The sequence below is a fragment of the Mytilus trossulus genome, chromosome 9 (genome assembly GCF_036588685.1).
Source record: "Mytilus trossulus isolate FHL-02 chromosome 9, PNRI_Mtr1.1.1.hap1, whole genome shotgun sequence".
Classification (NCBI taxonomy): domain Eukaryota; kingdom Metazoa; phylum Mollusca; class Bivalvia; order Mytilida; family Mytilidae; genus Mytilus; species Mytilus trossulus.
Genome location: NC_086381.1, coordinates 71948263 through 72070440, shown reverse-complemented (window position 1 = coordinate 72070440; position 122178 = coordinate 71948263). Strand labels below are relative to the sequence as shown.

Here is a 122178-nt window from a genome sequence, read left to right as displayed (position 1 = left end):
AACTAACAGACAATTTCTCTGGAATTAGTGATTCAACATATAAATTATTTTCTGTGCACTATGATATATAGATGCATATTTTGTTTTGTTTGGTACCAGAGTCAATGAACATATAGTCGTTGGACCATTTTCCTTTTATTTTTATAATTTAGCACCATTTTAAATCCACATTCTTTTCAATTTTAATTAATTTCAGGGCCGATTTTTCTGTTTTCTTAAAACCTCACGCAGGCCCTCATATACTAGAAATTATTCTGACACAAAATTAAATAATTTACCTAATTCAATGGTAAAGTGATTTGATCGGGTGATTCGTGAGTAACAGTTGGGTCCTCATTTATTCTACTCACTGTTTTCGCTTGCAATGGGGACACAATAAATCTGTTGACGATTCCCTTTTACCCTTACAACCTTGAATAACAGAAAACTACCGTAATAACTAAAGGGTTTTTCCAAGTAGAAGGGGGAAATCAATTCAAATGTTCCCATAACTTTAGTCTTGAATAATTCGTAAAGTGTATGAATCAATAACCGCGCCAACAAGACATAACAAGTTGCTATATTATTGTTTAGTAGCCAGTTTGCTGCAATAATCATTTAAAAGAAAATACAGTGAAGGAATATATTTGTTTTTTTGTTTTTTGTTGCCTCAACGTAAGCTACGCCCTTGTTTAGGAGTGCTGACTTCGTCACCTTCTTAAACAGGCAATACCCGAGTTCTGCCCTCATATTTAGATGGCAGTGGCTATTTGACCGGCACCGGCTAAATAGCAAATTTGCTATTTGACCGGCACCGGCAAAATAGCAAATTTGCTATTTAGCCGGCACTGAATAAAACTGTTTATTGATGTGATTAGCAGAGAATAAAACAGCTTAATAATAATAATAATAATTTTAAAATCATTTTATCACAATATGAAGCATTACAGTAGAAATATATACATTTTGTAGTACAATAAAAACAAATTTATTGAAGATGTTCATAAATAAATAATTTATAACTTTATAATATCAATTAAAAGCATGAAAACACATAGATTGTATTTACTAAATATATGTTTTTTAACAGATTTATAAATCTGTGGCCACATTACCAGATTTTGCTGAACACTTTCTGATTGCCTTAAATTCTTTGCGAACAGAACGAGACCTCAAGACAAGTGGTATATTTCAAAAGAGGACTCTGTTTCAGCATTCTCGAATTATTCACCTGAATTTAAATATCAAGAGTTGGTGACACCATATGCTTGGGCATATATCCTGAAACAGTTTTCGCTCAGGTCTGAAGTAAAACTGGAGCAGAAAGAGAGCAGTGATAGGGAAATTATATGGATAACTACAACAAACAGTCATATCAGTCTTCCAAAAAAGAGCACCCGAAAAGCAATTGTGGACCAATTCATGAGAAAAGTCCCAAAGAAATCGGATTTCTTTTATTAGATGGTTTGTCGGAAACGATTAGAAAATAACAACAATTTAATAACCTAGGAACAAGTTGAAGCAAGACCTGAACTTTTAACTGCCTCTTGTTTGGACTCAATTGTAAACATTGATTTAATTAAAAAGTATTGTCAAAACGATGCATGGGAAGCTACTAAGAGCGTATATAAAGAGAAATAAAAGAACCCTATGCAGATCCAAAGGAAGTCAGTGTAATGTGTAGTTCCTGTTTGGAGTGGCAACATTTATCTTGTGCTAAATTAAAACAACTTTCAAAGGCAAAGAACTGATTTTGTAACAATTGCAAATGTTAAATCATGTGTCCTTTTGAAATTAATAGGAAACTAATTTTTAATATTGTCTTTTTTAAGATGTACGTAGTTTTACATAACACTATTTTTGATAGCATGTCAGGATATTTAAACCATAGATTTTACACAGATTTGGACATCAACTTTCTATCAATATTTTTTAAAAGAATATATTTAAAAATGTATACACAAATGTGTTTTCATGCCTTTAATTAATATTATAAAGTTATAAATTATTTATTTATGAACATCCTCAATAATTTTTTTTATAGTATAATAATTTTATTTGCAAAAATACACCCATATGGGTCAAGCAAACACAAATACAACATTTAATACAGACAGTGAAGAATTACAAATATAAACATAAAAAAAAAACCAAACATAGTTATAAATGGTAATTAATGTAGCCTTTGATGGACATGGACCTCATTTTCGCAATTCTAATGATTGCTTTATAAAGTCACCAATTTCTGTCAAAAGCTCAGATTTAGGATTTAAAAGTTGTTTTAGCTTTAAAAGTGGTTGATAATTTGTAAAATCAGGATTTAAATTATTAATCTTTAAAAATTAGCAATCTCTTAAAGTTGAGTTTAGTTTGCAGTATAGTAAAAAATGGTATTCATCATCAATTTTATTACAAAGTTTACATAACCTTTGATCTCTGGGTACATTTTTATATCTTCCCATTTCAACTTCTAGGTTGTGGTCACTAACCCTTAATTTAGAAATTAATTGTCTGGTTTTAAAATTTGATTCTTTTAATAAATAATTTTCAATTTTTATCTCAGTTTTTAATTGACTATATAGAAATAATTTCGAACTGTCTGTTATAGAAGAAAGTTTATTCAAAACTTTTTTTGTATAAAATTCATGTGATACCTGTTTAAACTTCATCTTTAAGGAATATTTAATTCTATTGTATGGTTTATCACAAGTTTCAAAATCTTTAGCATTTAATCCAGTCTCTTTAAAAATATTTAGAGCAAATGTATACCAACTATGAAAACCATCATTATGCAGGGACTTATTTAATTCATAGGCTTCTTTTAACAGAGGATTAATATCATTGGTATGAAATCTACAGAAATATAGCATAACTTGTGGTTTAATAAATGAAGCCATAGAAAATCTGCCCAGTTCTGTTTTGGCTGAAATATTACATGCAGTTTTTCTAAGTCCTAGGACAGATTTACAGTATTTATTATGAATCATTTCATAGCAAAATTTATCTTCTAACGACAAAGTATCACAAACAGAACCATGTTGTTCTGAACGTTTCAAAGATTTAAACATGGATAAATAATCTTCCATAAACCATACCTCACTATTATATAATAAAACAGGTCTTATTAAGACATCAAAAAGTTTGCATGATAAATTAACAGGGATGGATTGAAAGTTAGAAAATCTACTTTTTAAAGCAAATAGGACCTTCAATCCCTTTTTTGATAACTCTTGGATAGCATTTTTAAAATTACCCTTATAGTTAATAATGTTTCCTAAAAAAATGTATTCTTTAGTCTCATTTAATTGGATGTTTTTATAGCATACCACAGGGGTGGGAGAAAATTTATTCTGAAACGTCATAACTTTAGTTTTTTTAGTATTAACTGTTAATTGCCAGTCATAGCAGTACTTCTCTAGTTTATTTATTGCATTCTGCAGTCCTATATGTGAACTTGACATTATAACCAAATCGTCTGCAAAACTCAAGCTGGACAATTCAGATTTTTGAAGGACTAAAGGTTTACAAGTATTGTCAAAAATCTGATGTATATCATTAATAAAACAATTAAAAATAGTAGGGCTTAAACTATCCCCTTGCTTAACACCTCTTTCCAATATGAAGGATTTAGAAATTTTATTATCAATTTTAATAGAAGATTCTGTTAAGTTATACATATCACTAATTACCTCATAAAATTTTTTCCCTAGCCCATTTTTTATGAGTTTGTATCGTAACCCATTATGCCACAAAGTGTCAAATGCTCTGCGTAAATCAACAAAGCAGGCAAATATCTTTTCTTTCTTTTTATTAACATATTTTGAAATTAAAGATTTTAATATAAACAAACTATCTGTGGTTCTATGATTGACTCTAAATCCAAACTGTTGATTTGCAAAAATGTTTTCATAATGTAATGTTAGTCTATTATTTAATGCAGAGCTAAAGAGTTTTGCAATACAATTTTGGAGAGATATACCCCTATAATTATTAAGATCAGTACAGTCTCCAGATTTAAAAATTAATATTGTGTATGACTTTCTCCATTGAATCGGACATTTACCTGTTTCTAAAATTAGATTAAAAAGTTTAGTTATGGATTTACATGTAACATAACTGCTATATTTAATGACTTCATTTGCAATTCTATCTGGTCCTGCACTTTTCCCCATTTTTAATTTGTTTATACACTTTTTAACTTCTGTTATAGTGAAAGGTGCATCTGCCAATACATTTTCCTTTAAAATATTTTTATAATCTTTAACATATGCATCTATTTTATCCATAAAAGGTACATTTATAGTACTCGGTGTATTTTTAATTAATGCTTGATATTATGATAAAATGATTTTAAATTATTTTTAAGCTTTTTTATTCCCTGCTAATCATATCAATGAACAGTTTTATTCAGTGTTGGCTAAATAGCAAATTTGCTATTTTGCCGGTGCCGGTCAAATAGCAAATTTGCTATTAAGCCGGTGCCGGTCAAATAGCCACTGCCTATTTAGATACTCTACGGTATTTAGCCTCATTTTTTTATATTACGGAATTTCAATTTTGATCCTAACACGGCCAATCAATGAATAGTGCCGTCTCTGTATTATTCTTATTTAGTTTACATTCTGTTTATCTTATTTAATGAACATACATCTAAATTTCAACCGAAAGGGAGAGATAGAGAGCTTGATCGAGTAGGTCAAACAACTGGTTTATTTGTAATTACGAGCAAAGGAAGTAGAAAACGGTAACCAGTCCGTTTCCTATTGGAAAATGATGCATGGCGGTCTAGATTGGTGAGAAGGATTTTGGGTAAGTTTTCCCAGTGTTCAGCAGTAGTAGAGGCTGTTGGGATATTTTTACTTAAGTACACAGTGTAATGCTGATACCAGATACAGAGTTTAATTTTAATAAAACAAATAACAATTTTACACTGTTGTCGTTATATAAGTAATAAAAACAAAACAAAATGGTGGACACAGAATACGTTTAATTCTTGGCACATCGTTCTATCTGCAATGTGTCCAGCAATTCTTAACAAGTACTACTAGGCCCTTAGTCCAAATAATTATGACGTCTGGCAAGGCTATTTTAATTTTTTTCTGGGACGCCTTCCTAGGAAGGCATCCCAGAAAAAAAATAAAAATAGCCTTGCCAAACGTCATAATTATTTGGACTACTAGGCCCTTAGTTAATATTTTTCATTTAGTAGTCGAAAGACTCGACATATAATGATCACACCAACATTGTCATATTGGATGGAAATTATTTTCCAATTTTCTTATTGCATGTATGACTGAGTTTTGTATCCTGTATAAAAGCTGTCAGTGATTCTCTATATAATCAGAGACATATATACATATGTGTATATATGTCTCTGATATAATCTATTAAGCAATAAATCCGCCACTAAAAATCTCTACAAGACAAAAATTTGCAACTAAGATTTGTCTTTCAAAACTGGTGTAAGATAATACAATTTTGTAATTGACAAGTTGAATAATTCAATGTAAAAAAAGTAAAACCAATAAGCAAATATAGATATGGCACAAAATTGGGGAAACCAGAGACATATAATACATATTTCTGGGGAAACCTTAATACAGAAATTTATAATTACCAAAAGCCTTGAAAGGTCTCACAAAGCAGGAATGAAAGAAACGAGCGTTTCCATTTTTTTCACTATTTGCTATATCATGTACAAATACAAATATTTTATTGGCACAAACTCAATTACAATAATTGGCAACGGCCCAAGTATACAAATAGTAATAATGCAGCAATTAAACAATACTACATAGCATATCATTGGACACATTTCGAACAATGAAATGTGCAGTTATATATATATCAATATATATATAGGTTAATTTGTAAGAATAGACTACTGACATAAGTATGCTTCAAATTGTTCATATTACTCATTTATAAGTGTTTTTCTACACCTGCTATTAAGAAGTAGTTTGATATATTCATCCTATATAGGTGATGTCCTGTGAATAAATATAAATTCAACTGTTGGAAGCATAGGTATATTCCATCGTACTTGAAATACAGGAATCAGGATACAACATTTATACACTTAAATCTGCCTCATTATCATGATTTGCACTTGTTGACAATTTTGTTAATAGTTGTACATTTAATTTCTTGCTATACCTGTACCCACCAAATCCACAATGATTGATATCCAAAAATAATCTTTCTAATTTTAATGCCAAATTAGATTTTTATCAAATTTTACTTTCCAAGAAACATGGAAAATGATAGTGCGAGTGGGGCATCCGTGTACTTTGGACACATTCTTGTTTAAGAATGCATTTTAGTAAAAGGATATCCCTGGTGGTTGTTTTAACTACAAATAAGTGTTGGAAATCTGTCTGAAATTTAATTTTTCATAATTCATTACCATTTATTAGATTTTTTCAACATGTCAAGGTAAAGAATCTCAAATTTAATAAAACTTATTAAGCATCTATTCTTCGTTTTGTGGTTTAAAGTATCTTGAATAATGTCGATGCTGAACAAATATATTTTACAGATATAAACAATACCAAATATTAACATTAGTCAAATACGAACTGATAACCCCATCATGATCAAATTATCCTTCATTATACATGTTATATGAGTTTTAAGAAAATCAAACAAAAACTGACAAAAGGTCTATTTTTGGCAGAGTTATCTCCCTTTCCAATGTAAAAATGCTGATTTTGAGGTTTCCTCAAGTTAGATTTTATGGGACTTTTTTTCTCTGTATATTTGGGGCTATAAAGTGCTATAGATTAGAACTAACATATTTTCTGTTGCAATTGGTTTATGGGTCACACTTAGTTTGACTGGACTAACATGGTTCATAGCTAGCTTAATAAAATTAACGGTACCAATTTTCTTGCACCAGATGCTCATTTTGACAATACATGTCTCTTCAGTGATGCTCGTGGCCAAAATATTTGATATCCAAAGCTGTCACTTGCATGACAATCTCGTAGAATATTCAATTATCATGATTATATTGACAACAATATGTGAGCATTGGAATGATCCTGTAGAAAATTTTACAAATAATAGCCGTTGTAAGTTGGTTGACCTTTCACATGTTTAAAGTATATGGAATATCTCCTTCACACTGATGACTGATATATATTTTAATTGTCTTAACCACTAGCCTGTTCTCTTTTCCCTGAACGTGATCACTGCCAAACACATAAGGTTGCAGGTCCGATTTGTCCATGTTGAAGTGGCCTTGTAATAATGGTTTGATTGCTGTTTCAGGCCACTTTCAGCATTTTGTGATATTTGTAGCAGTCAATTTTTATTGGTGGAAGAAGCTGGAGTGCCTGGAGAAAAGCAAGAAACTGACAATCCTGGTCAATTAAGATTGGAGTTGAACATATTGAATGCACTGGCCTAATGATGAATACAAACTAGTGATACAGTAGTTGACTTCTTATACTATATATTCACAAAGGTCCTCAATTATGGTTTGACACTGATAAGCCTACTCATTTAATGATGATAATTTGGTGCTAGTACACCATGTCCACAATTTTTATAGTGTAAGTGTTCCTTAGTAGATATCACTCAGCGTATGTATTTTTGAAATTTTTATATTCAGCGTATGTATTTTTGAAATTTTTATTGTGTTAATTTTTCTTTTCTTTTAAGTGTTTATATGGCCTTGGCCTCCTATTAAAACTAAAACTCAAAAAGTTGAAAAATCTGCAATTTCAACAACACATGTGGACACAAAAATGGTGGTAGTCTCACATATCAAAAATCAGCTCAAAATCTGAAGGTGTATACAAAAAAGTTGCGGGACCATAAAAAAGCAATTGTACTGCTTTCCTGATGTTTACTTAAGTTATTGAATTATTTAGAGAGAGAAGCTCATCTATATAGAGAAAGTAAAGTTAAAGGATACTGCTTACTTCTTTTCTTTCCGTCTCAGAAGTTCCTTTGTGAAGTCAGCCTCATGAGAATAAAGGAACAAGTAGGCAAGAAGATGAGCACACTTTGTTCTTATTGGAATGCCAATAGATTGTTAAAAAACATTAAGAGAATATTTTATTTGAATCCAGAGTTAATTTTTACAAAGTAGGATGTATCCCTCCTTAAGACAAGATACTTATGTCCATGTTCAATGATGTTGGCCTTTCTTTTTTATTGAACAAAGCAATACCAATTCTTTCAATTTGTCTTTTAGTTTGGAATAGGGAATACTTGTTTAAAGTGTATAAAAATCAAATGTTTTTAAACTATTGCAAGATGAAAGAGTCTTAGGTTGTATGGACATGGTGTCATTTGGAATTTTACAGACGCCATCACGAGTTGGTTGACCTTTATGGAATAACCGTTTCACAATTGATATCAGATATGTTCCTTGGGTTGTAACTACAATCCCCTTCCCTTTCAATTCAAGACAAGACAATTTATTACAACTTAGGCACACATATGGTGCTACAAGAGGATAACATGAATATGACCTACCGAATTAGACTATTTACCGGATTTGTTATAACATAAGCAACACGATGGGTGCCACATGTGGAGCAGGATCTGCTTACCCTTCCGAAGCACCTGAGATCACCCCTAGTTTTTGGTGGGGTTCGTGTTGCTTATTCTCTAGTTTTCTATGTTGTGTGATGTGTTCTATTGTTTGTCTTCTTTAATTTTTAGCCAGGCATTGTCAGTCTATTTTTGATTTATGAGTTTGACTGTCCCTCTGTTATCTTTCGTCCCTCTTTTGGAACTTAATTTGTCCTCCTGGTTTTTCCTTTACAATACTTATAGTCTGTATGTGCTGCTTGTTAATACTTATAGTCTATCTGTATGTGCTGCTTGTTAATACTTATAGTATATCTGTATGTGCTGCTTGTTAATACTTATAGTCTATCTGTATGTGCTGCTTGTTAATACTTATAGTCTATCTGTATGTGCTGCTTGTTAATACTTATAGTCTATCTGTATGTGCTGCTTGTTAATACTTATAGTCTATCTGTATGTGCTGCTTGTTAATACTTATAGTCTATCTGTATGTGCTGCTTGTTAATACTTATAGTCTATCTGTATGTGCTGCTTGTTAAACTACCAGAAGATTTATTGTCTGTCATGACACAAGTTAATTACTTCATCATAAAATTACTTTTCTACACAGTTTTCCATCTTTAAACTTTAGTTTTGACAACTAAACTGAAATGTTTTGGTCATATATTTTTATCATACAAAGTACTCCCATGTTGAAAGTTTATACATTTAGGCTAAGTACCTAATACACTATTTGTTTAAAGGGAAACGATTTGATATGAACATCAAATAGGCCATGGTAGAAAAATGATTTGTACAACTTATCTTTTTTTCAGTAAAAATTGCACTAGTAAATACTTGTACAATTGTATTTGTACAAGTAATTTTAAACCTGTATGATGGCTTTATACAAGTAATTACTTGTATAAATTGCTTGTACAAGTAATAACCTGTACAAAATAATAACATGTACACGATCTATATACAATATCTGTCCAAATAGTCATTTTCTGTCCTTGAAGAACTTCACACATTTGAAACTAATATCAATGAATATATCATGACAGTTTACAATAAAAACTCTTCTTAACTGGGCAACTAAAGGCTTGGCATATGGTATCAAACCATTTATTTTACCCTTGCAACAACTCTTTGAGAAGTCCATAGCTAGGCAACATTTCTTTCCTGTGCCTTATTTTATAGTGGCAGTCAAAATGGTAAACCATTGTCATTCTTTCTGTCATCCACCCATCATAAAAACACTTGACAAACCTTTAATTATTGGATGACACTTGCATGGAATATTTGAAATAGTAGAATTAAGAAATCTTCCTTTTAATTTTGAAATTTGTCATTTCAGAGATTAGGAACTGATTAATCATCAGAGTTTAAGCAATTTTAACATTCAACAACAGTGTTGAACACTAGATGAGTATGCTTGGATTGGTTTACTTTAAACTGTTCTTTAAAAATTAAAAGTTTTATGATTTAGTTTCAACATATATATTTATAGTGGATTGGGAAACAAGTTTTGCAACTTATAATAATCCCTTTCCACTTTGCGGGTGCAAGTGCTGCCTTGTAGAGGTATTAGCCTACTCTTTTTTCAAAATCTACAAGGGTTTCTGATTTGTCCCTTGGGAGTTATTTAATTTATTATCATGATTATTTTGTATACATGTCAAATATAAACTGAATAGATATAAGAAAATGTGGTATGAGTGCCAATGAGACAACTCTCCATCCAATTTTAACTCACACTTTGAGAAAAACCATTATAGGTCAAAGTACAGTCTGAAGTATGCCTAGATTTATTTGCTTAAGACCTTACACTTTTTTGGGGAGCTTTTGGAAAAGTAAAGCTGCTCTTCAGTGTAAAAAAAAAATCTCCAATGGTAACAAACACTGTTATATTTGTTCCAGTAAAAATAATATAAGATCAGAGTATTTTCCATTTTGAAACACATCATTATTATGAAGTAACTTCTAATTTTCATGACAAAAAGATTTTGACAGTACACCATTTTATTCTTGCAACAATTTCAATATGTACAGGATCGATGTGCTTGACATAGTGTTTTGTAGAAGACTTTGATCATGATGGTGACTTTAACCATGTAAACATGATTAAATGTCTTTTGATTGTTTATGACATTTGGTTCCTGTGCACATATCTCACATACTTATCTATTTATTCTATAAAGATATAAAAATATACTACAACTGACTTTTAATGAAACATTTACCATGCATGAAATGTTTTACATTTGCATAATTGATTTCAATTCAGGGAAGATAATTTAACTCGATAAATCTGTGTCTGGACCAAAGCAAAACACCCATTTTAACAGAGTTTATTTTGAAAACTGTACATAACAACATATAAATCAGTTTTCTTTTTACACGACCGCAAAAATTGAAATTTATTTGGTCGTATATTGGTATCACCTTGGCGTCGTCATCGTTGTGGTCCAAAGGGTCCAAAATTAAACTAAGCTTGATTTGAACAAAAATTGTATTCTTGTGGTTCTTTGATATGATGATTCTCAACATGTACTTATTTTTTTTTTATTATGGGCCCAGTTTTTAAGTTGGTCCAAATCGGGGTCAAAAATTAAACTTTTTTTTTGTTTGATTTCAACAAAAATTGAATGTATAGGGTTCTTTGATATGAAGAATCTAACCATGTATTTAGATTTATGATAGTTGGACCCAGATATCAATTTGGTCCACAGTGAGGTGTAAAGGGTCCAAAATTGAACTTTATTTGATTTCATCAAGAATTGATATGCTGAATCTTACCATGTATTTAGATTTTTGGATATTGGAATACCACAAAGGGATGGTAAGAATTGTCTTTGGGAGTTATGGTTCAAACTGTTTAGAAATAAGGTGCAAAAACGGGGGGAAAAGGGTTTCCAGGTAAATGGCCAATTACTTAAGTACAAAAGATGATTTAAAAGCAGTGTAAGGTTAAATGTGTATGGTGTCCATAAAATTTACGGAGTGTCAATTTTAATCTGTCCTCCTCATAACTTTGTTGGAGCAGTTTTTGCGTAAGGAGCACACTCCTGTATATGAAGTACATTTGTAATAATTGAAACTCATAATATTTGAATATCACACCTAAACTGCTTTTAAATTATGTAGATTGGAAATTTGCCAAAAACTTAATTATTAATAAATTCCATTGGAAATTTGCCAATAACTGAAGTTTTATGAACTTCATTGGAAATTTGCCAATATAAAATGTTAAATTGGAGTTATCTTTCTTTGTCCAGAATGGTTGTTCAATTTTTCTCATTTCAGATTTCAGAAATTAAAAAGAAAATTTCTTCAAATATTTTTTGTTTTTTTGAGAGTATAAGTATTCAACAGCATATTGAATTGCTCAAAAGCAAGTTCATGAGACCAAATTCATTTTGTGTCAGAAACCTATGCTGTGTCAACCTTTTAATCACAATCCAAATTCAGAGCTATATCCAGCTTGAATGTTGTGTCCATACTAGTCCCAACCATTCAGGGTTTGACCTCAGCGGTCGTATAAAGTTTCGCCCTGAAGAGCATCTGGTTATTTCATTAAAGAGTTTGACATGACTAATGTAATATCCAGTATAGGTTTTTATCTTATTCACCAACACCTTAAAAAGTTTAAGCAGTAGTAGGTTTACAAATGTAAATGTAGTGATCACAGTGTATTTGATTAAAACATACCACCCATCAACTAAAAGAAATCATGCTTATTCAAGACAAAATCACAGCACTAAAAGAATTATTGGAAACAAGCTTGCACACTCTTGCACATCCAGATTATCTTTCTATCAGCTTGTAACTTTTTAAAATGCTAAAATCTGATATATTTTTTCTTTCTCAGAAAATACCAAGAAAAAAGATTAAATGGAGAGCAACACAATAACTATACCTTCATCAATTCCTGACCAGTTAACTGTGGATGATGAAGTGACTCCAATAACTGACTGTTCAGAGGAGGATTCTAATCCACCATTACAGACATCTGACCAACTTACTACAGATGGCTTGGCAGATAACTCAGTTGTTAATAGCTTTGTTGGAAGTACTGTTTTGCAGGCAGGCAGCCTAGATGGAAGTGTGGTCATTGATGCAGGCAATCTCGATGGAGGTACTGTCATTGATGCAAGCAGCTTGGTAGTAAGTTCTGTCATAGATGCTGGTAGTCTTGAGGAAAATACTGTCATTGATGCAGGCAGCTTGGTAGTAAGTTCTGTCATAGATGGTAGTTTGACAGGGAGTACAGTGATTGCTGCCAGCAGTTTAGCTGGAACAACAGTTGTAAATGAAGGAACATTGCCAGTGAGTTTTGAGGTTATTTACTCTCTTGCATCCTAATATATCCATTATTTTATTACAAGGCTCAGAGGGGGATTTAGGGGGGGCAGGGGGCCCGGGCCCCCCTTTTTGGGAAAAATTTTGGTTGCTTATATAGGGAATCACTGAAGCGTGACTGGAGCGGGCCCCCTCTTAGGTCAGTCAGTGGGCCCCCACTTATGAAAATTCCTGGATCCGCCACTGAGGCTGCATAGTAGATATATACATGTACAAATAGTAAAATAGAAATGCTCACGTCCCATTACACATTTAAAGGTTGTCTTGGTGGAAATTATACCACATTTTTATACAACTGGTTTTGCATCAAATAATGCTATCATGTTGTCTGTGTCATCATTGTTGTCTGCATCATCCTCTGAAGACACATTTAGTTTCTGGACAATAACTATCAATTCCCAACAGCAAAGTGTATTGCACAAAAGCAACAATTTTAAAATTCAAATCATATAACAAATTCTTAGTTCTTGGACTACAGTTATTCTGTATCAGAAACTTTTAGATATGTATCAAATATTTAATAACAATCCAAATTCAGACACAGTCTGCACGGCTAGCCACTAGTCCGATGCCCCAGACTATTAAAATTTCAATCGGACTAATAAGTTTATTCAAAACTTTGTATGAACCTATAAGAATAATGTTAGAATATTGGTCTTCAGACTAGTAGTTGAAAAAGTTTTTGGTGCAGACCTGTATCAAGCATGATCATTATGTCCATTTTTTAACCAACTGTTCAGTGTTGGACCTCTGGGGTCGTATCCAGCTGTGCTCAGCAGAGCAATTTATTATTTCTGTGCTACTATGATACTGATTTTTGTACACGTCATCATCATGATCATATGAAAGATGTGATTCTCATGAGGGAGTTATATGTTGCAAACTTACTTTTAGTATAATTAGTATTTGTTAATGACAATGTATTGTGTCAACACTTGGAGAGTTAGAAGAAAAGACCATATAGTAGCCAAAAAAGCGACTAGTGGACAGGTTTGCTTTAATGGCCTTCATCTTGTATGTTTGAGATCAAACGTTGAAAATCAAAATATAAATGTAGCTGTAAAGCTAGGTCATACAATAATGAGTTCCCTGTATACTTTATTTCAGTCAGATCATTCTAATCACCTTGATATTACCAATGCCAAGGTCACTAGTATGGAACATATCCAAAATGTAATGAGTTTCCCTACTTCTTTGGACACTCCATCTACTGTTGTTGATATAAGTCATATTGTACAGCAACTAAACACTTCTGTTACCCCCCCAGCCATTATAACTGGAGATGGATCTCAGACGGTACAGGCTGTTACTCTGTCAGATGGAACTACAGCCTTTATACAGCATCCAAAAGGTCAGTCAAATCTCAGTACTTTCAAACCTTAGATGAGAGTTATTATGTAAACTAGGTGCATACATTTGTACTGTATTGAGTACTTTTACTTGATCAAAAGGACTTAGTAGATACATTTGAAAAATGTTAAATACCAATATAAACTGTTCACAACAAATGATATGCAGAACCCTATATAAAGTATGTTGAAAAACTCACAAATGAAAAGCTTTCTTATAAGTAACTGGAAGACTTGTGAAGCTACTTTTTTGCAACTATTACATGTAGTATAAATTGACATTTGTGCAACTGTATTACATGTAGTATAAATTGACATTTGTGCAACTGTATTACATGTAGTATAAATTGACATTTGTGCAACTGTATTACATGTAGTATAAATAGACTTTTGTGCAACTGTATTACATGTAGTATAAATAGACATTTGTGCAACTGTATTACATGTAGTATAAATAGACATTTGTGCAACTGTATTACATGTAGTATAAATAGACTTTTGTGCAACTGTATTACATGTAGTATAAATAGACTTTTGTGCAACTGTATTACATGTAGTATAAATTGACATTTGTGCAACTGTATTACATGTAGTATAAATAGACTTTTGTGCAACTGTATTACATGTAGTATAAATAGACTTTTGTGCAACTGTATTACTTGTAGTATAAATAGACTTTTGTGCAACTGTATTACATGTAGTATAAATAGACTTTTTTATTTACCAGGTGGCAAGTTTTTGGAAGGACAGACTATTACATTAGAGGATGGTACGACAGCAGTTGTTCAAGGTATTACCTGTTGCTATGGAAAGCTTAATATACCATATAGCGGGTTTAAAATTTCACAATTTTAATTGAATAAGGTTTACAAATTATTTTGGCGGTTATTATTTTAGTGGATTCAAAACTTTTCTCAATACCTTTACCTCTGCCTTTTTAAATTGGCGTCATTTTTTTGGCTGATTGTGTTCTATCTGCGAAAATAAGCGAAAAATTTACACCCCAGGTGTTAAAATAGCCTGCTATACAGTATTTAACACAGGGCTAATTTTTGTTGAGCCTGCAACTTTTGATGCAGAAAGCTCGACATAGGGAAAGTGATCTGGCGGCAGCTACGACGGCTACAGCGGCGGTGTTAACTTACTTCTTAAAAGCTTTATGTTTTAGAGGGTGGAAGAAGTGGATTTTCTTCATACTTTGTATATAGATGCCTCATGATGCGAAGTTTCCGCCAGTCACATGTTCAATGTCCTTGACCTCATTTTCATGGTTCAGTGACCACTTGAAAAAAAAGTTCAGATTTTTTGTAATGTTGAATTCTCTCTTACTATAAGTAATAGGATAACTATATTTGATATGTGCGTACCTTGCAAGGTCCTCATGTCTATCAGACAGTTTTCAATTGACCTCGACCTCATTTCATGGATCAGTGAACAAGGTTAAGTTTTGGTGGTCAAGTCCATATCTCAGATACTATAAGCAATAGGGCTAGTATATTGGGTGTATGGAAGAACTGTAAGGTGTACATGTCCAACTGGCAGGTGTCATCTGACCTTGACCTCATTTTCATGGTTCAGTGGTTATAGTTCAGTTTTTGTGTTTTGGTCTGTTTTTCTCATACTATATGCAATAGGTCTACTATATTTGTTGTATGGAATGATTGTAAGGTGTACATGTCTAGCGGGGAGATGTCATGTGACCTTGACCTCATTTTCATGGTTCAGTGGTCAAAGTTAAGTTTTTGAGTTTTGGTCTTTTTATCTAATACTATAGGCCATAGGTCAACTATATTTGGTGTATGGAAATATTTTATGATCTTTATGTCAGTCCCACAGGTTTTATTTGACAGTGACCTTATTTTCACGGTTCATTGCACAGTGTTCAGTTTTTGTGTTTTGGTCTATTTTTCTTCAACTATAAGTAATAGGTCAACTATATATGTTGTATAGAAGCATTGTTAGCTGTACATGTCTGCCTGGCATGGTTCATCTGACCTTGACCTCATTTCCAAGGTTCATAGGTCTTTGTTTAGTTATCTTAATTAATGTTAAGTTTATGTGACAGTTGTAATAAAGCTTTATACTTAGGACTATCAACATAATATCAATGATTAGTACAGAAGGAGAGACATTTCAGCGTGTGCACTCTTGTTAATATAACTTTACTTTCAATTGCCAACGATGTAATATCCAAATAAGATCCTAACCCCTTTTTCATAACTTGTACTATAGTAAATATTGAGTTTTTACCTTCATCTGTGCTAAATATAAAAAATGATTGATATTGAAATTTAAGCTTTATTCTGTAATACATTAATACACAAGAAGCAGTTATAAGTAAAAATGCAATGACTATGAAATAATTGTAATAGTCAAATCCACACATATGCATAAATTTTAACAACAGTATTAAAAAAAAAATTGGTGAAACCTAGTTTAAATGGTTTCAAACCTTCTTTCTCCCCCTTTTATTGTATATTTCAATAACACCATGGACTTTCAAATAGCAATTCCCAGTAAATTATAGCACCATAGTTACGATATTTTAAATGCTAAATTCAGAAAACACAGTGGTTGGCAACCTATATTGTCTATGGTGCATTGGGGGAGAACACTCATCATTTGTGGTTCTGTGGGTTTTGTTTACAAGACTTGGTACAATATTTTTCTTCACCAGCAACAGTTTTTAGATAATTTAGTCTGACTATATGTTACAGTTACTAACTTAACAGTTCACCCATCATCTATGGCAACTGATGCAGATACAATTTTACATGAGAATACATCCACATTGGAGAACTCTGTGCAGGGAGACCACTCTATCCAGCTTGAGGATGGAACAACAGCATACATTCAAAATACAGTCAAAGGTAAACTAAGATAAACTATGATAGATGTATTCATAGTTATTTGAAAGATGTCGGCATTAACGAGGTAATGTATCCTATTAATGCAATGAAAAACTGATTAAAAACACACAACTTTTAAAATAAAAATAAACAGGCCAATAGTCACCCATAAAACAGTACCCTACATGAAACTTCATACAAATAAAAACCTGAGACTGACCAAAGGTGCTCTGTTTAGTTAAATAGTTTTTTTAATCAACAATTTTTTGATCTTTTGTAGGACTTTCATTTTAAATGAAAATCAGGAATATAAGAAATATTTTAGACTTTTGCATAAATGTTCCCTAGACTTTTTTAAAGTGGAAAAAACTGAAAATATTATTTACTTAATTAGATTGATTGATTGGTGTTAAACACCACTTAAAATTTCAGCACTATTGTGCTATTTTGTAACAGTCAATTTTTTATTAGTGGAGGAAGCTGGAGTGCCCCGAGAAAACCATCAACCTAAGGAAAAATAATAATCCTAGTCCATGAAGATTGGCGTCTAGGGCACCTGCCACATCTTAACTCACAACTTCAGTAATACATTACAGTAGTTAGGCTGCTTAGAGCACTGGGGCACTAACCTTTATTTAGTTAGGCTGCTTAGAGCACTGGGGCACCAACCTTTATTTAGTTAGGCTGCTTAGAGCACTGGGACACCAACCTTTATGAAGAAGTTGTTGCAATGTGTACTTTTGAAACTCTTCTAATTTCTAAATCAGTCTAAAAACAGTTTTTTAAAGGTTTGAAGGTATTGTTCATTATAAATTCATTTGCCATGTTTAGTGCTAGGCCATGTAAGTTTGAATTATACGACTCTATTTATATTGTTTTATAGCAACCCTTCCATCTTTTATCTAGAATTGTCCTCCTTAAAACCATGCAAAGTTTCATACCTTGAAAGTTAATCAATCTACTAAAAGAAACTGTACCATCCTAAGAATTTAACCTGGTTGCTTTGTTTTTAGATGGCACTAACATACAAGCATTACAACTAGAAGATGGCACAACAGCTTATATTACACATCCATCAGCTATTTCATTGTTTGGAGAACATGCCCTTGATGCATCAGGAATCAACCTGGAACAATTCACCTCACAGGTAATATCAGAACTGTTACATTCTCTACAATCTGAATACAGGAGTGTATAAAATGAGCTTTATTACAGGAATATAACCCATGGAAACAAAAGGTTTGACTGCAAAACAACAAACTCATGAATAAAACAAATCTCTAAAGATTACCTTTCTTTAACTCTTTGAAAGCACACAATTTATAGATTGTTTATATAATTTACCAGTAATTCTGATGCTGGTTGACTGTTAGTCCCATATGGTATTATCTTCTCATTAGTTAGAAGTTTTGAACTGACATGATTTAAATAATATACACTTATTTTGAAATGCATCCCTTGCTTTCTTAAATTTATGTTTAGGTATTCCCAATGCAGGGAAATCAAGAAAAGCTTTCAAGATGCCTTAAAGTTCTATTTTATTTACATGTTTAACATGTTTATTTTTAATCTGTTTTTTTTTGTAAATTTGATTGAAAATGCCTAACAGACGCAATGACAGATAAATAGATAGAAATCCTTTACTTATCATAAATCAGGAAATGTTTCAAATATTTAAGAAATAATTCATGGGGGCTTGAATATATATCATGATTTTACCACGGGTTTGCCCTTTATGACAAAGATTTTACCCTGAGCGATAGCAAGAGGTAAAATATCGGCATAAAGGGACAACACGATATATTCATGCCCCCATGAAATATTTCGATTTCAATAGGACAAATTACAGCAATTGTTGTGGATAGAAGCACTCTAGGTGAAGCATTATTTGGTGATCCCATAACTAAATGCGCTATCAAATTGACATAAAAGAACGGAGCAAACAGAATAGTGACATGCTTAAATTATTTATAATATAATATTTAGATAGGTTTGGATGAATCTGAATGACAATCTACTTATATGTCTTATAAATATACAAATATGGCTTACAGAACACATTTGAGCATCGTAATTTTTACGTTTCCTTGTTAGTGATGATTTTCTGTTACACAAATGTGTATTTTTCCGTAAAATGCCTATACTCTGACATCATAGTTTTATGACGTTAAATAGCTCATACATAAAACACCATATGACGTGGGAGTACGATCGAAACAGTCCAAACAATATACATGTATTCATATTTTACCATGGGTGTGTATTCAAAGTGTTTGAAGGACTTCGTGTTAGAATTGTTCTTAATTTACATTTAAAATGCCTAAGTAAAGAGGTGAGCTAAACAGGAGAGCCACGTGGTAAAGCCAACAATTACTCAATATTAAGTAATTCTGCAACAAATTTACATCCCTTGAAGACTGAGATGAGAGAATTACAATTTATTTTATTTGGCCAGTTTTAATGTAATTAGTGCTATCATCTATTATTTTACTTCAGTATACAAAACTAATTATGACTGCAGTGTTTGTGAAAGTACCTTAAAATTCCTGATAGTAATAACTTAACCTTTTTTATAGGCAGATGGCGTGAAACAAGAGGGAAGTCTACAATCCTTACAGTTCAGTAAAGGACAGATATTACCAGGACACATTGTAAGTGCAGAGTTATTTCCCCTTTCTAAAGAATGGGAGAACATGAAGCTCGTTTTTATGTTTCATTGTAGAGAATTATTGTTCAGGTTTGTCTCCATAGTTGTCAACCTCTGGCAATGAGAAATCATCTATGATATGTTATGACATTCCAAAATGTTGGTATAAAATGTTATAACAGGTACCTGGGGTGTTGAAATTGGGGGTCAGGTACTTTGTTTTTGGTTGAGGAAATATATAACTGTTGAATTGGTTAAAGCTCAAATAGAGAATTGCTTTTCACCAGTTCTTCTGAAATATTAAATAAAAAAAGGGGGACGTGGGCCAAATTTTCTTTAAAAAAAATCTAAGTAACACAAGTTGTCATATCAAACTCAATGTTATTATCTGTCCTTGATTTTTTAGCTCACCTGGCCCAAAGGGCCAAGTGAGCTTTTCCCATCACTTGGCGTCCATCATCGTCGTCGTCCTGCATCCGTCGTCGTCGTCCTGCGTCCGTCGTCGTCGTCCTGCCTCCGTCGTTGTTAACTTTTACAAAAATCTTCTCCTCTGAAACTATCAAGGCCAAATTTTACCAAACTTGGCCACAATCATCATTGGGGTATCTAGTTTAAAAAATGTGTCCGGTGATCCAGGCCACCATGGCTTAAAATAAAACATAGGGGTAAAATGCGGTTTTTGGCTAATAACTCAAAAATCAAATCATTTAGAGCTAATCTGACAGAGTCAAATTGTTCATCAGGTCAAGATCTATCAGCCCTATTATTTTCAGATGAATCGGACAACCCCTTGTTGGGTTGCTGTCCCTATATTGGTAGTTTAATGGAAATTTTACTGTTTTGGGTTATTATCTTGAATAATATTATAGATAGAGATAAACTGTAAAGAGCAATAATGTTCAGCAAAGTACGATTTACAAATAAGTCAACATGACGGAAATGGTCAGTTGACCCCTTTTTATTGAGTTATTGCCCTTTATAGTCAATTTTTAACCATTTTTCGTAAATCTTAGTAATCTTTTACAAAAATCTTCTCCTCTGAAACTACTGGGCCAAATAAATTCAAACTTGGCCACAATCATTGTTGGGGTATTAAGTTTACAAAATGTGTCCAGTGACCTGGCCATCCAAGCAAGATGGCTGCCACGGCTAAAAAATAAAACATAGGGGTCAAATGCATTTTTTGGCTCATAACTTAAAAACCAAAGCATTTAGAGCAAATCTGACGGGGATAAATTGTTTATCAGGTAAAGATCTACCTATCCTTTAATTTTCAAATGAATCAGACATGCCGTTGTTGGGTTGCTGCCCCTAAATTGGTGATTTTAAGGAAATTTTGCTGTTTTGGTTATTATCTTGAATACGTATTATAGATAGATTTTACCTGTAAACAGCAATAATGTTCAGAAAAGTAAGATTTTAAATAAGTCAACATGACTGAAATGGTCAATTGACCCCCTTAGGAGTAATTGTCCATTATAGTTAATTTTAAACAATTTTCATAAAATTTATAAATTTTCACTAACATTTTCCACTGAAACTACTGGGCGAAGTTCATTATATAAATAGAGATAATTGTAAGCAGCAAGACTATTCAGTAAAGTAAGATGTACAAACACATCACCATCACCAAAACACAATTTTGTCATGAATCTATCTGCTTCTTTTGTTTAATATTCACATATACCAAGGTGAGCAACACTTAAAAGAATTATATAAAAATACATTTTGTTTTATGATTCTGTTGTACATGTATATTGAATAATGTAAGGATTGTGTTGAATTAATTTCCTTTTGTTAATAATACAGGATCATTGACATGATATAACTTGGGGATTGTGTAACATGTTCTTAAGAGTACATCTATTTATTTCTAAATTAAAAATGTCTTTGAATTTTGTGTTTTAGACAGTAATCACAGCTGGTATTGGACCAGAGAAAACATTGTCAGAGAAGTTCATGAGTAATATCGGAGAGAGAGCTTTCAGATGTAACTTTGATGGATGTGGTAGATTATTTACAACTCAACACCATCTAAAGGTTTGTTTGTTGTGGTTAGATTGTACCAAAAAATGTTCCCTTCTTTTTTATTCTAAAACTACATGTTAATAAGATTAAATGGTAACTGATTTTACAAACTGTTAATTAGATTGGTAATTGATTTTACTAATTGTTACCATAATAAGATTTCATGGTAACTAATTTTACTAACTGAAAAATTAATGTTAACTGAGTTTATATTTAAAAATGTACTTTTTTACAAGTTATTTTTAGTATATCAGTACTTCCCTATATATTTTTTCCCATGAAATTTAAATAGTACCCTTGGTATTACTTTACTTTAATTTTTTATGACCAATAGACTGTTTTCAAATACGACTTTAGACTCAGGATTATATAATTATTTAGCTGGTTGCCTAATCTGTGGTAGGACATCCTGGTACTTGTTTAGGTAAGAGCAACGGAAAGAAACAAAATCTAAAATTTTCTGAAAACCAACTTATTTTCATAACTGATTTATTTTCATGACTTTCGCAAGTAGACAAATAGTGTGAATATAAAACGTAGTGTTTGGTGAAACTTAGATTTTTCCTTATGAAACTACATCAAGTAAATTAGAAAGTCACGAAATTTAAAAGCAGTGAGGTTCACTAGAAAGGGTTAAATGCAAAATATAGCATCATGGAAAATAAGTTGGTTTACAGTAATCAGTGCAATTTTGACGGAAATTTAAGTGTTTTCTGATTATTTTGATGTGTGTAGAAAACATAAAACAGTTAATTTCTCCCCAAAATTGTATGGGTTGAAAGTTTGATTTTACTTCTTTACTTAGCTCTTGACCAAGTACATGTGTGTCCTGTCAAAAAATTTATGAAAACATGCAGGCTCCAAGAAGGTAATACGAAAATAGTATATTTGGAATATTATTATCAACTTATTCCAGCTTTCACTGAGGCTGATTAAATGTAAAGGAAGATCCTTTGATGAGGATGTATGGAGGTGTTGAAAAGAACTTTTTATTTTATCCTGTCATGCATAAAATTAGACTATTTTCCGTTTAAGGTCAGACTCAATTCTTAGAGAATTACCAGCCTTCATATTTCAATCAAAGTGACAGTTGGATTTCTATTGAATTATGTTAATTTTTTTCATGTCAGGGCCTTTTATAGCTTACTGTATATATTGAATGTGTTTTCCTACATTGTCGTTTAATTGTTTAAATACTCTTCCTTTGGTCTCTGCTCAATGTTTTAATTGTTTAAATACTCTTCCTTTGGTCTCTGCTCAATAGCAATAAATACCTTATCTTCTTTCTTTTCTATAGGTACATGAGAGGTCCCATACTGGAGATCGGCCATTTAAATGTGAAATATCAGGATGTGGTAAAGCTTTTGCTACTGGATATGGTCTCAAAAGTCACACACGAGTGCATACTGGAGAAAAACCTTATAAATGTCCAGAGAAAGAATGTGATAAAGCTTTTAAGACATCAGGAGATTTACAGAAACATGTGAGAACACATACAGGTACAAATCATAGTTATTTTACTTTTTATTTGCGGATAAACAAAAATTCTGAAAATAAAATTAGGGAAAATTTCTAATAGCTTAAGCATTGTGAACAAACTATTTTTACCCTGGTTTCCAGTTGACATAAATGTCAAAGGTCATTGGACATACATTTTTATACCCTCATTTATTTCTGTATGTGAGTGAGTGTGAGTGAGTGTAAGGTATTTTACCTATGAGTTGTAAGTCACTTTTGATAATGTTTTAACCTATTTAGTACATCAAAGTTTGGTCATTTGGTAACTAGTCATCTTTTTACAAAAAATGTGTTCATCTGTGACATATATCAAAGTTACCCATATTATATTGATCAGAATATTTTCAATAAATAAGAAGTCTTTCAGGTAATTAAATCATTTAACCATAGCAATAGACATTTGTTTGATTGGATTGGTGATCTTGAGGACTTGTGCTAGCAAACATATCACAAGACAAGTAAAGGAGTAGGTAAGGACTGATTTTGGCCTAAAATTTTTGGTACATCTGACGAAAGATTTTGACCACTTTTTAAACACTTAAGTGTCTATTTCATTTGATTCAATTAGTTTATTAGAAAGATTTTAACTAATTAGGCATTAAAAATGATCCGATTCAAGCTCAAATATGAAAAAATCTAACAAATATGCTGAAAAATGTCACTTTTTGGTTGTTTTTTTGAGAAAATTGAAAGTGGCGGCATCCGTGTTCATCCTCAACCTTTAAATAGGTTATATATTATCATCAAATACAACTTACATTTTAATATTAAGGATGAACATGAATGCTGCCACTATCATTTAACACGGAAACCGTGTAAAATTTGACTAAAATGCTTGAATTGTGATGATTTCAGTATCATGTATCATGTTTCAAATATTTAATTACAATCAAAATTTAGACCTGTGTCAAGTGAGAATATTGTGTCAATTTTTGCCTAAACTATTCAGGGTTGGGCCTTTGGGGTCGTATCCAGCTGCACTTGGCAAAGAAATTTATTATGTTATGAATAAAAGGAGATGTAGGGCACACATCAATTAAACAGCATCAAAACAACACAAGGAGAGACTATTTCTACTTATATTTGAAGGGTTAAAATAATAGACCACTTTCAAGTTCATCCGTCACAGGAGAAAACTCGCCTTTGTGACGTCATTTACCAGATAGATACCAGATAAACTAGAAATAAAGTTTGTACCTACCAGATAAACTAGAAATAAAGTTTGTACCTACCAGATAAACTAGAAATAAAGTTTGTACCTACCAGATAAACTAGAAATAAAGTTTGTACCTACCAGATAAACTAGAAATAAAGTTTGTACCTACCAAATACTAGAAATAAAGTTTGTACCTACCAGATAAACTAGAAATAAAGTTTGTACCTACCAGATAAACTAGAAATAAAGTTTGTACCTACCAGATAAACTAGAAATAAAGTTTGTACCTACCAGATAAACTAGAAATAAAGTTTGTACCTACCAGATAAACTAGAAATAAAGTTTGTACCTACCAGATAAACTAGAAATAAAGTTTGTACCTACCAAATACTAGAAATAAAGTTTGTACCTACCAGATAAACTAGAAATAAAGTTTGTACCTACCAGATAAACTAGAAATAAAGTTTGTACCTACCAGATAAACTAGAAATAGAGTTTATTCAGTAGGTACTTTTTCACAATTCCCAAATGACAGTGGTGCAGACTGTCAATTATGATAATTTAATTTGCGGAATAATTTAGGCTATATAGCTTTATAGTTTTTGAACCACCCGCTCAACATTGAAACGGAAGTCACGACGCACCTAAACGCATGAGTGACTTTCACTGAAACCAAAACTTTGACGGAATTTATGCATCAAACTCGAAAGTTGTCTATTGTTTAATGTGAGTTCAGAGACCTTTACATAGTCCTTTCCATGTAAGTGTTATATGTTTTAGGAGTTAGACCATTTAATTGTCTTTTTTTATGCTCCATTTATGGGCATTATGTTTTCTGGTCTGTGTGTGCATCCATTTGTTAGTCTGTCTGTTGGTCAGTCCATACATTCATCAGTTGGTCCATCCATCTGTCCAGCTTCAGTTTAAAGTTTTTGGTCCATTGAACTTAGAAATTGATAGTGTGAGTGGGGCATCTGTGTATTATAGACACATTCTTATTTTGATTAAAATGTAAATTTATGTGTTTTAGGAGAGAGACCATTTGAATGTCTTTTAATTTTAATTAAAATGTAAAGTTATGTGTTTCAGGAGAGAGGCCATTTGATTGTCTCTTTATTTTGATTAAAATGTAAAGTTATGTGTTTCAGGAGAGAGGCCATTTGATTGTCTTTTAATTTTAATTAAAATGTCAAGTTATGTGTTTCAGGAGAGAGGCCATTTGATTGTCTCTTTATTTTGATTAAAATGTAAAGTTATGTGTTTCAGGAGAGAGGCCATTTGATTGTCTTTTTATTTTGATTAAAATGTAAAAGTTATGTGTTTTAGGAGAGAGGTCATTTAAATGTAAAGTTATGTGTTTCAGGAGAGAGGCCATTTGATTGTCTTTTAATTTTAATTAAAATGTAAAGTTATGTGTTTCAGGAGAGAGGCCATTTGATTGTCTTTTAATTTTAATTAAAATGTAAAGTTATGTGTTTCAGGAGAGAGGCCATTTGATTGTCTTTTTATTTTGATTAAAATGTAAAAGTTATGTGTTTTAGGAGAGAGGTCATTTAAATGTAAAGTTATGTGTTTTAGGAGAGAGGCTATTTAGATGTTGAAGTAATGTGTTTTTGGAGAGAGACCATTTAAAAGAAAAAGTTATGTGTTTTAGGAGAGAGGCCATTTAAATGTAATGTTATGTGTTTTAGGAGAGAGACCATTTAAATGTATTGTTATGTGTTTTAGGAGAGAGGCCATTTAAATGTCCTTTTGAAGGCTGTGATAGATCGTTTACAACATCAAACATCAGAAAAGTCCACATAAGAACACATACTGGAGAACGACCATATGTGTGTACTGAGGAAGGGTGTGGTCGAGCGTTTGCCAGCGCTACAAATTACAAAAATCATATCAGAATACATACAGGTAATTTTGAAGGGAGATTTTATCATTTATCAATTACTTGTACATTTTGCCCTTAATTATACTGCCTATTAAAAGTTTAATTAAGACAAGGATAAGATGTGATGATTGAAACTATTTGACAGTGTTTTCATTAATGATACAGAAATCTGATACACTCCAATTATACAGAACTTAGTCGACTGTTCTTAGGTTATTGGCTCAAAAATGATATAAACAAAGATTATCGACAAGTCCTACTAAATTAGATTTCCAGTTTCAGCTGATGTACCTGATCACTCCATCAATCCTCCAGCCCTTTCACATATTTAGCAATTATTGGGGTTAATATTAAACATCTCAGGATTAGATCTACTCATTATTGCAGAATATTCACTGAATATTCATTCATCGTCTAATTGAACAAATTGGATAATTGGATATTTTTAGCTGACATTTTGGGTATCGGATTTGCCGGAGTCTACTGTATTTACTGAAACTTCAAAAGTGTAATAATATTTTACCTGGAAAGTGTGATCCGTATTTTAACTTGACACATTCCAAGATCTCCCTATTGTGTTTTGATTATAATTTAGAATTTTTGATACAGCATTATACCTTCCATGTTTTTTCACAGGGGAGAAGCCTTATGTTTGTACAGTAGCAGGTTGTGGGAAGAAGTTTACAGAATATTCCAGTCTATATAAACACCATGTAGTGCATACTCACTCTAAACCTTACATATGTAATAGATGTGGTAAAACATATAGACAGACTTCAACTTTAGCAATGCATAAACGTACAGCACATGGTGAGGAGGTCACTGCAGAAAGTGAGGCAGAACTATATGCTCAGCAACAACAACATATTACAGGTAGCCACCATTATCATATTCTACACTGTTGATAAGTTAAATTCTTTGTCAGATCAGAATTATCAGTTTATGTATGAGTATATGAAATTGAATCTTTTATAAATGATTTCTGACGTTTAAGCTGATGTCGCACCTGAAATGTTCATGCTTGTAGATTAACTTTAATGAGTTATTACTTTGCTTCTGCTCAATTTAATCTTTCAATTGCTCCTCCTGCTTGGAATATTCTGGTTAGGATCAAGTTGGATATAATTGCTCCTCCTGTATGGATTGTTCTTGGTAAGAATTAAGTTGGATATGATTGCTCCTCCTGCATGGACTGTTCTTGGTTAGGATCAAGTTGGATATAATTGCTCCTCCTGTATGGATTATTCTTGGTAAGAATTAAGTTGGATATGATTGCTCCTCCTGCATGGATTGTTCTTGGTAAGAATTAAGTTGGATATGATTGCTCCTCCTGCATGGACTGTTCTTGGTAAGAATTAAGTTGGATATAATTGCTCCTCCTGTATGGATTGTTCTTGGTAAGAATTAAGTTGGATATGATTGCTCCTCCTGCATGGACTGTTCTTGGTTAGGATCAAGTTGGATATAATTGCTCCTCCTGTATGGATTGTTCTTGGTAAGAATTAAGTTGGATATGATTGCTCCTCCTGCATGGACTGTTCTTGGTTAGGATCAAGTTGGATATAATTGCTCCTCCTGTATGGATTATTCTTGGTAAGAATTAAGTTGGATATGATTGCTCCTCCTGCATGGATTGTTCTTGGTAAGAATTAAGTTGGATATGATTGCTCCTCCTGCATGGACTGTTCTTGGTAAGAATTAAGTTGGATATGATTGCTCCTCCTGCATGGACTGTTCTTGGTAAGAATTAAGTTGGATATGATTGCTCCTCCTGTATGGATTGTTCTTGGTAAGAATTAAGTTGGATATGATTGCTCCTCCTGCATGGACTGTTCTTGGTAAGAATTAAGTTGGATATGATTGCACCTCCTGAATTGGACTGTTCTAGGTAAGAATTAAGTTTGATATGATTGCTCCTCCTGCATGGACTGTTCTTGGTAAGAATTAAGTTGGATATAATTGCTCCTCCTGTATGGATTGTTCTTGGTAAGAATTAAGTTGGATATGATTGCTCCTCCTGCATGGACTGTTCTTGGTTAGGATCAAGTTGGATATAATTGCTCCTCCTGTATGGATTATTCTTGGTAAGAATTAAGTTGGATATGATTGCTCCTCCTGCATGGATTGTTCTTGGTAAGAATTAAGTTGGATATGATTGCTCCTCCTGCATGGACTGTTCTTGGTAAGAATTAAGTTGGATATGATTGCTCCTCCTGCATGGACTGTTCTTGGTAAGAATTAAGTTGGATATGATTGCTCCTCCTGTATGGATTGTTCTTGGTAAGAATTAAGTTGGATATGATTGCTCCTCCTGCATGGACTGTTCTTGGTAAGAATTAAGTTGGATATGATTGCTCCTCCTGCATGGACTGTTCTTGGTAAGAATTAAGTTGGATATGATTGCTCCTCCTGTATGGATTGTTCTTGGTAAGAATTAAGTTGGATATGATTGCTCCTCCTGCATGGACTGTTCTTGGTAAGAATTAAGTTGGATATGATTGCTCCTCCTGTATGGATTGTTCTTGGTAAGAATTAAGTTGGATATGCTTGCTCCTCCTGCATGGACTGTTCTTGGTAAGAATTAAGTTGGATATGATTGCTCCTCCTGTATGGACTGTTCTTGGTAAGAATTAAGTTGGATATGCTTGCTCCTCCTGTATGGATTGTTCTTGGTAAGAATTAACTTGGATATGATTGCTCCTCCTGTATGGATTGTTCTTGGTAAGAATTAAGTTGGATATGATTGCTCCTCCTGTATGGATTGTTCTTGGTAAGAATTAAGTTGGATATGATTGCTCCTCCTGTATGGACTGTTCTTGGTAAGAATTAAGTTGGATATGATTGCTCCTCCTGCATGGACTGTTCTTGGTAAGAATTAAGTTGGATATGATTGCTCCTCCTGCATGGACTGTTCTTGGTAAGAATTAAGTTGGATATGATTGCTCCTCCTGCATGGACTGTTCTTGGTAAGAATTAAGTTGGATATGCTTGCTCCTATTGTATGGATTGTTCTTGGTAAGAATTAACTTGGATATGATTGCTCCTCCTGTATGGATTGTTCTTGGTAAGAATTAAGTTGGATATGATTGCTCCTCCTGTATGGATTGTTCTTGGTAAGAATTAAGTTGGATATGATTGCTCCTCCTGTATGGATTGTTCTTGGTAAGAATTAAGTTGGATATGATTGCTCCTCCTGTATGGATTGTTCTTGGTAAGAATTAAGTTGGATATGATTGCTCCTCCTGTATGGACTGTTCTTGGTAAGAATTAAGTTGGATATGATTGCTCCTCCTGCATGGACTGTTCTTGGTAAGAATTAAGTTGGATATGATTGCTCCTCCTGCATGGACTGTTCTTGGTAAGAATTAAGTTGGATATGATTGCTCCTCCTGTATGGATTGTTCTTGGTAAGAATTAAGTTGGATATGATTGCTCCTCCTGTATGGATTGTTCTTGGTAAGAATTAAGTTGGATATGATTGCTCCTCCTGTATGGATTGTTCTTGGTAAGAATTAAGTTGGATATGATTGCTCCTCCTGCATGGACTGTTCTTGGTAAGAATTAAGTTGGATATGATTGCTCCTCCTGTATGTATTGTTCTTGGTAAGAAGTAAGTTGGATATGATTGCTCCTCCTGCATGGACTGTTCTTGGTAAGAATTAAGTTGGATATGATTGCTCCTCCTGTATGGATTGTTCTTGGTAAGAATTAAGTTGGATATGATTGCTCCTCCTGCATGGACTGTTCTTGGTAAGAATTAAGTTGGATATAATTGCTCCTCCTGTATGGATTGTTCTTGGTAAGAATTAAGTTGGATATAATTGCTCCTCCTGTATGGATTGTTCTTGGTAAGAATTAAGTTGGATATGATTGCTCCTCCTGCATGGACTGTTCTTGGTAAGAATTAAGTTGGATATGCTTGCTCCTCCTGTATGGATTGTTCTTGGTAAGAATTAACTTGGATATGATTGCTCCTCCTGTATGGATTGTTCTTGGTAAGAATTAAGTTGGATATGATTGCTCCTCCTGTATGGATTGTTCTTGGTAAGAATTAAGTTGGATATGATTGCTCCTCCTGTATGGATTGTTCTTGGTAAGAATTAACTTGGATATGCTTGCTCCTCCTGTATGGATTGTTCTTGGTAAGAATTAAGTTGGATATGATTGCTCCTCCTGTATGGATTGTTCTTGGTAAGAATTAACTTGGATATGCTTGCTCCTCCTGTATGGATTGTTCTTGGTAAGAATTAAGTTGGATATGATTGCTCCTCCTGCATGGATTGTTCTTGGTAAGAATTAAGTTGGATATGATTGCTCCTCCTGCATGGACTGTTCTTGGTAAGAATTAAGTTGGATATGATTGCACCTCCTGTATGGATTGTTCTTGGTAAGAATTAACTTGGATATGATTGCTCCTCCTGCATGGACTGTTCTTGGTAAGAATTAAGTTGGATATGATTGCTCCTCCTGTATGGATTGTTCTTGGTAAGAATTAACTTGGATATGATTGCTCCTCCTGTATGGATTGTTCTTGGTAAGAATTAAGTTGGATATGATTGCTCCTCCTGTATGGATTGTTCTTGGTAAGAATTAAGTTGGATATAATTGCTCCTCCTGTATGGATTGTTCTTGGTAAGAATTAAGTTGGATATGATTGCTCCTCCTGCATGGACTGTTCTTGGTAAGAATTAAGTTGGATATAATTGCTCCTCCTGTATGGATTGTTCTTGGTAAGAATTAAGTTGGATATAATTGCTCCTCCTGTATGGATTGTTCTTGGTAAGAATTAAGTTGGATATGATTGCTCCTCCTGCATGGACTGTTCTTGGTAAGAATTAACTTGGATATGATTGCTCCTCCTGCATGGACTGTTCTTGGTAAGAATTAAGTTGGATATGATTGCTCCTCCTGTATGGACTGTTCTTGGTAAGAATTAAGTTGGATATGCTTGCTCCTCCTGTATGGATTGTTCTTGGTAAGAATTAAGTTGGATATGATTTCTCCTCCTGTATGGATTGTTCTTGGTAAGAATTAACTTGGATATGATTGCTCCTCCTGCATGGACTGTTCTTGGTAAGAATTAAGTTGGATATGATTGCTCCTCCTGTATGGATTGTTCTTGGTAAGAATTAAGTTGGATATGATTGCTCCTCCTGCATGGACTGTTCTTGGTAAGAATTAAGTTGGATATGATTGCTCCTCCTGTATGGATTGTTCTTGGTAAGAATTAACTTGGATATGATTTCTCCTCCTGTATGGATTGTTCTTGGTAAGAATTAAGTTGGATATGATTGCTCCTCCTGTATGGATTGTTCTTGGTAAGAATTAAGTTGGATATGATTGCTCCTCCTGCATGGACTGTTCTTGGTAAGAATTAAGTTGGATATGATTGCTCCTCCTGTATGGATTGTTCTTGGTAAGAATTAAGTTGGATATAATTGCTCCTCCTGTATGGATTGTTCTTGGTAAGCATTAAGTTGGATATGATTGCTCCTCCTGCATGGACTGTTCTTGGTAAGAATTAAGTTGGATATGATTGCTCCTCCTGTATATATATTGTTCTTGGTAAGAATTAAGTTGGATATGATTGCTCCTCCTGTATGGATTGTTCTTGGTGAGAATTAACTTGGATATGATTGCTCCTCCTGCATGGACTGTTCTTGGTAAGAATTAACTTGGATATTATTGCACCTCCTGAATTGGACTGTTCTTGGTAAGAATTAAGTTGGATATGATTGCTCCTCCTGCATGGACTGTTCTTGGTAAGAATTAAGTTGGATATGATTGCTCCTCCTGTATGGATTGTTCTTGGTAAGAATTAAGTTGGATATGATTGCTCCTCCTGCATGGACTGTTCTTGGTAAGAATTAAGTTGGATATAATTGCTCCTCCTGTATGGATTGTTCTTGGTAAGAATTAAGTTGGATATGATTGCTCCTCCTGCATGGACTGTTCTTGGTAAGAATTAAGTTGGATATGATTGCTCCTCCTGCATGGACTGTTCTTGGTAAGAATTAAGTTGGATATGATTGCTCCTCCTGCATGGACTGTTCTTGGTAAGAATTAAGTTGGATATGATTGCTCCTCCTGCATGGACTGTTCTTGGTAAGAATTAACTTGGATATTATTGCACCTCCTGAATTGGACTGTTCTTGGTAAGAATTAAGTTGGATATGATTGCTCCTCCTGCATGGACTGTTCTTGGTAAGAATTAAGTTGGATATGATTGCTCCTCCTGCATGGACTGTTCTTGGTAAGAATTAAGTTGGATATGATTGCTCCTCCTGCATGGACTGTTCTTGGTAAGAATTAACTTGGATATGATTGCTCCTCCTGTATGGATTGTTCTTGGTAAGAATTAAGTTGGATATGATTGCTCCTCCTGTATGGATTGTTCTTGGTAAGAATTAAGTTGGATATGATTGCTCCTCCTGTATGGATTGTTCTTGGTAAGAATTAAGTTGGATATGATTGCTCCTCCTGTATGGATTGTTCTTGGTAAGAATTAAGTTGGATATGATTGCTCCTCCTGCATGGACTGTTCTTGGTAAGAATTAAGTTGGATATAATTGCTCCTCCTGTATGGATTGTTCTTGGTAAGAATTAAGTTGGATATAATTGCTCCTCCTGTATGGATTGTTCTTGGTAAGAATTAAGTTGGATATGATTGCTCCTCCTGCATGGACTGTTCTTGGTAAGAATTAAGTTGGATATGCTTGCTCCTCCTGTATGGATTGTTCTTGGTAAGAATTAACTTGGATATGATTGCTCCTCCTGTATGGATTGTTCTTGGTAAGAATTAAGTTGGATATGATTGCTCCTCCTGTATGGATTGTTCTTGGTAAGAATTAAGTTGGATATGATTGCTCCTCCTGTATGGATTGTTCTTGGTAAGAATTAACTTGGATATGCTTGCTCCTCCTGTATGGATTGTTCTTGGTAAGAATTAAGTTGGATATGATTGCTCCTCCTGTATGGATTGTTCTTGGTAAGAATTAACTTGGATATGCTTGCTCCTCCTGTATGGATTGTTCTTGGTAAGAATTAAGTTGGATATGATTGCTCCTCCTGCATGGATTGTTCTTGGTAAGAATTAAGTTGGATATGATTGCTCCTCCTGCATGGACTGTTCTTGGTAAGAATTAAGTTGGATATGATTGCACCTCCTGTATGGATTGTTCTTGGTAAGAATTAACTTGGATATGATTGCTCCTCCTGCATGGACTGTTCTTGGTAAGAATTAAGTTGGATATGATTGCTCCTCCTGTATGGATTGTTCTTGGTAAGAATTAACTTGGATATGATTGCTCCTCCTGTATGGATTGTTCTTGGTAAGAATTAAGTTGGATATGATTGCTCCTCCTGTATGGATTGTTCTTGGTAAGAATTAAGTTGGATATAATTGCTCCTCCTGTATGGATTGTTCTTGGTAAGAATTAAGTTGGATATGATTGCTCCTCCTGCATGGACTGTTCTTGGTAAGAATTAAGTTGGATATAATTGCTCCTCCTGTATGGATTGTTCTTGGTAAGAATTAAGTTGGATATAATTGCTCCTCCTGTATGGATTGTTCTTGGTAAGAATTAAGTTGGATATGATTGCTCCTCCTGCATGGACTGTTCTTGGTAAGAATTAACTTGGATATGATTGCTCCTCCTGCATGGACTGTTCTTGGTAAGAATTAAGTTGGATATGATTGCTCCTCCTGTATGGACTGTTCTTGGTAAGAATTAAGTTGGATATGCTTGCTCCTCCTGTATGGATTGTTCTTGGTAAGAATTAAGTTGGATATGATTTCTCCTCCTGTATGGATTGTTCTTGGTAAGAATTAACTTGGATATGATTGCTCCTCCTGCATGGACTGTTCTTGGTAAGAATTAAGTTGGATATGATTGCTCCTCCTGTATGGATTGTTCTTGGTAAGAATTAAGTTGGATATGATTGCTCCTCCTGCATGGACTGTTCTTGGTAAGAATTAAGTTGGATATGATTGCTCCTCCTGTATGGATTGTTCTTGGTAAGAATTAACTTGGATATGATTTCTCCTCCTGTATGGATTGTTCTTGGTAAGAATTAAGTTGGATATGATTGCTCCTCCTGTATGGATTGTTCTTGGTAAGAATTAAGTTGGATATGATTGCTCCTCCTGCATGGACTGTTCTTGGTAAGAATTAAGTTGGATATGATTGCTCCTCCTGTATGGATTGTTCTTGGTAAGAATTAAGTTGGATATAATTGCTCCTCCTGTATGGATTGTTCTTGGTAAGCATTTAGTTGGATATGATTGCTCCTCCTGCATGGACTGTTCTTGGTAAGAATTAAGTTGGATATGATTGCTCCTCCTGTATATATATTGTTCTTGGTAAGAATTAAGTTGGATATGATTGCTCCTCCTGTATGGATTGTTCTTGGTGAGAATTAACTTGGATATGATTGCTCCTCCTGCATGGACTGTTCTTGGTAAGAATTAACTTGGATATTATTGCACCTCCTGAATTGGACTGTTCTTGGTAAGAATTAAGTTGGATATGATTGCTCCTCCTGCATGGACTGTTCTTGGTAAGAATTAAGTTGGATATGATTGCTCCTCCTGTATGGATTGTTCTTGGTAAGAATTAAGTTGGATATGATTGCTCCTCCTGCATGGACTGTTCTTGGTAAGAATTAAGTTGGATATAATTGCTCCTCCTGTATGGATTGTTCTTGGTAAGAATTAAGTTGGATATGATTGCTCCTCCTGCATGGACTGTTCTTGGTAAGAATTAAGTTGGATATGATTGCTCCTCCTGCATGGACTGTTCTTGGTAAGAATTAAGTTGGATATGATTGCTCCTCCTGCATGGACTGTTCTTGGTAAGAATTAAGTTGGATATGATTGCTCCTCCTGCATGGACTGTTCTTGGTAAGAATTAACTTGGATATTATTGCACCTCCTGAATTGGACTGTTCTTGGTAAGAATTAAGTTGGATATGATTGCTCCTCCTGCATGGACTGTTCTTGGTAAGAATTAAGTTGGATATGATTGCTCCTCCTGCATGGACTGTTCTTGGTAAGAATTAAGTTGGATATGATTGCTCCTCCTGCATGGACTGTTCTTGGTAAGAATTAACTTGGATATGATTGCTCCTCCTGTATGGATTGTTCTTGGTAAGAATTAAGTTGGATATGATTGCTCCTCCTGTATGGATTGTTCTTGGTAAGAATTAAGTTGGATATGATTGCTCCTCCTGCATGGACTGTTCTTGGTAAGAATTAAGTTGGATATAATTGCTCCTCCTGTATGGATTGTTCTTGGTAAGAATTAAGTTGGATATGATTGCTCCTCCTGCATGGACTGTTCTTGGTAAGAATTAAGTTGGATATGATTGCTCCTCCTGAATTGGACTGTTCTTGGTAAGAATTAAGTTGGATATGATTGCACCTCCTGCATGGACTGTTCTTGGTAAGAATTAAGTTGGATATGATTGCACCTCCTGCATGGACTGTTCTTTATTAGGATTTGATGGATTAAGATGCACTTAATGACTTCATGCTTAGAATGTTCCTGGATAGGATTAAGTTGGACTGGAATGCTCCTCCTGCTCGGAATTTGCCAGGTTAGGATAAAGTTTGATAGGTATGTGACTTGGGATGTTCTTGCGCAAACAACATTTCAAAGCAAGTTATGATTAATTTGTTTATTTTTAGATAGGTAGACATACAGACTATTTTTGAAATCTTTTTATACAACACTATCAATTCTGTTAGTGTTTAATGCAACTCATTTCATAAAAAAAGAATATTTTTATCTATATTTCAGGGACAATGTTTTTGTTAGGGTTGGCAGGAAAAAAAAGAGCATGAAATGTCAATTTTATATTTATTCTGCAAATTGAAAAGATAGGGTTGGTGGATCCAGGAACCAAAAAAAATAAAAACCCTGCCATACACTGTCCTGAAGGTTTGATATTGTTTTAATCATTGTAACTAAAGCATTTTAATTGTAGAGAATGGAAGTGAGAGTGAAACTGGAGAGCCCCATGCCAAGAAAGTTAAATTTGAGTATGCTTTAACTACCACAGAAGGAAATGACACATTAGTGATAAATAATGGAAACAGTGGAATGGAATCTTTACAGGTAAATATACAATATTATATAAGGTCAATGACAGAACAATGCCAACTTTTTAAAATATTGCATAGAAACGTTTTTACCACACCCTTCAACAGCTTTACCTCAAATAGGAAAAATACATATTTGTATAAAATTTCATATGTAAAGCTTGATAATTCAAATCTTGTAAAGAGATGCTTCCTCTCTGGCCTTTGTATCTGTGGTCTTTGAAAAGATGGTAATTTAAATTCAGATATAATAAATGATGGGTGGTAGAAGACATTGATAATCTAAATCTTCAAAAGATTTGCTTTCTGTCTGGTCTGGCATATATCAGTTGTCTTTGGATATATATTTATCAATTCAGCATATTTATTTATAGTGGATTGTGAAACAAGTTATTAGTACTTATATTTACTTTCTTGAAAGCCTTGTGATCTGTTTTGCACATGTCTAATGTTTTTGATCTCATTGTCATGATTCAGTGATTGCATAAAAAGAATGTTAAGGTCATACAACAAGTAAGGAGATGTGGAATGTTGACCAATGAGACATCTTTGTGGTCTTTTCATTTATTTTGAATAACTTGTATACTTGGTATTTTTAATTACTGAAATTTGTATATGTTGGTCAGACAGTAAGTAGCCTCCTGTCCAGACCTATATATCTGAAGGATATTCAAAGATAAGTTCAGTTTTCAATTAGAAAGTCAATTATTTTGTCAATTCTACACTAAAATATATGAAAACGAGGGAATTTTTCTTCCCCTGTTGTAAATTTTCCTTTTTGTCTCTTGAGCAAATTGTGTTGCATAAAAATATACATAAAAGTTGATTCATAGGCACTCATTCTAATTTATTATTTAGCAGCAGTCTCAGGAAGATAATAACACAACAGTTATACAGAATACCCTCCCTGGAACAATGACATTAGATCAACTACAGGGAGGAGTCACGGCCATATCTGTTTTAGAAAATGGACAACATGTATATGTAATCACTGATCCTTCACGACTAGAAGCCTTACAGGTAAGTTTTGGACCATCACTGTTTTGAAGAATAGGGACCTTACAGGTGTACCATCGTCATATTATCTGTCATTAACAGTTCTTATGTATGTCCCTTTATAATGTTATATGCAATAGTGGCATCATCTGTGTTCCATGGACACATTCCCTATTTATGTGTCTTGTCATGGCTATATAACAGATGACTGGACAATATTTTTAATTTAAACAGCATGTTTAATTAAAGAAAATAGATTTAACATTGAATTCTGAAGTTTTCATTTTAGGACAAATTGGCCCAAAATGTACCTTGTCCTTTGCTGTTTATATATATTTGAAAACTTTATTCATTTGGTTACAAGTGATGTTCAAAGATAGAACATAATATTAAAGCTGTCAGAAAAAAACCCATTTAAAGCTGTATATTTTATAAAAGCTTGAAGATTTATTTAAGAGCAAAATGATTTTATATGATATTGACCTAATACCTCTTTGAAATTTTATAAAGTTACCACCATTAATGCATAGAATTTTGCTATTTCAACATTTGTCAAAGCAATATCATTAACAGTTTACACTGAGTTGATTGTCATGGCATTGAAAAATGGTTCATTCCATTCATATTTTGAGAGTAGTTGTCTTTTTGATAAAACATTTGAGATATACGTGTTATGCCAAAGATTTGTGATTTTTTGTTTGTCTAGTAGCTGTTTGTAAAATGAATACAATTTTCTTTTTAGCATTTAGCTCAGCAGCAGCACCAGCAAGAGTCTAATTCTGTACATGATATTGTGAATGCTGGAGAAGAATGTGGACTGAGCACAGAGGAATCGTCATTAACATGTGAAGATTTAAACACAGAAGAACCTCCACTAAATATAGACAATACAATGACTGTTGTGGGAGATATTGAATTCAAAGATGATTAGTGACTGATTGTAAAACAATGTAATATGTTTAAGTGGGAGAAGTTGTAATGGCTTTGTATATGTCAGTGGTGGCAGTAAGCAAAGTACCTGATCATTAATCTAAACATTACCTTGGTTAATAGACAAAATGTTCAGGATTGAGAATGGTCCATTGAAGAAAGCTACAGGAGGTTTAATGTTAAAGTTACTGAAAGCTTTGTAAGTAAAAAAGGCAGGCAAACAAACACTGATTTGTTCAGCTCAGTGAGCCATGTGCTTAAAACTGCTTAAATCAAATCTGCCTCTTTTTTCATCTGTGAAAGGCCAATATCATGTTTTGGTTCCACCATTGTATAAGATTGAAAAACCAAAATGATAAGATCAAAACAATAAAGATCATGCCATAGTCTTCAATCATCTTTGTGACTAACAGAAAATCTGAAAATTATTAGTTTCATTATTGTCATTAAAGCTCTAAACATGTGGATAGTCAGCAATTGTTTTCTTCCAAAGTCATTATATTTGGTTACTTATTCACCAGACATGGGGTCAATTACATTTGAAAGTAATTAATTACATTCAATTACAATTACAAAATCTTCAATTAAATTACACATTACATTTGACTTTTTTTACCAATGTAATTAATTACATTCCAATTACTTGGCAAATGTAATTAATTACTTCAATTACATTTGAAAGGAAAATTAAGATAAAACATTGAAAACATGCATTTATTCTATGATATGTACATAAGTATTATACATTGCTCTATAGTTATAACAATTAGACAGTGTTCAACTAGTATATACATTTTTGTATTGTGTCATATAACTTATTTAAGCATTTTCCCATTACATTTGACCATCATCAGCTTTTCAAATGTTCCATCAGCCAGTCTGCACCTTTCCGGCCTAATTGTTTTTCCAGCAGTGCTAAATAAGCGTTCAACTGGTGCAGATGTGGCTGGAATAGCAAAAATCCTCTCATTTGTCTACTAGACCAGAGATCAATGGTTAAACACACACTTTCAGCTCTTTTAAGAGTATTTACAAGGTTATTTTTTATTTCAACCGATTTTTCATGTAGAAGTTTCGAAGATAAATGCTTTCTGCTAGGCACTTGATACTTAGTGTCAGCTTTTTCCATCAAGTTTTTAAATTCTTCACTTTCGACAATAGAGAGTGGTAAAAGATCCCCAGCTATGAACATTATAAGAGCATTTGTCATTTCTAACTGTTTTGGATCAGACGGTGAATATTTTACACTTTTTTTTATGCATTGTGTCAATGTTGGTTGAATTTCTTTATTCTCAGAATGCAGAATGTACAAATCTCTGTGTTTTCTCTGAAAATTACAAAAGGCCTTATTTAATATCTTGAAAATATTAAATTGTTTTAATTTACCTATTGAAATTTTACATTTATTTAAATTTATTTGATTGTAAATGATACAAAAAAAAGAGCACTATTTTTTATTTTTTGAAATGATTTTCATTTTTATCCCAGCTTATTCAAATTATTTATCTTAAATAAGTGATTTAGAAATCTGACTTCTTAAAACAAAAATAAACTTTAGTTTTAATCACAACTAATTAATTTAATAAACAAAATATTTTCCAAATTTAAATGTAAGCTATTAGAGGATATAAGATAAATGAAATCTGGTTAGAAATGAAAAAGAAGCATTATGAATTTAGTAATTTTTAAAATTCTTATATAGTATTACCTTCATATGTGTAACAAAGTTGGATGTAACTTTATAACTTCCACTAATGAGGGTGCCACAATGCATACATTTTCCTTTGAAAGTATTTCCATTTTGGAAGTCATCAGGAACAGTAAAATGTTCCAGTACACTCTTGGAGCTCATTTTTAAATCTGATAAAATGTTTTCTTTCAACATTCATATATATAGTGAACAAATTTTGCAAGTGAGATTTTGTCATATGCATTATCCCTTCAAGAATTTAAACATGTACCTATAGGCCCTAGGGGTATATTTATCTCTCTCTAATTAGCCTTATATCTGTTTAACATAACTGTAATAAAAACAGTCATTATATAGTTTGTAATAAAACAAATAGATAGGTTATATTTATTGGTTATTTAAGTCCTTGAATAAAGTTAATTATGTTAAATCAATGTCTTAAAATATCTATCTAAATCTACTAATTAAGGTCAAGACAGTGACTTCCTAGTGGTTTCTTTTAAAATTATGGCATGTGTCTACATTTTTTTTATCATTCAATACAAAATGAAGAATCTACCATGGTTGTGTTAATACAGAAAGTATACTGTGAAGGCTTTTCTTTGTCAGCTTACAACATTTGTTAAGATTATTGCTTTTAATAATTTTTTGAGAAAACACAAGATTTAATCTTTTGATCCAAAATTTCAAATGTAATTGACTTGTAATTGAAAAGTAATTTTCAATTACAGGCAATTTTGGCTATGTAATTAATTACATTCAATTACATGTAATTGAAAAAATGCTCAATTACACATTACATTCAATTACATGATAAATTGTAATTAATTACAGTCAATTACAATTACATATTTCAATTACCCCATGTCTGTTATTCACATCAGGGAAATTACAAATTGCTAATGTTAGAATCATTCTACTGATTTACCCCTTTATTCTCTGACAAGAGGTGACCATCTAACTTATGTTGGTCATCCTTTTGCATTTAGCCTTAAGAGAAATATTAAGGGGGCTCAAGGGTCTAAATCATTTTTTTTTAATTTAATATAGGATTTCTCTTTATTTTTCTATAAATGAACTTTATCTTATACTTAATAGAAAAATAAAATAAAAAAATGGGGTCACCGTTAATTTACGCTCACAATCTGCCTTCGGAAGAATAAAATTGAGAATGGAAATGGGGAATATGTCAAAGAGACAACAACCAGACCAAAGAAAAAAACAACCGCAGAAGGTCACCAACAGGTCTTCAATGTAGCGAGAAATTCCCGCACCCGGAGGCGTCCTTCAGCTGGCCCCTAAACAAATATATACTAGTTCAGTGAAAATGAACGCCATACCAATTTTCAAATTAATTAAAAGAATACATTTTTGTTAATGTCGTTTTTTCTGTTGAACTTATAGGAGAAATAGCGGTAATATCGAAATAAAAAAAATACTAAATTACAAAAATCGCCTAAATTTTACAATTATTTACTTTATGTACAGCTTATTCTAAAAAAAAGCAATAAAAAATATAGGTCACAGATGAGTTAAGAAAGATATATGGCATTTTTGCACCAAAGGGAGATAATTTGGAGCTTTTTCAATGATATTTACATTTTAAAAGTCACCTGAGGCCAAAACGAACAGATTTTTTGGAATGATTTTTGTACCATATGAAAAAGTAACAACAACTATAGGTAACAAATAAAATTTGTAATGAAAAATTAATGTTTAATTTTTTCTGAAAATCCCGCGAGCCTCCTTAATCTAGAAGATGCTTCAAAGATCTTCAAATCAGATTTAAATCTACATGTAGAAATGTCTATTTGGTGCAGATTTGTTTCTGTTTTCAGAATTTTAAAGATGTGAGGATTTGAATAGAAATTTACCAAATTCTAGATGGTACTAAAAATCTAGAGTGTTGAAGAAGGAGTGATTGCCAATGAGACAACTATCCACCAGAGACAAATGACTTAGATTTTAGCAAAAATAGATCCCTGTATGACTTCAACAATAAGCAAAACCCACACTGCATAGCAAGCTACAAAAGGATCGTAACATGACAAATGTTAAAATAATTCAAATGAGAAAGCCAATGGTCTAATTTATAGTGTAACCTGCCTAGTTCAACACTGAGTATTCAGCCAACTTTAACCGACACATTTTCATAGTACCAAAATATGCCTATCCCTGCAGAAAAAAACCTGAGTATTCCAATGCTCTGCTTTATCAAACATTTTTTCAGATACCCCAGTGTTTCAGATTACACAGGTTAAACTGTATGTATATAAAAAAAATATGAATTCATGAAATATCAGTTATAAAAAATATTTGACATTTTGAGTATTCTCATTTGTCAAATTACACCATTATAAAAAAAAAAACTCTTTTCATCATGCATATAGCTTTTCTTTAAATGATTCTTATATGACTCCAGGTATACATTTACCACATAGATGACTCATACTGATCAGGGTTAAAATATTTCAACACATAAAATTTCCAGTGATCTCAGAAGATGATTGGATGGGTTTAAGGGTCACAATCTTTATCAGCTCACTGTATAAATCAAAGTATGCTAACAGGTGTTCATGATATTGACAACTTTGTGAAATCTGGAAGGCATTCAAAGGTACTTTCTTTAAATGAATTAATTTAATTTATAGAGAAACAGGTTATTCCATGGTTACTCCTGGATTATTAGATTTGTGCAAGCTGGATGCTAGTAGTTAAATTATCCATTTTAAAGTCCTCGCTGAGGCGCTGTATCTAAAATTGATAATTTATCTGGATTGAATATATCATTTGGAGTGTATGTTTTAGCAGCAAGTCAACATTTCTATTGTTCTTATGAGGTTAGATTCATACAGAAAATAGAGGGTGAACGATACCAAAGGGACATTCAAACTCATAGATTGAAAATAAACTGACAACACCATGGTTAAAAAAGAAAAATACTAACAGACAAATTTAGTACACAAATCAGAACATAGAAAACTAAAGACTAAGCAACAGGAATTCCACAGAAAACGGGGGATGATATCCGGTGTTTCTGTAGGGTAAGCAGATTCTGTTCCACATGTGGCACCACTTCTTCCTAAGAAGTTCCTAAATGAAGTTAGCCTCATGAGGATAAATGAACAAGTCGGCAACGAGAGGGGTCCAATTGGTTCCCATTGAAATGTTTGTTGAAAACACGTCCTCCAGAAGTGAAGCATCTACAAAGATACAAAGTAGGATTTTCCCTCCCTAAGACATGCTACTTGTATCTATGTTGGCCATTCGTTTTTATCAAACAAAACAATACCAACTGTTACAATTATTCTTTTAGTTTGGAATGGGGAATACTAGTGTAAAGTGTAGAAAAGCCATTTTAATACTATTGCAAGATGAAAGAGTCTTAGATTTTATGTACTCTAAAAGATCTTTGGATATTATTCGTATTCACATCTGATTCACGCCATCTCTACAATAGGCAGTTTCACAAATACTTTGAAGCATGGCTTTGATTGCTGATATATTTGGTGTTTATAATTCGTAGTAACTGTTGTTTGTCCAGATCGTCAAGACAAACAAAATAGTTGCTCTAAAGAGCCTATATTACTCACCTTGGTTTATGTGCATATCAAACAAAAGATTACAATTTTTTTTAATACAAATATTAAAAATTTAATATAATATAATGAGTAAGGGAGCTACCATTTGATTTTTATGGGGGGGGGGGGGGAGGGGGGGCTAGGATGAAATTTGAAAAAAATAGGCAGGACAGGAGTTTTGAGTTAAAAAAAAAGGCAGGATGAGACACTTGCAAAAAAAGTCAGGATAAACTAAAAAAAAAAAAAGGCAGGACCAGGTAGGATGAAAAATAAAAAGGCAGGACAGAGATTACAACTAAAAAAAAAGGCAGGACAAAAATTTTCATCCTAGCCCCCCCATAAAAATCAAATGGTAGCTCCCTAAGGTTTCCTCATAATGAACCAATTGACCATTTTGGTCACGTTTGACTTATTTGTAGATATTACTTTGCTGAACATTAATGCTGTTTACAGATTATCTCTATCTATCTATCTATAATAATGTTCAAAATAATGACTAAAATCTTCAAAATTTCCTTAAAATTATCTATTAAGGGTTGTCCAATTCGTCTGAAAATTTTAGGGCAAATAGATCTTAAAATCTGATAAACGTCGTCGTGGTCCGTGTGTTATCTATTTCAAACATCTTCTCTGAAACTACTGATCTAATTCCAAGCTGAATGATTTTAAGGTAATTTGGAATAAAGTTTGTGTTTTATTTTCTGTCTCGTAAAAAAAATTGGCTTAAAATAGAATATACGGGTAAATGCAGTTTTTGGCTTATATCTCAAAATCCGAAGCATTTAGAGCAAATCTGACATAGTGGTAATAGTGTTCATTAATAGAAATTCTATCGTCCCTAAAATTTTCAAATAAATCTTATAACCCATTGTTGGATTGCTGCAACTAAATTGGTAACTTTAAGGAAACTTTGCAGTTTTTGGTTCTTATTTTGAATAAGTTTAATGACCAAAATTATCAATGGACCCCTTAAGGTATTAATATTGCCCTTTTACAACATTTACACAATTTGTTTATCGTGTTTTCAAAAAATCTTCTTTGAAACTACTGAACCAATTCCAACCAAACTTAAGCTGCCTGCTGTTTAGGGTAAATAGAATAAAATTTGTGTTTTATATTGTTGATTTCTGTGCCATTTGATCTGTTGTGGAGATTTGTCTCATTGGTAATCATTCCACATGTTTTTCATATATCTTAGATCTATTGTTACTTGTCTTCATATACGATTATTTGCCTTTCCTAGAATGCTGAATTTAAGTTTACCCTTTTTTTTGGTTCTTGGCTAAAAGATAGCCAGAAATTATAAACAGAATAATAATAAACTATCGATAATACAAGATTATGAACAAAAAGATTTCAGTAGTTAAAATAAGTCTACTAATTATTAGAGGGCGTTCATTGTTTAAGATGCACAAAGACCTAGAGAAGTAAAACGTGCTATTAAGATGAGGTAGTTATTCAATCTATTGTTTCTGGATTGCACACTTGGTATATTCTTATTCAACAAAGTATTATCAGAAAACTATCTTTTATTCTATAATTTTCCACATGTATCAGTTTTTTCAGCTACATGTATCGTCAACTGGATCTGTCAAAATTATGACCCCAAAAAAAATGGGTGGGAACTAAAATTCTAATTAATTTACAAAAAGTAAGAGCTTATAAAGAGTCTCACTCATAAAATGAAAACAACACCTTATTTCCTACGTCTTAAGTGGATATACCTTAGTAGACTTTTTTAAATAAAAAATTTATAAACGGACAATTTTAGAAAGGTTTGTTAAAGAATCATGTCCGTATCGAAGTTCCGACTACCAAGCATATTTTGGCACAACTTTTCAGAATATTTGTGTTTTAAAGCTATACTCCGTATTTAATTTGGTTTTCCAAATGTTCCAGCGCTACTTACAAGTTTGGTAGACGTAAATGTCTATAAGCTTATATATCATCTTTGAAGAGTTTTAACAACGACATCAGCATTTTGTGACATTCAGAATGCTTAAATAGCAGGAGCCACTTAACTTGTCAACTCTACCGGGCTTGATCTTTTTAAAGGGCATCCGATCACATCAGTGTATGTTTGCTACGTTGGTTTGTCTTCTTAATTAAAGAGTTGTAAACATCGGTAAACTACAGCTGCCTTAGTTTAGAACAAGGACGTTTCAGGACAATTTAAAGTTTACGAATTGCGTAAAGTATGAGAAAAGTATACTCTTTGGCAATAAGGATCTATGACTCATTTTGGTTTTGATGCATCGAAACGTTTATTTTCTTTTTGCTCGTCAGAAAACAAATATGCTAACACTATATATATCAAAACCATCGAAATCTGCTTCGAATTGTTTTTGTCTTAATGTTACTTTAAGGACAGGTGAATTTATCTTATTGACAGTAACCTTATCAGTATGATCATGTCTTATCTTCTGATACATTAAAACTGAAAGTGGAAAATGTTCAGGACAGTGTGTGCAATATGTGAGTCAAACTTTATTCACAAGTAAAAATAATTTTAATATGAAAAAAATGCAATTAAACTTAAAAATACAAAATCGGGATTAATATATTAGGATCCAAGTAATTACTATTTTTTACAAAGTTTAATCATAGAGTATAATCAAATGTTGCAGAAATTTCAAAGGGTGAAGTTCATCCCCTTCGTACGTTATTGGACGCCATCACGAGTTTGTTTCACCGTTACTTACGGAATATCCGTTCACAGATGATATCGGATATTTTCTTAATGTCGTAACAACATTTCAACGAATGTGATCTACTAAATTGACTATTTATTGTGGTTGTAGTATCATGAGCAACACGATGGGTACCCAATGTGAACAAGAATCTACCCACCCTTCCAGAAAACCTAAGATCACTCCCCCCCCCCAGTTTTGGTGGTGTTCGTGGTCCTTAGTCTTTAGCGTTCTATGCTCGTGTCTTGTGTAATATTGTTTGTCTGTTTGTGTTTCTCCTGTTTAGCCCTGCATTGTCAGTTTATTTTCGATCAATGGGTTTCAATGTCCCTCTAGTACCTTTCGCCCCTCTTTTATAAGCATTTAACAGTGAAAGGATACCAGCTTATAACATTGACAATGAAGTTAATATTAGCTTTCTAAATCCAGTCAATTGCGTTAACTTCGTTGTCTGGAAGGTTTTTATCGACGTAAAATCAGAAATTTACAGGGATATTATCTGTCAAATTCATTTTTTATCGATTTGACTCAAATTCTTATAGCTGATTTATATCTTACTAAAACGTATATCAAAATTACAAGAATTCTGAAATAAACAATAAGCAATGCAAGAACTCGATGATATTTCTCAGGTTTTTGTCTGTATGTTTGTCTAGACGCAATCTAATTAAACATCGATCGAGGTTATTTCTGAAGACTGCCGACGGTTACCTGCTATAAACATGAATATAAATGAATAGTGACCTCGTGCAATTGGACTTTTTAATTTGTGTCATAGGTTAGAAGATAAGCTAATCATCATTGTTACCTGTACAAAAGTGACTTTTTTGTGTATCAGTCAATGTTGACATTTTTTCATATGTCATTTTAATCTTTGATTAAAGTAATTTTTAGTTTCTCATACAACAAAGGGAAATTTTACTTAGTATTTGATTGGGCTTGCTATTTGTTTTGACTCGAACACCATTGGGGAGTCCTCTATAGACTTTACGCGTGTGTGGCCTATCAAACTAAACCTGGTATCTTAGATGAGTTTTTACATGTAACACTTTTTTTTAAGAAATGCTTTAACGAAGTGTTTTAGTTGTCTTAAATGACACAGACAAGTTATTTTATCATATAGGTTACTTTTACATTATTTATGGCGACAGGATGTCAAAAATACAGAACACTAACCCTACGTGAGTACTATTAATTATACAGCTACATTTTATAGTATTTAGAGTGTTACATGTATGAATATTTTCCCACAGCAAAGATTCTTTTTAAGTAATTTTGAAACCAAATACTCTCTTTTAGCATTAACATCGTTTCGAAGAACTTGGCATAGATAAAACACATCAAACGAATGGACAACAACTGTCATACTCCTGACTTGGTACAGGCATTTTCAAATGTAGGAAATGATTAGTTGAACCTGGTTTTATAGCGTTAAACCTCTAACTTGTATTACAGCCACATCAAGTTCCGTCACATTTACAACGATACGCGTGAACAAAACAGGCATAACATTCAGGTAGAATTGGCAAAATAGGGTATACTGTACTTACACATGTCGTATCTTCTATAAGGCTTGATTATCCAGACTGGAATTGCCTTGGCTGTTTAGCAAGGATACTTAGTATTCTTGTGACAATAAGACTTATAATATATTTAAGGGTTGAACTGTTTGGTTTCCAAGACGTCATGATGCATATGGCTGGTGGATACAGAATATCATTTTATGTATCGGAAACAGACTGTAAAGACCCGTCGTCTTTGCCTGGAGAATTTCACGAACCCTTTGGTGGAACAGTTGACTTCTACTTCCAATACACTGAAGACAATGTTTTGACAGCGCAATTCTCAATGTCAAAATTCGAAAGAAACTCCACAGGTATCTTAGGCTTGTATTGCTAGACTCAAATTGTGATTGGCAGTCAAACTATCAACAGTTAAGCAGCATACTATACAGTGGCGTTTATTCATTATACAGAAATAACAAAAACAATGATTGAACCTTGATTTCCTTATTTACCACACACATGAATGGTACATGCGAAACCTGAAAACAAACTTACCTTTTTATCTCGTTTGGTCGTCGTTAGTTTATGTAAGTGTTTTCTTTATTGATAGTTAAATTACTGCCTTTTTCGTTAAAGTTTTAAAATCAAATTAATTGCATATTTTCACCCCCAATAAAAGACAGCACACATCGCAAATATATTATATATAACCAATGATACTTGTATTGCAGGAGGTCTGGTAACCATTCTTCGGCAAGCTTTCTTAACACAAACAGACGAAGTTTACTGGATGGTATCAGTTCTTACACCAGACAAATCTGAAGTTATCTCATCTTGGTCCTTTGCTTGCGCATTTGGTAACAATACAAAAAAGTATGAACAAAGTGTATTTGTAAATATAAGTCTTTTTAGTTATCTTAAAAGTTTTATAATAATATCTTATCATGTACAAGATCTAATGAATCAGATATTGATAAATGATAATGCATTTGCAATAATTAACAAAACGCATATTATATATACATTTACAAAGCTTAATTTACTGAAGTTAAGTTTATGAAATCATGCTTCAGTATAAACACACTGAACATGCAAATTTAGTTATTGTTATTCCAACGGTGATTGAATTTTACCTATGTGCCTTATAAAGTATGTATTGCAATCGGAAACATACTTAAATCATCTAATGCTAAACTTAACATTTAGTCGGTGAATCATAGTATAACCATTCAAATGTACCTGAGTGACATTTAGTCGGTGAATCATAGTATAACCATTTACCTGTACCTGAGTGACATTTAGTCGGTAAATCATAGTATAACCATTCACCTGTACCTGAGTGACATTTAGTCGGTGAATCATAGTATAACCATTCACCTGTACCTTAGTAAAATGTAGTCGGTAAATCATAGTATAACGATTCACCTGTACCTGAATGACATTTAGTCTGTGAATCATAGTATAACGATTCACCTGCTCCTGAGTGACATTTAGTCGGTAAATCATAGTATAACCATTCACTTGTACCTGAGTGACATTTAGTCGGTGAATCATATTATAAACATTTACCTGTACCTGAGTGACATTTAGTCGGTGAATCATAGTATAACCATTCACTTGTACCTGAGTGACATTTAGTCGGTGAATCATAGTATAACGATCCACCTGCACCTGAGTGACATTTAGTCGGTAAATCATAGTATAACTATTCACCTTTACCTTAGTAAAATGTAGTCAGTAAATCATAGTATAACCATTTACCTGTACCTGAGTGACATTTAGTCGGTAAATCATAGTATAACTATTCACCTTTACCTTAGTAAAGTTTAGTCGGTAAATCATAGAATAACCATTAACCTGTACTTCAGTGACATTTTAAGGCATCTTAAAGGGTATTGATCCGTAACCCAGCATTGCAAAACTGGTCACAATGGAAAACAAACAAGCAATAAAACAAATGAATACCATCATTGAAAAGTTAAATCGGGAAGGCGCCTGAAATAACAGTTTTCTTGACTGATACGGCCCATCAAAAATATTCTTTCACAGAAAAAACGACCATTTATATAAATTTCAACCTATAACATGAATCTATCAGATCTAGAAATATCATCATTATACGATTGCACGTGCATGTCTGTCTGAATTATATTTATCTTTATATTTATTTGACTATCTGCAGTATTTTGACGCCACCTCGGTGGATAATATTATGATGGCGTCTAAATCTGAATTACGCACAAATGCTAATACATTTTAACGAGTCTATGCATTGTTAATTGTTTGTTATTTTTTGTTTGTTATTTTTTTTTTTGAATTATTTTTAGGACTTTTTAAATCAAAAATGAGAATTTGGTTTAAATCGATGAACATGTATTTAAAAATACTCATCATAGATACCAGGACTAAATTTTGTACTAACACCAAACGCACGTTTCGTAACTGTAACTCGCGCAAATTCATCCTTTGAATTTCATATTGGTATTTTCCGTAGCCTATGGTGAAAATGCATTATAATGTCTAACTTCTTATTGTCTATAAACGTTCTGTTTCAGCAGCAACGATGTGAGATTTTTTGCAGACGAAACATCACAACCACAACAGTTGCATTCCTTTGATGATATCAAATCCGCTTTAATGACGGGAAGCCGAGTGTGGTATAACGCAATGTTTTTTCTCTGTAAAGGAGATGTTCCCTGGACAGTTACCGGTGGTCACGTGAGAGGTATGAAATGTAGTCAACTAATAGTGTTGAGCTGAAAGTATTGAGCGAACTTTTTTTTATCTCAATAATGTGCTTTTCTGTGTAACTTAAGAGCCAATATGAGGAACATTACCCCTGAATGTTTTCAACATTAAACTCAAAACACTGTTGAATTCATATAGTAGCGTTCCATTAGATCTACCGAAACCTCGATATAAACACCTGTTATTGGTGTCATATAGTAGCGTTCCATTAGATCTACCGAAACCTCGATATAAACACCTGTTATTGGTGTCATATAGTAGCGTTCCATTAGATCTACCGAAACCTCGATATAAACACCTGTTATTGGTGTCATATAGTAGCGTTCCATTAGATCTACCGAAACCTCGATATAAACACCTGTTATTGGTGTCATATAGTAGCGTTCCATTAGATCTACCGAAACCTCGATATAAACACCTGTTATTGGTGTCATATAGTAGCGTTCCATTAGATCTACCGAAACCTCGATATAAACACCTGTTATTGGTGTCATATAGTAGCGTTCCATTAGATCTACCGAAACCTCGATATAAACACCTTTTATTGGTGTCATATAGTAGCGTTCCATTAGATCTACCGACACCTCGATATAAACACCTGTTATTGGTGTCATATTTTCGATATTTGTTATCATTATCATTTCTTCAATTTTAAAACAAATTGATAAATCATAGAATTATACAGAACACTGGTTGAAATATTATCAATTTCTTAAACTTCTGAATCTATTCTTCGCATCTGGTCAGATCAATTGTCTATAAAATTGTGGGAAGCGATATATCAAATGATATAGTAGGAACCATAGCTACCTTTGAATTCTTATTAATGTGAATAAATTGTCTTGATAGGTAAACGTTTTTCAGCCAAATTAATGTGAGTAAATTGTCTTGATAGGTACACGCTTTACAGCCACATTAATGTGAGTAAATTTCTTGATAGGTAAACGTTTTTCAGCCAAATTAATGTGAGTAAATAGTCTTGATAGGTACACGCTTTACAGCCACATTAATGTGAGTAAATTTTCTTGATAGGTAAACGTTTTTCAGCCAAATTAATGTGAGTAAATAGTCTTGATAGGTACACGCTTTACAGCCACATTAATGTGAGTAAATTTTCTTGATAGGTAAACGTTTTTCAGCCAAATTAATGTGAGTAAATAGTCTTGATAGGTATACGGTTTCAGCCACATTAATAACAAATATGCTGTTGTCTTTATTACTAGTATAAGAAAATAAAACCCAGGAAATTGAAGATTTGATTTTTTCTGTAGATTTTGATATAACTGTCTCAAACTCTCAAGAGATCATCAGTTCCTCTTTGAATGCTCTGGTACGTCGGACAGGTACAGTACAGTCAGAATACATTGTTGTTACGAGTGCAATCCATGACAACAGGATTGTTAACTTCGAAGTGACGGATAACTATGCTAAGACATTTAACACGGTCTTCAATGGAACGAAAATGTGTTACCTACAAACAACAATGCCTGGTGGAACTGTCAATTATTATGTTGTGTGAATATCAATATAAACAACTTGTAAAATAATATCTTATTTTCATGCCAACAAAGTCCTATTAGTATCAATTATCTAAAATAATCAATAATCTAAGTAAAATTAACATTGAGAGTGTTAATTATGTAAAAGAGAGGTGAAAGATACAGAAGGAATACTCAAACTCATCAATCGAAAATAAACTGGCGACGCCATGACAATAAAGAAAAGACCAACAGACGAACAAAGTACACAAATAAGAAACTAAAGGTTAGCAACCCCAACCCCCAACAAAACTGGGGGGTGATCACTGTTAGGAATGGTAGGCAGATCCATCTACACATGTGGCAACCGTCGTTTTGCTCATTTTGAAATAAACCCGGGGATTATTCTAATTCGGTAGAAAACATTCAGAGAAAAAGGGGATAGAATTGCAGTTACGACAATTGAAATATATCCGTTGTCATCTGTGATAATCCATAACGGTCAACCAACTAATTATGTTAAACACTTATTGCTATTTGACCTCCTTTACTAGACATTACCCTCACAGACGTTCCCATAAAATGTTGACGTCATAGCATTTAAAAGACAATTAGTTGAGAGGTTGATAGAAAAAATAGCTTCTCCGGGAAAACCGTCTGTTCGAGGGCTTTTACAGCCAGTCAAGGTCGTCTTTAAAAAAACCAATTCCCTTAAATTTAGATAAAGAGTCGATGTATGAATTTGTAAGTCAAGCTTATTCCATTCTCGTATTGTTCAGTGGAATATATAAACAATGTATGGTATGCGAGTTTCTCGACGTAAATATGAATGGACTATTTGTCAATATCTTGTATTTATTGATCGTGTATTTCTGCATCCTTGGCTTTCACATTATTTGGTTTAAACATTCCAAGTAAGTCACCCTAATATAAAGTTTCTTTTCTTTTCATTGTCAGTGGATGTTAAGCAAACAGCCATTAATCAAATTGATCATTCATAATCATGGTGTATGCAGGACACGCATGTTCAGATATTTTTTTACCAAATGCATAGTTGATCCATCTTTAATAAGATTTCCTAAGTGACTTTTTGACATATTGTAGGGGGGAAATACTGACATCTATCGTTAACATCGTCTGTTTTAGGTATACAATTGTCTGAAATGTTGCATTTTCTCTGTGTTTTGACAGTGCGTGTTTCTTATAATATCAACACTTGGGTACTCTAGTTTTTATTCTATATTTTCATTTCTTCCGTTACATCTTAAGCCTGTATTTAGTCGGAAGTAAGAAAATGGCTAGTCGTCAACATTATGACGGTAATACAGTGACTGCTAAAAAGAAATTATCTGATAAAGTTGTTTTTCGATCTTTCATGTGGTGAAACAACACTTTTTTTAAATAGCCATTAATTGTTGGTAACGATAAAGCTATACCAAATTAAAAAAATGAAATTTTCACATTCAATACATACGTGTACTGCGTTTAAAATTAATGTAGTATCAAGTTCTCGGTCAAATATCTTTAACATGTATCGGAAGCATTAACAAAAGGACGCGCACATGACAATGTAATGTCCCTCTTCTACAGCATTGGAGTTTTGATACTTAATATAGAGAGAGGAATGGAAAGAAGAAAAAAAGACCATTTAAAGCCATCAGTGTATTGGAAAATTAGGCATTAAATCTTAGACAAATAAATGAACAGGAAAATTGACAGGCGTTAGAAAAGCAATAGACGTATTTGAAAGACATTCGACAAACCATTTATTGCTAGCTTTAATGAGCATGTTAATAAAACTAAATGTATCTTTGAAATGATCATATATGTTCATACACTAATTGACATGATAAATAAAAATGAAATTAAATATCGCTAGGAAAGCTAAAACTTCACATTCAGGGCAACATTTATTACAATGAAGGTGGCCTTCGGTTGTTGTCTGCTCTATGGTCGGGTTGTTGTCGCTTTGACACATTTCCTATTTCCTTTCTGAATTTTACATATAGCATTAGTAGAGCAAAATAAAACTTTAAAATTATTTTCCAAATTATATTCCAATTAAGCATATATACATATCTCATTAAAAATAAAAGTTGGGGAGAATTTTCAGTATAAAATTGAGAATGCTATCGGGGAATGTGTTATTGAGTCAACAACCCGACCAAAGATTCAGCCGAAAGCTACTAATGGGCGTATTCTATTTACATGCGGGCCAATTAAAAAAAACCAACTAAAACCCTCTTTTACATTGTTCAATGTGCATTTTCAGGATTTGACACTCCATGAATAATTCAAGATAAAATTATGAATCGATTTAAGACAGTAAAAAATACCAGAATTTTTGAATTTTTTTTTTAATCAACTCTCCTGAAAACTAAAATTCAACAAAAACCAATTGCAAACATAAAAGAAAAGAAAAAAGAGGACATTCCTAGTTAGAGATGGGTTTCCTATTTTTTTTCAACAAAACTAGTCATAGTTTCAAGTATCTGTAAATTATTTATTCAATTATCAATTCGTTCATTTTTGTTTCTTAACGTCTAGTGGCAAACATTTTAGTATTTCAATTCAATTCGAAGGCATATGACATAATGTAAAATTGTAGAACGTTTCTATATTTATAATCAAAATAATCAAGCATGTTACTTAAAAAAATACAATGAAATAAGGTAAAATGATAATAAAATATTATTTACCAATACATCCATGTAATAAAACATCACCGGCAGGGGACATGTCTCCCATCATGATTATATGAAAGAGGAAAAGATATAAGCCAGTTTTAAACAGTAAACAAATTGTATAATAACCTGACTTAATGAAAATCTACTACACTCTCTCACCCGCATTAAATCTGTATTGATTTACATAAATTATTACCCTTCCATTCTTTAATGAATAAATACATTAAAACAAATACTGAACAACAGAATGATATGTGAGCCTTATCGGTGAATTTCTTGTTAACTTTGTTGGCTGACTGTCAGTAATTCTAAAGCACTGGTTATAGATCTTTTCCTTCTTCCTGAAAATACAAAGTCAAAAGTATTAAACTATACATGTTCTATTATTGGGACACTTAATTGCTACAAGATACCAAGAATACGCATACCATAGATAAATGTTAACGTTATATTCATAGCCAAATAAAATAAATATCACATAAACATGAAAGCAAAAATTAGCCCAGGTCGGCTGTACTTGTCTGATTTGCAAACTTAGTTTAACCGTAATCGGAATTACGACCATCCCAATATGGCGACGGCAGATATAGGTAAAATCTTTGCAGACGTTTTTCTCAAATGTAGCATTTTTTTGTCAATAGCATTACATCATATTTGAATCGTAACGGTGCACTGGAATTGTCTAAGTGCTTTGAAAATTGCCGTTGAAAAATTCGGGATGATAATCGTAACTCTATGGAAGTTTTCTTGTTAAATAATCGTAATTTTCTTTATCGGATAATAGTTACTGAAAAATAATAAATGTGTTCTTCAGCATTTTAATGGTATTTTGTGTGTTAAAATGCAAATGTCTAGTTAATTGATAACATTAACGGAAAATAAAAATAAATGAAGAAACTTGCAGGTAAATATCCAAGACAAATTTACTTATATATCTCGATTTATGGGCGTTTTTCAATAAAACCGTGATTTCTTGTCCTAGCCCCTTAAAAAAATGTGTGAGATCTGTACAAGTGATTTTTTGTCCTAGCTAGTAAATGGAATTAGATTTAACAGTTTTAAGCAAAGAAACATACTATTTTTAGAGGGATTAAAAAGATATTGATCCCTGAATGATAAAAAAAAAATGGCATGTCCCTAGACGCCCTATTCAACATTCATTCTCAATGTGCAAGAGATATAAACATGAGGATCTAACAAAAGAAGTTATGCTTTAATAACGGAAGCAAAAGAAAAGCACATCAAAAGGACAAGAACGATACCGTATTTTTGTTAATGTCCACTACGAAACGGTTCAAATCTCCTTCAGTATCTGGTTTTAAAATTATGAAACAAATATCAGTGTACAACTTAGTACTTGCTTTGATGAATAGAATCATTCTTGTTACTATTGCAATATAGGGATTGTGGGGAAAAAATAAAACCTGTAAATATGTCTACTACAAAACGGTCACCTACGAAACAAGTATTGGAGATTTTGTACTTTTTCAATTATATTCGTGCAAAACAAATAACAAGGGTAAGTTTCGTGTAATTTTCACTATCTTATCAACATAGAATAGGGTTGATGTCAACTACGAAATTTTTGTTCACTACGATCGAAACGGTTTTGTCCCCTACGACACTCACCAAAATGTCCACTACGTAACATGAGTTGTACGTTCATATGTGAAGTACTGTCTAATCTTTATCGATAAAATTGCTTCTCAAATTCATAAAAAAAATGAGATCTGTCTAGTTTATAAAGTAAAACAAACTGGAATGTCTATAGGAGACATTAAAATGCAATAAGATGTGCGTTTATAAGCAGTTTTGTAGTGGACTTATGTGCCCCTACGAACCAGTACATGCATTATGAAAATGATATACTTCTAAAGAGTATTTTAGATTGCACTTTTTACTTACAAACAGGTCTATAAAAGAGGTTTTCAAAATAACTCCAGAATAAAAAATTCGACAAGTTGATTTTTCCTTTTTTTAGGTCTGAAATCCACACTATTATTGTAAAACACCCTTATAACTGACAACAGTATGCATAATCTTTTAATATATAAATGTACCTGTCAAAGCTATTGAAAATGAGGCAGCTGTCGAGTCAGGTATTGTGGTAAGTATATATTTTAATTTCTTTCACAGTTTCAATGTTATGTGCGCGTTTAAGGTTTTTTGTGTGTGGAGAAAATGGAGGGGGATTAGCAATATCCCATATCCCAAAAGTGCAAAATTGTAGTTCCTAATTTCTCGCCAAAATGTCTCTGGCGAATACTAAACGTTTTTCGTACTTCATTATGGCATAATAGGGTATGGGCTAGAATCGAATCAGCAGTGGCTTCCCGGGGGCAGAAAATGCACATATAGCTACCTGCAATAAATGATTTTACAATATTTACTACATTTACTATGTTTTTATTCAGGATAAATCAATGTTTTTAACAGTCTTAATCACAAATCTGATGTAGGGTGGCACATGCGTTTCGCCCGACCATTATTGCCATATATCATAACTTCCTTAAAATTGCCTCTTCGCTCATTCCCATATTTTGAGACATTCCTAGTTCTTGGAGTTTTCTGTTTTTTAACATAGTTTGTGTTTTTCCTATTTCAAAATTTCTTAGAAACTTGTTCACCCTCCCACTTTTATGATATATTAGTATGTAGCTGTTTTCATTAGTTAATAATATATGCACAAAAAGAAATGTCATAAGATGTTGAAACGTGATTCATTCATCACCATGATTTCTTCATGTGCTATCAGATAAACGTTTTTAGTGTCAATATCAATAAAACACTATCCAGTTACGATTATCTTCTCATTTTATGCCCCACCTACGATAGTAGAGGGGCATTATGTTTTCTGGTCTGTGGCTCCGTTCGTTCGTCTGTGCGTCCGTTCGTCTGTGCGTCCGTTCGTTCAGGTCAAAGTTTTTGGTCAAGGTAGTTTTTGATGAAGCTGAAGTCCAATCAACTTGAAACTTGTTGCTTATGATGTGATCTTTCTAACTTTAAAGCCACATTAGACTTTTGACTTCAATTTCACGGTCCACTGAACATAGAGAATGAAAGTGGAAGTTTCAGGTTAAAGTTTTTGGTGAAGGTAGTTTTTGGTGAAATTGAAGTCCAATCAACTTGAAACTAGAGCATCACTCAGTCTGAAGAGACATGTATTGTCGAAATGCGCATCTGATGCAAGAAAATTGGTACCGTTAATTGTATTAGTACATATGTTCCCTATAGTATAATCTTTCTAATTTTAATGCCAAGTTAGATTATTACCCAATTTCACGGTCCATGGAACATGCAAAAGGATAGTGCAAGTGGGGTATCCGTGTACTTTAGACACATTCTTGTTTAATAATATAATTACTATTATCTGTTGTCTGAGTCCTGCATTTTTCAACGGCAATTTTCAAAGCGCTTAGACAATTCCAGTGCACCGTAACGATTCAAATATGATGTAATGGTATAGAAAAACCTTGCAGCTGAGTAGCTTTTGACAAAAACATGCTACATTTGAGAACTAGAGGCTCTAAAGAGCCTGTGTCGCTCACCTTGGCATATTTGAATTAAACAAAGGAAGCAGACAGTTCATGACAAAATTGTGTTTAGGTGATTGTGATGTGTTTGTACATCTTCCTTTACTGAACATTCTTGCTGCTCACAAATATCTCTATCTATTATGAACTTGTCCGTGTAGTTTCAGTGGAAAATGTATAAATTTTATGAAAATTGTTAAAAATTGATTATAAAGGACAATAACTTCTTAGGGGGTCAATTGACCATTTTGGTCATTTTGACTTATTTTTGAGTCTTAAATTGCTGTACATTATTGCTGTTTACAGTTTATCTCTATCTATAATAATATTCAAGATAATAACCCAAAACAGCAAAAATTCCTTAAAATTACCAATTTAGGGGCAGCAACCTAACAACGAGTTGTCCGATTCATTTAAAAATTTCAGGGCAGATAGATCTTGACCAGATAAACAATTTTATTCCTTGTCAGATTTGCTCTAAATGCTTTGGTTTTTGAGTTATAAGCCAAAAACTGCATTTTACTCCTATGTTCTATTTTTAGCCTTAGCGGCCATCTTGGTTGGTTTGCCCGGTCACAGTTAAACTAGATAGCCTAATAATGATTCTGGCTATGTTTGGTAAAATTTGGCCCAGTAGTCTCAGAGGAGAAGATTTTTGTAAAAGTTAACTAAGATTTACGAAAAATGGATAAAAATTGACTATAAAGGGCAATAACTCCTATTTTGGTCATGTTGACTTATTTGTAAATCTTACTTTGCTAAATATTATTGCTGTTTACAGTATATCTCTATCCATAATAATATTCAAGATAATATTCAAAAACAGCAAAATTTCCTTAAAATTACCAATTCAGGGGCAGCAACCCAACAACGAGTTGTCTCATTCATCTTAAAATTTCAGGGCAGATAGATCTTGACCCGATAAACAATTTAACCCATGTCAGATTTGCTCTAAATGCTTTGGTTTTTGAGTAATAACCAAAAACTGCATTTAACCTCCATGTTCTATTTTTTGCCGTGGCGGCCATCTTGGTTGGTTGGCCTGGTCCAAAAAAAAACACAAATTTTAAACTAGATACATCAATGATGATTGTGGTCAAGTTTGGATTAATTTGGCTCGGTAGTTTCAGAGGAGAAGATTTTTGTAAAAGATCGTGAAGATTTAGGAAAAATGGTTAAAAATTGACTATAAAGGGCAATTACTCCTAAAGGGGTCAACTGACCATTTTGGTCATGTTGACTTATTTGTAAATCTTACTTTGCTGAACATTATTGCTGTTTACAGTTTATCTCCATCTATAATAGTATTCAAGATAATAACCAAAAACAGTAAAATTTCCTTAAAATTACCAATTTAGGGGCAGCAAGCCAACAATGGGTTGTCTGATTCATCTGAAAATTTTAGGGCAGATAGATCTTGACCTGATAAACATGTCAGATTTGCTCTAAATGCTTTGGTTTTTGAGTTATAAGCCAAAAACTGCATTTTACCCCAATGTTCTATTTTTAGCCATGACGGCCATCTTGGTTGGTTGGCCGGGTAAAAAAACACAAATTTTAAACTAGATACATCAATGATGAGTGTGGCCAAGTTTGGTTAAATTTGGCCCAGTAGTTTCAGAGAAGAAGATTTTTGTAAAAGTTAACGCCGGACGACGGACGACAGACGACGGACGCCGGACGCCAAGTGATGAGAAAATCTCACTAGGCCCTTCGGGCCCGGTGAGCTAAAATGACTTCAAAGATTTTACCTATATCTGCCGTCACCATATTGGGATAGTCGTAATTCCGATTACGGTTACCACTTTGATACCAGTGTTAGTATACAAACAGCCAAGTACTTCAGTATTGACATGAGTTATCATTTATATGGACATGCTTCATATACTAAGGATTGTATTCCAGGAATGATAACCTGAGCTTTGATTGGCAAAACATTCAATGGTCTTCAACTTTATTTGGCCGTTTTAACTTTATTCTATTTCGAGTTTCACCGATGAGTCTTATGTGGACAGCTTGTGCAACTGGGTTACACAAATTTTAATCATGGTATCTTTATTGAGTTAATTTAAATATATCAGATTATATTACAACTTTTGTATAGTGATGCATAAGTTTCTCTTTAAATCGGTTAAAGGGACAATGGAACTATGAATATTTAAGAGACCAATACTATCTAGGTGTGACCCCTGACGTATATCTATTATACAGGGTTCATTAGGTGTCTTAAACACATGTAGAGGGGTTCAAAACAAGGTTAGTTTGTGTATACCTGGAGGTGCCTAGAAATTCATATGAATTACTGAAAAAACCTTGAAGTTAAACGTTAAGCAGTGTTCCAAATTTCAAGGTTTTTCCATTTCGTAATATAGCCTTTAAAATGTTTGTAAGAGGCGCGATTCACTGAACTTATAAATATATATACATTTAAAGCACACATAAAGCAATTAATGAATATATTTTTAAAGTCTTAATTGGAATGGCGTTCTCTTTAAGCCTAACCAAACAACTAAGTAAACATACTTTTTGTTTTCCAATATGCCATTTTCTCGTTTATCCAACTATTTGTAGCTGGACAAGACAATATAGAGGGTATACGAAAAACTTAAATTTAGTTTTAGTTAATTTGTAATTTAGATGATTCTAGATAATTTGTTAAATGCTAATTCAACTTTTGACTAATAGAAGTATGACTAGTAGAAGAGTGTGTGATGTTGCGTACGTCGCGTATTTCCAAATAGTTCTGTTCAAAAGATATGTGCATGTACTCATTGTGTTAATTTTCTTTGATTTTCATATAGGTTTAAATATATACCAACCTAGATTACAGTTTAATTATATACCAACCTGGGTTACAGTTTAAATCCGATATACAGTCGTCTATAAGTCTTGCCAATTTTCTATATAACGATGCCCTTCCTGCTTTTGCTGAAAGATGTGTATACATACATGGAAATCCCGCACAATCTCGTTTACTAGGTGTTTCTATAGGTTGTTCTATGTTACTCCTAAAAAGAAAGAGATGAATCATTTTAAACTCGTCTGGTGATTGTATCATGGTTTTTTTTCAAACATCCAGAATAGATTACTGAGAAGTTAACTGACATCAGTACCAAAGTTCAACATAAGATAGCTGACCTTTAATGTCTTAATGTTTTTCTCGATTTTGTCGCAGGAAATTCTTTAAGATAAATTTGTAGAATCATAATAGCACAAAGGCAATAGTAAGATAAATTATTTCTAAAATAAGAAATATTGATTGTGATTGTTATGCCCCATCTACGATAGTAGAGGGGCATTATGCTTTCTGGTCTGTGCGTCCGTTCGTCCGTCCGTCTGTCCGTCCGTTCGTTTTTCCGTCTGTCCCGCTTCAGGTTAAAGTTTTTGGTCAAGGTTATTTTTGATGAACTTACCAATCAACTTGAAACTTAGTACACATGTTCCCTTTGTTAAGATCATTCTAATTTTAATGCCAAATTAGAGAATTTATTCCAATTTCACGGTCCACAAAACATAGAAAATGATAGTGCGAGTGGGGCATCCGTGTACTGTGGACACATTCTTGTTTTGAATTTATATACAAAATCCCCTTCGAATTTGATTTAAGAAATAAATGTTTCTTTTTGTAAATTTATTAGGGTGTTAAAGCATTGACCGAAATACATTTTGTATGAAGTGCAGAAGTGCTTCATTCTAAAAGTGTGCGCACGGTCAACATTTTGACAACTCAATATACCGATAGAAGCATTCAATACTTATAAATACATTTTTTGGCTAGGTCAATAAAATCAAAATGTCTCTCAAGTTTGTTTTTTCACCTGTACACTTTATTGGGGAAGCTGAAAGATATATTTCATTTTCAAATGAAGGCTGATTTCAGAATGACGCGAGCTTAATATTAGTCAATCACATATTAACCTACTTATTATGAAACAGACATGTAATTTAATAATTACATTTCATAAATCTAGCAATCGCTCACTTTTATTTTCGTTATATTTTTCTTAAAATTTTCTCAAGAGGGTAATATGGATCTACACATTATTGATAACTTATGTCATTTAATGTTTCTGTCTTGAATAAAATTTCTGGTGATTTTATCGGTGCAATCTTCAGTGCAGGTAAATTTCAAATGTCCAGTAGTATTCCACAAAACCATGGATTTTCAACAGTCTCTGTAGTGTATATTCTTATGCTGGAAGTCTACAGCCGTACAACTATATCGTTTTTGTAAAAGGAAATCTTATATATCTTCGAACTTCGGTATACTACTGTTGCTTTTTCTTACATGTGAATATAAGGGTTCCTTAATATTAATTTATCAATGACCGACATAAGCCCGTAAACCATTATATTAACAATGAATACATTTTGAATAATAAAAGTTCTGACTAAATGTGGATATCATTTTGTGCTCAGAAGAATACCATAATTATTGAAGAAAAGTCTTTAGAAATATAACTTGTGTAAAAATTTCTAGTAAAATCTAACTTACAAAGCCGAAAAAAGGCTTTGTGAGTTTACCCTTCTTCTTTTTTAAAACTTTGTTCAAAAGAATGTGCTATTTTCAACAACAGCTTGTCTACATATATTTTGTTTATAAGCATAGTATTGTTAATAATAATACCGTATCCTACATGTTTCATGTTATACAATGGTACTTGATAATTACTTCCTTGTTCTTGCACGTTCTTAATATTTACATATACTATATTACAGAATAATCGATCATGTAGCAGAAAAAATCGTTGGATTCAAATTCTTCTTTTAGGCTTTCATATGTAAACGTGTACTTATAATGATTATAGCCGTGGTGTAGTGGTTAGTGCATCGGACTACTAACACAAAGGTTCCTGGTTCGATTCCCGTTTGGGATGAAAATTTCAGGAACTCAATTTTCGGCTCTCCCTTGACACCATTTGCGAGTATGGTCTTAAGGAAACGATGATAGTCCGTCGGAAGGGGACGATAAATGGCTGACCCGTGTTAAGAGAGAGCCATATCTCTTGCACGTTAAAGACACCCTTGTAGATTTCGAAAAAGAGTAGGCTAATGCCGCTACAAGGCAGCACTCGCACTCGCAAAGTGGAAAGGGATTAATATAAGTTGCAAAACTTGTTTCCCAATCCACTATAAATAAATATGTTTAAACTAACTAACGATTACAAGTATATTGTCATTATTTAAGAAATATAAAAAGAGCACTATCTCGTCTACACGCGTCTGTGAAAATGACGTCAGAGTTATGCTTGTCTTTCGTGATTGGAAACATTGAAACTATTAATAATACTCCATTATAAGTTCTTTCCTAGCTGAAGATTAATGCAGCGTTTCTCCGGAACAATATGATTTTTAATGTTCCTATTGCTAAGACGAGGTGTTTAATGGGGTTCTTTATGTCATATTCAAATAATTTGAATAGATACCATAGTATTTAGTAAAAAGACAATGGAAATCATGGTGTGTAGATGCATCATAGATACCAGGATTTCGAAATTTAATATTTACGCCGGATGCGCTTTACGTCTACAAAAGACTCATCAGTGACGATCGTATAAAAAAAATGTTGAAAAGGCAAAATAATTTAGAACATTGAGGACCGAAAATCCCTTCAAGTTTTGCCAAAAAAAAAAATAGTGAAATTCGACTGCTACATTTTTTTTTACATATGTGACTTTTTGGTCCTTTGCTGAAATATCGTGGTAACGCCCAGATTCATTACATATACGTCTTTACTACAGTCCGTACACTTGATGGTTAATATTTCACTTGACAGATTATCGTTAATAGCTAAAACCATCTTATAATTATAACTTTAGCAATATTTCTTGACAAAACCATTTTTTTAATATTCTAATCAATGTATAGACTGCCGAGAACCAGATTATAGTGTTTTTATAATAATGATAATAATAATAATTATAATGATTATAACAATAACCTGTTTTTTGAAGAGCTCCTGGAAAATAAACCTTTATTAATTTTGGATATTAACTTTTGATCAATGCTATTATTGTATAGTATTAATACTGTACAGGTGTACTGTTTCTTTATTTGACTTAATCTATAGGTTGGTGTCTCTTTATTTGAATTATTCATCACAGATAAGGACAATACTGTCTAGATATATACTGTATAACTTAACATAGGTTAAAAGATTGTTTGCACATAAGATGGCTTGTTTTCTCTAATTCATGTCCGATTCATGATAAATGTTTTAATTTTTCAATTCAAGTAGTGAACGACATTATTTACCTAACTCTCAATCCACCCTTTCTTATGCGTAGCTATATAGAATAATTGAATCAAACGGATTGTAATTTTATTATAGTATAACATGTCATCGGTTGCAAATTACCCAACAGGAACGCGTTGCATCCTTAGCTGTAAGTGGCATTTTGTGTTTAAGTGATATTTTTGTCGCTATGAATTATTTACGTTTACAATTCTTACAAATGATATTTTCGTTGAATGTGTTTACAGTTAAACAAAAAGACCAACTCATATGAATTTATTTCAAACCAGAACCATTTAAAACTGTCTTTCAATCTAATCTTATATTGAACGTATCACTGCGTTATGCGCATTTTTAAAGATACAAACAATATCATAAAGTACTATTGACGTGTTAACTTATTGAAAAAAAACAAGCCCAAATTATATTTTATATTTTGGTTAATATTGCAAAAAAACCCAAAAAACGCTCTTTTTAACTTTCAGACATAAATTGGTTAATGTTTATTAAGGGTGTCCTTCGATGCGACATATAACAAAAATGTATGCATATGTTTTTTTCAATTGAATATTACATAGATAAAATCGTATGCATATGAAGTGCCTTTCTTGATCTACCTTCATGGAATGTTCAGAAAATGATAGCCAATCATTTGTATTAATGTATTCTATTTCGTTTGAAATAGGGTTTTTCCCGTTTGCTATTTGAAGTTATTATTTATAGATGGGAACTAGTATAACTATTTCGGATACTGGTTTTGTAACAATATGTACTATTTATAAGTTTGATGTTAAGTACAGGAGGTACGAGGAAAGTTTGGGCGGTTTTTATGGGTGGGGGTTAATGGTACTATATAAATTTGGCATTTAAAGTTATTAGTATCTAATGTGCTCGCAGTTACGTCGAATTGAAGTTGGTCACATAGGTATATGTGTAGTTGCTGCTATGTGTATTGTACGTACAGGCGTTGGAGGTATTAGCCAGGGCGAAAAGAAACGATGCGAAAGAGGAACAATGTTATATGTCATGTATTTATATATAGTTTCAATCGAAGAAATATGTACAATAAAGTAAAATAAAATATTGTATCGCAAGAGAAAATAATATGTTACTGCGAGCAACTAATCCTATATCTGTGTTTGTCTTGTTTATAGCCTATTGAATTTAGAGATTAAATACTTTAAATTCGGACGAGCAGGGCGAGGCAGAATTTAACTGAAAATAATGAATAACTTTACATTGCTATATGAACTATAAATACATACTTAGATAATCAATTTTGTGATTTTGAACTATATGATGGTGCAAGATGGCTACCAACTGTTCAAGATGTGATACCATATAAGTTAGATATAAAAACATTTGGTACTTAAGATTCTTCAGAAGTTTATTAAAATCCAGGCAAAGGTTACTAAGGAACTTCCAGTAAGTAGGGCCTTAACGGACAATTGAACACAAAGATCTTTCAATATCCGATTCCATCAGTAGTTACTTATGTTCTCTTATAATTAATCGGGTTCCTACGCTAGATGACTTAGAGGAAAGTTGACTACTCAAGTCTTCATCATGCCATTGTTTTGATTAACCCTGAGATATTACTTGAGTAATGGTTCTATCGTTCATGAGAATACACTATTTTGAAGTAGTTATTTCTATATTTATACATCTCTTTTCGTGTTACAGACAAATACTCCAGGAATTCAGGATATCTGTTTGCAATTTTAACTTCATCTCCACCTTAACAATGTTACACTTCCGCTTGATTGCTTGCTTATTTATTATGCATTCAATTCTCCACGGTTAACGAGGCACTAATTCAACTCTAATATGGATGTGTCTTTTGCATACAAAAAGTTGTTGTTACTATATATAAACGCTCGTACAAGGGATTACCTAATACTAGTACATAGTTATTGTATGTTATATAATCGATACAATTCACATTTTTTTCATACTTTATCAAAATAATTGATCCATGTTTTTGATATCCAAGTTGGATATTATTTTAGAAGTATTTCATATACTTGTAGTCCATGAAAGTGTTTTTCTTCCAAATATTGTCAAAAAAGTGACGTTAACGCCCAATAAGTATTATATACTTGAACGGCTAAGTATTACTATTAAAAAAGTGAACATGAACTTTATTGTTAAAGAAAATTCTTTATCTTGAATCATTTTCTGCGCTTCTTCCAATTCTCCGATAGCTTTTTAGTATGTATAGTGACCATAACCATTTGCGTTGCCATTGGTTATCTATGTAAACACCGTACATAAAGGACTTAGTTCAGTGAAATAAATGCATGCATTGTTTTAATAATTTCCGTAATATTATAATATAATAACAAAATACTAACCGAAGGGAACTTTAAGGGATTTATGAGTAGGAAGCTATACCCTTTTTGGTAAACTATCAACAATCACAGACAATAAATCGAGATATGGATATAAATGATGAATATATGATAATATATATTGTTATGTATTATAACTTATTTTCAACTTTTATGTTCAATTTCTATTCATGCAAGTTTGATCAGTATATAGCTACATAACTTTATCTTTAGTGTTATTCGGGATAGGATTGGCAACGTACAATGTTTTTCTACAGCACCAGCGAGAATGTTCGTATCATGCCAACAGTATGAAAGGAAGGTTCAATCGGACTGGCCGTCTCTGATGGAGTATTCCGAAGTTCTGTCATTATAAGTCGACATATGAGTTACAGTCTGAAACTGGATCAATAATTTCCATACTGGATAAATAAAATGGTTTCCATACTGGATAAATAGAATAGTTTCCATATATACTGGATAAATAGAATAGTTTCCATACTGGATAACTTTTAAAAATAGTTTACATACTGGATGAAAATATTTTCCATCTTATATACATTTAATTTATGTATCTATGTTATTATATTTCGGAGGCAATCCTTTCACATATTATCAAATGAAGGCTATTGGAATTTGTATAAACGTACAAACAGAAATAAGCTCGATGACATCAACATTGATAAATTCATACTTTTGTCATCATCTGACATTTGTCAGTTGTTAGTATTGTTCATGCAATTGATCGGTAATTATTTCCTGGAAATTTATGTTCGTATTGATGAATTACCGTGTTTACTTTTGATAGGGAAATAGTTCATATAACCATCAATTTCACTTGAAAAATGAAATTTGATTCGGAAACAAAAGTATGCATTAACTACCTATAACACATGACTTGTACTGTATTCAATCCATTTGTAATCAATTTCACGAAGAATTAATTTAGATGCGTTTGAATACCTTTGTTTCGTTACAACAATACAATGAATGATTTCAAGTCTAACTTATATATTGTGTAGGTTATTATTTACATAAAATTAAAAATGTCTGAAAATAAGTTTGCATTGCAAAGTAAGTCTATCGTACGATGTATTTTGCATGCAGCAGATATTACCAATGCGGAATATACCCACCTTTCATATATCGGACAAAGAAGTCTAGCAAACATTGTCATGAAGCCCGACAAATAGAAGATAAACTACAATAAATCATGATAATTAGAATGGGATTACTCAATTAAAAATAAGATATCTAATTTTAAGTCTGTATCAAGAGTTTGCAAATTTTCAAACAGACGTGCGCTTAAAAGAAAAAGAAAATCCATCTTATGAGCTGTAAAGCAACATGCATTTCTTGAAAACATTGTAATGTATCCACTTAGCACTTCAGAGATAAGCTTTGAAATAAATATTTATCAAATGCAAATGCGACAACAATCATTTAAAACCAAAACAGACTTCTAGCTGTGAAAATGCCGACTGCAATGATTTAAAGTGGTCCTTAACAATCTGATAAGGAATCATTGAAATGAACTTTGTGATTAATGAAAAGTTGCAGATACAAACTGTGTTTAAATGTTTAAAGAAAAGCCGATGTCAGATTTGCTATGGAAAACGTAAAATATCATTGGAGGATGAATAATCTAAAATAATAATAGTACGTATAAGTCAATTATCAATAAAAGTATTAAACAATGAAATAAACAATTCAGTGAGGGAGACCGATTTTAAAATATGGAGAGCAATCCTAAATTAAAGGGTTTAATTAAATGAATGTTAACTTTATGAGTCCTTTTGAAAAGGTTCCTTGTTTTCTTAAGTTTATAATATCAATTTGCAATGAGCAAAACAAATTTACCACACTCTTAGTCCAACTTAAAGAAAAAATAGGGAAGATATCTAAAAAAAAAAAAAGACTGCAATGAAACTATGATCAATATGATTCCAATTGATTTCTCTCACTAAGACCAGTAATTCTGAATTGTCTAATATAAACTCATTATATATATCAGGATTCAAATTTTGGTTAGAAGACGCAAGTTTCGTCTACCAAGGCCCATCAGTTACATGTACGCTTCAATAACAAAAGTTTAAAAATTCCAAATAAGATATGCAGGTGAGTAGCATTGAGGACCCAAATTTCGAACTATACTGCCGCGTTATATTGTAATCTACTAGGTAAAAATTCTAATTTTTTATGAATGTTTTGTAAACAGTTAATTTATAATTAGCACCATATCAATTACACAATAGACACATCGCCTGCATCTGAAATTTTCGGATTCCTATTTTAGAGAATGATAAGGACTTCGTAATTCGATAATTTCAAAATGCAGTTAATAAAAAACAACCGTTCTTAAGCCCTCTATAGTAATCTTTGAACTAAATATCAATTTGTATCATGATGATGTAGTATAGAGATACATATTTTATTCTGACTCTAAATTCAAAGTCGACTTGTTGAAATGGTCTATGCTGTCAACAATTATAATTCTACCGTTGTGCCATTATTGAAGCTAACATATCAAGTAATTGACAAAGTTGTAGTTGATAAGGGAATTGCTTATTGATATTTAAATGTTGAAAAAAGATATTTAAAGCTAGACTACACTAACATGCCAAAAGCAACAGTAGTTTACCGAAGTTAAAAATCGTTTAGAAGACAAACAAAGAAGGCAAATAAAAAATACTGCGGGAATCGAATGAACTTCAAAGGGTGCGAGAACGTCTGCACAATAGATTTAAATCTACTCTTAGCATTGTGCAATAAAGTGTCGTCCTGTATTATATAAGATTGTTACACGGTGTCATTTTACATAAGTAGTTCAGAAACGTTTGGCATTTTAAGTGACTACAAGCACTATTTATACAGTATTTATTGTGGCTTGCTTACACTCGTTAGGTTATCTATGATACCATTTTGTTAGAGTGCTTTCCTGAAAGTTCTATATAGTTACTTGATAGAATTTAAAGGAAATTAGCTAAGATAAAGATAAGATAAATAATTGCCATTGATATATTTTTCTATTTTAATATATAAACATGGCTTAATATTGAGATGATTTGTCAAGATAAATATATACTACTTGTGTTTATTAAAAAGACGAATTTCATTGGATAAGTTAAACTGAAATTTGTAAATTACAAAAATAAGGTAAAAGAAAACTTTGAAATATTAAACGAAAGACAGAAGGTGAAAATAAATATTTTTCTTGGTAATCATCATCCATATTAATCATCCATATTTCACTTGGATTTTGAAAGGCGACTATAGCAAACTGTCTCTTAAAATCAACATAGTGTTTACATTTACTGTAATTAAGACCGCTTAGGATAACTCAATATATTTACTTTAGAAGGAAAATCTAACTTACACATCAGTTTACAATGCAAGGTCTGCGTAAAAGTACCTATTTGTTTACGTTACCTAATCAGTACTTCACAAAGAGATTGCATGAAAGCGTATTTAATTTCTACTTAATACAACAAAATGACGTTTGAAAAGGAGTAATTATTGATACTATTTATCAATTGTTACAACTTGTATCATTTGATATATTTACATGCAGTGCAGAATAACAGTGCACCTAAATATTGTGTCAAATGATGCCATTACTGTTTTTTTATGGAACTAATGTCCACGAAATAAACATGTGGTGAACTTATTTCGCTTCATTAGAAATTCCAGAAAAAAGTACTTTTGAAGTTTGAAACTGGTCAAATGTTTTAAATAATCAAATGATGAATGTAAACATAGGAGAGACTAAAATATGCTTGTGCGAATGGGTGTAGATGCTACATTACCGTTGATTGATAGTAAAAAGCTCATTATTTCAGAATAAAGAATATGAATTCACATATCTGTCTTATACAAGCTGCAATTTCCCTTTACATTCATCAATTTCTTCGTTTGTTGAATCTCTTCAGAGATCTCCTTTTATTCCGAAAAAGAAGTAATTCAGTTATGCCAACAATAACAACTTGTTAGCTTTATATTTTATGAACTTATGTAAATCTTTCATTGTCACTTTCGTCGTCTGTTGAATCCTTTTAGATTTTTCCTCACCACCGTATTGTTTTTATAAAGGGTTGTGGCATCTTTTTTGTTTCGAGAGGGAAGTAACTCCTTACTAACCCCATATGGTTGCTAGCACTGTATGGTAACTAACCATGTATTTCTTAGGAGACTCTATATGTAATATATATAGTCACCACGTATTAACCAATCGTATCCTCATAAATTTGTAGGAGTTAGATAAGAATAATACATAGACAAGTGATTGTCAAATAATACTTTTTATCAAATCCGTACAAGTTGAATTAAACTTCCGCATTTATTCGACATGGCTACTGTTAAGCTACAACAGCCATTTGTCCAAAACATTGAATAAGAAAAGATAGTTTTGTGAATGATGTCTTTCGCAAAAATATTTGGACATCATATACGTGGTATATTAACAATGTAGCTAAACATTGCCTTTTCCATATTGTTTCAATAAAAAAACAACTGGCATCAGCACATCAATGCTCTCCCCTCCTCCCAAAAATATGTTTTACTCATCTCAATATCAATATACTTGTATGTAACATTTTGAATTTTTTTATGGGTAAATCTCAATATGAAACGAAACTTTCAAAATGGGACAGCATTTACAGCTCTTCATCTTTTAAATACTAAGCTTTGGATTTCAAATATTAAGAGACATGTATTGTCGAAATGCGCATCTGGTGCAAGAAAATTGGTACCGTTAATTTTATTACAGTTTATCTAAAATAGTAAGTTTCACTTATATATTCTGTGCTGTGTACGCCCATAATATGTAATCTTATAGATTTAGAACACTTTTGAAGAAAAGAGAAATAGAACATTAATCCAGCTATGGTGAGATTTGACCCTGACTTTTTACTTCTAGTATAAACAGGTTTGATCTCTTAAAAGAGGGACGAAAGATACAAGAGGGACAGTCAAACTCATAAAGCGAAAATAAACTGACAACGACATGGCAATAAATGAAAAGAACAAACAGACAATTGTACACATGAAACAACATAGAAAACTAAAAATTAACACGAACCCCACCAAAAACTAGGGGTGATCGCAGGTGCTCCGGAAGGGTTAGCAGATCCTGCTCAATATGTTACACCCGTCGTGTTGCTTATGCGATATCAAATCTGGTAAATAATCTAAATCGGTAGGTCACAATCATGAAAGGGAAGGGGATTGTAGTTACGACGTTAGGAACATATCCGATATCATTTGTGAAACAGTTATTCCATAACGGTCAACCAACTCGAGATGGCGTCCGTGAAAACCTTTCATGTAAATGTTATTTAGTGTGTCCATGCAAACTCAATTTTTCATTAACAAACATATGTCAGCATAATCATTACATAACATGTATGGTTCATTACAATACGTTATGTTGATTGGCTGAGCTCAACATGATCAAGTTCGCGCCATTCTGTTATAAACATTCATATCAAAATGAATTGTGACAATCATGATGACACGATGTTACACAATAAAGTGCACAAGTGAATAAAATAAAAACTTTGGATTCATTGTCCTGCTATCTCTTTTTTCATAACCTTACATCAAAAGGTAGTTTTATCAAGTATTTATCTAATAAAATGGACTGGGTCAATTATTCTAGTGATAAAGGTCGTGGGCTGAATGTTTCAGTCAAAACCATATTGAAAAAAGTGTCCTTCTAAAGCGGATTAACATAATCTGTCTTAATAAATGGCGTCATATCAATCTCCAATTAAAGGAAGTCATTTACTGTCGTGAGAATGACATGTAAACATCAAAGGACGTGAAGATTCCTTTTTATTGATAATCTATGGATATAAATTTAAATTATTAACTTTGGATAACGAGTAAAGATATAGAGTGCATTTGATATTTATGTTGTGGTTCGTCAATCGATTTATGTTGGTCTTTGAAAACTATATGCCACTGACTTGAAGTTTAATCATATATAAAAATTATAGCTAAAAAGCTAACAATTCATTTAACATAAATCTGGGTACATGCAACACAAAGACAGAAATAAATATATCATCGATACACGTGTCAAGTATAAAAGATACCAGCTTGCCAATAGTAATCCAGCTATTTCTTTATTTTTGGTTGCAGTGCATAGAAAATATTCGTTATGAAGCTCAAATGAATTTCACCAAATCAGAACAAGTTCTTTCTCATCTAGATCAAAGGTATATACTGACCAAAGAGAGACTAAAGATATTTTAGTGGCCAGCTGAAGGACACCTACGGGTGCGGGAATTCTCGCTACATTGAAGACCCATTGGTTGTCTTCGGCTGTTGTTTGCTCTATGGTCGGGTGGTTGTCGCTTTGACATATTCACCATTTCCTTTCTCAATTTTATTATAAACAGATAGTCAAACTCATTAGCATTAACTGACAATACAAAGGCAAAAAAAACCCCGACGAAAACGACGAAAAAGACAAAGAACAGTACACCAAAGATTACATAGAAAACGATGTACTGAGTAGCACAACTCCTATCAAACACCAGGGGGTAAAGCCAGGTGCTCCAAAAGATAAAATAAGATTAGAGACTGAAAAAGTATTACCGAAGAAAAGCTAAGGTAAAATCAAAGACTTACAGTCACTCGTAGGATCGAGGAAAAACCAAAAAACTCAGAATGCTAGGTAAATGAATATTTAAAGTATTACATTGGTCATTTAATTTATGGAAAACGGAATACATGATCCCCAATACGGACCAAGGTGTACTGATAGAATTAATGAATATGTGTTGACACACATATTCACAAAACACTAGATTCACACAATTATCAACACACGTACACACACACACACACACACACACACACACACATATATATATATATTTATCTGCACATGTGAAAAATATTTTTTACGCATATATAATCTATATATATATGCAACTCGTGTAAACATCAACCCAACAATGTAAGATCTGTTAATTTGCTTTCGCAAATTTTTGTCCTCCCTCGCCGGGATTAGGACCCATGCTACTGAGATATCGTGACACCAAATCACTGTACCCGTCCCGCTAGACAACACGACCACCTGGGCCTCATTTAAATGAAGCCATCGGTGGCCGGGTGTTACCTTTTCACGTCAGTTTTAATCTATATACGATAAAAAGCGCAACATTTTTCTTTTAATCAAATTGTTCAATAATTTTGTAAAATGACGATTGCACTTTTTTGTTTGTATTAATCTTATGATAATATGAACTATTATCAAGGAATCAGCGATATTTATTAGAACATATTCTGAGTACCCTTGAGCTGACTAAGATTCTATATATGTTCCTTACGTCGTAACTACAATCCCCTTCCCTTTCATGATTGTGACCTACCGAATTAGATTATTTACCAGATTTGATATCACAAAAGCAACACGACGGGTGCCACATGTGGAGCAGGATCTGCCTACCCTTCCGGAGCACCTGAGATCACCCCTAGATTTTGGTGGGGTTCGTGTTGTTTATTCCTTTGGTTTTCTATGTTGTGTCATGTATACTATTGTTTGTCTGATTGTCTTTTTCATCTTTAGCCATGTCGTTGTCAGTTTGTTTTAGATTTATGAGTTTGACTGTCCCTTTGGTATCTTTCGTCCATCTTTTATTCATATTCGCAATCATCGTAGTGACTAACATCTGGTGCAAGAAAATTGGTACCGTAATTTTTTTTACAGAGTTTGTATATGCATGCACCCTTATTTTGCAGATCCAAACATCATTTAACATCGACCTTAATCTAAGATTTATCAAAACATGTAGAAAATATATTTATTGCGTCATCTTGGGACTTGATATCTTCAGAACAATTGAATTAAAAAAATATACATTAATGGAAACCAAAAAATAATCCTCTTCAAACTTGTTCTACAAAAAAACTTAAAAAGACAAGTAAGAAAATACTTTAATATCATATTATTTCAAACGATAATTTAAAATAAAACTTTAGAGATTGAACACATCATACATTTGTTTAATTGTATACTGGAACTTATCGTTCTTGACGTCGATTATCATTGGTGACATATCATTCTGTAATTTCAATTAATGGACCATATTTATTGTACATGACATTTTATTGTATAAACATTAAAGGCTGTGAAGATTCATATCTGCTGATTAAATAGTGATATTTATTCTTATTTCAACTATTGGTAACAAATGATGAGTGTATTTATTCTTATTTCAACTATTGGTAACAAATGATGAGTGTATTTGATACTTGTATTCCGACTTGTGTATTGAATTTTGTTACTCTGTGGTGTTTAAGTAAATGGTATTATAATGGATTAACATAAAAGCCATGTTTCATTGTTAACTACCAGTAAACTACCGAATTCAAAATATTAAATAAGATATGTAAAATTCTCGGATATTTTTTTTTTAACATTGTATGATTTTGTAAGAAGTATGTAAGTGGTAACTTAGGATAAAGGTACGGCAGTTCCATTTTTCCTGATTTTTGTTTAGAGAAGATTAAATAGTAATTTTGCGGCTACTTTAACCTTGTTTCAGCTCCTTTTTCTGTTTGTAGTATAACAAAGCGAATGATGTTATATAAAAAAAACCAAATGTTCAAGTGATAAAACAAAAAGCACACAAAGATAAAAAAAAATGAATGTTATACAAATGATTTATACATATATTTTATGAAGGCCTGCTGTACTGCAGGTTTTGTCAATATTGTCTATCTAAACTCATCATATATACAAGAATTTAAATATTGTATTTGCGCCAGACACGCGTTTCGCCGACAAAAGACACATCAGTGACGCTCGAATAAAAAAAAAATATGTAACACATAAAATTCCGAAGTGGAAGAGCATTGAGGACCCGAAATTCCCATACATTTTGAAACTACAGCTAGGATAATCTATTCCTGAGGTAGAAAAGCCGAAGTATTTCAAAAATTCAAAGTTTTGTTAACAGTTGATTTATAATTAAATGCATAACAATTATAATTCATGTCAATAAAGGCAACAATAGTATACCGATGTTCAAAACTCATAAATCGATAGAAGAAAAATCCGAGTCACAAACTAAAGACGAGGGAAACGCAGAAGTGCAGACTGCTGTACTTGATGTTTTTGATCTTTTGATTTTGCCACGTTATTACGGACTTTTTTTTTAAAATTTCTGCGGAGTTCGGTATCTTTGTTATTTTACTTTTGACGTATTTGTCGCTCCATACAGACACATAAATTACATATCAATAAATATATGTCAAAATGCTGAAAATAAATAAGAATCTTTATAAGATGTCAGGGATGACAAAATGCTGCAGTTTTCGAAAAAATGAAAAAGCGTCCTAATTTGTATAGGATTGAAGATATTTATTTAATCTTTCCCGAACCTTCCTATTTATCTGTACGCATGTGCCTATTAATTTAAATGTAAATTTCTTATTTAAAAATGAAACAAGAAAATAAAAAAAAAATGTGCTACAGAGTTAATAATAGTAAAGCTTGGTTTATTTACACCAACAAGTGATTTAATTTTCATAATACCGCTAGATAAAAGTAGCTTTAGAGATTAAGTATAAAGCTTTGACAGGATACCTAATATATCGAATGCAAAAATAATCATAAAAAAGTATCGTTTCTATTATCGTGTGACATGAATGGAGAATCGGAGGTTATGCATTTTTGTCATCCAACTTGAAAGATACCCATGTTGTCGACTTGATATCTAATTGTTCTGCTTAACTATGAACTAGATAAATTGAAAACTTATGCAAATGGTGTTTTAAAATAAAACTCCTCGCAGTTGAGAAGAAAATTGTAATTTTGTTTGTTTCTATTAACTTTTGAAAATTTTATCACTGTAGTAAACAATACAGTAAACATTTATCGCCTTCTCTTAAAAAGAGCTTCGATTCTTTTGTTCTATTTCAACCTGGTTTCCGACTGGGAGGATTTTAGATCGCCCACAATTTTTGGTGGAGTTCATGTTGCTTAGTCTTTAGTTTGTCTATATTGTGTCTTTTGTACTATTATTTGTCTGTTTGTCTTTTTCTTGTATAGCCATGGAGTTGTCAGTTTATTTTTGATATATGAGTTTGACCGTTTTGTTATATTATGTCTATTTGGTATCTTTCGCCCCTCTTTTCGAAACAGAATTTCAGACACATAATTTCTATACCAATTGCAAAGATCGCACAGCCATAAATTATACCTTTTATTGAGGTGAAATAACATAAACTGTACCATATACTTGCGTTTCGACTATCAAAGTCTCTTAAGTGATGCTTCAACCTGATATTTTTGAAAACCCCAAATCTTATACAAACAATCAAATCATGAGTATAACTAACCGGGACAAAGGATCAGAGCCTAAAGTAGAGAAAAATCAGGACAAGGGTTCAGAGCTTAAAGTATAATAAAATCAGGACCAGATTCTAAAGTAAAATTAAATCCGGACAAAGGATCAGGTCCTTAAGTATAGCCACATCAGGACAACGGACCAGATCCTAAAGTATAGCCAAATCTGGACATGAAATTAGAGCCTATAGTAAAACCAAATTAGGACAACGACTAAGAACCAACCTAAAGTATAGCCAAATCTGGATAAGGGATGAGAACCTAAAGTATAGCCAAGTCTGGATAAGGGATAAGAACCTAAAGTATAGCCTAATCTGGACATGGAATCAGAGCCTGACGTAAAATCAATGTCGGACAAGGGATCAGAACCTTGAGTATTGCCAAATCTGGATAAGGGAGAAAGCCTATAGTATAGCCAGATCTGGGCATGGAACCAGAGCCTAAATTGGGAGACATATTCCTTGATTTAAATGTTTTCTTTATTGTTATGAAAGCAAATTTCAATAAATTAAATATCCGTAAGTATATTATTTGATTCGTCGCAGGTCTGTAGACAATGCTATTAAAGGAATGTTTTGAAAAAATTATCTTTGTCAATTTATTTTGTAATATCACAACCGGCAAAGTACTTCACACAGTCTTTACGTGTATATAATGCATAGTTCTTAAAAATCAGTCCTTTTCTTATCTTCTAAGCCATGAGGAATTATTTTCCAAAACAAAAAGTAACAGGCACCGACGACGCTTATTCAACTTTTTTTGACCAGTTTAACCTATGAAGACTATTTAGGACTATTTAACATTTGTTTGATTCTTTAACCTATTTTATATATGTTATAAAATTAAAACATTAAGAGGAAAATATCCTAGCTGTATACAGTTAATTGTGACTGCATTTTCTATTCATTTCCGAAAGATATTTTGTATCCTTGTCTAAATACGAACAAGGAAACGCTTTTGAAGTTGTAGAATGATTTAAAGACACAGTTGATCACAGAACAATTCATGAAATAAAAACAAAGTCATAACGAATTTCCATTGCCATAAGCAGGAGTTTCTTAAAAAAACACGAACCTGATTATCAAAATATTCCTTGTTTATATGATCAATTCTGACGTATGTGGAATATAAATCGTGTTCAATATAGTATTCAAACATGTAGAAAAGTTGTCTACATACATCAGGCGAACAAGAAACACGCATCATATGTAATAAAAATCTCATTTTGCCTATAGTTGCATGTATAACAATAGAAAGGAATAAATTTGCAGATTATCATCACAATTAAGCCATCTTCGTCAATGGAAAGACAGTCATTTCAATATTTAATGTGTTATTGATGAACTATGTAATCTGGCTCATAACACTTTTTTACAGTGGCATATTAATCAGACTTTTCGTAAGTTGGGATACAATCCTGAATAAAAATAATTTAATTGTAAATCAAAATGCTAAAATTTCTGTGTAAATAGTAAAGTAGTAATTAAATTGTTTTTGATAGGAGAAATAGAGAGGATAGATGAATTGACGTCAATAAAGCTTTACGTTTCTTGAAGGAGATAGAAAGACGAAGTCAAAACAATTTGGAGGAAGTTCTTCAAATGCCAAAGTTAATAGACAATTTTGAATTGTTCGAAACACAAATGATTATATATCCCCAGAAATGATGACCTTGTCTGCATTTGACAAGACCTTTTTGGGAATTTGCGTCCTCAATGCATTTCAACTTCGAACTTTATTTGTACTTTTCACCTTTTTGATTAGAGCATTACGTATGTCCTTTGTACACTGAACGCCGATTGGTTACAAAATTGTAAGCTGGTTTTTATTGAGGATTTTATTAGACGAGTTGTAAATATATATATATATATGTATACTTAATGAGTTAAGCGGATTGTTTTTATAACTGGTCTAAATGTTGTAAATGCACTGATAAAATTATTGATAAAAAAAGCATCTCACAAAGTGTTGTTTTAAATGGTAAAAACATGGGAATATTTTTTTCTGCATTAGATTTGTGATATAGACCCGATCAGTAAATTATTTTTCATTATTGCCATCGGTTACTTGCTTATTATATTTTCATTGATAGATGGTTGCTGCTTATAAGGAAGATATTGAACCAGAAGTTCCAGATCATACAATTGTAACCCTTCGATATGTTACGAACGCTATAATGAGTTGAGCTGCATCAGATAGAAATCAACCTTACGCTTGTGCACGTATACATGTACATGTATCATCCTTTGATTGGTTTAACATTCAAATACGAAATAAAATATGAATGTTCCTCAGGTTACAAATTTTGCACAGATTTTTTTTAAACCAGAATTTTCACAAAATATAAATAGTTACACCAGTCGTATTACATGAACAGACAAACGTCTAGACGTTTTTCACTACTAGTTCAGGAACTGCATCCCCTTATTTGTTCATCTAAATTCACCTTTGGTTTTTAGTAGGGATAAATATTAATTCCTCAATCTTCAGTTTAATGTAATCTGGGGACTTGTTTGTTTTTGTCTCTTTATTTTGGTCATTACAATATCTATTTTTATTATGGGTAATGATAGCCCCTTCGGTCACTCCCCATTTACGTAATGGTTGACTAAACAAAATTCAAATGTTTAATGAATTTTATTTGCTTGAAAGCAATTAATCAAATTTGCTACCTCGAAACTTTAAACAATAATAATTAATGTATTACAAAACGAAAGACAAACTCTAATCCATGTCCATTTAAGCTGATAGAAACGACTTACTAATATTGAGATGTGCTACAACATGGATCATGTTAAATTTGCTAATTATACCATTATCCGCATTTTCCTATTAAGCTGTGTATTTTTATAAAAGCATCCGTAAAATGCACTACAAAAACTGGTTGTTTTATTAACAACAAAGCCGTTTTGCGTTTAACATGCAAAATGATGGTTGATAGAAAAGCTTTTCATTTACTGGCGAACATAAATACTGATCGTTCGTAAATACGAAAAACATTAACCTTTCCCATTTAAAACGTAAAAAACTATGACATAAGAGTTGTCTTTTGAGCTAATAAATGCTACTCCATTCATTTTGTTTTGCACGTCTAAGAATGGTTTGTAAATAACACTACTATTTAATAAAGTATAAACCCTACAAGTGATATTCTTCCTCAATGTGGGCCCTATGCAATTGGTAAATGAAATTTTTATCTTTCTATCTTTTTACGATTTTTGTCGAGTAAAAGAAACAGTTTTCATTTTAATATATTTAAAATCAGTTATTATAAAATTACATCTGTATATATATATTTGGTAATGTCTCGGGCAATATGGAAGACAATAACCAATCCATTATTATACAGTAAGGCAATGAGTCATGGTCAGATAACTCATATTGTCTCAACAATCGTCCTTAGGAATATGCATTCATCGTCTTTTTGAGGGGTTAGTGTTGATCAGTGTGGATTTCTTGTCTTCTTTTTTTTTTTTTTTTTTCGGTTTTTATCTTATTTTTTTGTGTTTTTTTGTAGCCTTCCTTGTATCTTCTTACTTCTTTGAATACAAAATTGAGATATTGCGAAACTCTACTTCAAATACGCAAAGAGCGGACATAAACTTAAATGGAGTGTGTCAATTGGTATTATGAACTAATGATTGGAAAGTTAACAATCGTAACTTTGAGCGACTTTTTGTAAGGCATTGCGTTTTATTGTAGTGAGAGTACTTTATTTATTTGATTTTCTTTATACTGGTATTATAATATTCATTGCTTCAACTATACGGATTTTTACTCTTTTATGTACGTTTTATAATTCTACTAATTGTAGTGAGAGTACTTTATTTATTTGATTTTCTTTATACTGGTATTATAATATTCATTGCTTCAACTATACGGATTTTTACTCTTTTATGTACGTTTTATAATTCTACTAATTGATTTGATAGATGGGACGGTTGAGATTTTAAACAAACCGGGTTAATTCCACCACATGGTCTTAAATAATATTATAAATTTGAGAAATTAGCGAAATTCATATAAATAGCAGATAGATATTCAATTATCATTTAATATAAACTCATCATAGATAGCAGGATTGAAGCTTTGTATTTACTCTAGAGGCGTGTTTCGTCTAGAAATTACTCATCAGTGACTCTCGAATAAAAGAAAACTTGAAAAAGGTCAAACGAACTGCGAAGTTGAAAAGAGCGTTGGGGACCAAACATTCCGAAAATGTAATTGACATTTTCTATGATTAGGAGCGATTAAGATCTTGACACATTGCATCGACACTTGATCATTACTGACAGCCGTATGTTAAATTAAAATAGTTTTTGAAATTACGTATTGTTATGTTGTTCTTTCTATGATGTTTAGTCCCCTTAGATCATATAAAGAATTATAGAAATAAAAAATGGTTGTTTAAATCAATATATTCTAGCAAAATCGGGCTAATTGTTGCATTTTTATTGACAACTTGATTGCTCAAAAGACAATTGATTGAGTGTAAAGATGTATGTAGTACCCGAGATGTAGTATAAGTTATTATTGTCAAGTCTGGTATAATGTAGAGATTTTACAAGTTATTAAAGGCTTTAAATAGTTTATAAAAGTGAAGACAAAATAAGATGATATTTTCTTATAAATAAGAGTCCTTAATGTCTTTGAGTGCCGATTAGTAGAACAACATGTGTATTGTAAAGAGGGGTGGTTAGATAAACATACTTTGTACGAGCATAATTTAGGAATCTATTACTTGCACATACCTTGTGTAATCCAGTTGAAGCTTTTGTGGTTTTGGGAAATGTTCTGGTAGTGTTAGCTATTCTATTTACATTTTACAAGCAATACAAAAAAGTGTCTTAAGTAATAAGTTACGACTTATTGTGATAAAAAGTTATAAAAAACCTAGTGTCAATATACTAGCAAATAACGAAACTTAAGTTGAAGCAATACGAAACCCTTCAAAACCGGGAGTTTATCACGGACACTCTGGAAATATAAGCAGTCCCTTTTCAACATATTTTATTCGCTATTTTACATATGACTTGATCATTCGATTATTGTTCGTGAACGAGGTGATAAACATATAGCTGAGCTTGTGACAAAGAAAAGTAAAAATGATCACCAATAATGATGATTACCACTGTAAAACTTTCGAATCGATTGTTTGTACTTCATCATTACAAGTTATCAGTTCGAATGCACCACTGAAAGCAACTATTCCCTATCACCTAAATCCTGGTAGGAAGCCCACTCTCTGGGACAGCATATATCTTGAATAACATATCAACACAATGATAATGTTTTCTAAAGAAGTTCACGGAGTAGAGTATTATTTCAAAGATGAAGTTGCCTAACTCAATCCATGGAGTAGCGTTATAAACTCAGATAATGTTTACGTTCTGGTTGTGAACATACTGTTGAACATTTTGATACATGTTAAGATTTGTCTACTGCAAATCCCGCTTCGATTGAAAAATAACCCCTTGAAAACTGTCTGTAGCATCGATATATCTGAATGCGTAACACACAGCATATAATAACATGATAATATTCCCTATCACCTTGTAATTTACATTATTGGACATTGTGTTATATTGCTAGTAAGGGATACTCATATTTCAAGGAAAATATCAATAAAACCAAACGCTATTATAAAAGAGACTTCTACGAATTCTCATGATCAATTCCGGACAAAATATTTCTCTATCACAACGTTTCTGGTAATCAAATAATGCTCAAGTTATACTACTGTCGATATCTGAAGGAAATACGTCCAAATGTTTTTACATTCAGGATTGTCGAAACAAAGACCGTCAAGTGTTTTCTGATCCAACGCGATAAGATCTTTCGTTGAAGCCTGTCAATCTCTTGTAATCTGAGATTGTGGAAACCAAGTGGTAGAGTCTATGACGTATGAACACAAGAAAATCATACCTTAATTGAGAGGTAAAAGAGGGGCGAAAGATACCAAAGGGACAGTCAAACTCATCAATCTAAAACAAACTGACAACGCCATGGCTAAAAATGAAAAAGACAAACAGACAAATAATAGTACACATGATACAACATAGAAAACCAAGGAATAAACAACACGAACTCCACCAAAAACTAGGGGTGATCACAGGTGATCCGGAAGGGTAAGCAGATCCTGGTCAACATGTGGTAGCCGTCGTGTTTCTTTAGTGATATCAAATCCGGTATATAGTCTAATTCGGTAGGTCACATACATGAAAGGGAAAGGGATGGTAGTTACGACGTAAGGAACATATCCGATATCATTTGTGAAACGGTTATTCCATAACGGTCAACCAACGCATGATCGCGTCCGTAACATTTACAAAGGGATGATTTCAACTTCACCATTTGAAACTCTTGGTTTAATAGCTTCCTTGTGAGCAGCAACCCTCTATCAAAAAAATCATGATAGGAAATGCAAGCACGGGAATATCGTATCAATTGGGAGATATATATCCCGTATGCAGGTGCTGCTGGAATGTTTCTACTTAGAAATGGAAAGTTCACAATTGGAAAGCTGAACTCATCTCTTTATTCGTAAAGTTTTGTTTTCAACCTACCCTCATTGTCAATTTCTAGATGTAAGCCAAGATATGAAGCCGACTTAACTGTATCTGTAGTATCCTTTATCTTTAGTAACATATGTACCGTACAGATTGGAGACAAAAGACTGTCTGTTAAGTTAAAAGTATTTTGGCTGATACCTTTACCGTATAGATACATATCTGTATTCTCTCTGTTAAGATATTTCTCCAACCGAGACAGTTGAATCTACAAATTTGAAACGCGAGGCTCACCGATTGAAATTTAACTCTTGATATTATATAAAAAGTTTTTGATTAACCTGTCTGTCCCGTAGGGTATGAAATTTTTTAAATGTATGAATGTAATTTTCTTTATTATTTATCTTAGGATGATTGCTTCTATTCAAACATTTGTGAAAAGCCACTAAAGGACGATATCTGCAATAGTTTATTCAACAAGTGGTTATTTGTTATGATAGAGCAGACATTAGGGTTTTCGACGAAATACGGAATTTGTACAGTCACAAGTGATTCCCTCTCAAATTGACAGTTGAGATAGAGTAAATTAATTAAGGTTTGATCATGCAGTAGAATATGAGACACATTTGCTAAAAATAACGTTTAAGGTAGTTGCATAGCATACAACACGATTAGATTTTAAACTGACCCGTTATTTCATCGGCCCATGCAAAATACCTCGAATTTACTGAATTTTCTACACAACCAAGAATAAAACAACGCTGTTTGCTTTAGTTTCCTTCCAGATAAAAAAAAACCATGCATGAACTCGATATAGTAATACGCGTATTATTTGATACACCGAACGCACCAGTTGCACTCTAAACAATGAAACATATGCATGATGTGGAAGAGCATTGATTACCTACTACTTAGAATTTTTGTCTTCTTTGGTACTAAAATTCATTGATTGAGACACACTTTTTCAAATCGATATATGATTTCGTGGATTTGTTTAAATTCTGCACACAATCGTATAGAAAATTTTAATTCGTTAAAAAATTTAAAATTATTTACGTAGTCAACTGGTATCCACGAATTCTACGAAAGTTAGTATAATTACGAATCCATAGTAATCCAATAGGTTTATTTTCTATTTAGAGATTGCTTTATCTATATAGAAAAATATCAAATCTACATCTTAATCCTTATGGTCTGTCGATACGTTTATTTTGGCATTGCATAAGTCATGTCTTCTTTCATAGTCCATATAACGTTTAAACAATTAGTCACCGGGATGTGTTTTAATTGATTTTAGACTTTTATTTTGACTTTAAACTAGCTTTCAGTAAATGTGAGAACTCTAAAATCATCCTGTAATTTCACCCGTTTACACAATTTGTAATGAATTTCTGTTATTCAATATTTACTCTTTTTTATGTGATATCTCGTCTCATTTTTTATAATGTTCACCAACTTCTATTTTGATTAAATTTACCTGAGTACGTAATATTATTATATGCCATGTTGTCCAAAGTTAAAGTAGTCCTTTTGACATTGTTCTTAATCTCTTTTTTTTTTAATATTGTAATGATATCGTGGCCTGGATCAAACTTATTGTTTCAGTATATATGTACCTTTTTCGTTTATATGCCTTTTTGGTCGAGTCTAGGTATTTTAATTGATATTTTAAAATGATGTACTCTAACACGACTGTTTCAGTTTAGAATGAAGATTTGCTTGCGCCTGTTAAAACGTTTAAACCCGCATCATTTGTATGCAACTGACTTGAACTCAAGTCAGGTGCTCTGCTCAGCGTTTGCCGTCAAGGAGAAATACATTATCTTTTATTCTCATTTCGAAGAATCTAAACAAACATTCCACTTTATAAATTGAATTATTAAAATGACTTAGAACTCAAAAACTATGTGTGGTTTTTACGTGTTTTTCGAATTAAATATAGATAAGACCGATAGTTTTTTGTTTGAATTGTTTAAACTCGTCATTTGTGTGCCGTTTATTGCTTGATGGTTGGGGTGACCAAAACCTCCGTGTTAAAGGCGGTATTTTGACTTATGTTTGTTTACTTTTTGCACATTTTGACTTGGATGGAGAGTTGTCGCATTGGCATTCATACCACATCTTCTTATTTATATAGTTTGTACTTAATGATTCTACTTGACAAAAATAATTTAGATTAACTAATACAGGAAGCCATTTCAAATAAGTTGTCGTTTTATTCTTATAGTTACTGTATCAGCTATAAAACCGAGGAACACTTCCTTTCTATTGGTTTTTGCTTGATGGTGTAGATATTTTGTATTGTTAGTTGACACAACCTATCCATTCTAATGTCATATTTCAGACATAGTTTTTGAGTTCTAAGCCATTTTAATAATTCAATTTACAAAGTGGAATGTTTATTTAGATTCTTCGAAATGAGAATAAAAGATAATGTATTTCTCCTTGCAAATTATCAAATAAGTGTTCCTATGAACATTTAGAGTCATACAAAAACTCGCTTTTGAAGAAGACATTTTATCTGTGATTATTTGGAATATCATATTTCATTATCACATTTTGTGTCTCTTGTGTACCTGATAAATGCTAAGAATTGAGAATGGAAATGGGGAATATGTCAACGAGACAACGACCTGACCGATGAGCAGAAAACAGCCGAAGACCACCAATGGGTCTTCAACGCAGCGAGAATATTCCAAAACCGTTAGTGGTTCTCAGCTGGCCCCTAAATCAAATTGTGTACTAGTTCAATGGAAATGATAGTCACATTAAACTCCAATACACATAAATGAACTAAAATTTAAAAAAAACAACATACAAGACTAACAAAGACAAGAGGCTCCTGACGTGGTACTTTATTTCTAAACATTTAAAAAAAACAATACTTGAATGTGTCAAAATTCTACCGGAACGTCAGATTTGTGTTATTTAAAACTTGCATAACTATAAAAAAAAATGTGACAATGTTGTCAAAACATCACAGTTTACATTTAAATCTTGCAATACAAAGGGATGTTTGAAAAGCTTTTTGAAAATGACCATAGTCTGAGATAAATTCAGAGGAAATTGAATTTACTTCTTCTCAATTAGGATGTGATCATTTATTGGCGATTGAAAAACGATTATTATACTTAAAATATATTCACATATATCACTGAAAAATAGTTACTAACTACATATTCTTCAAGAGAATTGCAATCCATCCTCTCAATATTGACAAGAGGAATGTAAGGTCTTAATTTGTACTTATATCGATTCCAATAAAGTTGCACTGATTGACGAGTTAATGAATAATATTGTATAAAGAGTCAATAATTACCATCGAGAGGTATATAACGAAGGTCATCTTATGATTTCATCTTTCAATTATTTCAACTATTGTGTATACATAAAAGTAATAGAGACAGCAGCAGACACTTTTTATATTGAATGAATATGTGTCTGTGTTGGTCAAAGCGATTCCTTGGTATCTACTCACCATAGCTTCACAAAAGATATCAAACTGGAATAATTTCTTAATATAATAGATTGTACTCACACATTCACATGTATCATATAAAGCAAATAAAGAAGAAAAGAAGAAAAACTGTATCCCCTTAAAAAAATTAAAACAAAATAACAACGAGCACATGACACACGAAAAGACACAAGTTATAGAAAAGGTACCTCGAGTACTTCTTTTACAATGTAAATCAATAAGCTGATTATAAAAACCGCATCCTAGCGAAATATATGATACCAAGGATGATATATACCAAGATTTATGTGTGGTCAAACAAACTAGACAGACGAAAAGATACTAAAATCCTAAATTAAACAACTGTCTATATATTGACACCGTAATAAGAGCCTGTCAGTTGATGGGTGGAGCTCCTAAATCTCGAGTCCAGTTAATCGCGAAAACATTTGAAGACGACGCTTAACCTTTCATCACATTGATAATTGCTTAGTATTTTAACATTGACACATGTTGATGAGCCAGGCCTACAACCTAGTCATTGGGTGTCAATAATTATATGTGTTTAGCATTTTATCTTTTAAACCTGAGTTGGTTATAGATCTAGTGTAGCTCGAATAAATTTATTGAAAACTTTTCGATACTACTCGAGCAAATTTAGTGCTTAATATATTTTGTAGAATGTGGTCTTTTATCAAAGACTGCACATGTATACTGACGTAATGACTTTTACTTTTTTGTGTTGTCTTGTTGCTGTTTTACGCAAACTTATTATAAGTACTAATGATTTCTCCAGAGCAATGTTGTTAGCAAAATGTTTAATTTTTGATAAATGCATATTTGATTTATGACTGAGCTGTCATTATAACAAATAGATTTGTTTTTCCCGATTTGTTTGCTTTGACATTTTAAATGTTTAATTGGCCTAGTTAACTAAGCCGATACAATAAATGTTGAAGTGTAAGAGAGTAGTTCCTTAATAGAAACTTCAATGAGCTCGTATGGTTTCATTACAATATTCGTCTTTTCAACCAGATGTAAATGTATGCGATTTTCTACATTTGAAAATGCCTGTACCTAATGAGGAATATGACAATTGTTGTTCATTCGTTTGATGTGTTTTGTCATTTGATTTTGCCATTTGATTAGGGACTTTACGCTATAATTTTCCTTGGAGTTCAGTATTTTTTGGGATATTCCTTTTTCTTTTTGGCCTTCGCATGTCAGAAAGTTAGTACAATATAATATAAAATAAAATTAAGAATGGAAATGGGGAATGTGTCAAAGAGACAACAACCCGACCAAAGACAAAAACAACAGCAGCAGGTCACCAAAAGGTCTTCAATGCAGCGATAATAACCCATATATACTACAAGAAGCACACCATTGTCCTAAATGTATGTTTTAAATCAATTTGATGACCAAGGAAATTTTAATCCATGATTGACCTCGATGGGGACTATCGGCGGGAAATGACATATTTCATGTAATCCAGTATTTACTTCATCAAATATACTTACCAGTCAACGTTTCGAATAAATCATTTTATTTGTCCCAACAGCATTTCACCAGTAATATTTCATTTTTGTTTCAAGAACAAGCCTGATCAATTACCACACGAGTAAGAATCTCATAAAACATGTACGTGTTAATAAATAGTTAACCGAAATACTTAGTATCACAGACTGAACTAAATCGTCGTTCTCACGTCTGGTTAAGTAATAATTAAACAAACTTGTGCCCCAGAAAACCTTGTTTACGGATAATTTGTAGCAAATCATAGATTACAATAGATCTTGTGAGTTGAAATACAATATTGATGGCAGTGTTGATGGTAATTATCAAGGATATCATTGGTTTAAATCGTATGTAGATCACACAATATAGCCTTTCCGTCATATACAAGACCATATACACCATGTCGCAAAAAATGTGTTAATCATATCACCCAAAGTCGTAAAGAAATCCTACATTTAAGTGTTTTCGCCCGTTAAAGGGTTTCAATTTAACATTTGATACGTTGTAGCGATGTTCCGATGTAAAAAACATTGGATCACTTGCGAAATTTTACATGGTTATAACATCTTCAAAAAATTTCATTAACATGGATCGTTATCTGCAACAACAACTTAGCAACAAAAGAAGATACCAAGGGAACAATCAACACTGGTAAGTCAGAGAATCACACATCACAGTCTTAAGTCCACAAAACACAGAGCACTACCACCATACACTGGGATACAACTGATCTGTTTTGGAAGGGTAAACAGTGATTGATAAAATACTAATGACACTCGAAGACGTGTTCTAGAAGTGTTAATTTTCAATTATTAACATAACCATACATGTCTATTTTTATGATATTTTTTTTAATTTGAAGTCGTTCGACTAATAGTTGTTTTATCCACTTTGGTAGAGTTGTCTCATTTGCAATCTTACTATATCTCCTTAACATAAATTTAAAAACGAATATATGTCAATAACAGTTTATTTAAACGATGAACTATTATACCAGAAAGGAGTTGGTGGCAAACATGAAAGTAAAATGACACATTAAATACATACTAAATAATACATCACAAATTTAAAAAAAGACAAGGAAGATTTTAGCATCTATTCTAAAACATCTATTGTTTGCTCGATCACAGTTTATCATATGTGCGTTTATATGTGAAGTTGAAATCATCCCTTCGTAAATTTTACGGACGCCATCACGACTTGGTTGACCGTTATGGAATAACCGTTTCATAAATGATATCGGATATGTTCCTTACGTAGTAACTACAATCCCCTTCCCTTTCATGAATTTGACCTACCGAATAAGACTATTTACCGGATTTGTAATCACATAAGCAACACGACGGGTGCCGCATGTGGAGCAGGATCTGCTTACCCTTCCGGAGCACCTGAGATCACCCCTAAATTTTGGTGGGGTTCGTGTTGTTTATTCTTTGGTTTTCTATGTTGTGTCATGTGTACTATTGTTTTTCTGTTTGTCTTTTTCATTTTTAGCCATGGCGTTGTCAGTTTGTTTTAGATTTACGAATTTGACTGTCCCTTTGGTATCTTTCGTCCCTCTTTTATAGTTTATTTTGGAAACTTGTACGTATCAGAAAATGGATTTCGGGACTTGGCTTTATAAATTCTTTTCAAATTAAATCATTAAAATTGTACGTTAGAGATCAAAAGATGATTCGTAAGTATTTGAGAAGGTGTAAGACTGTCGAGTTATGCATAGAATATCAAAATAAGGAAAGACCTTATCAATGCTAAATATATTCGAAAATGTAAAATATGACTTATACTGTTGACAATTTAAAACTAAAGAGTAAAATATTGTTGAAGGTATTTTATAAGAAGTCTACATTTTCAGGATAATAAGCATGTTTAACCTTTTGGTTTTATTTTACCAATACCACAATATTAAAGAGATCAAATGAAATGTTACTTTTCAATCAAAGGATTATTGATTGTTTGATTTATTGTTTCTTACCGTCACGTTAGCACATAATGGCTATACATCATGACGAAAACAATATTAATCACTTGTTGACTGGTTATGAGAAACATAGAAAGTTTGCTGTCCCTGAGATAGCATATATTGTTCGAACAAAGACTTTGGTATTAGTTGGTATCTTCGGGACAACAAACTTGTTATTATCACAAGAAAACTGTCAAGGGAATCCACATTAACCACCAGACAATTTATTATGTGCATGATGTTTGGAAAACAATGTAATCAAATCTAAGAATCCTTGTGTTATCATTCCATTGAATATAATTGTCTGCTACTTACAAATCTACCGAACATTAATGTATTCACAAATGAGAAAGTCGACGACATAGAATTCAAAATATGTGTTACGCTGCATTTTAGGTAGTACCTAACACTATAGGGCGATAACTCTATCAAATTAGCTAAACGTTTGAAACACGAAGTATTGTTAAGGAAATATTAAGGTCATCAACGATCTAAATAAGTGTTTGTCAAACTGATATGTATCCAATTTTCCGAGAAAGTATGTGGTTCAAAGTTACATTGTTTCTGGTAAGTTCTTTATTGGAAACATAATTACATGATACCGTCGACAGGTACAGATAATATTCTATATGTAGTTCCTGCTTTCATTATTTTAGTATTTTACCTTTAATTATATTTGTCAAATGACGATTCATTGTAGCTATGCATGATGTTAACAATATACTATATGACTACATGACTATGTGGCAAGCGAAGTGGTCATTCTTAAGTATTCAAGTTTTATAAAGGTGAGACATGTACATCATCATTTCACACGAAATAGTGAATATAATTTCTGGGTTCCTCCAGTAAAGAGTCAACAAAATGACACATTTTATTTTAATGGTATACAAGATTGGAATATGTTGCCAATTAATGTTTAAAAAATAAGAAAAAAAAAGGATTTCAAAATTATGGTCAAAGAGCACTTGACCAAAAGTTATAGTGCGGCTTCTTCAGACTTCTTTTTATATTATGTATAATATTTTTTAATGTCATATTTATTTGTGTGTTATCTTTTTATGTATGTCGAAACTATAAGCCGTTTACATGAAGGCATCCCATTGGACACAAGCTTTAGAGATTTCATGGGTTATCACTAATAAAATATCAGCAATTTTTTTTATACACTTAATGATACTGCACTAATAATAATGCCAATATCTTATACCATATATGTGTTGGTATTGTCTTTATGTATCGTATATATTGTGTATTGTAATAATAAATATGCTTATTATTATTATTATTATTATTATTATTATTATTATTATTATTATTATTATTATTATTATTATTATTATTATTATTTTTATTATTATTATTATTATTATTATTATTATTATTATTATTATTATTATTATTATCATTATTATTATTATTATTATTGTTATTATTATTATTATTATTATTATTATTATTATTATTATTATTATTATTATTATTATTATTATTATCAGTATTTTTTTTATTATTATCATTAGTATATATTGAGTAAAGATAGACAATCTCCATGCTACTGTATACATCATGCACTCCCCTGTTATCTTAATATAGTTAACCGATGTTAACAAATGCAATAAAACCGACAAGGAAAGGTATTACTCGTCTACCAAAAGCTATATTTCTCTTTGTTTGTGTCAATTTGTCTTGTTACAGCACGTCTACTGTTGCATTGTTCGCCTTTGCAGGGGGATTGTATTTCAACAGCTCGTTGATTAATGGTTTTAAATCTCTGGTGAATTGTTACAATAGATCTGAAATATGTTTCATCAATCATAGATAGATTGATATTCTCTTATATAAAACATTGCAAATAACAATGTCACATTTCAATAAATTTGTTCACGTTAATGTTAATTACATCGTCTTTAAAGGAAACATATTTTAAGTTGTTAATTGCGATTATACGAAGAAATGCTACTTTATGTAAAAACCATGTACGCCTTTGAGTCATATTTCATAGTACTATTTTAAAATTTATGACCATAGGTTGGTCGAACAAAATAATTTGTCTTATGCTCCTGATACATATTGTGATACGGTATATTCGAACAATGGTTTAAATCAGAGGCAGATTATACTAAATTATAAAGATATATTGCAAAATTTTTAATCACAATTTCGAGAATTTTGAAGCTTTGGATTTTTCTACCCTTTCACTTATCTCCATTTTCAATTGCTCAAATACAACGTCTCAATAAACAGGACTATTTCAACAAAAAATCGTTCTCGTATAAAAACGCAATGAATCCAACACAAAAACATAAAAGATGCTGTATTAACAACATCAGATTTCTCGAGTTTCAAGAGACAGTCTTATCCCAAGGGTACTATTTATGTATGACTACTTGCCGACTTGTTTCTGTACTCATAATAAGAATATTCCATCCAGCCCCCAAAAAACCTTCCTTTACATATAAAAAAATAAAAAAAACATCGTTCAACGTTCTTGAATTTCATTTTTTTATCATATTGATGATTCCCTGTCATTTAAAAACTCATTTGAGGAATTCTTGCATTTCATATATCACATTGAACTTGACATTAAGGAGTCGACGTAAACTAGGATGTGCCATCACACTCGTATGATAGGAAGGGTTGAATGCTAGCAAATATGTGAAAGATCACATTCTGTATGTACATGTTCCAAGTCAAGAGTCTGCAATTCAAATGTTGACGTTGGATGATATCAATCATATATCATTTTTTTTTATACATGTGGGTGCTCCGTTTTTCGTTTGACTTGTTTTACGTTTTGTCATGTTTGAACCTTACATAGAAAACTACTCAGTATGGATTTGCCTGTTTGCTGCAGATGACTTGAATTTGAGTAGTTCTACATCATTTGGTCTCTAGAAGAGATTTCTTTCAAACTCTATGACAATCATATCACACATTTTTATTTCAAAGTTAGATCAATAACACGTCGTTTGCATGACATACCATGTGCGCATGGTCACATGAACAGTTTTATTTCAGTTGGTCGATATAATGGCAAGATAAATCAAAATGGTCGAATATTAACGGATACTATTGTCATTCTTTTTATCGTCAGCTTATCAATGTTTGTAATAGGCTTTGGTCTTTACCAAATATTTTGGCCTCGAGTCTCACTGAAGAGAAACTTAGTGTCAAAATGACGATCTTTTCATCTGGGACTCACGACTTCGGTCCTTTTGCATACTGAACAATTAAAACTCAAAATGTTGATGACATAAGCGAACCCTATGATGAATATTTGCTTGAATGTAATGCTATTATATATGTTTTGCTCTATCTCGATGATCATATGTTTATGGTTAAAGATTTTCTATTATGCTTTATGGCAATATTCAAGATTTTGATTCGTTATTAAGAAGGAAATGAAATAATCTATCCCATTGCACATATTCTCATATCCTTTCACAGAGACGCATGAACATGTTTAGGATATCATTGTGTATAATGTAAATAAACTCATCTTAGATACCAGGATTCAAATTTCGTGTTTGTGCCAGACGCACGTTTCGTCTACAAAAGAATCATCAGTGTCGATTTCAGTGACGATTTAAACCATTTTTATAAGGTGACTAGATTTTGAGTATCTAATGTCTACACTTAACAGTTACTAAGCGGGTAGTGTCAAATGTAGTAGCATTACACTAACACAGAATCACATTATTGTGTCCAGCCTATATATACATAATACTCTAAATTGATTAATTTACATTTATTTATAAAACTGATGTCGGAATTCAGAATGAGAGACGGTAAATACTATGTATAATGCTTATACAACTATGTAAAATTTAATAACTTGAGATATGTTTTTATAGATTACCTTATAAATCGTTTTCTGTCTGCAGTCTCTTAATAAATCGGAAATTATAACTCATCATTTTATCATTTGTAATTTTTAGTTAGGATATTCATTTACGGAGAAATCAAGGTCTGTGATTAGCATCGATTGGACAATTTATCTCTGTCTTTATATGATTATTCTCCAGATTAACTATCGTGATGATAGTAAATATTTGCTAAATGAAGAATCATCAGTTTGTTACAACATAGTGAAAAACATCAAAGACAGTATGCTTTATTTTTGTTCGCCGGACGCACGTTTTGTCTACAAAGGTTAATCAGTGACGCTCAAATATAAAACCATATAAAATGAAATGCAAAATAGAATACGATGCAAAAGAGCACCGAGGTACAAACAATTCCGAAAGGTTTTGCCAAATACAAATAACGTAATCTATGTCTGAAGAGAGTTTCTTAGTATGTCGAACCAATTAAAGTTTTGTAAACATGTGATATATGACCATATTAATGTTAATGCATGCCAACACAGACGTGCTGAATACTGAGGTGATGATACGATCGGGGAGGTAACCTCCACCAGTAGTGTATAATAATATTTGTAATAAACGTATAAAATTACAACATTTTTTAATGTTTGCTATACTCCTCTATTTCTTTCTCTCTCATTGGGAATATCATAGGAGAATACACAGCGCAATTTATGCTATACCAGTCTCTCATGTAGATAACATACTGCGTTTAACAACAATTTTGTTACAGAAAGCATTGAGAAGTATTACAACGAATGTAAATTGAAGATGAGCTCGGACATGATTATAGTTTCATTTTAATATATGAAAAAATGTAATATATCGTAATCTTAGCTAAGGAACAATAAATATGGACACAGAAAAGTATTTATATGGTTGGGACGTTTAACCATTTACATAATTAGGAAAAATTCATATATACATACTTAAATCTTGAATTTTTTTTTTGCCATTATTTTTTGTTTCTTTATGAACTTAACATAAGGGTAAGCTTTAATTTTCTTAATCTAGAAAGTTTTCTTCCTTCTTTTATCTTTTATTTGGTATTGTTAAATTCAACTAAGACGTTGAAACAATTGATAGCTTTATCATTTAACCCAAATATTTTTGAGAAAAAAAACTTTCATCGCTGACCTATATCTGCATTGATGTTTTTTTAATTACATATATTTTTGAATATTATGTTCAGCGTTAAAAGAAAAATAACAAAACAACAAACGAGAAAAATTCTAAACGGAAAAAAATCTCTATAAACCGAATGGCAAAATTAAAAGCTCAAGCACATCAAACGAATGTATAACAACTGTCATATTCCTGACTTGGTATAGGTATTTTGTTAAAATATATATTTATATTTTATGAAGAAATAGTTTGTTATTGAATTCCTGTATATTCAATTACAGTCATTTATTACATTTGGCGAAATATTATTTCTTTATGACGAGTATAACGAGTATTAGTACCAAACTGAATATCATTAAACGGTGGTAAAAACTTCTGAATTCCTTTAAGTTAACCACCATAAATAAAACAGTTATTCAAAGTTACGCATTTCTTTAAGTTTACAACTGAATATTTATACATGAAACTACGTTAAATATAACTTACCAGGATTGAGGTGTATCTTCATTTTGGAAAATGTCATCGTCTTGGGACTGCAGTAGATATTCCGGATACGGATAAGCTAATATTAAACTATTGTGTAATATTACTAAAATTGTAAAACAAGATAAAATTGTTATTAATCGAACAGACATCGTTTGTATATGTTAAAGTCAAACTATGACTGTCACTATCAAGATGGAATCAATATAGTTAATTGTGAGAAAATAGAAAGAGTGATTTATTAACACCGAATTATATATGCTAAAAGTTTCGCCTACGTTTGGTTGGTTGTATTGTTTGGGAGGGGCTAAACACTCGGAAAGTTTCCGTTTATTGTGCATTTATAATAAACTGTGTGGGTATCCTTGTTGTCAATGAAATCGAATGAATTGGATAGCTTGCATTGATTCTCATTTGAAATTTTTCACTAATTAATTTTGTACATAGGTTTTGGTAGTGAATATTTTATAAACATTGTAAATTTAATGTACTTTTATAGTTAAGTAATCGATTACTGTCTACTATAGCAATTAATGCAAGTAATTGTATTGACGGCTTCTTTTATGTTAATGTAGTAATATATGGTAATCAATTATCATCTCCGTGCAACTGATTATTGACCTACAGTAAAGGGGACTTTTTTTATTTAAATAAAGTCTTTATTCATAATGTGCACACAAAGAAATATGACGATTGAAGAGATATGTGTCTATTTCGGAGATTTAACAAGCCTGTAAACAAATGAACCTTCCAAAGTACATTATTAGTCTATTAAAACACGAAAACATCAAATACCGAGTTTAGTACGCACGACATGTGTCTAAAGATTATAATTTTCAGATATATTCGAGACCACAATAGTGAAGTAGTACACCTCCATAACCTACGGCTAACCAAACCCTTATTTTATACACTGTCAGTTTTGTCCGGCCAGTCCTTAACAAAAACACATTTTGCATTCAAATCAAGAGCAAAGGTCACAAAAAAAAAATTTCATATTGTTCAGGATGTCAGCTTTAATGCATATTCTACCATCTTAAGAATAAGACAATGGATAAAAATAAGGAAAACATTCAGGAGAAAAAAAAATAACAGTCACGATTCAAACAAACTTTGACAACAATCTTGCCTGATGCTAGTTTTACCCAATAATAACAACTCAGACAATTACCCGATTACCTCCAGCTCCGAATAGACAGTTTCTAAGCGGTTCTACCATAAAAAAAAAAGATAATTGAAAAAAAATAATAACAGAGTACTTTTTGAAAATACACAGTCAAACATAAAAAAAACCCCAAAAAAACCCCAAACTTTCGAACACGAATTAATAAAAATCAACTAATGAAAAGTATAATTTCTAAAAATGATCTTTTCCAACGTAAATTACATGCCTGGTTTGTTCATTAACTATATAATATATATATCATGTATACATTCATTAATGACAGAATATTACGTCTCTCTTCGAATTTTTATTTTCTTCTGCCTCTTTTATCAATTAACATTGACTTCCATACTATTACTAACACTTCTTAAATTTTCTGTTGATAAATAAAGAAATAACTAGTATCTCAATTGTTTGTAAAACAATTGAAAGGTCTTTCCTGTAAAAGTGATGTTTTCGTTATGTTCTTTGTACGACCTTTCGTTTGATATACGACAAGCATACCTTCTGAAACTTTTCGCTTTTTACACTTAATGACCTCATCCGCCTACATTTTTGAGATCGGAAGTATGATATATGTAACACATGGTAGATGAGCTTTCATTTGATATGCGACAACGCCATGTTCTAATAAGTTTAAATTTTGCACTAAATAACCCCATCCAACCAATTTTTGGAGGTTGGGAATTTGATATTTCAAATGTACACATCATGACCTTTCATTTGATATACAAGAACCCTATTGTAAAAGAAATTATTTTTTTTGCACTCAATGACCCCATCCAACCAATTTTTTGGGGACGTCAATTTGAAATTTAAAATGTACGCTTTATGTTCTTTCATTTGATATGCGACAACCTTACCATCTGAGAAATTTGAATTTTTGCACTAAATGACCCCACCCTTCCACCTGGGATGAAAAAGAGGTTTAAAATTTTCATTTTTAAGTAGAGTTTATTGAGACCTTCAATTTGATATATCAGATGACCCCATTTGACAAAGTGCAAGAAATGATGCAATATCAACTATATAAATAGAAGTTATGAAATTCACAAAGTCAATGCAAAACATGAAAATTTCAAATTTATTTTTTGGTGGTTTATTTCCATGGAATGTTTTTGGTATTTGGTTAAACATGTAACTATGTCAATCTCTTCAATTTCTTAAACATTTTAAGTGGTTAGCTGTTGTTGTTTCAGAAATACTTGCCGCCGCTCGAAAAATTTCAAACTGCATTATCTCTAAAACGACAATAAATATCTCAAATCTGTTAAATGGTAAATGATCTGCAGTTAAAGGACAACACTATAGAAAAAGAAATGGGACAATTTCAAAGTTCACCAAGGTCACAATTAATCATCAAATATATGATGCAATACCAAACTTAAGAACCGGAAGCCGTGTAGACATGGGACTACCACCATTCAACTCAGGACCACTTGACCTTTCAAATATCACAAGGTCAAGGTCATAGTATACTGTGAAGGTCAAGGTGAAATTTCATCATGACCTGACATTGACCTCAAATTGAAGGTCTTGAAATACTGATCATCTTTTAAGTTTATAGTAGGTTGATATATGTTACCTTTAAAAAGATATACACACAATACTATACTTTTAAGAATCATCCCGTCGTAACTTTTGAACAGACGGTCGGACTCTTTTGAGCTCAGTGTATAAAATGTAGAGCTCGTCGAGAGGAACATTTTATACGCTGTAAGTATGCAGCAAACTCTTATCGTTTTCTAAATATGGAAGCTTAAAATTGCAGCGTAAATTTTTTTTGCACTCGGTGACCTTTGACCTTGGTGCAAATTAAAGGTCATATGAACTTAAAATTATTGGTGTAGGTCCCAAGTCTTTACGACTTCCGGTTCTCGAGATACAATTTTTCAAAAATTGAGTATATTTCTTTAAGGGAAATAACTCCTTATAAGGGTTAACAACAAAATGAGTGTATATGTTAATTAACATTGCCATCTGGGCTTGTACATGTTGCCGTTTTCAAATGGATTCTATCTTAAATACTTTTTGAGAAAAATGTAAAAGAAAGAAATTGCTTCAAGGGGACATAACTCTCATAGGGAATGATGAAATCCTTAGCAGCCTCATATGGTAACACATCATGATGAGATCTAACTATTGTCTAAATAAAGTCATGATATCTTCAAAAACAACGAGGGGGGGCCATGTTGAAAAAAATCAATAAAAGGGAGATAACTTCTAAAGGGGATGATGAAATCCTACACAGCCTCATCTGGTAATACTTCATAATGAGGTCTACCGATGGTCCATATTTGGGTTTGATAACTCCAATAGAAACGAGGGGAGGCCATGTCAAACAAATGCTGGATGAAAAAAAAAAAAAAAAAAAAAAAACATGCGAAAAACAATAAGGTCTTTCCTCACGGAGAGGAAAGACCTTAAAAAGCTCACGTATCTTAATATGAAGACGAATTATTGTTTAATCAAACAGCAACAACATCAATGTGTAAAGGTAGGTTAATCACGTTTGATGCAGCTGTTAACAAAAACTGCTAGTTACAAATAAATGTGCATATAGAAAACGCTGAATATGAACACTAAACGATATATATATTTCTCTAGTGCTTTGTGCTTTTTTTTCACATTTCGTGAGCCTTGTGCAAATCTTTGAAAAGGAAAGATAAAAAATCATTAGAGAAACGAATTCTACCACTAAAAACGAGTGTATTACGACATTTCTCAACTCTCAACGGTTAAATTATGAGTATTCAAAAAGCCCGGCTAGCTTTAGACTTATAATATTAAAGTTTACTGTCTCGATTGGACAAAAATCATAACACACTTTTTACAGTGATGGAATTTATACATGTGAGACGCAGATCGACGTCCGTTCCTAAAAAAAGACGTCTTAATCTAACGTCGGAAAAAAATAATCCAAATCGACAACCAAGACTATGCCCTCTAATCGACGTCTTTTTGTTGTTCTCATTTCAACGTCCGTTTTATGGCCAATAAAACATGGACTGCACATAATTGACGTCACAATTGATATTGCAGCGTCAGTTTTGTTTTGAACAAATGGATATTTGTGTTTGGGTTGCTTGTAAGTAAATTAATCATTTTAGATTGAAGGTATCTGTTCATTTTCTCATCGCGAAACTGTTGATTTTCTATAACGTTTTCGCTTCATAAAATCAAAATGGATGCCTTTCGAATGCCTATTATATGTCCGCTTCAAAGTACAAAGGTTGTAAATTTTGTTATTAAAATCGACAAAGTTCTATCATGCCATGCTGCATGCTCATTTTAACATGGGTAGGTAATTTATTTGTCTACATTTTAAACCTCACTTACGCTAGGTATTAACCATATGAGAAAATACAACGCATACTTATGTCAAAATTACCATAGAGCATGGCATGAAAAAATAATTTCATATTAGTTCCTCAAATACAAAAATACAATGTACATACTTTATGGCAAAGAAACAGGAACAGCCAAACATTTAGAAGGTATTTTCGTACGCTTCTACTTATAAAATAACTGCATTTTTCCTATTATGATAGAAAAATTCCTTCCTGTCATTCTCTATGCTGTTTTAAAATGGAGAGGCATTTTATTTATCGATAATTTAGACAAGCACTGCATGCTCATTTTAACATGGGAAGGTATTATATTTGACCATTAACACCTTGCTAATATTCTGTGTAAAAAACTGACAAATTAAATGGAAGAGAGCATGACATGAAGGAATTATTTCTTAAATTATAAAGTAAATAATTGACTGAAATTACACATCGCGATGAGAGCCTCCTCATCGACCGGACGTCGTTTTTGTGAGTCAATATGTTACATTGGACGTCGATTAGAGGATTAAGATACTGGAGACTGCTTGAGAACGTGACGTTAGGATTGATCGTCAATTTAAGCAACAAACGCCGATTAGAGACTGGACGTCGATCTGAGTCTAACATATATATTAACGTCTATAACTCAACTATACGTGGTTATGGTTTCGCATTACTAATATATAGTCGATGTAAAAAGTAAATCACAAAAAATAGTGAACTCCGATGAATATTCATAAGTCCCTAATCACATGGCAAAATCAATTGACAAATCACTTCGAACGAATGGACAACAACTGTCATATTCCTGACTTGGTACAGACTTTTCAAATGTAGAAAATGGTGGATTGCACCTGGTTTTATAATACGTACTATTTGTTATCAAAGTAAAGTAAAATAAAGTAAAGTAATCTTTATTTAAAGTCGGGTTGCATATATACATAATAACAAAGAACATGAGCTCTTAAGAGCTCTTAAAGCGACTGATATTTAAAATAATCAAAACATACATGTAATAACATCAGATACACACACAAACATACAGACAGACAGCACATATAAATATATATATATATGTAAAGTCTCTGAATGATGGTATAATAAAAACTATAACACAAATTCCCACAAATAAAAATTTGTGTTATAATTTTAGAACGTTTAGTTGTCGTGCAGCTTTTTTTGCAAATATTTGAGATGTGAGTGTTGAAATCCAGTTTAAAGTATATTGTTACACCGAGAAGTTTCACTTCGTCGTCACATTTTAAGTTGAATCAATTTAGGTTGAAAATAATATTTTGAGTGTGTGATTTTTTACCTTTGGAAATTCCCTAGAATTTTTTTGGGTTTGCCTGCATTTTGTTGAAAAATAACCATGAGATTAGGGAATTACTATCTTCCTCTAATTACTGATTCCAAAGTAGTACCTGTTTTTGAGAAGGTGTTATCATCAGCATAGTTGTATGTATCACAGTGTTAAACAAAAAGAAAAATATCATTTATGAAAAAAATATGATGTTTAATGTCACCTGGTTGCTTTTGGTTTGCACGTCTACCTGATAATATATTGTTATGTAACATTACATCCCAAGTCAGAGTTCACCTGTGCGTTAAGTGATGGGATTTTGAAGGCATAGAATATTTATCTAAATATAATTCTTTGGATTTTTTTTTTCTCTAGGGACGATTTTTTTGTTCTAAAAGGAATGTTTAAATGTATTTCTAAAGAAAGATAAATTATACAGAAAAAAAGAAAAACACCTTTTAGAAAAAGGAGAGAAAAAAAATGTTATAAATTTTATTGTTAACTTTTTCTGGTAACAGTATATATCCTGGATATCTTAGAATAAAATATGTTCCGTGTCACACTTAAAATAATGATTTTTTTTTATCAAGAAATTTTGAAATCAATCATATCGAAATATCACCAAAGAAAATAACAGAAACATCAGAGATTCTACATGAAAAAATTAATTTAATCAAGGAAAGTCTTAGGTTTTCATGTTATATTTGTTATTCTCGTGGTGTTTTGTCTGATGCTTTGTCCGTTTCTGTGTGTGTTACGTTTCGGTGTTTTGTCGTTGTTCTCCTCTTATATTTAATGCGTTTCCCTCGGTTTTAGTTTGTTACCCCGATTTTGTTTTTTGTCCATGGATTTATGAGTTTTGAACAGCTGTATACTACTGTTGCCTTTATTTACTATGATTACTTTGATGCAACATTTCCATATACATTATCCGCCATTTTGAAACAGAATATAATCAACCATTAAGCTGTTAAGACCAACATTGATTGATAGAAATATGTTTGAATATAAATGAGTGATGTGAAAAAGTTAAAAAACGGGTAAGGTTAATAAGAAAATTAAACTGTTTAAGCACCTATGAACAAATGGAATTTTTTTAACGACCTTGACTGGCTATACAGCCGGCACAGTTGGTAATCACGGGGCTATATAATACAAAATGGCGGATAGTATACGTCACAAAAGTCACGTGATGCCTGACTTAGTTGGATATGAAATCAGGTTAAAAGGAAAATCCACGAAAAGTAGTACAGAAGTAGTATGATATTTTATTTCTTATAAAGTGTACAGTTCACTTTTATTAACATACTATATATGAATGGTTCTTTTGATTTCCTACTGTTGGGGAAAATTTCATGTTTGCATATGTGTGTCGTATAATCATTTGTTAAAGTTGAGTTACATGGCTTTTGTGAACAGTTTGAATTACTGTCGATTTCCCTTCTCTATCTTGAATAAACTGAAACTTTTTATAAAGTCTATTAATTTTCCTAATAAATCTTAAAAATTGCAATTATTAAATTTGCCGGATTTGTTATAGTATGAGCAACATGTGGAGCATGATCTTTTTACCCTCCTGGAGCAACTGAAATCAGCCCTAGGTACGGTGTTGGTGGGGTTCGTGTTGCTTAGTCTTTAGTTTTCCATGTGTTGTCTAGCGTACTTGTCAAAAATTTGTCTGTCAATAAATTGGCAACGCTTTTCAGTGTGTAATTCTGTTTGTCTGATTATTTGTTCCTTCTTTAGCCATGGCGTTGTCAGTTTAGTTTCGATCTATGAGTTTGAATTTCCCACTGGTATCTTTCGACCCCATTTGTGAACATTAACCAATAACTGTTTAACGATTTACATTGTAGGCGGAGAATTACTTATTACAAAGTTTATAAACTTAAAGAAGGACACACGAAATAGACAGAATAAAGTCAGACGCGCATATGGCAAAGTGATTTTAACACTGTCGCAAATCATGTATATAAGTACCGGAATTGATACACTTGATTAAACTTGATTAAACTATGATTCGAAAGAACTTATGTAACACCATGACTAAAGCAAACATTTTGCACAGACTAACAAGTGATTCATTCAAATTTTGAACCATATTGAACTTCTCAATATGTCTTGCTCCTTTTGAAACAAAAAAAGCAGTAGAATTCGTTTAAGTTTGATGATATAGTGCAAATGGCAACCGAGTATTTTCAAATGCAGGTAAGCAAATAAATTTTTGACGATTAAAAAGCAAGTTTTTGTTGGTATTTTAATATGTTAAAATGTAAATGTGCTCGATTTAAAAAAAAACCAACATATTTGTGCTGAATTTAGCTGTCGCATTTTTTTCAACTGTTAACACCGATTTTTATTTACTAGTATCTTCGGCAAAATATTGTATTCCAGATATTGACACAGAATAAGTGTGTTATTCGAACTTGGAAAATCAAAATTGTTCGTGCACTCATAGGACGATATTTTGGGCAATTGCATTAGTGAAAAAGTGGCGAGTAAAACATTTGCGAAAGATTTCAAAGGGTCATTCAAACTCAAATTAATTTTTGGGTAAAAGAATTCAATTTCACCTTTTTGAATCTTTGGTTTAATAGTTTCCTTGTGAGCAATTCTCTATCAAAGAAATCATAGGAATTCAGGATAGAAAAGACGAGCCATGGTATTTCGTATGAACTTGGGGGTAAATTCTTTACTTGCAAGCGCTACATTCATGATTAATAACGAATAATTAACGAATAAGGAATAAGAAACGAGTGAAACGTGTAATCGGGCGGTGGAGTGTTTATATATTTTTTCGGACAGGGGTGAATTATTCCGTAGTCCTTAAATTTGAAGCGCATAGCAAAACTTCAAAATATACAACCAGTAATATACAAAGTTAATTTCAACACCATATATATATGTAAGTCTCAAATCGACTTCCGTTCCTCAAATCGACGTCCAATCTTTATGTCACGTTTGCAAATCAGTGTTTATTATTTTAACCTTCTAATTGACGTCCGATATAACGTAATCAATAAAAAACGACGTCCCATCGATTAGGAGACTCTCTTCGATGCGTAATTTCAGTCAATCATTTACTTTTCAAATTTAGGAGAAAAAAAAATAACAGATTCATGCAAATTTACTTTAAATCTAAAATGAATTTATTTGATTTACTTGTCTATCTTGCAAGCAACCAGAAACAAATGTCCATTTGTTTGTCAATCACGTGCAGCCCATGTTTAATTGGAATTAGAACAAGACTAAATGTTTTCAAAGCAGAATAATAACGTCATATAAGAATTGATCTTTGTTTATATTATCTGTATTGGTTTGTTCTTTTTTTTTCAACAACTTTTTGTTTGTTATTTTAAGTACATCCTTAATGTGGTACATAACACTAGATAACTCTGTAAAATCAGCAGAACGTTTAAATGACGTAGCGTTTATAAGGGAATATTAAGCTTCTCAATGATCAAAGTAAGTGTTTGTCAATCTGCTATATAACCAGTGTAATTTTTCTGATAAAATTGTTTTGAAATATTTATATTTTTGTCAAAGGGTCAAAGTAAATACTTTGTCAAAATTTTAAGAAAATTAAACGAGCCAAATTAATTTTAGTTAAAGTGTTAGGTACCAACTTATAGAAACCAAAAAAATGGACGTCGATTTGAGAACAACAAAGACGTCGACTATAGAGGCATAAACTTGACGTCAGATTAAGACTTCGATTTAATTGAGGAAAGGTCTATGAGGGACCGGACATTGATCTAAGTCGTACATAATATATATCCTTACAACCAAAACTCAAAAATCAAATTGTCTTAAGCCTTTCAGTCTGATGCTTGTTAAAAACCAAATGTATGGAACAAGGGTGAAACCTGAATGTATGGAACCTATTAGAAAGCTAACGCAACTGGTAAAACTGATGTAAACTTTAATATGAAACCTTATTGGAATACATGTCTATAACTGTCGGAACAACAGGGTAGCATGGTATATCAGCAAACACTCATTGTAATAGTGAGAGATGTGACACGCAAAACCTTAGCATCAGCCCTGTTTGGAAAATTTGTACCGAACAAACTGTCTCAGCATAATATTAATATCCTGTCAACAGGTTTTAAACTCTTCACCTTGTATAAGTAATGCTTCTATTCGATTTAAACTACTAACTTTCCTACCTTTCTAATCTACTTCGTGAATCGTCTTCAGTACATTTGACAACTATTTACAAAGGTGGATGTCACTGCTGGTGGACGTTTCGTCCCCGAGTGTATCATCAGCCCAGTAGTCAGCACTTCGGTGTTGGCACGAATATCAATTACATGGTGATTCTTATAAATTTCCTGTTTACAAAAGTATTAATATTTCGAAATACTAAGGATTTTCTTATCCCAGGCATAGCCTACCTTAACCGTATTTTGCACAACGTTTTGGAATTTTGGGTCCTCACTAATCCAATGGTTTCATTTGTGCATAATTTACTATTTTAATGTATTTAGTGCCGATCTTCACTTAAAAACAGATGCCTTAATTAACTTGACTTTTGCAATTGTTTTCTCGTTTAAATTGTTTTTTTTTCTACCATCTTGTGACCTTTATAGGTTGCAATTAGTAAATACAGCTGTTTCTCAAAACACGCCTCTTTTGGGAAGAACTTGAATATTCATAGAAAATTAATTTTGTTTACACACTGGTTCCCAGTTATGCTCTCTGTGTGCCGTATCACAGAGACAGCACTTGGGAATGTTACAAGTAAATAAGCACGTGCATATTGTTTACATTAAAATCTGTGGTAACCTTTCATTCGAGGTAGGGGTAGTTAAACAAATTAGTGTTAGTTCAAACTCTGAGAAGTTCAGGGCATATAAACGTTGAAAATATGCCGCACAGCCCTATATTTTGACCTTTGAAAAAATGTGGTGAATATGAACCACTATTCTAGGATAAGATTTTTTCAAAACTTCATAGTAAAAGTGATACAGTTTTAGCCGTAAAAAGAGTTCCTATGGGAAATTGCATTGTCAATATTTACAGAAATGCAACCTATAGCCTCTTATACTGTATGTAGTTTACTCTTATTGTAGGCCGTACAGTGACCAAAGGCTACTAAACTTTACGCCATTTGTTCTCTGATGGGTAGCTGTCACCATTTCATTTATATAAATAAATAGCAATAAAAATTGTTCATCTATGATAATGACACCAGCATCAACAATGACAATCATAAATATTCACAATCTTGTACCTATTAAGCATTAAACAATAACATATATTTAATTATGAAATGTTACCGATGACAACTAACCCTAAAAGAAATAGTAATTATATTTCACTGATCGTAGATTCCTACAATTACAATTTTGATCAGTCAATTTTATATTCCGGTCACAAACATATTTCGTAGATCAGAGAATCAGTGAATAAGTATGGATATCTAAAGAAACTGTGGCCAATTACTGTTAAACGGTAATTCATAATCGTTAACTGATGTTCCTTGAGATCTCGGTATCAACCATTCAAACGTTGTGTATAAAACTATTGAAGGAAGGTATATAGTAATCATAAATGACTGAGTGTCACATGTGTAATTGTAATGAGTTTTTAACTACGGCAATAAACAATTATGGAAAATTCAGGCGATGGAGGTACGATGGTACGTGCACGAATTTCAACGTTGTCGCTTAAAAATATTTTCTTGCAAAAACATGTTATTATTGCTTTTGCAATTATTATTTCATGATACATTATGAAGTTTTAAATCAATAGCTCTTTTTTCTTACATAGTTCCAAAGTGTAGAAATAACCTCTAGATAAATATTTATTGTTCTGCTAAAAATGTTAACAAAACACCGTACGAAGCAATCAAAGGAACTGAGGATCGTTCAACAACCCTATAAATGACTAAATAGTCGTTTAACTGAAGGCCTGTACTGGTAGATATATCGGATAACTCATGACACCACATTTAAACTGTTACATTACATCAAATAGTAGGGTTTATCTCAATATGATGTCAGTTTCAATATCTGTGGAAAATCTTGGAACAATTCAAACGTTTTACTTCTGTTACAATATTCTATGCACTAGGTTATCCCAGCATTCAAAATGAAAAGGAAGAAAAGGATTAAATTCTGTAATAAAGTCAAATGTAGAATAACTTCTACAAGATGGTGTCTCCATTTCATTTATCAAAGGAATCTTCATCCTTAATCCTCATGTAATGTTAATTGTCCGCTGACCCAGGCGTACTTTTCTTTTGTCATAATTTTATAAAACAAAATTTAAGGTATTGATGAAAACTTTAAAAGAATAAATTAGCAAATGTGGCTTAAATTCAAACAATTTTATTTATTGTCATGAAACATTGACAATGTTTGTGACCGGCATCCGGCGTTTTGCATCTGCGCCGATCTGAATTTCAGTTTCGCCGATTTTTTCTTTCATTTGCGCCGATTGTGTACAGGTAGATCATAAGTGAATATATTTCTAATTTATTATTATTAACTAGTGATGTCAACGGTTAACCGGTCGAACGACCGAATACCGAATACCAAAAACGCTAACCGGACTTTTTCCAATTTGATAGTTTTCATATAACTTTGCATGGAAATCATTAAATAGTTATCAAAAGTACCAAGATTATAATTTTATACGCCAGACGCGCGTTTCGTCCACACAAGACTCATCAGTGACGCTCAGATCAAAATAGTTAAAAAGCCAAATAAATACAAAGTTGAAGAGCACTGAGGATCCAAAATTCCAAAAAGCTGTGCCAAATACGGCTAAGGTAATCTACTCATGGGGTAAGAAAATCCTTAGTTTTTCGAAAAATTCAAAGTTTTGCAAACAGAAAATTTATAAAATATGACCATATAATTGAAATTTAAAAAGTTATGTTTTATTTAAAAATTTCGTTGTGGTTTTTAATTTGACAGATCAATTGTCCAGTATATTGATTGCTATTGTTGATCCTAAATACATAAAATTAATTAGAGCTCGGGTAGGACCTTAAAGAAACATTTTTGTTTAACAATAACTTTAAATCAGAGATGCGATTAAATTTTACTAATTAGTTCATTATTTCGTTTTTGATCTTATATTGTGTAAACTAACAACTAAATGTGTAACTTCCGGGGTGCAAGGTTTAGTCTTTCTTTAAACGAAATGCTAACTCAAAAGTTTTCAAATGCAAACCGATGTGAATGTTCTCAGTGTATACGTGATAGTAACAGTAACATGCTTTAAAGAAACAAGCAAACAAAGTAAAGAAACAGAAAATTAAACAATGATCGGTTTCAGGCAAATTCAATTGTACGAGATCAAGATGTTTTTTTTTTATATCTGAATTTGGTACAAATGCTATAGTTGATACGGTGTATTTGTTTATTAAAAGTCAAATTTCTCCAGGAATCCTCACAGACAAGCCTTATTACGCCAAAGGACAAACTTCAATTCTTTAATCGTAATATTATGACTTGGATGAAAATGTTGTCAAATTGATACTCATACCACATCTTATAACTATTTGTACATGTAGGGTACTATTGATAAGGCTTTCAAACGACAACTTAAACTACCGGTAAACCGGTTAATCGGTCGAACGATTATCCGAGTAACCGGTTACGCAAAAGTGTACGATTTGACAACACTATTATTAACCTCTCCCGTTTGCCAGTTGAACGTATGTTATGTATTGTAAAATATAACATGTAACTGTTTTCCGCTGCACAATGAGGAGGTGAAAATAGGATTTCGAGCAGGATAGATAAGGCAATTGTTTAGATAATATCATTCTAATTACAATCGCTCAATACACAGAACAAGATTCTAAAGTCATTCTATTAACAACATTAATAAGCACAACATTAAAATTCATAAAAAACAGAATATGTAGTTATCATTTGTTCGTGTCGACTATTTTTATACTATACATCTGATGTATTCCTTCCTTGTAACTTCATCACTTCTTTATTTGTAACGTATAGAGGCATGCATTTCAAGAGTTCTCATGATTATTTTGACACAAGCAACGGTCTGGATTTCTTGATGCCACTCATACAATAATACGTTAGGGTGGGGTGAATCTGTTTATTGTAATGCGAATGAATCGATTCTGGACTGTTATTCGTCCTCTTACAATTTTCAACAGCTGCAGCTGCTCAGAAATAGACATGTTCACCATAAGCCGATACCGAAACCGAAACCGATACCGAAAACAAAAATAGTAGTGAGGTAAATTATGAATGTTTATACTGTTAATAACTCAACCGTTTTGCATTGTTTGAATACATCAGATGGAGTATTACTGCAAAAGTGTGAACTCGAAATACTAATCCAGATATAGAATAATTTAGCCGTATTTGGAACAACATTTTGGAATTTTCGGTCCTCAAAGCTATTTAACTTTATACTCGTTAACTTTGTCTTTCTTATTTTTTTTTTTATCTGAGAGTCTATGATGATTATTATGTAGACGAAACGCGCGTCTGGGGTATCAAGTTATGAGCTTGGTACCTTTGATAACTATATACTTCAATTGGTCAATTCACATGAATCTGTTAAAAGAGCAAACTTAAATGCAACCATTGTTTTAATACAGTAATGCAAGTATTTACAATTCAAGATATTGATTCAATTCTTTTATGATGTACATAATTCATGAAGCCGGTATCGGCGTAGGAAAAGTGCAGCACATAGGTCTACAATAGGTGCAATATCGTTCGGATTATGTTTATAACGATAACCTATTATTTTATAAATTGGTCTTTTTTACAAAAATTCTTCTAGCCCGAATCTTTTCCTTGAACATTTGAGTTGATCGCAGATTTTCACATTTTGATTGCGTAGCTGCCTTTCAATATATGCTGTTGCAATATGATGATCAGATGAACATATGGTATTGCCAAGTAAGTAACAATCACGAGGTAAATGTAATATATCATGTGGACCGATCGCATCCACCAATGTGTAAGTCATTACGTCATTGTTATGACCTAGCAAACCAGATTTGATGTATCTTATTTTCTGTCCTATTTGCATATTAATACACTGTGTATGACAATTTTCAGTATAAATGAATGCCTGTTTTTGTTGAACGATTTTTTTCTATCAATGTATCCAAATACTTCTTCCAATTCTCTCCAATTACCCTTCATAGATTTCCATGCTTCAGTTGAAGGCCATTTTATCATTAAAATAAATCTGGATGCTTGATGAATAATTTCATGGATAGATTCAGGAATTAAAGTTTAGCTAACATCAAACATCAAACATCAAACATCAAAACATTTGTTCAAATATAGGGTAACATCTTTACCAAATAAAAACCATTAAAAGTATATTTTGCTAGCTTATACATACCGCTCATTTATTCCTCTGTTTTATCCTCTAATCTGTTATGTATTTAGGTAAATTTGTATCCACATCCAAATTATATATAACTTGCGTTAGTAAATGTAATACTAGTATTTAACACTCGTTGAATTTCACTTTGCTACTTTGATGGGTTGAATTGAAGTAATACTCAATCTAGTGTATTCAAATTTCACATAATATAACGGAGTAATAGGGTTGAATTGATTAAGCATTATAACATTTACTACTTACATGATTTTCCTCACTACTATTTTTGGTTTCGGTTTCGGTATCGGTTTCGGTTTCGGTATTGGCTTATGGTGAACATGCCTAATAAAGGGGATAACGTGAAACTGAACACATATATAAGCTCTAAAAATTGATGATATTTGTCTTCTGAAGGAGCGTCAGACATAAAGTCAATTGTGAATCAGTCCTCGATTTCATCTGGAGGTAGGAATGGTTGCCCGAAAAATTGTGAAAGCCATTTACATATGTCACTTAATTTGTCTTTATACTTTGACCAACAGACTGAGACTAGATTTTTCTCCACCAGGTCTGAGCCAAATGAAAACGATAACAATCTACTTGCAGGGAACAACAGTTAATTTATATTCACATGTTTAATTGACAATTCATAACATATGTACAACTGATAAAACGGAAGAGGTGTATATTGATAAAAAAAATAGCATTCTTCTGTAATTCACCTGTGCATAATCGGCGCAAATGAAAGATCAACACTTTATAAAATCGGCGATAATGTCATACGCCCTTTTGTGACAATACAACTTAAAAAAAAACAACAAAAAAAAAAACCAAACAAACAATATACATAAAAATAATAATAAAACATAAACAACATATGTGTTAAATTTACAGATTTACAATATTTAATATCAATGTTATACCTCTGATCTCTTCCCTCAGTTTTAATGGTCATTTAATCAATAAGCTAATAATTCTAACATATCTAATTATAAGTACGTGAGGTTTAATATATATAGAAAAAATGTTCATTAGGGAAATGAAATATTCATCATTTTATTTGTATATATATATGATATTCTCTTTAACCTTGCAATTGAAAATAAAATGCAATTCATCTTCTATGACTTAGCAGGTTTCACACGTAACAAAAGATCTGCTAGAAAGGAATTTGAAATTATTTGTATCCCAACATTAATATCGCATAAAACCCGTCAACATCCGGATTCATTTATATCAGGGTTATACGGGATGATTGTATAACTGAGAACCAAGTTCCGCCCGAGAATTGTGATACTAACATCCATAGACTACTAACCGTTACAAAAAGTGATACTAACATCCATAGACTATTAACCGTTACAGAAAGTGTTACTTACATCCATAGACCATTAACCGTTACAGAAAGTGATACTAACATCCATAGACTATAAGCCGTTACAGAAAGGGATACTTACATCCATAGACTATTAACCGTTACAGAAAGTGATACTAACATCCATATACTATTAACTGTTACAGAAAGTGATACTGACATCCATAGCCATGTTAACCGTTACAGAAAGTGATACTGACATCCATAGACTATTAACCGTAACAGAAAGTGATACTAACATCCATATACTATTAACTGTTACAGAAAGTGATACTGACATCCATAGCCATGTTAACCGTTACAAAAAGTGATACTAACATCCATAGCCTATTAACCGTAACAGAAAGTGATACTAACATCCATAGACTATTAATCGTTACAGAAAGTGATACTTACATCCATATCCTATTAACCGTTACAGAAAGTGATACTAACATCCATAGACTATTAACCGTAACAGAAAGTGATACTTACATCCATATACTATTAACTGTTACAGAAAGTGATACTAACATCCATAGACTATTAACCGTAACAGAAAGTGATTCTTACATCCATATACTATTAACTGTTACAGAAAGTGATACTAACATCCATAGACTATTAACCGTTACAGAAAATGAAACTGGCATCCATAGACTATTAACCGTAACAGAAAGTGATACTTACATCCATATACTATTATCTGTTACAGAAAGTGATACTAACATCCATAGACTATTAACCGTAACAGAAAGTGATACTTACATCCATATACTATTAACTGTTACAGAAAGTGATACTAACATCCATAGACTATTAACCGTAACAGAAAGTGATACTTACATCCATATACTATTAACCGTTACAGAAAGTGATACTAACATCCATATACTATTAACCGTTACAGAAAGTGATACTAACATCCATAGACTATTAACTGTTACAGAAAGTGATACTTACATCCATATACTATTAACTGTTACAGAAAGTGATACTTACATCCATATCCTATTAACTGTTACAGAAAGTGATACTAACATCCATAGACTATTAACCGTAACAGAAAGTGATACTTACATCCATATACTATTAACTGTTACAGAAAGTGATATTAACATCCATAGACTATTAACCGTAACAGAAAGTGATACTTACATCCATAGCCTATTAACCGTAACAGAAAGTGATACTTACATCCATAGACTATTAACCGTTACAGAAAGTGATACTAACATCCATAGACTATTAACCGTTACAGAAAGTGATACTTACATCCATATACTATTAACTGTTACAGAAAGTGATACTAACATCCATAGACTATTAACCGTTACAGAAAATGATACTGACATCCATAGCCATGTTAACCGTTACAGAAAGTGATACTTACATCCATAGACTATTAACCGTAACAGAAAGTGATACTTACATCCATATACTATTAACCGTTACAGAAAGTGATACTAACATCCATAGACTATTAACCGTTACAGAAAGTGATACTAACATCCATAGACTATTAACCGTTACAGAAAGGGATACTTACATCCATAGACTATTAACCGTTACAGAAAATGATACTGACATCCATAGCCATGTTAACCGTTACAGAAAGTGAAACTGGCATCCATAGACTATTAACCGTTACAGAAAGTGATACTAACATCCATAGACTATTAACCGTTACAGAAAATGATACTGACATCCATAGACTATTAACTGTTACAGAAAGTGATACTGACATCCATAGACTATTAACCGTAACAGAAAGTGATACTTACATCCATATCCTATTAACCGTTACAGAAAGTGATACTAACATCCATAGACTATTAACCGTAACAGAAAGTGATACTTACATCCATATACTATTAACCGTTACAGAAAGTGATACTAACATCCATATACTATTAACCGTTACAGAAAGTGATACTAACATCCATAGACTATTAACCGTTACAGAAAGTGATACTAACATCCATAGACTATTAACCGTTACAGAAAATGATACTGACATCCATAGCCATGTTAACCGTTACAGAAAGTGATACTGACATCCATAGCCATGTTAACCGTTACAGAAAGTGACATTAACATCCATATCCTATTAACCGTTGCAGAAAGTGATACTAACATCCATGGACTATTAACCGTTACAGAAAATGATACTGACATCCATATATAGTCTATTAACCGTTACAGAAAGTGATACTAACATCCATAGACTATTAACCGTTACAGAAAGTGATACTAACATCCATAGACTATTAACCGTTACAGAAAGTGATACTAACATCCATAGCCATGTTAACCGTTACAGAAAATGATACTAACATCCATATACTATTAACTGTTACAGAAAGTGATACTTACATCCATATCCTATTAACCGTTGCAGAAAGTGATACTAACATCCATGGACTATTAACCGTTACAGAAAGTGATACTTACATCCATATCCTATTAACCGTTGCAGAAAGTGATACTGACATCCATAGACTATTAACCGTTACAGAAAGTGATACTAACATCCAAACTATTAACCGTTACAGAAAGTGATACTAACATCCATAGACTATTAACCGTTACAGAAAGTGATACTTACATCCATAGACTATTAACCGTTACAGAAAGTGATACTAACATCCAGACTATTAACCGTTACAGAAAGTGATACTAACATCCATAGACTATTAACCGTTACAGAAAGTAATACTAACATTCAAAGACAATTAACCGTTACAGAAATTGATACTGACATCCATAAAATTGAGAATGGAAATGGGGAATGTGTCAAAGAGACAACAACCCGACCAAAGAAAAAAAACATCAGCAGAAGGTCACCAACAGGTCTTCAATGTAGCGAGAAATTCCCGCACCCGGAGGCGTTCTTCAGCTGGCCCCTTAACAAATATATACTAGTTCAGTGATAATGAACGCCATATTAATTTTCAAATTGTACACAAGAAACTAAAATTAAAATAATACAAGACTAACAAAGGCCAGAGGCTCCTGACTTGGGACAGGCGCAAAAATGCGGCGGGGTTAAACATGTTTGTGAGATCTCAACCCTCCCCTATACCTCTAGCCAATGTAGAAAAGTAAACGCATAACAATACGCACATTAAAATGTAGTTCAAGAAAAGTCTGAGTCTGATGTCAGAAGATGAAACCAAAGAAAATAAACAAAATGACAATTATACACAAATAACAACAGAATACTAGCAGTTAACTTACATGCCAGCTCCAGACTTCAATTAAACTGACTGACAGATTATGATTTCATCATATGAACATCAGTCTATGGATGACAGTATCTATAATAGACTATTGACCGTTACAGAAAGGAATACAGACATCCATAGACTATTAACCGTTACAGAAAATGATACTAACAACCATAGACTATTAACTGTTACAGAAAGTGATACTAACATCCATAGACTATTAACCGTTACAGAAAGTGATACTAACATCCATAGCCTATTAACCGTTACAGAAAGTGATACTTACAACCATAGACTATTAACCGTTACAGAAAGTGACACTATCATCCATATCCTATTAACCGTTGCAGAAAGTGATACTAACATCCATGGACTATTAACCGTTACAGAAAATGATACTGACATCCATAGACTATTAACCGTTACAGAAAGTGATACTAACATCCATAGACTATTAATTGTTACAGAAAGTGATACTAACATCCATAGACTATTAATTGTTACAGAAAGTGATACTTACATCCATAGACTATTAACCGTTACAGAAAGTGATACTAACAACCATAGATTATTAACCGTTACAGAAAGTGATACTAACATCCATAGACTATTAATTGTTACAGAAAGTGATATTAACATCCATAGACTATTAACCGTTACAGAAAGTGATACTAACATTCAAAGCCTATTAACCGTTACAGAAAGTGACACTATCATCCATATCCTATTAACCGTTGCAGAAAGTGATACTAACATCCATGGACTATTAACCGTTACAGAAAATGATACTGACATCCATAGCCATGTTAACCGTTGCAGAAAGTGATACTTACATCCATAGACTATAAATCGTTACAGCAAGTGATACTTACATCCATATACTATTAACTGTTACAGAAAGTGATACTAACTACAATGTTGACTGTCTTCTCTACCGCTGTTTTTTTCATGTTATAAGATATTTATTACAAACTAATGACTTATCTGTGGTTTTGATAAAGATATCGGGGAGATAATTGAAGATAAGACAAGTTGTTTTTTGATTAATCTAGTACTAATATGAAATATGATCTTTTGGTAAGGTGCGCAAATCTAAATATTGTTCATTCAGTTTATTGACTAAATTAAACTTATCAATATAAACGTGGTGTATTCGTCATATTATAGCTATTTTAAGTAGACAGTCCATTAGCAGCGTCAACATTCTATGAGACCACCTATGATTACGAAAGCATATTATTAGTTTAAAATTTCACACGCTTTGAACTATTGGATTGTAACTACGAAGTGTTGTTAATTCCTTTTTAAATAACTGACTAAACTTGTGACGTTAATTTCTGCAACTGGATATTTTTGCTAAAAGCGCTTTCTATATGTGTAGGTTAATTAGGTAGGATTATCATAGAGTGTTGTTAATTAGGTAGGATTATCATAGAGTGTTGTTAATTAGGTAGGATTATCATAGAGTGTTGTTAATTAGGTAGGATTATCATAGAGTGTTGTTAATTAGGTAGGATTATCATAGAGTGTTGTTAATTAGGTAGGATTATCATAGAGTGTTGTTAATTAGGTAGGATTATCATATAGTGTTGTTAATTAGGTAGGATTATCATAGAGTGTTGTTAATTAGGTAGGATTATCAAAGAGTGTTGTTGATTAGGTAGGATTATCATAGAGTGTTGTTAATTAGGTAGGATTATCATAGAGTGTTGTTAATTAGGTAGGATTATCATAGAGTGTTGTTAATTAAGTAGGATTATCATAGAGTGTTGTTAATTAGGTAGGATTATCATAGAGTGTTGTAAATTAGGTAGGATTATCATATAGTGTTGTTAATTAGGTAGGATTATCATATAGTGTTGTTAATTAGGTAGGATTATCATATAGTGTTGTTTATTAGGTAGGATTATCATATACTGTTGTTTGTTTTAAAAAGCCTATCAATAGGTAAACTAGAGATCTACAAATACATCAGCACAATGAACATGTTGATATCTTTGTATGGTCTCCGCCAGTTAAAAAACGACCACTCCGTATGCATTGTTCTTCGACGCTACATATTAAATATTTCTATCTAAATTTAACTCTGCAAGGGATTGGGAGAATCTGGAATCAGAATATTTTTTTCATCATCTTCTTGATTAGATTTTTCAAATTCATATACAAATTTGGGAGTAGAATTTTTTTTATTAATTATAACGCCCCTCCCCATTTGAAGTTAAATTGTCATTCCCTTTTGTCTGTTATGCTAGATTATTTGCTTCTCTGTCATTTTACACTTCTTTAGTTTTGTTGAATCATTTTGTCTGAAAATATTGATTACCTTAAAATAGAACTGTCGGAAAATTACTTGCAACAAAATCACGAAAAAGATTCGTAGAAAATAAGATCCGAGAAGTTTTTCAAGTTTATTTTAAACACAACACATACCAATTAATAAAATTCCAAATGCTAGATATCTCAATAAGATTTTAACAGTGTAACGCACTACTCTTTGGGACAAATGATATACAAATTATAGAAAAGTCTTCCAGCTATATAACACCATACGGACAATTTAATGCACAGGGTGTCTATAACTGTTTATAGTATATATTTTTTTCACTTATTTTAATTAGGATCAAATCACTATTTCAAATATTTTTTTTATTTTTTAAGTATCACAATAAAGTTAGTTCCGTTTCGAATATGAAAAATACTAAATTTGAAGATCAGTCAAATATAGGAAAAACTACTTTATATAAGAAATGAATCACCGAACATAGTTTAAATAGTTATCATTTGGTTTTAGGAAATAAGCTTAATGCCTGAAAATTAAAACAATGGACCTCGTTTGCCTTGTCATAGTTTTTTTCTGCAAAAGAAGGTGTGCACTTTCCCTCGGATAACAGATACACTTCATGAGTATGCATTCAAGCTCGAGCATTCATGTAAATAGCTTTTGATTTTTATGTGGCAAAGCCCTTCACTTGTTTCAAATCCGTCAAAGTTCTTGTAGTTTTTTTTTATATAAATACCTGAAATATTCTGCATATTGAAATCGAATATACATTACTGAACTACATTTTTAGATGGTATATAGACTGAGGCTCGTTAGGCTGTTGCAGTGGATTATCTCTCATACATGTCATATGTGTAATAGTGTTTGTTATGGGGATCACCCATGCAGTCAGTTATTATTAACATAAAATTCAACTCCCGCCAAAAATATCAGCGAATTGTGTGAGTTTGAGGTTTCTGTTTTTCCTAATAAAATAAAAGAATTGGCGTTATTTTAATTTTTGGTAAATATCACTATTTGTGGATTGTTGTTTGAATGATTGATACATGTCGTATAGTCAATATTGTTTAAAAGCGCCGAATGAATAAAAATTCCTTGATCAGTTTAACACGATGATCTATATCATAGAAATGTGTTTAAGAAAGTTCTCTTAACTGACATCAATCATTGTCAAATCTGCACATCGTGTAATAGAAGTGATCTTTTTGGTTTTATTTCTATGTAAACAGTGACATTATTTTGAAATACTTATTAACCAATAACTAGCGACTATTTCCTCGTGACAATTTTTAAGTGTTTTAATGTTTACTTTGTAGTTCGTGTAATGAGTTGTAAATATACTACTCATTGATCTACAGAATATTTCCCCACATGAACATGTGACGATGAATACTAATATGCTCGAGATGTCGAGAAGTTTCCGCAAAAATCATCAGATCCTCAATATTTAGAGATTTTTCAAAAACCCCAAAATGTTGACAAGATAGAAATTGATATGAACATTGTCGAAAATTTTAAAATGTTTCCTAAGTTTAAAACAATCGGGATTTTACGTATTTCGTATTTACTGATTTTAATTGCAAATAACATATTTTTGTTGGTTTTAAAAATCTGTAAATAATTAATGCTTTGGCCTTTTTGTCTTTTTTAGTTGAACGTCAATGAGGAGTCTTATTGTAGACAAACCGCGGGTCTGGCGTACACAATTTCAATGCTATAGACAAACCGCGGGTCTGGCGTACACAATTTCAATGCTAAAGACAAACCGCGGGTCTGGCGTACACAATTTCAATGCTGACATCTATGTCGAGTTTAATAATGATGATGATAATGCTTAGTTTTGGGTTTAATGTTTTACTTTCAGAATCAAAATATGAATAGCATATATTTTTATACTTGTAAATATGAATTGAACGGTGTTTTGGTTTGTTTTGTTCTTCTTTAAATCTATACACAATGAAAGCAAGTGACCAGTTATTTCTCTCATGAAACTATAAATAATGGAGTGATAGAATTAAAAATCCATGGTTTTGTACCGGAAGCTTTCTGATGGATGACATATATTAAAAAGTTCCGTTATTTCTCAGATGAAAAGACCAATTAAATGACCGTTAAGTATATAAATGGTATGACAAGCCATGATTGAGATTTAATTATACTATTTAATCTGAAATGACAGAGGCAACACGTAATTTTATAGATTGTTTTTCTACAACAGAATACTAAAATTTCAGATTTTCTATAAGAGCAGTTTATCATGTAATAGCTAATATATTAATAAGCATTTATTGACAAAATACGTAATAATTTTAATTATTCACGAAACGACAAATGAAGAAACATTAATGCAATATCAACACTGGAAGCATGTTTATTTAGTATATGACTGAATAAATAACCACACTACCCAGACTCTCTAACAAAGTGTACACATTTTGAAGTACCTAATAGATGTCTGTTGTTCATCAACATCCAAATGGTTCTCCATTGGACGTTAAGTAAACAATCAATTAATTTTCCTTATTTTTCTTCATTTTGTTTTTTTTTGTAACCTGTAATTTGTTTCCAAATTTGAATAGAAGAAATCCCAAGAGTGCTACATTGATCTTCAAGAGCGTCTGAGGTAATTTGATATTTTGTGCAAAAAACAAAGCTTTGCTATTTTTGCAGCATATCATAAGCCAACAAAGTTAAAAATGTTTAAGACATTTTAAAATCACAATATTAGGGACTTTTGATAATGTTCAGAAAGATATTATAGTGTTGCTTTCGAAGCTTATCAAAATAAAGTTAGTTAAAGAAAACCTACATTTTCATCCATTTATAACTGAGTGAAGAAGCACTTTATCTTGAGAAAGATTAAAGGTGCTGCTGATCTACGATAAAACATTCAAAGACTTTAGTATACCGCGTCACAGTGAATGGACACAGAAATTAGATAAAAAAAAACCACGAAGAATATTGTTTGATATGCATAATAATTGTGTGTTTGTTATATACTTACTATGCCCCATTGTGTGATATTGAAATAATCCATGCACTCTGATTAAGAAATAATAAAAAACAATCTACAGATAAAATCCTTTATCAATATAAAGCATACCTTCAAAATGGTTACAAATGTTCTACAAATAAAAACGAGATCGTAAACTGTAAAAGAAGCAAGATCGACAGGCCATGTTCCAAAAACAAACTACGCCAAAATTGACAAAGTCTTACTATTGAATATAATAATTTGATTAGAAATTCAGGAAAATTAAAATGGCTTTCACATGAAAATTAAATATGTCCAAAGCACGACTGTTCTCTATATTCTCCCAAAATTAACTAACTAAAAAACACAAATAAAAAAATGAATAAAGAGTAAAACAATGGTTGTGGTCCTCTTTTGGAGATATTCTGTAGAAGAAGCAATAAAAAAAAATAACATTTGCGTCGAATATATCAGATTTAATTTATTTTGGATAACATAAAAGAAGTTTACGATGGTTTTAATATTAGAACATTTAGATACGTCATTTCATTCCGTAGACCTGACTGCAAAAGTATATTATTTTTCAGCATTGGTGTAATTATACGATAAGTATAAAAACAAAGAAAATTGATTGGAAGAAATTGCTGCGTTCATGACAGTTGTCTTTATACTTCCCTAACTCAGTTTTGCTAAGGAAATCTACAGAAAGCCGGTCAGTGTCAGGTTGGAGTTTAAAAAGATTTTTAGTCGTTATAACAACTTAGCTTACTTGTTATAACGACTTAGCACATCAAACTCGTTTAACGACTTAGCTAACTCGCTAGAACTACTTAGCTAACTCGTTTAAACAACTAAACTATCTCAACTTAGATTCCTCGTTTAAACGACTGATCGAACTTGTTTAACAACTTAGCTAACTTGTTTTAACGACTTATATAATCTTACTCGGTGTAACAAGTTATCTATTTTGTTTAAACGTGTTAGCTAAGTTGTTTCAACATGTTAGCTAAGTCATTTAAACGAGTTAGCTTTGTCGTTTAAACAAGTTATCTAGTCCTTTAAACGAGTTAGCTTAGTCGTTTTAACGTGTAAGCTCATTTGTTAAAACGAGTTAGTCA

At 32.3% G+C, this 122178-nt stretch overlaps 4 protein-coding genes across 9 annotated transcripts; 2 read left to right on the top strand and 2 right to left on the bottom strand.

Moving 5' to 3' along the window:
* Positions 1–4640: 4640 nt before the first annotated feature.
* LOC134683349 (zinc finger protein 76-like) lies at positions 4641–38796 on the top strand. Of its 4 annotated transcripts, none has more exons than XM_063542600.1 (14): positions 4641–4788; positions 12377–12846; positions 13975–14218; positions 14944–15006; positions 16934–17086; positions 18079–18212; positions 19642–19716; positions 21621–21752; positions 23038–23239; positions 26143–26322; positions 26936–27172; positions 36287–36417; positions 37263–37421; positions 38140–38796. In XM_063542600.1, exons 2-14 carry the CDS (start codon positions 12400–12402, stop codon positions 38326–38328), a joined length of 2346 nt encoding a protein of 781 aa, XP_063398670.1. In that variant the 5' UTR covers positions 4641–4788; positions 12377–12399; the 3' UTR covers positions 38329–38796. The 4 variants fall into 4 exon arrangements, with proteins under 4 accessions (XP_063398670.1, XP_063398668.1, XP_063398671.1 ...); XM_063542598.1 differs by having other exon boundaries at positions 4642–4788; positions 37260–37421; XM_063542601.1 differs by having other exon boundaries at positions 4645–4788; positions 12377–12834; positions 37260–37421.
* Positions 38797–39177: 381 nt separating this feature from the next.
* LOC134684916 (E3 SUMO-protein ligase ZBED1-like) lies at positions 39178–40343 on the bottom strand. Its single transcript, XM_063544233.1, has 2 exons — positions 40036–40343; positions 39178–39654 (listed from the first exon to the last, which is right to left on the bottom strand). The coding sequence occupies exons 1-2, from the start codon at positions 40210–40212 to the stop codon at positions 39178–39180; spliced, it is 654 nt and encodes a 217-aa protein (XP_063400303.1). The 5' UTR covers positions 40213–40343.
* A 3902-nt stretch (positions 40344–44245) lies between these two features.
* LOC134684186 (uncharacterized) lies at positions 44246–52088 on the top strand. Of its 3 annotated transcripts, none has more exons than XM_063543465.1 (6): positions 44246–44268; positions 47412–47469; positions 47947–48164; positions 48525–48666; positions 50349–50518; positions 51813–52088. In XM_063543465.1, exons 2-6 carry the CDS (start codon positions 47441–47443, stop codon positions 52058–52060), a joined length of 807 nt encoding a protein of 268 aa, XP_063399535.1. In that variant the 5' UTR covers positions 44246–44268; positions 47412–47440; the 3' UTR covers positions 52061–52088. The 3 variants fall into 3 exon arrangements, with proteins under 3 accessions (XP_063399535.1, XP_063399534.1, XP_063399533.1); XM_063543464.1 differs by lacking the exon at positions 44246–44268 and adding an exon at positions 45962–46073 and having other exon boundaries at positions 50352–50518; XM_063543463.1 differs by lacking the exon at positions 44246–44268 and adding an exon at positions 45962–46073.
* A 1673-nt stretch (positions 52089–53761) lies between these two features.
* Positions 53762–96298, bottom strand: LOC134683348 (uncharacterized). Its single transcript, XM_063542597.1, has 3 exons — positions 96092–96298; positions 61087–61247; positions 53762–55047 (listed from the first exon to the last, which is right to left on the bottom strand). Exons 1-3 carry the CDS (start codon positions 96238–96240, stop codon positions 54986–54988), a joined length of 372 nt encoding a protein of 123 aa, XP_063398667.1. The 5' UTR covers positions 96241–96298; the 3' UTR covers positions 53762–54985.
* Positions 96299–122178: the final 25880 nt, after the last annotated feature.

Coding starts and splice junctions, on each gene's coding strand:
- LOC134683349 (XM_063542598.1), top strand. CDS start 12,400: ATGGAGAGCAACACAATAACTATACCTTCATCAATTCCTGACCAGTTA. Junction 18,213..19,641: donor TGGAACAATTCACCTCACAG/GTAATATCAGAA, acceptor CCTTTTTTATAG/GCAGATGGCGTGAAACAAGA. Junction 37,422..38,139: donor CACGACTAGAAGCCTTACAG/GTAAGTTTTGGA, acceptor TTTTCTTTTTAG/CATTTAGCTCAGCAGCAGCA.
- LOC134684916 (XM_063544233.1), bottom strand. CDS start 40,212: ATGTTGAAAGAAAACATTTTATCAGATTTAAAAATGAGCTCCAAGAGT. Junction 39,655..40,035: donor ACTTTGTTACACATATGAAG/GTAATACTATAT, acceptor TGTAATTTTCAG/AGAAAACACAGAGATTTGTA.
- LOC134684186 (XM_063543463.1), top strand. CDS start 46,049: ATGTTCAGGACAGTGTGTGCAATAT. Junction 47,470..47,946: donor ATACAGAACACTAACCCTAC/GTGAGTACTATT, acceptor AATATATTTAAG/GGTTGAACTGTTTGGTTTCC. Junction 48,667..50,348: donor TTTGGTAACAATACAAAAAA/GTATGAACAAAG, acceptor GTTCTGTTTCAG/CAGCAACGATGTGAGATTTT.
- LOC134683348 (XM_063542597.1), bottom strand. CDS start 96,240: ATGTCTGTTCGATTAATAACAATTTTATCTTGTTTTACAATTTTAGTA. Junction 61,248..96,091: donor GAAGATACACCTCAATCCTG/GTAAGTTATATT, acceptor CTTTCTTTTTAG/GAGTAACATAGAACAACCTA. Junction 55,048..61,086: donor GGATTTAAACTGTAACCCAG/GTTGGTATATAA, acceptor TTGTATTTTCAG/GAAGAAGGAAAAGATCTATA.